We start from the raw sequence: 144179 nt of genomic DNA, 5'->3' as shown, positions 1-144179 counted from the left end.
ACATTGGGAATTATATGAAAATCACATTTTAACATAAGGAAATAAACTAAACTTCAAGGTAGGAAATTGCAAAGTGCTTTGAAATTGATGAGTCTGCCTATTTGCAAGGTTGGTTCCTTATCTCCCTAAGGGCAGGGATGAGATCATCCTAGAAAAAAATGACAGGTAGTACTCCCTTTTCACCTAGGTAGCACAGCAGGAAATGTTCTTGTGATTGTGCCTCTACTCTAGCAAGCAATGGGATGCTGCATTTTGCCTGTGAGTGTTTCTTGTAGATGCGTCTCATGGAAAGTTGGTCATTCCACTCAAAGGTTTTGCTCTAGTTAATTCTGCAACACTTCTCTTCTTTATTCCTCTTAGTCCTCTCTGCCAATCATACAGTGGTCTAATGTCTACAAAAGACATTTTACTTAAATGATTTTCTTTATGAGAATAATCACTTTCTAGTCTTCCATCTGTCAACTATAAGAAGCAGCAAATTTTATTTCTTTTAATTTATAGTAAAACATTTATTCGCTCACAATTTTGTATGAAAATCTAGTGTGTGTGTGTGTGTGTGTGTGTGTGTGTGTGTGTTTTATGTGTGCAGAGAGGATTAAAGAATAGTGGAGCTTAGAGTACCAAAGTTTCATCCTCCTATTTTCATTCCTGTCACAGTATTCTTGACAAACTCAACTTGAGGAAGGAAGGATTTATTTTGGTTTAGGTTTTAATCAGGGGCACAGTCATTCATTGTCTTAAAAGCAAGCCAGAAAAAAACTGAATCATCTGCTCACATTAGGTCTACAATCAGGAGGACTAGAAAGAAGTATTAGCCTTCAATTCAATTTATTTTTTGTTTGTTTGCTTGTTTGTTTATTCTTTTTTTTAATTTTTTATTTTCATATTTCTGGATCCTTCACCAATGTTACATGAGGAAAAAAACAAAAGCAAAACAAATGAAAAACTGAAATCAGAATCAGTAATGTTATCCAAGGAGGGAAGCAAATAAATTAAACTCTAGCAGCCATCAGCAAGAGGCCAGCAAGGAGAACGCTGTGGAAGGACATGAGGTTGCTAGAAAACTGCACGCAGCCTCTCACCAGCAAAACACGTTCCTGCACGGAGTGGAGCAGAAACAGATCTTTTCCTCCTAAGGTAACAGAAATGCAAGTTCTTTTTCGAATACTGTGGAAAGGCAAATGTGTGTATCATGGTAATTCTACCCAGCTGTTACAGTGTGGGCCAGGAACACACCTGCGGATTCTGGGGTGGCGTATACTGTAATTCTTTGATTGGGGTAGTGAACACACTAGGAAAAATTGGGGGGAGGAAGGGAAGAAATGAACACAGAGGTACAAGACAAAGGTGAATGAGATTTCTCTTATATCTTAGCAACATTTAGATGGAATCAAACTTCAGTGCAGTCCACTCTGCTTAGATGAGGCTTTGGTTCAGCTCCCAATCTCGATTGCGTGATGCAGTCTCCTGTGAGAACACTCAGGTGTCTTCTTAAACAACAAACCTATTTTTAGTGGTGGAGCCACTCTTTGTAGCCGTGTCTGCATGGGACTGATAACCAATTACTATCTTTGGACGAAGTCCTAACCTTTCCTTGTATACCCTCCCTATGTGTGTGACTGCGTCTCTGTTTTCACACTTAGTAGTCCATATTGCTCTCTTATCACATTTAGCTTTAACATTGACAACAGCTCCTCATACATCATCTCTGTAGTCATCAAAAGATTCTCCAATAAGGCACAGCAGTGTCTCTAGCCAAAAGCGATCGAGGTCACTTCGTCTCTGCTGCTTGTTCAATATGACTAATTAGGGCAGGACTCCAGCCAATGATATGATACTGCCTACATTTAAAATGGGTCTTACTTCCTCAGGTTATGCTCTCTGGAAACAGGGTGGTATCTTTTTATTTTTTCATGCTGTTTTGTCCCAATACTTGACATGAAGAAACTTAATGGAAGAAGGGTTTATTTGGTTTAAAATTTTGGTGAATGCAATCTAGCATTATGTGTAATCTTTTTAAAAAAAATACAAGGGTTATAGTTAAGATTCTTAGAAGATTAGGAGAGCAAGGTGGTAGAGATGTGAGCATACTCTTCACATTTCATCCAAAGTTGCAAGGCAGATATGAAAAGAACAGACATTCAGAAACTCCCTTCCAAGACAGGTGACCAGCAAACTGACTGTTATGGACCAAGTATTTAAATACCTCAGTCTATCAAATTTCATAATCAATACAAAAAACTCTATCCCTGACTCTCACAAGAACATGACCACCTTATAATGTAAGATGTATTCTATTCATTCATATTTCAGTAGCAGTAGCACTGTACAAATCTTTAATCTTCAAAATCTCTTCTGAGACCTAGAATAAAGTCTTAAATATGAGACTCTATAATAAAAATGTCACAGTCTTCAAAAACTCATTGACAAAGACTAGAATCACATTCCAAAAAATCTGAAGACATATCAACTGGAATGTGGACCAAAAGGAAACACTAAATCTTTCAGTCCTGCAAACATGTACCTGAGGTCTAAAAAAACAAATGGCCAACATTATCAGAAAAACATTCCCACTTTACAGCATCACGGTTCTCTCCTGTTGCTCTGACAAAACACAAAATAATGTTAGCGTGAAGGAAGTAAGTAAGTAAGAAAGAAAGGGCTGGTTTTAGCTCCAAATTTACTAAGAGAAGCAGTCTTCTGTGACATAGAAGACACGATGGCAGTAGTATTATTTGGGTGTTCACATTATATACTTAATAAGGAAGCAGAGATAAAGCAACTCAGCCTGCTCTCTTCTTTGTAGTGTTAGACATATTCAAAGTAGGTTTTTGGGTTTGGTTTTGTTTTTGTCTTTGGATAAAGCTTTCTAAAACTGCCGTCACAAACATCTTCAGAGGTATATTTTCTAGGTGACTCTAAATTCAGTCATGTGGACAATATAGCTTTTCCCAAACAGCTCATCTCTTACCTTGTTTAATCTCTCAAGAGATGAGTTGAGAATTTATTGGTAGTTAGTTTAGAAAGATTTGGGGATATTTTTTGTCTCACACTTATTTTTGGAAATTCACCTATAGATTATGAATTGCTAACACAAGGGATTGGGATCAGAGAAATACACAGTGGGGAAGTGTTACCTGATTTTCGTAAGGTGAGGTTTAATTCTAGCCTGGGAAAGAACAAATAAAAAATAGTTTTTTTTCTCATTTTTTTATTAAAAATTTCCATCTCCTCCCCTCCTCCTCCCCCTTCCATCCCCTCCCTTCCATCCATACCCCCACTCTGCCCCTCTCCAAGCCAAAGAGCCATCAGGGTTCCCTTCACTATGTTAAGTCCAAGGTCCTCCCATCTCCCCCTAAGTCCAGGACGGTGAGCAACCAAACTGACAAGGCTCACAGTGAGCCCATCCATGCTGTAGAGTTCATGCTCATCGCCATTGTCCTTGGTTTCTCAGTCCTCCTCCACCGTCAGCCACATTCAGAGAGTCTGGTTTGGTGAGGAGAGGGTTCCAGAAATGTCCAGATCCTATTGCCATACTCATGAATATCTTGCATATCACCATAGAACCTTCACCTGGCATTGGATGGAGAAAATGACAGAGCCCCACATTGAAGCACCGGATTGAGCTCCCAAGGTCCTGATGAGGAGCAAAAGGAGGGAGATCATGAGCAAGGAAGTCAGGACCATGAGGAGAGCATTTACCCATTGAGACGGTGGGACAGATCTAACGGGAGACTACCAAGTCCAGTTGGAATGGGACTGATGGAAAAAAATAGTTTTTAAAAAGGAAAGTAGAATTGGTAAAAGTTGACCTTTGCTAGACACAAAAATAGTAATAGATGTGAAGACTTTGTCAGAGACTACCCAAACAGAAATTGAGATGGACCCCTACACTAATGATTTAGTTAGAAGGAAATAAGGTTGAATAAACTTGACAATACTGACTACAGAAAAGAAGTTTTTATGAAGTTGTTGAATTATATATATCTGAGGCATTAGGATTGTAATTTCTGAATAGGAATCTTGACAAAAGGAGGATTTTTACCATATAAGATATAGATCAGTGGTCAGTTTAGCTCTGAATTCATCCTTTCATTATTGCAAATATGCATTTTTGTTTATTTATTAGTATTTAGTATGTTGTTTTCTTTTGTGATCAAGTGATAAAAGACAAGTACATTCCCTACACTGTAAACAAGCAGAGTGTAACTTGGTAGATAAAATGCTTTATGTTGAAGCACAGGACACCCATTGCCTCATCTCATGAAGTCGTCCTATTTCCGTGTTAGAACTGGAATGATGACAATGAAATACACAGGGACCACTGACTGAACACATAATGTAATAAATGATCAAAAATATGAGCCTTTCATTTTCTAATCAGCATCCTATTCTTTGTTCCTTTAGCAAAATTCAAGGAATGTGTTCAAGAAGAGGAATAGCCTACTATTGCTGAAGACATAATCAAAGTGTTGATAGATAAAGAATAACTTTCTAGAATCTTTCTTCTTCAGTACGGAAACAGACAGTCTAAGACTGTTATCTGCTTCGTGAAAAATTAACTGTGTTACTTTTAGCCTGCTATCCATATGGTCATTCCTCCAAACAAATATTCTATTTATTAAAACAGTATAATCTACTGTGTGTGTGTATTGCCTGTATGTATGCAGGTGGGTAATTGTTACTGAGCATGTAGAAACAACAGATCAGTATTACATGTCTCCCTTTATTACTTTCCATTTTTTAAATTAAGATATATCACCAAACTTGCACTTCACAAATTCTTCTTTATTTGCTTTTCACCAAGCTGCAAGAATCCTTTTGCTTCTGCTTCACCAATGTTTGGATTAAAGGCATGTGTATGGTACCCTATTTTTTCATGTGGGAACTAGTAATCTAAAGTAAGGTCCTCCTATCTGTGAATTAAGCTTTTTACCCAATGAGTCATCTCCAACAGCTTGCCCCCCAAAACACTTTGAGCTCAATATTATATGACATATTGCATATAGATTTTGTGGTGAAAGATACGTTTAATATAGCCACTGGTCAATGGTTTGTTTTTGTGTGTGTGTGAGTGTGTGTGATCTTGGATGATTCTACTGAAGGTATGAAATGATTTCTCCATTTCTGATTGAGGACTCTTTAAGCACTTTATCTAAAAGAATAAATAGGATATAGATTTAATTCATTCTAGTGCCAGCCTTTAAGAATAATAAATGAGGAAAATGTGAAACTAACACAGAGCAGATTTTTATCTTTTGCTTGATTGAATGTGAGACATTCTATCCTTCCTTCACAGATTCTTAGAGGTTAAAAGCAAATAAATAAAACTTTCATCACTCATTCCTTTCTGGTCAAGCTACTTCGTATTTTGTAGTGTTTGAATAATAGTTTAGTGCTGGGGGCATCTAGCTTGTGCTTTATTTTATTGTACTGCTGTACAGCAATTTTGGTCTCCAATTGAACATTTCATTTCTTCTTTATTAAATTTTATTACTATTCTTTTATCACAGGTAGTTAGAGTAGGAACACATATTTTTGAAGAGCATATTTTTTTTCAATACAAGTGCTTATCATAAAGAACCTGAACCTTTTAAATTCAAGGACTCCAGAGAAGTTAGCAGTGGATGCTTAGATCCTGAAACAGAGTACAAGTGTTTGTGAAATAACAAGGAATGAGAACTAACACAATACATAGTGGTTCTGTGTGCTAAGTAGTCCAAGAGGAAAGAGAACCAAGACCTCATGATTGAGAGGTGATTGGTAGTGGCCACATGTCTCTGAATGCTTATTATAGAGATAATTAATGTATCCCATTCTATGAGAAAACTAAGGGGTCAAGACACAGGTGAGCATAACAGATTGAAGGCTAAGTTCAAGGGTCATCTTTCTCAAGCTTTAGCTCACTTTATCAGCCCTTATGAACTTACAGATTGCTTTTTACTATATCACACAATTTAACAATTAGCCATTTATATTTGTTTTATTTAATTTTAAGAACATTTGAATACTCAGTATTGTTGCTTTATATGATTTATTCCTTACTTCTTAACTTTTCTAAAAAGGCTTTAAAACTTATCTGCAAAGAGATAATGAGATAAGGAAGAATAATACTGATTCCCAATGTCTGATAATATAGGCCCTTAATTTAAGCTATCCTGTAACAAGAGTATGGTAAGGTATGCCAGAACTACACACCACATTCTACACTATGCTTTGCAACTTCATGGCATACTGTTTTGAAATTTAAAAAAAATTAAATAAAAAGTTGGTTGTATAATTCACGCCTAGGTTGCTTGTATTGTATGGACAAGGTCCAGGATTCATTGTTGCTATTGAAAAATTAGGAAATAATTACAATGTAATTTTACAAGTTATATGAGGTATTACTATGACAAAACTGAAAACAGAATTTACATTTACAAGTTTATATAATTTCTTCCCGTATTGGGATTAAAACTTAAACTGAGATGTACAAAACTTATTCTAACTCACACAGACAAACTTTAAAATTCTTCTCAGGGTTTTTATTAACTTGTTAACCTACTAATATTATAACTATTGTCATTCACTTCCTTTACATTAGTATCAACTTCACTACTGGAAATATGGATAGAATAACCTCTACAGCAAGCAATAGGCTACAGTTGAAATCTCAACAAAATCCTAGTATATGTGAAGAAATATTTCAATTAAAGTAAAATGTAGAAATTGAAATGTGCTATCTCCAATCCTATTCTTTTCAAATGTATATAGCTCAGAGTACACTCTCACTATGTGGCCCAAACTGACTTTAAATTTGCAGTGATACCTTGCATAGGGCTCAGCATGAATATAGCAGATATGGACTATCATACATACCTTATTTCACGCATTTGACACATCATTCTAATCCCAGTACCTACAACTGTGTTAGTGGGAGAAATACATGCAGCTATTAAACATCATGATTACAAGAAAACTTGCAAAGAGATTTTGTTAAATAAACTCAATCCAAAATTATATAACTATCCATATGTTTATTTCTTATTTTCAATACGTGGAGTAGGTAGGTATCAAGCAGTTTAGTGTCAGGAAATAGCCACATTAACAGAGAGTATACCCAGGAAACCAATTAGTTCTGCAGAATCTCAGTTGTTAATACACAAGAGAACAAAATTCAACTAAAGTTATTGGTTTGGTCAATTAAAGTGGTCTTGGACCTCAAAAGATAATTAATTACTAGAAACCAATAACCTTGGATTAAAAAGTTCTGGAATATTGTCTGACCTGCATTTCTCATTTAACCACTCTATCACACAGGGCATATTAATGCAAATTTAATTTATTAGAATTTGATGCTTATTTTGAAACTGCAATCATGAGAGGCAGTTAGTAGTTCCCTATGGACCATGTTTTCTGGTATCCAGGTATTTCTGTAATCTGTACCCACATTAACTCCTTCCTTGTAGTTTGTTTTGATCAATGGGATACTACCTAAGAAAGAAGAACTTTAGAGTTACACATTGAGGATTCTCTTCCTTGAATCCCCTCCTCATAAAATCAAGCCACCAAGTTTAGGAAACCTCAAATGAGGTTCCCTAAGTACTGAACAATGATCTAACAAATGAGAAAATACTGTAATACCTCTCATGAAATCACTCCCAATAAAACTCACCAGAATCACATCAATAAAAAAATCTGAGTTCAAACCACCCACAGACTTATGAACATTAATCATTAGTAAAATTCAATTGTTTAGGATGTTTTCTTTTTTCTAAGATAGCAAATTAAAATCCTAATGGAGATTCAAATATAGTGTAAAACAACTTTTCCTCAACTAGTTTTCAGTTGGCTGGCTGCCTATAATGTATATGGAGTTAAAGTCATAAGAAAGCTAGGTTTTAAGACTTATTCCTCATCTTGGCCATAAAAAATACTAGCCCAATGACTATGGCTTAAGAAGTCCAATTTCCCATCTTTATATACACAATATGAAGAAATTCATAGTCATCGATTTTGAGGAGATGGAACTATTGCTACATTCAATCTTCATAATTTACTCTATGACCTTAACACTCAACTTTCAGTGTTTGGTTATACCTTGCTCACATTTGAAGAGTCCCCCTGCCCAATCTCAAAGACATGAAAAACTCATTTCTCTGAAACTTTTTTAAATTTAATTCCACCAGTGTTGTACTCCAGAACATATCCCTGTTGGGGATGGCAAATTATTATCTTTGACAGTATAGTTAGTTTGTGGCAATCATCTCCTTAGTCTTTAATAATTATATGGAGGAAATCAAATGTAGAAGAATAGAGTTAATTTAAATGATAGGTTTCATAAGCCTCTTTGAAATATCAGATATGTCACAGACAACTTATATAATCTATTAAATCAAACTCTGTCTTAAATAACAACTATTCTAAAAATTGTTGCCCTTTACAATAACAACAAGGAAAATATCACTTACTTGAATGGTAACCATTACTGCTTCTCTGAAACTAACAAGCATTGTCATTATAACCAAAATAATCACATAACCATCGAAGCTACAGAAACTTCTTTATGAATTTCCCCAATCATCTCTAGATTTACCTGTTATGGAATAATGCTCTTGTACACTGTAAAGTCTTGTCACTCATATTGGTTTAATAGTACACTGATTGGTCAGTAGCCAGGTGGGAAATTTAGGTGTGGCAACCAGACTAGGAGAATTCTGGAAGAAGTAAAGGCAGAGTGACAGTCACCAGCCAGATACAGTGGAAGCAAGATGAGAATGCCTTAATGAGAAAAGGTACCAAGCTACATCATTCAACATAGATAAGAGTTATTGGTTATTGTACAATCAGTTCTTCAGAGTTGCATATGTCTTTTGGTCTAAAGAGCATACTCTGTCCAAATTTACTGATATCAGTAATATAATGATTCTTTGATGAACCTGTCACACATATTCCTTATACATTATTTTTTTAGAGTCTTCTGATGTGGGATTCCCCTCTGTATGCTGTGAGTACCATTGCCTAATAAAAAAAAAAATCCTTGATCTGTTAATAGGGCAGAACTTAAGTAGGTGGGGAAAATTAAACTGAATGCTGGGAGAAAGGAAGCAGAGTCAGAGAGAAGCCATGTAACCCTACTGAACATAGACACTGGAACAACCATGTGGTGATACACAGATTAATGGAGATGGGTTAAATTAAGATATAAGAGTTAGCCAATAAGATGGTAGAGCTAATTGAACAAGCAGTGTTTTAAATAATAGAGTTTCTGTGTGACTATTTTTGGTCTGAACTGCTGGGTGGCTGGGAAACAAGCTAACAGCCTCCTTACAACAGTCTTCTTTTTATTCTTTGGTCATTGGTTCTATAAAACATCATTTTTAAGGGTTGACGATATGGTTAAGTGCTTAAGAGCTCATAATGCTGTTGTAGAAGACTGGGTTTTGGTTCCCAATAACTGCATTAATCAGCTTACAACTGCCAGGAAGTCCAGCTCCAAGAATCCCATACCCTTTGCTGTCCTTCCTGGACATGTGCACTTACAGGATTACATAATTATTAAAATAAATATTAAAAACATTAATTCTTTCATATCTGCACATGAAGTTTTGTTATTTGTATTGTAGTGCTCTTTGGATAAAATTTCCATTATAAAAATACTCTGTGATAATATCTCAATCTTCATGTTCTTGTGCTGTGGGATGCCCTTCTGATTGTTGTGAATGTTTTATTACCATTGGTTAATAAATAAACTAATTCAGCTTATGGAAGGGTAGAATGTAGCTAGGTCGGAAAGCCAAACTGAGTATAGGGAGAAAGGGGCAGAGTCAGGGAGAAATCAGAATCTGCCATAGAAGCAATTTTAACAAAACAAGCTACAAGCCTCATGAAAACAAATAAACTAATAGAAATTGGTTAAATTAAGTTGTAAGAGCTACTTTATAATAAGCCTGAGATAATAGGCCAAACAGTTTTGAATTTAAATATTAAGTTTCTGAGTGGTTATTCAAGAATTGATTGTTAGGAGAGAACATTCCAGTTATATTCTTGAGCTTCAGCACATGCACATGCACACACATGGACAATTAAACAGACACAGACAATAAAGATGTATACAAATCATAAGTCAAGTCTATTTTCTTCATAAGTCCTATAATGTTGCATTATATTTAATTTATGAATTCTACTTTGTATTAAACTTTAGGAAACAAATGTGGTTAAAATATTTTTATGTGCAAGGAAGTTTAATTTTTCCAACATAGTCAGATAATAAGAATCTTTTTCTTCTTTGATTTTTTTCTTTATTCCTGTATTAAATTTTCTATTTACTGATTATATTTCTTTGTCCATTTATAAGTCATTTATTCATTTTCTCAGATTTCTTCATTGAACATTCTTTGTCTGTCAGAGCTCTGATCTATGTAAATCCTCCTCTTTATGGTGAATTGTTTTCAAGGTATCCTTTTGTGTGTACTCTATTCTTATTATGACAAACACTGTGACAACAAGACAATGAGTACTAAGAATAATCTAGAATGTACCAGTTATATCTGGTGTTGGATTATCCTTTATCTTTAGCATTGGATATTGCAAAACTTATTCCTAAATTGCTGCACTCTTGCAAGTTGGAGGAAATAAGTTATGGAGATGTCATTGTCCTGGCTGAATGATAGTGAGATATTACTCCCTGGACAGTGTGCCTGTTGTGGAGAAGAATTCAGAGACTTTGAGCACAGGTTACTTCTATTTCCCTCTTAGAGCTTAAGAAAATTAAAAGGACAGTACAGTTATTTCAAAACAAGTGAAAATGCTGCAAAATGCTATATGGTGACTAATTTTAGTGTATTTTTCCTTTGAAAGGGGGGTACTTTCTTGATGGAGGACTTTCATTGGTTAATAAAGAAACTGCCTTTGCTTTTTGCTAGGGCAGGATTTAGATAGGTGGAGTAGACAGAAGAGAATGCTGGAAAGAAGGGAAGTTAGTCTGACGCCATGCATCTCCTCTCTGACACAGTCGCCATGGAGCCAGCCACCAAGTCAGACATGCTGAATCTTTCCTGGTAAGCCACCACCTTGTGGTGCTACACAGATTACTAAATATGGGTTAATCAAGATTTGAGAATTAGCCACTAAGAGGCTAGAGCTAATGGGCCAAACAGTGTTTAAATGAACACAATTTGTGTGGTGTTATTTCCGGTGTAAAGCTAACCATGCGGGAGCCGGGTGGGACAAAAAGCAGGCCTGCTTGCCTCATCACTATACTTTCTGAAGTAGATGAAATGAAGAACTTTGGATTAAGAGTTTTATCCCTTTTAAATCTCAGTTATTTTTTTCTTAAAATACATTGCCATAATATACAAACCAGTTAAATATACAAAAAATGCACAGTGGTAACTGGTAAAGAAAAAATATTTATTCAGTTTATAAAACTATCACTTGAATTAGTTGGTAATTCATGTTATTATAAATTTGCAGGTGGTAATTCTGCGTGCCTTGTTAAAATTACACTACCTTGACAGGACAGGTAACTTTTATTACAGAAGAGAAATTTTTACATGCAAGTTCATTATAGAACTATACATATGCCAGCATCACCCAGCCTTAATAAACATGTACTAAAGTATGAGCTAGTATGAATTCTTTATACCCACAGTGAATACAATGTTAGTAAAGACTTTATGCTTTATGTAGATATTTTTTGGTTTTAAATTTTAGCAGTTTTTATAAGTACTTCTAAATATTTCCTTTACACCAGTCAAATTTACCAAGCATATTAAAGAATAAGAATAAGAACTAGGCTCAATAGTTCTTTCAAATAGTTGAATTTTACATCTCTTTTTACAGGGTGATCAATATATAAAAAATAATTGTTTTTTTTCTCATTAATTGATTTCAAGTTATAAGTTACAATAATTTTGATGGCTTCCTGGATCCCAGACCCACATAAGGGTATGATTTGCTATGAATGACAAAATGAAAATATCGACATTGAAATTTTCTTATGTTTGGGTTTTGGGAGAATTTCTTGAAATTTTATTCTTTTAGTCATGAGCTTGTTAAGATGAGACATTTTGGAGTGGTTATCTATTCAGCAACATAGCTTAGACCAACATATTTCTGTCATATAGCCGACATTTCTATAATTTTTCATTGTTCTGCCTATAAAGTTATTTTTGTTCTTATTGTTCCCACTTTAAAATAGTAAGTGCATTATGTGAAGTACATATGTAGCCTTTTGCATATTATCACCAATGCCTCCGATCCTGAAAATTCTTCATCCTCTTATCCTCCCTTTACTGAGATGATACGTTTTCAAACACACATACACACAATTATGGATAGTAGGAATGAGAGAAAGAAAATGCACTGTACAAAACAATACCATTTTATTCCCTATATTAATTTCTGTTGCTATAATAGAATATTATAACAATATTATGTGGTTATCTCTGAAAATACAGAACTCATTGACAAGTAAGGCTACACAGACTGACCAAGTTATACTTTTATATTTAGGGAACATGTATTAGCCTTACACATAAAGAATAAAATATGGGTATAGAGTTTAGACTGCATATATATATACATATATATATATATGTATATATATATATATATATATATATTCAAATCATTAGATTTTATTTATTTTTTATCTCTTAATATTCATACATGTATATAAGGAATTTTAGCTATTTACTGAAGTCTAAAATTTCTTATAAAATATACATATATATATATGTGTGTGTGTATGTGTTTAAATAATAAACTAATGAAAAAAAGAGGACATGAATTTGAAAGACAGCAAAAAAGGGTACATGCAAAAGTTTCCAGGAAGGAAAATTGAAGTGATTTATAGTAATGTCAGAAAAGAAGAATTATTTAAAAATAAGGAAAGTTTACTTTAGATTATTATTCCAGTTGGGAAGACTCCATCATGGTTGGAAATGCATGATAACCAGCAGGCGTGGTGGTTAGAGCAGGAAACTGGATGATCTTATTTTCATCCATACACACAAAGCAGAGGGAGAAAACAGGCAGTGAGCTTCAGCTGAACACCCTCAAAGCCTATACCCCTCACATACTTCCTCTAGTAAGATTTTACTTCCTGAAGGTTCTGTGACTTTTCCAATGAGCATCAACATGGACTACTAATTGCTTAAAGACATGGGCCAACAAAGCCTGTTTAGAAAAAGGAAGTTATTTCCTAAATATTATCAAAAGAAATTATTATTTACAATAAATTATGATCAGAATTCTAAATCTCTGCATACTGAAGTTTATATGAAGTAACTTTTAAAATTCCACATCAAAGTGAGATTGAGCTTCAGCTAAAGAAAATTGTCATCGGGAGAATGAGGCAGATTATGGAGGATGAAAATGACTAGAATTCCTTCTGTCCATGTATGGAATTTTCAAAGAAAAAAATAAAAATTTAAAATTTTGTTACTTTAGTAAAACTTGCTATTCAATCATAAACAGAGAAAGGAAATTGATGGCTTGGTTTTCATATACTAAATTATCACAAAAGGTATCTGAGAACACAGTTTGAGTACCCAGTGCTAGTGGTTGCTATTGAAAATAGAGACTATTGATTCACAATAGGAATATATAGACTGAGTAACAATACATGGAAGCATCTTAAGCAAGCCGGGTGGTGCTAAAAGGTCAAATAATACATCCTGCATTTCAGAAATGAAAATGCAGATAGTCATGGATGTCTTATTTTATATCACATACTTACTCAACAATTTATCACCCCCTTCAAGACAAGGGGGAGAAAACAACTGATGAGAGGACTCTTGCACATTCTTTCAGGGTAAGTATTTAATAGTAAATAAACCAACATGACATTTGGTAAAGATAATACAGTTTAAAAAGAAACACCCCATGGAGATAAGCGAAGTGGATTCTGTTCTAGAAAATGGAAAGTAGTATCTCTGATCCAAGGAATGAATATCAAAGGTCTGAATCTATACAGGAATCTGGGGGGGGGGGGACGGGAAGATTCCAGAACATATATTGGTCATAGAACTTCTAAGAAATTTCATGTTCATTGTGGATGAATGAAATAAAACCTAGTATTATGGTGAAATGTCACTTTGGGAAGAGGTAATACATGAAATTAGGAAGGTAGCTGGGATAATTTAGGTGTGTGTGTGATTTAGTCATTGATTGACATGGAAATACCATCAGAATGTAGAATATAACAGATAGGAAATCTTGCAACTATATCCAGTGTTTTTAAAGTACTCAACTGATGGTCACACAAATGGAATCATATAGATCTATTTGCAACTATCAAAAAGCATATAAGCCAATAGTGTCATGATAAAAGCACACTCTGGGGAGAGAGTTGAACTGTAGATATGTTTTGAAAGAAATCTCCATAGAATTCATTCACATACTAAATAAAGAACATGAACTATATATGTGTGCAATAACTTCAATTTCTGAGAATGATGGAAATATCTATTGACTCAGAGAAAATCAACAAGAAAGAAATATGAGTGGACATGACAAGGATTTAAATTTCTTGGTGGTTTATGATTAATCCCACATTTTCATAAAATATAAAGACAAATATTCTTGGCATTTGAGTACAGCTGCCATTTAAAGATGATTGGGGATAAAATAATCAAGAAGAGAGATAGACATGAATGTTGCAAGGGAAATGTTCAAGGATATTCACCTTCAGATATTGGTAAAGAAAAGTGAGCAAAAGAAATTTGGCAAATCAAAGCAATATTGTAGGTACTGTAAAGACATGGCTGTGCTTCATGAAAGATAAAATAGCTAGCAGATCAAATGTTGCAAACAAGGGGAATGAAAACTAACCCAGAAAAGCATCAGTTTTAGTAACAGGGGCTATGAAAGTCAAGACAGCTTAATAGCAATTTTACTAACATTGGGGGAACTAGGTAGATTCTAGTCAGTTGGAGAAATGACAGAAGAGAGAAAATTGAAGAAAGCAATATACACCTTCCCTCCATGAATTCTATCTTGCTCAGAAGCAAGGAAATCAGTAATTCCTCCCAGCATAAATTTAAGATCACATTTCCTGTGTCTTCAAGCCAACGGATTTGTGGGGCTATTGACAGCGTAGTGATGTAGAAAAGTGATGTAGAACAAGTAGAGTGAAGGGGGTACAAACAGTGCTAATGTATTTGAACTTATGGGATCTGTGTAGAAATATGAGCTTCAGAAAATGATGTGCAAAATTTGAGCACTCCTGAAGGGATGAGAGTGAGAGTGGAACGGAGCCAGGAGGTATAAAAGTGGAAGGGGTCTCCACTGTGGTGTCTGGGAAATGTGTTCTCAGTTTGCTGCTGCCTCTTCATGACAAGAGGAGGAAGGATATCAGTCAAGAATAGACAGAATATTTAGTTGTTTTAGAAGACATCAAATTATTGTTTCTTTTAAAAAAAGATTTAATTTTTTTGGCTGATTTTGTTTGTACACCAATTGTATACATGATGCTTGCAGAGTTCAAAGAGGATACTGGATCCCCTAGAAATGGTATTATGTATGGCTGTATGACAACATGTGGATACTGAGGAAGAAATTCTGGTCCTGTACAAGAACTGCTGGCATTCTTAACCCAGGAACTGTATCTCCAGTGCATTAGAAATATTTTATTTATTTGTTTTGTCAGCAAGAACAGATACAATGTGAGAACATGGTTGGGACCCAGATTGACTGAATACATTCTCAGAAGCCCTGATGAAGTCACAAAGGTATTGTTAGTCCTGTATCTTTGTCGATGAGCAGACTTGGGAAGACCCAATCTGAACTAGAGATTGGGCCTCAAAAGAGTTAATGTTTTGATTCCTAGGAATGCAACTTTCTCCCCTGAAGGGTTCTGCTTATCAGTCCTTAGACTGACTTCACTGAGGTACCCTGTGTTTTCTTTGCCAAAATTATCTGACTTAGCTCTCCAGTGATCTTGGCCATTTTCCCTCTGTGAATAGTAGAATGCTGTACTTTTTAATACACTTGGCATAAGTCATCAGCTTACATAAGACCTCCTAGTACTAGTTTTTGCTTTTGATTTATTTCTCATCCATGTTCTTTCCACTAGAAACATTCCATTCCTAGACACTTATCCCTATGAGTTAACATCAGAAAATGCTTCAACTATTTATATCTCTTATCAAAAAAACCCTCATTACTTTTTATGAATTCAATTAGGAAATTAACAGAAACAGTGAAAATGAAGTCATTCTGTTCATCAACATTTTTATTGAAAACTAATCCTGCTCTTGTACAATGCTTCCTGATCACAGTTTCCTCTTTCCCCACTCCTCCCAGTTTGCCCATACCTCAACTCTTTCCCCAGAACCACTCCCCCTCTGTTTCTCCTCAGAAAGGACCAGGACTTCAAGAGGTAGTGACTGATTATAACAGAACAAGACATAAGAAGACAAAATAAAAGTTCTCATAAAGAGGCTGACAAATGTAAACAGAGACTGCTTTTTTAATTTCCCGACTGCTCAGGCTCATAATGACACAGAAACTATATTAATTGGAACACTGCTTGACCTATTTGCTCAGGCTTTTTATTAACTAACTCTTACATCTTAAAATAGCCCATTTCTATTAACGTGTGTATCACCACAAGGCTGTAGCCTACCAAAAAGTTTCCTGGTTATCTGTCTTCTTTGACAGGTACATGGCATCTTATTGACTCCACCTACTCTCTCTCTCTCTCTCTCTCTCTCTCTCTCTCTCTCTCTCTATATATATATATATATATATATATATATATATATATATATATATATATATATATATATATATATATTCCAGCCTGGATATATTCTACCCTGCTATAAAACAGATTCATAACATACAGAGTGGAATCCCACATCAGACTTAGGCAACCCAATACGAGAAACAGAGTTCCAAGTTCAGGTAAACGAGTCAGAGACACATCCATTCCCACTGTTAGGATTCCCACAAAAATACAAAGTTAACAGCCACAACATACACACAGGGGAAATGGTGCAGACCTATTCAAGCCTAGTACTTGCGATTTTAGTCTCTGAAAACCCCTATGAGCTCTGCTCATTTGATTCTGCAGGCCATATTCTCCTGGTATTCACCATCCCCTCTGACTCCTATAATCTGTCTTCTCCTTCTTCTGTAGGCTCCACAAATCCCTAGGAGAGGGATTCAATGGAGATTTCCACACTGTGTGTAATGTCTGGCACTGGGTCTCTGTACCCACTCACTTCTGCTGCTGTTGGAAGTCTCTCTGAAGAATGCAAAGGTACTGAGCTATGAGTATAGCAGAATATTGTTAGGAATCATTGCATTGCTTTTATTTTTCATTTTTTTGACCAATTGTAATTTGGTTCTACCATACATATCTGAACTATCTAGTCCTTAGTTCCTGTTCATCCAAACAGTGTTGGGCATGGGCTCCCTCTTCTGTCAGGGGCCTCAAGTTAAACCAGATATTGGTTTGCCATATCCACAAGTTCTGTACCACCATTGCCCCAGCATCAGGACAGATTGTAGGTCAATGTTTTGGTAGCAGGGTTGGTGTCCAGGTTCCTCATTCCATAGCATGAAGAGTACCTTTCCACACCATAGGGACTAGAACATAGGTTTGAAGCCTCCAAGCGATCTCCAACTTGGCATCTCCTTGTGAATATTGTACTCTGCAATACATCCTTGCTCTTAGTTTTTGGAGAATTACCCACTGTCCTCGCATCATCCTGGGTTGTTTTCAGATCTTTACTGGATCCTCTCTGCCAACAACTTGACCTAATACAACCCAGCGACATCACTGGAAGCACTGCATGGCTAAAAAGATTGTCAGTTCATTTCTGTATTCTCCATTATTAGGAGAAGTCACTAGCGCCATCCTCATAGATTTCAGGAAGTTTCCACTGCACTAGATTTCCAGACCACTCTCCAAATACACTCTGATTCCAGTCATCCCTTCCCCTCCTACCTGGCCCCTCTCACTCCTGTCCCCACCCATTACCTGAAAAATCTATTCTATTTTTCCTTCTAAAGGATAACAATGTGTTCCTCAATAGGGCCCTCCTCTTTAACTAACTTCTCTGAGTCTATGGGTTGTAACATTATTATCATTTACTTAGCAACTAATATCCAATTATAAGTAAATATATATCTGTGACTGGGTTACCTCACTCATATCTTATTTCTAGTTCCATCCATTTGCTGCCAGATTTTATGATGTATTTTTTTAACAGCTGAGTAATATTTTATTGTGTAAATTTATGTAGGCAAGCTTTCTCATTGGAAAACCAGACCACAAATAATGACATGAAGATTTACTATTAATTATGAAAGCTTTATTGTAGCATAAGCATGTTCCTAACTAGTTCTTATAACTTAAATTAACGCATGTTTTATACCTATATTCTTTTATTTGGTTTGGTTACATTTACTCTCTACTATCCATCCTGCTTCTTCCTTATCTGGATGGTGACTACAACTTTCTTCTTCATTGAGACCTTTTTGTACACAGAAGCCCAGCCTAACATTTTCCTGTTTAGCTACTGGCCATTCAGCTCTTTAGTGACATAACTTCACACAGTTTAAAAAAATGTTCTACTTCAAATTTGAAATCTGTTCTGTGCCTTTTCTTTAGTTAAGGGACATATAGGTTGTTTCTTCTTTCTTGCTATTATGAATAAATCTGCAATGAACATAGTTGAGCAAACATATAGCACTATGGAATTCAACATGGCAGTTCCTCAGTAAATTGGGAATTGATATTCCCCATGATGAAGCTACACCACCTTTGGGCATACACATAAAGAGGACTCCAGCCTTCCATAAGGACTCTTGTTCATTCACTTTTTAATACTGCAATATTGAAAGAAAGATACTTTGTAAATATTTGTTAGAGATTTATTTCAATATACCCATCCTATTAGCAAGGTTTTGGAGACTCAAATGGTTGTGGTCTTCTTGATGGCAGAGTTGTGAAAGTCCAGAACATCACATATCAAGAGTCAGAGTCTGAGAAAGTAGTGTGTTTGTGTGTGTGTGAGTGTGTGTGTGTGTGTGTGTGTGTGTGTATGTGTGTCTTTGTGTATACAAACGTGTGATTTCTAACAGGGGTCAAAAGAGGGTCAGACGCAATAGGACTATAAACAGTTATGTGCACCTAGAGGCATGGATGCTGAAAACTGTACTCAGGTCCTCTACAAGAGAAGTAAACCCTCTTAATCACTGTGCAATCTTAAGGAAGCAGCAGTATTTACATAGAGTAGTTCCAGCCTAATGAACTATCTACTTGCCAAAGGTCCCACCTCTAATCATCCAAATCAAATTGTTTCTACTTCATTAATTCTTCACAGATAAGGATTGGGTTTCAGCTCATGAAAGACTTGGGGACCCTTAAAACTATGATCAGTGTTTTGCAAGGACAGGTTCAGAAAGGAGTGGCAGAAAAGGCCTGAAGCTTGCTTCATCTTCCTGGGAAAGAGTTAATGGTTGTCCTGGCAAGAAAGGATAGAGTAGGAGCTGCCTCCATGTGGAGCTTTCATTTTCACCTTCTTTAACCAAATTCCACTTCCTTTATGTGATAAGCTACTGGCGAAAATATATATATTTACATTATTCTTAAACATTTTCAATTTAACCCAAGAAAGACATGGTCTGAAAATGAAAATATTGAGTTTTTTTTATTTTTTGTAAATGAGAGTGATAATAAAATATAAAGCCCCAAATTAACCAATTTAGTATGCTAATAAAAATTCTTTCTCTACATGTAATGAAGAGCTAATGCTAAACTTAAACATTTGTTTTCTGTGTTCTTTTATTAAAGACACACACACACACACACAAACATGCACACAAAACAAACTACAGTAAATGACTGAATTGAAACCTTTTCCTGGAGTACTATCACCTCACATCCTTTTCTGCATACAACAAGTACAGAATCTGAGTAGAGCAGCTTCTTAATTAACTTCCAGGGGAATGCTTAGGTGTGAAATTAGTCACCAGAGGGAGCCCATATTATTCCTGAAAAGCAATCTCAGAAGACCTAAAGCAAAATGAAGACCTCTGTGGAGACTGGTCAGAGAAGTTTATGGACAACATAGTCTACTTTTCTGTCCCTTAAGTTGCGGCTTTTTAGTTTCAAACATAAGAATGAATGAGCTTTGGTGGATGCAAAAGTTATTTTCTTTCTTTATTCTCTCTTTTTTTTTTTTTGCAGCAAAGGCATGAAAGAAAACAAAATAAAATATTTCTTCCTTCTCCTTCGTCTCTTCTTTTTCCGTAACTATTTATCCATTGGCCTTGGATTTACTAATAAGGCAACTCATTTTGTGCCTGCTGATTCAAAGGAAACATAAATAAGTCATTTCAGTTGTTTCCTTAGCACGTTCACTCTGGTAGCTTCTGTATGTTGCAAGGATCAATAATTTGTCCAATTCCAGTGAAAATACCAATCTTACCAGTGTATTCAACAAATATGTTGTCTACACATGTGAGTCTTTTAGTCAAATAGGAAAGAAAACAGAATTTGAAAAAAACAAAGCAAGGATTTTCCTAACTTGAAGTTATAATTTTATAATACTAGACACTTTAGAATAATTTTAGATACTGTGATGACATGGACAAATGGAATCTATAGTTGTTAATAATCTTTTCAAAATAGACTGAATAATGAAAATTATTTTTCTTATAGAAAATTCCAAATGAAAGTATGCATTATTGAATCTTGATTTTAGACTGAAACAGCAAAAAAAAAAAAAAAAAAAAAAAAAAAAAAAAAAAAAAAAAAAGAATTCAACTGTGTTATCTTCTATGGTTGTCAATGATTGTGCTTATCTAAATTTAGCATAAAATATAAAAATGATGAATGAAGGTCTCTCTCTCTCTCTCTCTCTCTCTCTCTCTCTCTCTCTCTCTCTCTCTCTCTCTCTCTATCTCTATCTCTCTCTCTCCCTCTCCCTCTCTTTGTATGGGGAAGGAGGCAAATTCTTTGTTAATCACCTAGATGATTAAAAATCCTGAGAGAAGCCGGGCAGTGGTGGCGCACGCCTTTAATCCCAGCACATGGGAGGCAGAGGCAGGCAGATCTCTGTGAGTTCAAGACCAGCCTGATCTACAAGAGATAGCTCCAGGACAGGCTCTAAAGCTGCAGAGAAACCCTGTCTCGAAAAAAAAAAATCCTGAGAGAATTTAAATTTTGCAGAAATCAATAATAACTACTTGAATTCAAAGATCTTCTGTTTGTATTACATAGAAACTCTCTTTATATAAATAGAAAGACTGAAAAGGAAAAACTGTTCTAATATACCAAGGCTAAAGAGTGAATCGTGGTTCTGCTGTGTCAACCTTCAGTGCTTAAATCACAAGTGTTCATGTATGTAAGTCTATTGATATCTTCTTATTTATTGGACTTGTAGATCTTTGTCTTGATACAGATTTTCCATTTTCTATCTCTGGTTTGAATATAACAGGAGCAGGAGTGGTTCATCTGATCAGCAGGACTGGAATAAAGTCTGATGCTAAGGTAAGTCCCAGTGTGTATATTGGCAGATCCTATTCCACAGACACAGGCAGCTTAGTTACTACCAGTTTCACAGAAGAAGTCCTTCCAATTTAACTTCCTGACCTTGAGAATGGGTCTTACTCCATAACCCAGGCAAGCTTGGATCTCAGCTCTATATGTACCGGAGGACAAGCATTATGCTCAAACAAACCACATCGTTCCTTTCAAACATGTTTGTTTTGAACACTGAAAATCTGTTACACAAATACAGCAAATCATGTAGTTGAATTGCTTTTCTGATTAACAGATATAAATACAAGTCCAATTCTCCAAAATTTGAAAACTAAAATGAAAACAATTCAATAAAAATGAAAATTTTGCAGAGAAGAATGATAATAGTGTGATTTATAAAGCAAAGAAGTGGCCAAAACCTTTTTGCTTTGGGTGTTATTCATATCACCAACTAAGAGCTAAACAGGTATAGGGAATCTTGTCTGTAATCTGAGCATTCAAGTAGGGTAAGGCAGAATTGTCCCAAATTTGAGGAAAGCCCCTGAACTACATACTGAGTTCTAAGTCTGCCTGTGCTCTAGACTAAGACCCTGAAAAAAAATTACTAAAATTTCAATTATAGGGCTGCAGGAGTAATTTAGTTTATAGTTTAGTGGTGGTAATTTAGCTGTGTGTATAGTTTGAGGAAGCTCACAATCATGTGGCTCATCTTTTGATCCTTATCCTATTATAGGATGCTTCTGAGGACTGAGGTAAAGTTTGGGTGTGCAGATTAAGTAGACATAAAATAATCACATATTTGTAGTATAAATGAGAAATGATTATCTATGTCTAAGAATGTTATACAGTACAGAAAGGGATCTCTACTCTACACAATCATAATTATTAAAGTCTAAGGATAATGGCTACAACAGAGGAATTCAATATATTTTTGAGGCAGATTTAAAAATATCTGTCAAAAAGTGGTCAACTTTTTGACACAATTTTATTTATTTTGTAATGTGGAAAGTTGATTTTGAATAAATCCTGAGTTATATGAACAGAGGGCATTGCATGTTCTTAGTAATTAAGTATAATTTTACTCCAGCCTTGTATAAAAAGTAACTTGTGATTTGCATTAAGATCTATGATCCTGTGACCAGACAATTTATTCAAAATGACATTCCCCTACCTTTTGTCTAGCTCTGTTAGAAATGCTTTATTTTAATCTCTTGGCATGGATACTTCTGAGGATCTTGAGATTAATAGAACACTTTGTGCATAAGGAATTCTTTGTTATGGCAGCTGAATTTCTTTCTCAAGAAAATAGAAATCTGTCTTCTCTTCCTAACATGCAGTAATTATTTTCTTCACAGTTTTCACTACTGGTTTCTGCATAGAACATTTTCCTCCTGTCCTCCGGTGTGAGGTCCGCATAATCACTCAAGAAGTCTTAGTCTCCGCCTAGCATAGACTTCCAGTATTCTAAACTTCTGTGGTTTTTGCCAGAAACAGTTTTGTATTTTTCACATTATTTATGATATCAATAAAAATAAAAAGTCTTCTTTGTTTCTTTTTATTCTGTAGAGGCTTCTTCTTGCCATGTAAGACACTACTCCCTGACACAAATGTCTAATCATATAAAATGAATTCCCTCCTTAGGGATTTTATATACTATTTCTCATTTAATTTCAGATGGTATCTAAAACATTTTAAGAGATTCTGCTACCTAGTAAAATGTGACAATCAGAAATGATTTTATCATGCTAGTTAAAGTTATATCAAAAGAAGTGTTAGCTTTTATGCACTCAGATTCTTGAGGATTTGATATGCCATTTTATTCCAGACTGTTCTAGCTGCTTGTATAAAAATCACTATGTTGAAATTCTTTTAATAACAAAAAGAAAAATAACAATATCCCTTATTTACTGTGAAAAGATTACATCTGTGCATATAAGGATATAGATATAAGCTAATGACTTTATAGAAGATAACAAAACAATCAGGAGATGATGATGATGATGATAATGATGACTTTGGTCTGCGAGATTTATTACTGTAAAAACTAATTGCTTTAGGGAAAGACCTTGTAATACAAAAATATTAGAGGTTCCTTAAGGAAAAACTGACACCAACATGTCTGTTTGGCTTCCTGAGAATGAAAAATTGTTATTTTTTATATGCACATGTGTATATCTGTCTGTGGTTGTGTAAATGTGAGTATGGGGACCCTCAGTGGCCTTAAAAGAATATTATAGCCCTTGGAATTGAGTTACAGAGTAGTAAGACACCTGATATGGATACTGGGACCAAATTCAAGTTCTCTGGAAAGCAACAAGTACGTTTAACCAGTGACCCATTTCTCCAGTCCTGCTAAGATTTCAGTCACAAATAGGAGATAAAATACAAATTATGTTGCATGACTGGAATATGGGAAATAGCTTATAATATGCAAAGAAAAGTAGTAAGAAAGAAAAGTTTCTCCTCTATAAAATCAAATAGGTAAGGTTTATATGTGAAAAAAAACAAAAAAGCTAAGTTAGCATAGTGCTCAGAAATATATACAAACATAACATAGTCTAAGAAATTTTATATTAATTAATTTAAAATTTGATAGATTTGATTTAATAAAATTATATTGATACATTTACATTATTATTTAAATAATATTTTCTTTCACAGATTAGTTATTTTACTATTATTTTACCTATATACGTAATAAATTCTGATTTCTCTGGGGAGTAATAAAACAAACGTTCCTAAGTTCCTGCTTTGAGTTGCAAAATTTGAGTTGCTTTGAGTCTGTTAAAATGCATATGTCTGAGAGTCAAAAGTGTAGCATGCTGACTGTGGTGTAGACTTTAATTGAAAATTCCCAGCAGATAATTTGAACATCTCCACTACTCCCAACAAAGGATGCCTGGGCTGGGCTGTGGTCAGTGTATTGTCAGTTTCATTGGAGTAACCACAATTTTGTACCAATTTACATCAAATATCATTGAATATAGAGTCCCTTGAATATATAGTCTTTATTTGTTATTGATTAATAAACCACGAAAACACTCTAACACACACACACAACACACACACACACACATACACACACACACACACACACACACACACAAAATAACTGAATGGTTGAACACATCCCCAAAGTCTCATATAAAAACAGTAATTTTCTTCTTTTGTAAATTTGAAATTCTGTAGACACTGGATTTTTAAATGTGGCTGGTCCTATAGGTGTTATATTGTCTTCAGTATTTCTCTGTTAGAATCTCACTATGTACCTCACTGTAGGAAAACACACATTTCACTTTTTTCTTATTTTTCTTCTCTTTTTTAAAAAATTTTGTTTGTTTAGCAAAATATCAGACTTGCCTCAAGCTTCCTGTTTTCCTCCCACAGCTTCTTGAGTGCTAGGTTACAGTCATGTATTACCAAACTCATAAATACACCACTTTTTAAAATGTGTTTTGTTCTTTGGCAGGAAGTTACAGTTGACAGAAAATTTTCAGGTACAATAGGATGGGTGTCACAACCCTTACCATGGTTAGGAAAGAAGGAAGGTCGTAAAAATGACCAATTACCAACTGAACAAGTGAGGAATTTGGAAACAGAAATCAAAACATACACACCCACAAAGATACACAAATACATGCACAAACACTCACATAGAAACACACACACACAGACATTTGTATAAGCCCATAAATGCATGCACAATAAATGCCCATACATAAACACACACACAAACATGCATATACAAATCATACTAATCATGACTGATTTTTTTCCACAGGGAAAAGACATTTTAAGCACTCAGGCATGTTTCAGCAGTGCTAGAGTACAGAGGTAGCATGCAGAAGTCCTTAGGTTCTGCCATCATCCCACCATAGACAACAAGTAAAATTACTTTGGAAAAACAGCCACCTTGTGACCCTATTAGCACATTTGCCTATGCATCTGTGTCATTGTCTCATGAACTGTTTATAAACTATTCCCAAATAGCTCTAAGCAGGAGGTCCTACAACCTGGACACTAACTCCTACTCAAAATGAGTTTTGTTTTTTTTTTTTTTTCAATTTCCACTTTTCTCTTTCTGTAAGCTTTTGACAAACAGTGAGTAATTTTTGGGCCGAGCGGTGGTGGCGCATGCCTTTAATCCCAGCACTCGGGAGGCAGAGGCAGGCAGATCTCTGTGAGTTTGAGACCAGCCTGGTCTACAAGAGCTAGCTCCAGGACAGGCTCTAAAGCTGCAGAGAAACGCTGTCTCGAAAAACCAAAAAAACAAAAAACAAAACAAAACAAAACAAAAAAAAAACAAAAAAAAAAAAACAGTGGGTATAATTTTTTAGCTTTGTAATGAATTAGGTTAGTAAAGGGCTGAAGCAAATAAAATACATGTGTCCAATTGTATTTATTACTTCATACACCTTTATTGCTCATTTATTTTTATTCATTTTAACAATTAGTGTGTGTATGTGTGTGTGTCTGTGTGTGTCTGTGTGTGTATGTAGGTACACAACTGTTCAGGTGCTGATGAGACCAGGGTACACTGTTGGAACCCCTCAAGCTGGAGTTACACATGGATGTGGGCTTCCCAGTATAGATGCTTTAACTGAATGAATTAAGTCATCTGAACAAAGTGTTTCAGCCTCCTCTTTCTCTGCTTTTCATTCCAGATATTAGATCTCAACAATTTATTAAAGTATCCCAAATAGACTGTTTCTTCAAACACATTTGTTGCCTGTGTCTTGACAAAACAGCAAGTGTTTTTCATATCCATGACCCAGAGTCAGTATTGAGCAGCAGGTTTGGACCAGCAGCCTTTCTATTTTCCTGGTATAGATTACTTTCCTAAGCTTCAGAAGAAACCACAAACATTCCCCCTTCCTCCTCTCAAGCTTGTTTATGTTTTCCTAATCTTAGTCTCTTTATTTTGGTGTATTAAGGGCTTATACTAACCTCCCATCACAAATTACATTTGTTTCTCTTGCAATTCTGTCTGGTCATTGGTTTTGGTGTTATCTGTTCTCTCATACTTCCTGTTATGGATTGGATGAGAAAAATTCCCCTCAGGTGTATGTGCATAAGCACTTGGTTTCCAATGGCGATGCATTTTGGGAGGGTTTTGGACCATTCCAAGGTGAGCCAGCTGCAAGGTCATTAATATGTAAATGAGCAGCTGCTACAAGACCCCACCACCACGGAACCACCTGCTTCCATTAGTTACTTGACCGACTGAACTCATCCAAGCCTAAATAAATTCCTCCATCTCTTCTCCAACAAGTTGTTCTTTGTAGGTAACAGTTATCACAAATATATGGACTATAGTATAAGATAATGTAAATCCTGACTTACTTGCTTTTATACTTGCTTATTTCATCTATGATTTAAACTTCTATTCATCAATTTAGCCTGTCCACTTAGTAGGACTGTTTAATTAAAAATGGTATGTTTCTTGCCTTTTTCCCTTCCTTCCTTCTTTCCTCCCTCCCCCCTTTCTTTCTTTCTTTCTTTCTTTCTTTCTTTCTTTCTTTCTTTCTTTCTTTCTTTCTTTCTGTTTTAGTAGTCTCTTTTCTTACTTCTTTCCTTTATTCCTTCCTCTCTCCACTCTCTTTTGCCTTGGTAATACAACTCTCTCTCTCTCTTTCTCTCTCCTACTCTTTTTTTTTTTTTGGTTTTTCGAGACAGGGTTTCTCTGAAGCTTTTTTAGAGCCTGTCCTGGAACTAGCTCTTGTAGAACAGGCTGGCCTCGAACTCACAGAGATCCGCCTGCCTCTGCCTCCCGAGTGCTGGGATTAAAGGCGTGCGCCACCGCCGCCCGGCTTCTCCTACTCTTTCAGACAAGATTCTGGCAGTAATATTTGATTCTTCTATTTCATAGCATCCATCCTTTTCATTATACACCATATTGGTTTTAAATGAATAAAGTTCACAATCCCAGTATTTCCCAAATTTCTGCTATGCACTCCTCTCATCCAAATAATTATTATTTACTGAATAATTATAATAGTCTATCAAACAAATGTTCTGAATTTTGCTGCTTTTCCATACATCAATGTTGTGAGCTTATAAAATCGTCTCTTTTGGCCTCTGCTTTCTACATATTTTTTATTGCTTTCTAACCTGGAAGTCAAAGCAAACCCTCCCCATGATGTCTAACCTTCTGTCACCATTTTCCTTTCAGTCATTTTACCAAAGACACATACCTTCTTGCGATTACTTAAACAACACAGTCCCTTGCAATTTCACGGCTTTCATAATGCTATTGTCTTTAACCAAAAATCTCTCCCAATAATGAGTTTATTCATTTCTTTTGAACTATAGTGAGTGTCTAATTCAATGCTACTTATCAATCATCCCTTCCCCAGCTATTCTCTTTAATAAACCAAAAGTCAGTGATTATCCCTTCCAGAAGTAGAAATGACTTGGCAAGAAATAAAATAAAATAAGTAAAAGTTCACTTCTAAAACTGAGATTCTTTTCCAAAATTATCACCATTTTGATGCAGAGATTTTCAGATAAGTTTATTATATGTAAGGTTTTACTTAAAAAAAATTCTTTCCAAAGATTTCTGCACATTAGTTTGTATCCTCCTGAGATATTAATTTAAAACACATTTTTTTTTCATAAAGTTGTCTTTCAGGCACTGGTGAAATTTTCTATTTGTCTCCACATTCTATCCTTCTCTTCAAAATGAATATCACCATTATTGACAGCGTTCTAGCTCTCTAAGCTTGGAAATAAAACAGCTTGTCCTTTCTGAGCACATTGTTCTGCCTCCTCCAAGTGGGAAAAACATAGTGTTTCCTTTTTTGCAATTCATGGACGAGTCTGTCAACCTCTGAGCCCTTTCTAAGGCATCTGGACCTGTTTTACAGGTTATGTGGTCTGAGTGTCCTACAGTCATCTTTTTATACCTCCTTGAACATTTAGTGCATTCTTCTAGTGGAATGTTAAGAACAGGACAGGGATCAGGTGCTTTCCTTGCAAATTTCATTCTATTTGTGCCTTGGATCTGGATACTTTTATTCCAATTAATAAGAATATTAACTCACTAATAAAAGCTAACATTTCTGTGGATAATGTTTATATTTTCCTCATCTTCCATAGAACAACTCTAAGTTCATGAATATCATGGGGCTTGAATAAACATCTTGGAGAATAAGATCAAACATAGATATAGTACGAGATTTGCCTCATCTATTCTGTATACTAAAATTGACATCATCTTGCATACAACAAGACTATCTCAAACAACAAAAGTCAGGTTGCATATTAAATGAAAATAGAGAGGGAAATGGTTTAAAGGTACTAAATAGAAGAAATTTCACTATATACTAGCAAATAACTCCTCCAAGTTGAAAAAAATCAAAAGCAAAACCCATAACTCAGTTGATGTCTGTCTTATGAGATAGGCTTTCACTGTGGGAGAAAGTCAAAGTCTGAACAGGAATAGAGTTAGAAATTACAACCAATTTCTTGTAACTAAGAGCCTGATAGTCCTCTGCTTCTGAGGTGGGGCTTTGCCACTGGTATTAGTTTAGAAAGAGCTCATCAAAGGTTTTTAAAACACATTTTAAAGACTAATGTAATAACTTTCCTATATGCTGATGACAACTTATAATTCTTTACTGAACAGTTTTATAAATGAATTACTTATTTGTTTTTGGCTTGTTTATTTTTACTTTTAAAGATAATGACTCACGCTGAAACCTAGAGTGGCCTTTAATTCAATATGTAGCCTACAATGTTTCTGAAATCATGATCCTCATACTTCAGTCTAGAAAGTACTGAGATAAAGGTGTATACCCCCCCACACACAACTGTCATTTTATCACATTAAATGGACATGGAATGCAAGAAAGTTTAAAACAAGATATATTAATACTTAGAAAAAAAGAAAAAAAAAGAAGGAAGGAAGGAAGGAAGGAAGGGAGGGAGGGAGGGAGGGAGGGAGGGAGGGAGGGAGGGAGGGAGGAAGGAAGGAAGGAAGGAAGAAAGAAGAAAGAGAATTGTGGTGTGGGGACCTAGGATATCAAATAGCTAAGAGAGAAAGGAGTGCTTTACACTGGCAGCCTTCTATGTCCTTCATGCATATTATCTCATTTTATGCCCACAACACTCCTAGGAAGTCTGGCTGACATGATGTGTGCTTACTGAACAGCCTGATTGCTTAAGCTGAGCACAGTTGAATGGAAATAACTACTCGTAAGTTGTGTTCTGAATACATGTCTAAGTCCTTACCCCACTAGAAGTTAGGTGATATTATATCTAGCTAACAGGAGGGAGCATGGCACATATAAGTTAAATGTCTTCTCACGTTTACACAAGAAAGAGGTAGGTAGTGGGAAAGGGGTGTCCAGATGGAATGATACTAACTGTAGGCCCTGAGCTGCTACAGTGCTAAGCACCATAGTGTCACTAAGAATTACACCTGTGATAAATGCTTTCCTGAGAAACTGGAAGAATAAAAAAGAAGACTAGCGTCATTGCTTTCCCATAAAACTGTGCTATATTCATCTTCCAGTGTCAGGAACATTGTCTCTGAAGGCTTGTGCCTCTGGTCTTGCTTCAGCACTTTTCTCTTTGAGTTCCTTCCAGTTTGGCAGGTAGACAAGGTCATCAGATACACAACCACTTGACTATTTTAAGCCAGGGACTCAGTGACATCTATGGTTTTTTAATTATACACATATGCCCCTTTCAACTTTCATAATGCTGAGCACTCAACTCAAATGCACATTCTCTCCTCCGAGTGGCTGTTTAGAGCATAAATATTCTGTATTATGTGTTAATCAGCACATTGATCGTGTGGAGGGGTATATCTGCGCAGGAGGTGCCGAGCTTTACTTACTCTATTATAATGAATTTATAGTCCTGAAGAATCCACAAAAGGCTTGGAAAATGTTGGCAATTGTACTCTTTTGAAAAAAATATATATTGCTTCAGGACAAAGAACTGCTGACTCTCAGAGAAAGGGAGTGGGTTATAATGAAGCAAGGAGAATGACATAAAGTTACAGTAAAATAACTTTTAATAATTTGATCAAGAAGTCAGGTAAAAGGGAGAATAAGAGCCTTGTTACTGGCAAATGAGGGCTTCTTGCCAAGACTTAGAGGTTTGTTGCCTTTAGAGAAAGGAGTGAGAAGAAATTATTTTTTTATTTGATGCTCATAGAGACCACAACAAATAAACAAAAATTGGGGCAGGAAGCAGATTGGGGCATGAATGTGCTTCTCACTTAGCCTGATGACTTGCACTCCACTTCCAGGACACACATGAAAGAAGGAGACACATGACCACAAGCTGCGTTTGACCTGTGCATTTGTACACGTGGAAACATCACATACCTATTCACATACATTTAACTTAAAAATTCATCTAGTGATTTCATCATAGTCAGCATGAGCTTCATTATGAAGCCTGATCATTAATTGAAGCTCAAAGTCCATGTGAATTTCACTGGCAATAGTGAGCATTGTCTGTTGCTCACATTGTATTGTAGGAATGTCTGTCAATGAAAATGAGGTTATTTCCCCTCTATTAAGGCAATTACATCTGTAAAAATAACAAGACTGCAGAAGGCTTCTTTTACACTATTTTGGATCAGAGACTTTTTTGGGAATTAGTAAAAAAGAGATGTTTTGAAACTGGCTTAGTTATAACATCCTGTTTCATACCAAAATAACACACATGACCTTGATTCTGAAAATTTAATGGTTAGACACTAAGGAAAATTTTTTGTTGCTACTGTTGTTTTGAACTTGGAATAAATAAATAAAATAAAATTGAAGACTCTTGTTTGCTGAATGTAGGGTATACCACTGAACTTTATCTTACCCCTAGAAAATTGTTTCGAGGATTATCTATGAGGTGTAGATGAAAGTTTCTATGCCATGCAGTCATACAGCTGTTCAATACCCCCAGAAAGAATAAACAGAGGCTTATATTAATTATAAACTCTTAGGCCTATTAGCTCAGGCTTATTATTAACTAGCTCTTACAACTTAAATAACCCATAATTGTTGTCTATGTTTAGTCACATGACTTGGTACCTTTTCTTAATAAGGCAGTTAAGTCTCTTCTTGCTTCATCCACATCTTGCTATTGACTTTGCCTTTGTTCTTAGAATTCTCTTAGGCTGGTTACTCTGCATATACTTCTTTCCTGTCTACTGGACAATCTGCATTTTATTAAACTAAAACAAGTGTCAAATTTTTACAGTGTATAAAAGCATTATCCCACAACAATGAGATAAATATTGAGTACATGTGATATCTAAAATAAAACCTGTAATACCAAAAAGATGTAGGTAGAATACATTCAAAGGCTGTGAAGTATATCATGTATTTGTAGGAGGAGGTCCCACTTGTTCATCCTGGCCATCTGGCTAGCTTAGCCCAGACATAACCACACAGAAACTGTATTAATAAAGTCACTGATTGGTCCATTAGCTCTAGCTTCTTATTGGCTGACTATAATATTAATTTAACCCATTTCTATTAATCTGTTTTTTGCCACATGGCAGTGGCTTACCAGGTAAAATTCCCAGCATCTATCTCCTGTGGATCCATGGTGTCTCTCCAGTTCTGCCCTTCTTTCTCCCAGTATTCAGTTCTGTCTTTCCTGTCTACCTAAGTTCTGCTTTATCAACAGGCCAAGGCAGTTTCTTTATTCATGAATTGTAATGGCAGCACACAAAGGGGACTCCCACATCATGCATTAGTAGATAATATTCTATAGAGCCTAGATTAATTACACATGTGTGTTTGTAAAAGTTTATATAATGCCACCTTCTAATGAACTTTTGAAATTGATTTGGATTCACCACCAAGGAATTTAGGTAGTTTCTAGAATCCCTGTTAAATTTTAAGTTATTACATTGTTATATATAGATAAATGTTTTCTGTAACACTGTTCAGGTAGTATCTCAAATAATATCATAATCTTGAAGATAACATAAATGGTTTTGAAGATTTCCTTTTATCTAAAAAATAGTGACTACACTCTTTCAAAAAAATTGAGGTCTAATCACTAACTATGAATATAATTTCATTTTTAGATGTTAAGATATTCCTTGGGGCAACACACATAATTTATTGATGTCTCACTTGACACAGGGTTATTTTATGTGTACAAGATACTTCCTATTTTAATATGTATTTAATTATTTTATTTAATGAGGTAAGTCAGTCCTGCTGCATGCATGTGATAAACAGAGGAAATCTTGTTGAGTTAGTTATCTCCTTATAATATATTGGTATCAGGAACTGAACTTAGGTCTTCAGGTGTAGAAATAAATTCCTCAACCAGTAAAAACATAATGATAGCCCTTATGTGTTCTTTTCATATTTCTCCTTGAGATAGGTAATCACTGCATCCTCCTTAATCTCCTATTTCTGAGTGAAGAAAGGTGTTCAGTCATGAGGTGGAGAGACTGTGTCAAATGTTGCTGGCAGAAAGACAACAGAAACATCAAAGGACCGCAATCAAAATACAGACAATAAGAGTGGGGAGATGTCTCAGTGAGTAAGTACACTTAATAATCTCACAAAAACCTAGGAGTTGTGGGATTTCAGTCCATTTAGCGAATGACTTTTGGGGCACCAAGGCCTAGGGTGTGGTCTTGCCTGCCTATGTGACAATTTATAAGCTGAGGGAAAGGATATTTTGTTCTCTTTCTCTCATGCCCTCTTGGGTGGTTAAAGCAGAGCAACCTGCTTGCTATTTATGCTCTTCACCCCCTAGGCCGAATGACCCAACTAAGGCAGCTTGATCAGCAGTAGCATCTAACACTTTCTGTATGAATATTTTATACCAAAATACATTTTTGAGAAATTTTACCAAACTCTTGTGGATTCACGCTACACCTCAGTTTGATTCGTACACACCAAACAGTCTACCTTTACCATTAAAATAAGTTTCAGGTTATATGATACATTTTTCTTGTCTCTGTGCATACTACACACATGTACACATACACACACATACACACATGCACACACACAGAAGAAAATACAAATGCTTCTTATTTATGTTTTAAAACAAACTTTTCTCATTTTGCATATCAGTCCTGGTTCCCATTCCCTTTCCTACTACTGCTTCCTCCACCTTCCATCCACCCCACCCCACATCACTCTTCAGAGAGTGATAGGATTCCCATGGGGAGTCAGCAAAGTCTGGCACATCACTTTGAGGCAAGACCAAGGACCTTCCCCCTATATTTAGACAGACCATGGTATCCCTTTAAAGAGAATGGACTCAAAAAAGCCAGTTCAAGTACTAGGGATAAATCCTGATCCCACTGTCAGTGCCTCTTCCTCCCGCCTCCAGACTGCCTCAGACACACAACTGTCACCCACATTCAGAGGGCCTAGTTTGGACCTACGTAGGTTCCCCAAATGTCAGCCCATAGTTAGTTAGCTCCCACTAGCTCAGGTCAACTGTTCTGTGGGTATCTCGGGACATAATGGTCTTGACTCCTTTCATTATATTATCTCTTCTTCCTTTCTCAACTGAATTCTGGGAGCTCATCTTAGTGCTAGCTGTGGATCTCTACATCTGCTTCTGTAAGTTGCTGGTTGAATTTTCTATGATGACTATTAAGGTAGTCATCAATCTGATTACAGGGGAATGGCAGTTCAGGTACCCTCTCCATTATTGCTTAGAGTCTTAGCTGGGTTCACCTAGCTAAGATTTTCCCTAGTGCCACGTTTATTATTAGCCTCATAATAACTTCTTCAATCAAGATATCTCTTTCCTTGGTCTCCCTCTATGTCTTTCCCCCTTCTTGATCATTTTTAAAATAAACTATACTTAAGAAAATATGATAATAAAAGATGTATTAAAAATAAAAACAACATACTAAGTGGATTTCCTTCATCCATGATAATTAAGATAGATAAAATATGACTTTTTAAGCTCAAAGATATGAGAATATAAAGTTTTGGACATTACTGTTATGTGTGTGTGTGTGTGTGTGTGTGTGTGTGTGTGTATTAACCTCACAAAAGGCTATTGTATTCAATATATCTACAACTAATTTACCAAATAAGTAGAATTTTGTATAGTAAAAACTTTAAAACCATAACAGTAAAAGTATCCATTTTATAGTCTCAATGTTATCTTTTAAAATATATTTAAGCTAAACTTGATATTTTAAGTGAAAAAGCTGATTCATGTGAATATGTAGATTTTAAATGTTTTTTGTCTGGATTAAAGCATGCAATAGTATTTACTAATAGAAGCTAGTTAATAGGTATCTGCTGTCTGAGGATGAGAAAAAGAAAAGCTGTTCATGGACATTAACACATCTTGTGAAGCAGGCTTGCAACAGATATAACCAGGGGGAACCTCTTTATTCTGGAAGAGTTTACCTAGTAGTGTGTAAAAAGAGTAGTAACATTACACTATTTGCAAAATAAAAAGAATGAATTCAATATATGGTGACCTAAAGCAAAAACCATTGTTTTGTTTCTCATAGCCAGGTTTAAGGGAAGTTGGAAAATACAATCTTCTGAAAGGTGTATGCCTCAGTATTATATCTTGGGATTTCTTTCTGTTAATGAAAGGAATAGTATATCATTCAATGTGACAACAAATATAACATACACAAATACAAAAAAAAAAAAACTTGGGGTAGATTTAGTTCTTTGTTTTATAACCTACTGACTGTGGTGTGTAAGAAAGACAGGAGACCCATGACATCTTCCTTACTCATATGTTGTATTTCTTCAGTGAGGAACTGAATGACTGCACAGCATTCTTCTTCCAAGTACTAAGATGATCTAAAGGTTCTAATTTAGTGAGAGTTGTGAAAAATTACAAAATTTGTGGATTTTTTCCTTTTTTTTTTTTTTTTTTTTTTTTGAGACAGGGTTTCTCTGTAGCTTTGGAACCTGTGCTGGAACTAGCTATTGTAGGTCAGGCTGGCCTCGAACTCACAGAGAACTATCTGCCTCTGACTTCCGAGTTCTGGGATTAAAGTTGTGCACCACCACTGCTTGGAAAAACTACAAAATTTGACTTTTGATGTGTGTGAGTATGTGTGTGTGTGTGTGTGTGTAGGTGTAGGTGTGTTTTGTGTGTAGATAGGTAGATATTTGTGCATATGAGAGTTTGTATGGCCTTATGGAGGTCAGAGGACACCCTCAGGTGTGGTTAGCTCAGGCACTGTTCTCTTTTTGGGACAGGATCTTCCAATGGCCTGGAGCTCACAGAACAGACTGGGCTGTTAGAGGAACTTAGTTGTAGGTCCATTATACACTTGAGGATATCGGATTAAATTCAACTGGTTGTCAACAACAGTAGAAACACGTGTGGTGTCACTTCCAGAATCCAGGCTCCCTTTAACTTATGATTGTCTATTGGTTAGGTAGTAATAAACTCTAACCTCACCTCTTAGTCTCATATCTACACTGGCATTAGGCCTGATGCTATAATACAAGGAGGAGAACACACCCTCTTTTAAGGAAATATGCTAAAAATCATTCTCACAGGGTCTCTACTCTCTTTTGGTAGAACTTGATGAAGCAATCATACCAAGGTTCAAGGAACCTGGGAAAAGTGGCCCTCTGATTGATGTGTACCTCCACATCAAATCTTGGGTTTCTTCCTGTTGTGGAAAAAAATAAGACATTGTACAAGTTTGCAACTGGTGGTGTCTCATAACCACAGGTTCTGGTGGTTAAATTGTGTACTTTCTCTAAAGCATACATGATGTTCTATTGATTTTCTCATGTCTATCCTGTTTTAGCATCCTTTAGAAAATATAGGATGAAGGCTGGGGAGATAGCTCAGTGGACGAAAGTACTTGCTGTGTTAGTATGAGGATATGAGTGGAAATCCCCAGCACCCATGGAGAAATACTAGGTATGACTGTGCGTATGTACATATGCCTGTAATCCAAGTGTAATTCAGCTAACACAAGGCAAGGACAGTGGGAGTGCTGAAGTATGCTGGCAACCAACCAAGCTCTAGGTTCATTGAGAAAGCCTGTCTCGAGGAGTAAGTTGGAGAGTGACAGAGCAGAGTACCTGATATCCCCTATGTATTGGTACATATATATGTATGCATAAACCATATACAAATATAAAACACACAGTGAGAGACACACACACACAAAGAAAGTGTGACAGGGAAGGCTTCAAGACAGCCATAGATAGGCAGTTGTCTCTGTTTGCGGATATATTTTCTTTTAATAGTTAGAACCTCTTTTATTTTAGGATTGGTTCCTGTATATGAAAATTCCATCCCTTCTCTCCTAGATGCCTTAGGCATTTTGCTAATGAGGAGACATCCTTGGATAGATATAAGTACAGCAATTGGTTCTCTGCGTGCAAAATTCAGCTGAACTACCAGAAAAATACAGTACTGGTCTGGGTCTCTTCTCAGCTTAACCACCAGCTTAATAAACCTCAGCAACATTTGCTTCCTGTTCAGTAATGAACAGCCCTCTGCCTTACACAGAAATGACTGAATATGGGTAGTTATTTAGGAAGAACAAGATGGTATCTCTCTGAATAAAAACAAAGTAGTTTCCCTCTGAGCATTTGGCAAATACAATAGGAACACACACCACATCTCTGCTCAGGACAGACTTCAGTGTTTTCTCCCTAAACTTATACAGATACCACATGCATCTTGCTAGGGCAAACAAGTTCACAAGTCAGCATTCTAACACTTTAGGAGTGGCCCGGTACTAGAGATTGTATACTCTTCTTGCTGGTTCCTGGCATTGGTTACTAGAACCCAAGTGAAGTAGCTCACAACTGTCTGTACCTCCAATTACAGATGTCCAGAGGTCAGCATTGGCCTCACTGGGCACCTGCACTTACAGGTATATACCCATATGCAGACAAACACAAGCACACTTATAATTTCAATGTTTTAATAAATATTTTAAAAATGCTTTTAATTCGTTTGCAAAAGAGTGGGCTTTGATATGACATCCCACTCACACAATGCTCTTGGGTCATAGTCACATCCCCAGTAGCATTACTTTTTCCATGTTCTCCTTCCTTCTACCCTCATCATAAATGTCCTCCTTCTGCTCCTATATTATCAGGTTAGAATACTCTAAGAGGGAGAGAGGAACCAAGATTACTTGTTGTGAATCAGAAACACAAAGGTACTGGTTCTTCCTTCCCCAGCTCCCCATTTCTGAGTTCCTGGCACTCCTCTGAAGACTGGCCCAGTTCATGGTCCACAAAGATGATTAGCAGCAGCAGCCACACAAAGATAGAAACTGCACATAGGTTTGTCCAGGCACATTTCTTTGTGATTCCTTTCAGCCCTTTTTTTCCCTCTAGCTTGACTTCTCAGACTGACAGCTTAGTGAAAAAAAAATAATTATACCCAAAGTTTTCCACTGCTTCTCCAAATAATCTGATACAATATTTAATTTCAGAAAAAATTATGATCAATGCATTTATTAAGCTTCATCTTAGAAACTTCTTCCTAAGAAAGTAGGTGGTGATTAAACACAACTGGCAACAGTGGAGAGAACTAGAGATTGCGCAATATCCAACCCTAAACTAGACATCTATATCATACCATCTCCACCCAAAGCTCAGACACTACTGATCAGATGGGGCAAAGGACCTAAGATCCAGAGGCAACTGATGACTACAGCAAAGCCATGTTTTCGAACAGAGCGAGTCAGTTACACATATGAATACACAACAATCGAGACAGTGTGCAAGCATCTGTGCAAGCTCAAGTCAGACCAATTCCCAGCACAGTGTGCAGACATGGACATAGCTGCTAGGAAGGAGCCAGTTTCTTCTAAAGGCCATACATCTGTTGGCGACAGACAACACAGATTGGACTTGATGGTTTAAAAACAAAAGTAAAAAGAAAAACAGAGTCAGTGGGTTAGGAAAGAAGGATATATCTAAGATGAGTAAGGGCAGGGAATGAATATAAACAAATAGGTTCTACAAAAGTCTTGAATAATTAATAAAGACTAGGAAAATTCAATTTTTATTCTTATTTATTTTTTATTTTTACTTTTTTCCCCTTTTCTTTTACCCGACAGGTCTTTGTATATATTAGGGTTTCTAGTTTTGTGATTTGTGGGATTCCTGAGTGTGTGAATTAGAGAACTGCTTCTGTATCTGTTTCTTGTGACTTTCCTTGTGCTCTTTTCCTTCTGTTTATTTTTTCCAATCTCTATGTGTTGGTTTTGGGTTTATTATATTATACTGTATGTATAATATTATTATATTATATCCCTTAGAAGTCTATGCATTTTATAATGAGAGATGGAAGGGGAATAGATCCATTTGAGAGAGGTCATGGGAGGAATTTAGAGGAGTAGAAAGAGAAGAAATCATAATCTGGATATATTATTTAAGAAAAAATTATTTTCAATAAAAGAAAAAAGAAATTGTACTTATGACATAATAAACTAATTTTACTACTTCTTTCTTTATTGTTTTTATTGAACTATAAATTTTTCTCCATCTGCTGTCCCCTTAAATTAATCACAAGTATCCTAATCAAAGCTAATAAATAAGTGCTTTTCTAAAATTATTTCAAATAACAAATTTGCCCTATTCACATTGCAGCTCCTCTCATATTCAAGAAAAACTATATTATTCTGATTATTATGGACCTAACGCGCACACACACACACACACTCCAAATTGGAAGATAGTCAGAGAAAATTAAAAACGTATTGAATTTTGAACTGTTTTTTAATCTATCATTCCTTATGGATTTAAACCTGGATAATGTGGGAAACTCTAATAAATATTTTTGACCCCAGGGTAATATTTAGTGGCTGGAAAGCTAATTCATTTTATGAATCATTTAAGCATTAAAGTATGAATTTTCTATTGCATTTTCATAGCCTAGAGATTAAGAATTAATTCACATAATCAAGCCCATTGAAATTTCAAATTGGAAGTCATATTTTAAAGTCATGGTCTCTACTCTAAAATCTCCAGTCTCCTGGGGAGACATCATCATTGGCAGCAAGAGGTTCCAAAATCCATGGATGAATTGGACAGTATCAGGGTGTTAAAATATAGGCCTAATTTACAAGTGAATTGCTAAATGATACATTGACAATTCACACATACTTGAACATTTCTGAAATTAGGCTGGGGAGATGTCTCAGGAGTAAAGTGATATGTTATGCAAAATGAGGAACTGAGTTAAGTTCCCCAGCTGCTACAAAAAGTCTGGTAAAGTGCTATGAACTCATAATACAAGTACCGGGAAAGGATGGAGAGAGACAGGCCCAGTGGGCTCACTGCCCAGACAGTAGAATTTAAAATGCAGAGTCGTGGTTCAGTGAGATATTCTTTGGGGTCTTTCTTGTGCAACATAAACTATAACTGTACATCTTACAAGTATTTATCTTCAAATATAGTAACTCCAAATCCCTTTTAGCATCTAGTTATAGCTTGAAAGTGAAATATAGAATATACTCTAATAAGTATCAATGAGAAAAATAGGTATATCAATATTTGTAATCCAAGTATTCAATTCTGTATGCGGAGGCAGATGAATTACAATGTAAATTCTTACCTAAGTGATATAGTAAGATTTCCTGAAGAAACCAGAAAGAAAAACTTGCAAATTTCATGATGTCATTTTTCCTATTGTGTAATATTTCACTGTGAAGATATACCACATTTTATTCATTCTTCAGTTGAGGGGCATCTGGGTTTTTTGCCAGGTTCTGACTATCATGAATAATGCTGCTATGAACATAGTTGAGCAAGTGTCCTTGTGGTTCATTTGCTAAGAGGGACACATGCATCTCCCTGGGAAGAGGAAATATATGACATGTCCTGAGTAAACTGTGAATGCAGAGAGTAGAGGAGAGGATATGAGGGCATGGAAACATACGGGATCAAGGTGTGGGAGGGTAATGAGAGATATCTTGATAAAGGGCGTCATTATGATGCTAGGGAGAAACTTGGTGCCAGGGAAGCTTCCAGGAATCCACAAGATTGACCCCAGCTAAGACTCCTGGCAATAGTAGAGAGAATGCCTGAATTGGCTTTCCCATGTAATCAGATTGGTGACTACCCAATCTGTCATCATGGAGCCTTTGTCTAGTACCTGATAGAAATAGACACAGAGATTTACAGCCAAGCACTGGGTTAAATTCTAGGAGTTCAATTGATGATAGGATGGAGGGATTACATGAGCAAGGGGGTGGTCAAGATTATGACAGGTAAACCCCACAAAGACAAGTGGCCTGAGAGCTTGTAGGAGCTCACAGACTCTAGATGGACAGCTAGGAAATCATCATGGGACCAACCTAGATCCTCTGTATCTGGGGGAAAGTTGTGTAGCTTGGTCTTTTGTGGGGCCTCTAACAGTGGGACCAGGAATGGTCTCTGATTCATGAGCTGGATTTTTGGAACTTATTCCCTATGGTGAGATGCCTTGATGCAGGGGGAGTGAAGCTTGGTACTGCCTCAACTTGATTTGCCATTTTTTGTGGATTCCCATGGTAGCCTTATGCTATTTGAACAGAGACAAAGGAAGAGTGCATAGGAATAGTAGAAGGCAGATGGGGTGAGGGAACAGGAGGAGAAGACAGAGGGAAAACTGTGGTTGGTATGTAAATTAAATTTAAAAAAGGATAAATAAAAGACAGGAAAACAACAATAAAAGGAAGCAAAATTTATAATTTAAAACACAAAACAACATAAAATTATAGATTATATATTTCACAAAAATATGCTTGAAAAACATGTTATAATCTATTGACAATTTAAAACACAATTTTAAATATATAACAAAGCAGAGTAGGCATATTTTGTGAGAATACTGATTTCATGTAAAACATGTGTTTATAACCCATTAAGAATACACACACACACACACACACACACACACACATGTCCCATATATATAACTTATTAAGGATAATCAAGATCATTTATGTGAGCACTGGAACCCTCGATTGGAGCTTGATGGCTTACTTAAGGGTTACATAGCTGAAGGCAATGAATGACTCCCTCTTTTTTTTTTTTTTTTTTTTTTGGTGCTCAACTCCTTTTTATTCAGGTTGGAACCCCAACCCAGGGTGAACTTCCCTCCACACATAATCTTTTTTGAAACACCGTCTCAGACATGTCCATTGGCACGTCCCCCAGTGAAATGAGGAAAAGTTTCTCCTTGCATTAGAAGACTTGGCTTTATCTGGCCCTTGGGAACTAGAAAAATGAAATTCATGGGCAATGAGAAAGATGAGTTTAAAGAGGATTATTTATTATAGAGAAGATTAAAAAAGAAAGATTATCATAGAAAGCAGAGTTCCAGAAATCAAACGATTCTCAAGAGACAGGGTGAAACCAGTCAAGCCATTCCTCCAAGGACTTTTTTTTTTTTTTGAGCCTGTCCTGGAGCTAGCTCTTGTAGACCAGGCTTGCCTCGAACTCACAGAGATCCGCCTGCCTCTGCCTCCCGAGTGCTGGGATTAAAGGCTATGGTGGAAACTACAAAAAACGAAAGTAACTTCTGTTGAGATTGATTAATTCTCTGAGCATCTCCCATGTTGATGCCTCCCTGGCCCAGCCAGGAGATGACCTGCTCAGGTGCAGGGTGTTTCTTTGGGGGATTGGTCATACTTTAAAGCTCTTTATTCATCTCTAACTTGCTTTCTTTCTTTGCTATTGACCTTGACTGTCTGCTGGCCTTTAGCCCAGGCTGTCCTAGTTTGCAAGGAAGGATGATTTCTCCATAGCCTCTACCTGTTTCAGAAAAGAGACCACTACAAATTGCCCCATAGACAGAGATAAATATGAAATAAAAAAAACAATTGGTGCTACATTTTAGTAGTCGTGACAAGAATAAGGATGGGAAAAGCACAGTGTGGTCATACAAATGTGAAAACAGAGAGAACATGGTCTAATGAATGACTAACATAACACACAGAAGTCCAAGGTTGGCTGGTCTAGAATGACTCCCTCTTTGATACCATCTAATGTTACCAGTTATTTAATGGATACTTTATTAAAATCAAAAGTTAACTAATATTAATTATACAAAATCAAATAATACATTTTTTGTTAAGTTGACTATATTATACAATATCTTTACATTTTCATTGTGAATCTCTATGGGAGATAGTTAAGTTTAATAAAAGACTTAAGATGACCATATGTCAATTTTAAAATCCCTTTATAGTACTGTGTTATTTAATGATGCTAAAGAGATAAGCCAGAGACATCAATACCATGCAAAAAGAAAGAGTACTGCAGAACAGGGACCAAGAAAAATGTAAGATCTGGGGTATGGGGAGGAGTGCTGTGAAATCTGACTTTTGAAGAGGACCCAGGTATTGCTCACATCAACTCACAAAAGCTGTGCTTACCTGCACAAAATCTAGGCCATCTAGCAGGGAGGGTAAATGTTTTCCTAGAACCCAAGCCTACCTGAAGCAATATTGGTAGTTGATGACTTTTAAGGGGTTTTGATTAATTAGCTGATCCTCCTCCATTAGATAATCACACACTTTTGCAAATGTGGAAAGCACTGTATAGACTCAGTGGATTATTAGAAAAGAACAAAGAACACAGAGTTAGTAGATGTGTCGGGAAGATTCCAAGAGTATTTGGAGAAAGGGGATGGGAAATGAATGTGATCAAGACCCAATGTGCATATGAAATTTCAAAGAATAAATAGTTCATAAAATAATATCTTGTAACTCAGAAGTAGAAAAATTAATAAAACAAGAAAGTCTGCAAATGAAACCAAGGTTACTAAAAAGACTGCATTTAAATGGAGGAGGTCCAATATCACTCGGGTGAGAACATTATAAACAAGAAGTGCTTCAAATGTGGGTGTCAAAACAGTTATTTTTATCAAGCTGTGTTTTGATTCTATGAAGGCCTTGGCTTTTACTCCACTGAGACTATTTTTCTGACTTCTAATAACTAAAAGGATAAATTTAGACTACATCTAGCTATTTGTGGTAATGGTCTTATTGCAAGCAATAGAAAACCAGGACACTGGGATTTTATTCAAAGATAATGGCCCCAAAGGAACAATAGTAATTGAATCAAATAAAGTAAATATGACTTATTGAAGTAAAAATATTTACTCTGTATTCTCAGGTGTAATTGAAAATATTATCATTATAAAAATATTAGTTTGAAATAAGAGGCAATATGAACTGAATTGTCTAATGGGAACTCATCAAATCCAGCTGGGCCAGGACAAGAGTTTGTGATCAAACTGGACCTTCTGAATGTGGCTGATAATGGGGGCTGACTGAGAAGTTATTGATAAAGGCACTGGGACTTGTTTCTACTGCATGTACTTGCTTTTTGGGACCCTAGTCTATTTGGATGCAAAGCTTCCTAAGCACTGATATAGGGGGGAGGGCCTTGGACTTCCCACAGTGCAGGATTCCCTGCCCTCTCTTAAGGAGGGAGGGGGAGGGAGGAGGGTGAGTGGGAGAACAGGAGGGGATGGGAGGAGAGGAGGAAGTGTAAAGTTTTGAATGGAAAAGAAATAAAAATAAATAAAACGTTAAAAAAATCTCTCTAGGCCATAAATAGCCCATGCAACTTCTACCAAAATCTCTGCAGTTACCACATACTATGAGGTAAACTAGTATCCTTTCTCAGGGCTCTCAGTCTTGATCACAAAATGATTCAAGAATGGATTTAGGAAAATGCTCAGAGGCAGTATTAGTAGGGTTTAATAAAAATTTCCAAGAAAGGCAGGTCTTTACATGTCAGCATCTGCCAGAAGAGGAAGATGGAGAAGAACAAAGAAATTCACACTTTTATAAGTTAAGCATGAGGTTCCACAAGCAAGCATGTGACAAACACGAAAGTAGCTTCTGAAAGAGTAAAGTATCTCAAAGTACCAAATAAAAATACATAGCTCCTTAGCAGAATCTTAAATACAGAGACAGACATGAAAAAAAAATGAAAAGTTATGTGTTTTTGAAAACAGATCCAGACTCTTTAAGAACTGCTACTGGATAAGCTTCTGCACAGGAAAAGTTGTAATTATTTATTAAAGATATAATTATCAATATTATTCTCATCTATTTTAGCATGGTTTAGGGAATGATCAGCCTTCCTGAAGGGTTGTACATTGACTAGGTTATAGACAGATCAAACTGGATTATCTCTTAGGTTTGGGGTAGCAAGCAATGTTAGATCTCCACCTAAAGGAGAGAGTCTTTCCTCTTGAGAAATAGCTTTCTTTAATGGACTTCAATATAAGCCTGGCTTTCAATATTACTGTAACATAACCTTGAAGCATATCGTCACATTTAGTGTAAAGCAGCCATTATAAGTCTGCTGGGAAAGCCTGCATCTTCTATTATGTGTGGTTTTCTCCAAATAAAACTTACTCTAAACCCTTATGCTGACAAGAATCTTGAAACATTGGTCTCTAATTCCTCTAACTCTTATACATCCCCAGGCCTTTTCTCAGCTAGAAATGACAACCTAGCAGCCATAATTTGCTCATGTAGACTCTCAGTAGGCCAGACAATGAGACTAATTTTCAAGGGCATAGTTTGAGAAAGGATTCCCATTATAAAGGACTTAAAACTAAATCTAGAAGCAACACACAAAATGTGATAAGTACTAGGAAGCTGTTTATACAGAACAAACATACACTACTAAACCCATCTTAAAGAAGTCTTCATCTGTTTAAAGGTACAGCCAAAACCACAAAGTTATTTGCAAACTCCATAGACAAACAAACAAGTGTTTAAAGAATACAAATATTTTAAGTAGATTATTTTAATTTTACAGATCAATAGTAAGAACATTTACTAATTTTGAAAATAAGACTTCCAGAATAAATCATCTTCTCTCCAAAACTTTTCACTGTTGAAAAAAAATTGATTGAGAAGGGAAAAATTTTTATTATTCCTTGTTTAGGCCTTTTGTCCAGTTTTTTTTAAAGAAATGCTCACAAATCCTTGGTTTTAACTTCCATAACATATATTAACATCATTTGCTATTATACTTCCATATTTCTCCTCAGTATAACTAGATTTATCCACTCTCACTCAGCTTTTTGTCTGCATTCAGTTCTTTGAACCTTACGTTTAAGTCTTGCTCTATCATCCTCTCATCTTTCAACATATGCTTCTTCAAGTAGCACAAGAAAAATCATGTCCTGGCTTCCCCATGAAGTCCCTGAATATACACCTTTTGTAAATTATACCTTTTCCTTCATAGAACTTATGAGAATTGAAATAAAATTATTTGTCATATAGATATGCATTTTCATAAATTGGATTTCCATGAACTTTTTAACTATCATAAGGCTTTTAGTGTAGACATTCTTGAATTATTTGCTGAATGAATTTTTGAAATAACTCACCAGTCTAAATCTGTAAAATTTACTCTGAACTTTAACAAAATTTTGACAGATTAATGAAGCAAAAATTAAATGATGGTAATAATTGATTATCATATTAAAAACATAACATAGTGAATAAATCTTTAATTTATATACATATGTGTGAATGTATAAATTTAAACATTTTAACTTATGAAAATGAAATTTTCTTTTCAAATCCTACATTATTGTCATAAAGAAAGAAATATAGGGTTAGAAATTATTATAATACTTATTCTGAAGTCAATATAAGAATATTAGGTTTCAAAAACAAAACAGTCAAACAATGAGAAAAACAAGCAAATGTATAGAATCTAAAGCCTTGTGAGATACTCAGAAAGGGAAAACTCTTCAAAATATCCTTGGGTCAAAGAGAAAGTGATTATGATAATTTAGGCTATTTAGAAAATTACATGTTCCAAGGATAGGAGAGCAAAAAAAAAAAAAAAAAACTCAGTATATTGGCATCTTTTAATATACTAAACTAAAAAAAAATTGGACATAAGGAAAAATTTGAAGGGAGGTACCTTCATTAATTTAAAAACAGAAAATTACCAAAATTCTAACTTAGCCTCCAGATGCAATCTCTATATGGATCAAATTAAGAAAGGTCACCAGCAATTTGCATCCTGCAGATGTCTGTAAACTTTGTGTAGAGAAAGTAAGTGTGGGATTTGCGGAACATGTGTTCTGCAGTGCTACCATCCCACACTGCTCCAGCTATGCAGAAGCAGTCAATAGCATATCCTCCATGAGCAGGATTTACGTTCAAGAAGTCTGCTTATGAAAATTTTTGAACTCTGCAAAATTTCCACATCAAAGAAATATTTAGGGATGATCAGCTGGCTAACTGTTTAAGAGTAGGGCTGTTCAAACATGAAGACCTAGGTTCAAAGCCTCAATATCTACATAAAGAATCAGGCATGGTTGTGCATGTTGCAACCTCAAATTTTAGGGAAAAGATGGCTGATCTTGAAATACCAATGGACAAGTAGCCTAAACAAAATCTCTGGCTTGAGGAAAAGATTATGCCTCATTACAATAGAGCTGAGAGTGATCCTGTTCTGACTACCACATGTGTGCCTACACAGTAAAGTGCATGTTCCACACACATATAATGTAACGAAACACACAGACACATGCACATATACATCCATTAGTCTTTGCCCTCTCATTTTCAATTTCCTTAAAGTAAAAACAACTTGTAATCTCCAGATCCACAAATAACAGGAACAAATCTGTTGCTTGTCTATGTGTTAGATAAGAAAATATATATAGTAAAGTTGGCAAAAATCTGTAAGAGAGTCTTGGGTAAACCAGGAAGTGATGTATCTTTTAATACCACAGCCAGTAATCTAGGTGTTCCTGCAGAGTATTTATATGTACCCTTTGAGTGAGAGATACATAACAGACATAGAAAGACATACACCCATTTATAGTATATATTTATTTCAGATTTTTAAAACTCTACGTAGTAAATGTTAAAAATGGCAGCAGCCTGGAAAAAAATGTATTGTTCTATTTTCATGATTTCCAGAAGTTCATTATCTTACAAATATTACATACACTTTATCTTATGATCAAGTGTCTTGCAATCTTTGTAACTGGGAGGTATTAAGTCATTTCAACTGCCTTCTCATGTACAGATGACAGCACTTACCACAACCTGTGTGGTGTACAGATTGTAGTAACTGAGGCATCAGGGACTAAAGAAATGTGAAGAACCACATTAACAATAGTGATAATTTGAGCCGGGCGGTGGTGGCGCACGCCTTTAATCCCAGCACTCGGGAGGCAGAGGCAGGCGGATCTCTGTGAGTTCAAGGCCAGCCTGGTCTACAAGAGCTAGTTCCAGGACAGGCTCTAAAAAAAAAAAAAAAAAAAAAAAAAAAAAAAAAAAAAAAAAAAAAAAAAAAAAAAAAAAAAAAGCTGCAGAGAAACCCTGTCTCGAAAAAACAAAACAACAACAACAACAACAACAACAAAAAAATCAAACAAAAAAAAACAATAGTGATAATTTGGACCAAGCACTCTGAAGGAAACCACCAACAGCATCCTACCTTAGGTTATTTATTCAGCAGTGACCCTAGATGAGGAAGCTGTAGTGGTTGTATTCTGCACACACTGTTTTTATCTAAAAGACAAATGTTCCTCAACACTGGTTCTTGTACCATGAAGAGGCTTTGCTATTCCTCTGAGTCTGACATGGCAATAGGTTTACCATTCCTGTGAGTCTGAGGCATTGGCATCTTTGACATGACTGTGCTCCTATCAGTAATATACATGCACTTGGGCCTTCATCTGCTTTCCATAGGCATGGCGATTATGATTAATTTTTGCATAGTCATTTTCTGTGCTTCTTCACTGTGGTTGTTTAACTGTTCTATTTCAATGTAGCAGTGAAACACAAACTCTTACAAAAGTTTTTCTGATCCTGTAGGAGGGTACAGACATGTAATAGCCTAAGTATTAATTTGATTTGCACAGCAAATCTTAATGATTGAAAGAATAACTGAAATTTCACCTTTTATAGAAGAGATCATTAAGTACTGTGTAGAGTCTAGTAAAAGAAGATATCTATAAGTAAATGAGGCAATGCTATTATCTGCTTTGAATATGTGCCATACAACAGTTAACCAAGCAGAAACAATTCAACTGTTAATAGGTGGAAATGACAAGCTCAACCTCCAAAGCAATAGGAGGATATTGTAATATATTTGTGTGAGTCCTCGTATTTGTATGAACATGTATATATTGTACATAATAGTCACGTTTAATCTTTTAAAGTGACTCTTTTAATTATTTTTAAATTTTTAAATTTTAATTTTTAAATGAATCTTTTAAAGATTCATTACTTGCATCAATATTGGGATTCAATGTGGAATTTTCATACATGCACAGAACATGTGCTGGTTGTACCTAACCCTCTTTCTATTATCCTCACAATATATCTTCACTTTTTCCAAAGTATATAGCAACCCATATGAATTCTTAGTTTCTAAGTGCTTGAGATTTAATTTTAAGTTAACATACAAAGTTTAAGCAAGCACTGTGTGTTTGTGTATTTGTGCACATGCACATTGAGTGCATGCATGCATACACACTTGGACATATTTGTGCACTCATTTAGGTAGGTAAGAGTAGACATGTGGGCAACTAGAGGCAGGTGGTTGACACTAAGTATCTACTGCAATACTTCCTACACATTGCTTTTTTAGACAGTGTTTCTAATTAGATGTTGGGCTCATGAACTGATTGCTTAGCCTGTCAGAAATCTTCCCCTCTCTACCTTCCCAGGTTATAGTTATTCAGTCCCAGTTTTGGTTTTTACATGCTGCTGAGAATAATACAGGTTTTCATGATTTGGGGGAATCAATTTACTTACTGAACTACATTCTCTGTCCCTGGACTATTTTCACTCACTATTTTAATTATGTAGGGACTAATTGCTGTTTTGTTAAGTAATTGGGCTGAAACATTAGGCAGAATATCATTCATTAACTCACTGGTAATGCTGTGTATTACATGCTATCTCTCTCTTGATACTGCACAGAAGGTTTAAACTCAGACTTCAAGCCTCTAGACTTACCTTCACAGAAGCCCCTGTTCCTAAGAAATGTAAGAACAAAAAAAAAAAAAAGAAAACTTGATTACCTATTGTCATGTTTCATGGGAAATGTTAGTAATTACTGTCCCAGCATTATCCTAAAATCACAGCTAGCCAGTCAATACCTCTGTCTTCATCATATATTGTCTTCTAGTTCATATTTATGCATTTGGGGCATTATTAATTTAAACTTTCAATAATATTAAAGTTTATAGTTTGAACTTATATGTATGTATACTTCATCCATCTCCTCAAAAACAGTCATATGTTGACGTCATAGTCCCAACATGATCACATTTATTAGACAATTAAATCTGATGACATTGTAAGGGCAGAAGCCATGACTAAATATAAAAAGAGAGGGAGGAGACCTTCATTTGTAATCCAGTATATTGATCTACTACTTCTTAGTCTCTAGAATCTGATATGACTTGTTTTTGCCACTTAATTTATATCTGTAGTTACTGTAGTCAAAATAGTCAGATGTAGTTACTATTCAGTTTTTTTTACTGAATTTTCTCCCCATTTAAATCCTTCCACTACAAGATAACATAGACAATTGAAGAAATAATGAAGGTGAGTTTATTGCAGCCATTCTCCTTCAAGAATCACAAGGCAGTAATGACACAAAGCTGACAAACATGACAGGGCCATTGTACACATGAACTCACAGCAGCTCTTATTGTTTACACAAGATCTGCACGAGATCAAGCCAGTCAAGATTTCATCATGGAGTCTGCAGGGTCACACCATACCCAACCTTTAGCTGGAAAGCTACTATCATTTGTTCATTGCTGGAGAAGGGACAGTCACTTCAGTGTGGTGGCAGCTGGTCTATGGACCAAACTGCAGTGCAGGACCACACACATGTAACTGTGGGCAGCACTAATTGAATCAGGTCTGAAAAAGAATGTACAGTTATGGGAGGGAAACATGTTAGAGGGACTATGGGAGGAATTGGCTGAAGGGTTAGTGATGTATACAATCAAAGTCCATTGTATATATGTATGAAGTCTCAAAGAATAATAAAAATAAACTTATTAAAAAATACCCACACAGATTATAGCCTTCATTGAAATTAAGGCATTTTTGACCCTCTATGCCAATACCAATACAGAGCTCTATTTTCATGCTTTTTATAAGTTTAGATAGTATAGCAATGTTTCAGTCCCTTTTCCTCTACACCTGTTACTGACTGAATGCCTCAGCAAATCTTCTTTTATAGGAATATGGTTCATGATTTGGCACAATTTTGGAAAACCTAATTGGAAGCTAATGAATTTGAACTATCCAAAGATAGTTAAATTAGGTCACAAGAAGAAATAAAAACCTTTGGACTGTATTATATTAGTATAAATAAAATGCATCAAGATAGCTCAGTGGATAAGCTCCCACTAATAAAAGTGTGAGCAGCTAAATATGAATCTCCAGAAATTGCAAAACCTGATATTGTAAGCAATATTTCTAATCCCACAGTCTTGTTAGGATCTGGGAAACAGAAGTGGGAGAATTCCTAAGAATTAATGAGTCAACTTCAAGAATAAGAGATCCTGCCCTAAAGAAGGCAGAAGGAAAATTCCCAAACCAAAGGTTGTCTTTCTACCTCACATGTTCACATGCAAATCTACATATACACACAAATATACACACATGTCACCATCACCACCACCACTACCACAACCACCACTACCAACACCACTACCAAAACCACCACTATTACCACCACGTCATATAACACTACACTTAAAAGTAAATAAAAAAAAAGTAAATATGTAAATGATAAAGTATTAGCTCAACTTTCAACCATAATGAAGCAGGCAGTCTAGCTAAAGCCAAGTGCACTGGGGCATACTCTTTTTTGAAAACTGTCTGTGGGCAAAAGTCTTGAATGCAATAGTCTTAGATCCTAAATTCTGCCATTTAATATTTGTGTTGCCTGAGAGAAGGAAATTCATCACTGACTCTCAAAGTCTTTGATTGTGAAATAGAGTCTTCATAAATATTAACTTGCTAACCAAAGAGGAGAGATGCATCATATTAGGCACAGGTTAAGTGAAGGACAGGAGGACATTCAGCGTTGCTCTTTTATAAGGCAAACTCATTCTCTGAAAGTCTTTGAAAGTGATGAATTGGAAATTTAAAGAAAATCCTGTGGAGACATGGCTGTAGCTATGTGGATGACACTGTTTTCTCATCAACCTGCCAAGCCGTAACATAAAATTTCACAGCATAATTTCTTAACTGAAACTAGAAGTGATAAATTACTATTGATGTCTATTTTCAGTACTTGTTTACATATAGGTTTTACAGTGAATAAATCTTAAATCAGACACATCAAAATAAGAAAAGCTTAAATATATGTACATGATTTTTTAATTTCCAATTAGCGGCTTGTAAAACTTAAAAGACTCTTAAATGCTTAAGGCCATTATCAAAAAGAAATATTATGCCTTAAAAATGGAAAAAATATCTAGAAGCTATTGTTTTTCACTGAAACAGTAATACATACAAAGCACATATAAACTCTAAAACTAAATTTTAATATAGAGGATAAATACAATTATCTGTCAAGTACATGAAATAATATTATGCAATATTATGATCCAGCAGAGAAATATAAGTAAGGATATAGTTAGATATTGCTTTACAAATGCTAGAATGTCCATATTTAAGGTTACAGAGTATTTTTATGCAGTTAAACATATTTATTGCAGGTGGGAATGATAAAAAAGGCACAGAAACTATTGAAACTAGTTTGGCAGTTCATTAAAGAATTCAGCAAGTTATTGTATGAACATGCTTTGCATGTATCAATTGGCATATATGCAAGAGAATTTAAATGATAATTTCATAGAATGTGAAATGTTTATACAAATGCCTACAGCATTATTAATAAATAACCAAAAATATGGATAATGTAATTGACTATCAGACCATGAAAGTATGAAAATTGTTACAATGCATTTATAATACATAATTCTTTTTCCATAAGAGAGTATCATTAGACATATAATATAACATGTATGATCCTTGAAACATCATATTATGTAAAAAAAAATCATGTGAGTCTCAGCACTCGGAGGCAGAGTCAGGCAGACCTCTGAGAGTTCGAGGCCAACCTGTTCTACAAAAGCGAGAACAAGGACAGGCTCCAAAGCTACACAGAGAAACCCTGTCTCAGAAAAAAAAAAAAAAACATAAAACAAAACAATGATGTGTAATATATCTTTGCATATGTGTTCATATTAGGCAGATTTTTAGAGTCATGAAGTGGATGTGGAGAATTATAAAGAAAAAAGGAGCATATGTTAACATGTAGAATATTTGATTGCTAGATAAAATATCCTAATGCCAACTGTTTTAATACTTGTATAGAGTTCATGTTCTTAAAGACCAGAATAAAGCCAACATTTCTCAAATTGTATTCTCCTTATTCTTAGACAAAATGAAAGAAGAAATTTTTGAAGTTGTTATGTGTGGTGGCATAACTCTGTAATCTTTAATCCTACACTCAGGACATAGAGACAAGGATTCAGGTATAACCTCAGGAACGTAGCAAAATCAAGACATAAAACTTTGTCAGCAAAAACAAGAAAGAGAGAGAGAGAGAGTGTGTGTGAGGGAGAGACGGAGAGACAGAGAGACAGAGAGACAGAGAGACAGAGGGAGGGAGGCAGAGACAGAAACAGAGACATAGACATAGACATGGACAAAAAACAGAGACACACACAAATATTTATTTGAATCCCTCTAAGCATTACAAAAATGTGATCATTTTACTTTATAAATACACTTTATTTTATAACATATCTCTCTAGAATTGTCAGAGCATTAGCAATTTAAACAGTTATTTTTTTATTACTGAAAATAGACAATTTTCTCCTACAACATGTCATGATTATAGTTTCTCCTCCCGCCGTTTATTCCACTTTCTCCCACATTTCCTCCCCTCTGGAGCTACTCCACTGTATCTCATTATAAATGAAAAAGCTGTTAAGACATAAGAACCAAACATGGACAAAATAAAATATAATAAGATGAAGCAAAACACATAACAAAGTTGGACACAACAATCCAACAGGAGAAAGAGTCCAAAGGGCAGGCAAGAGTCATAGACTCACTCATTCTCATAGTCAAGAGTCCTATAAAGATACTAAAATAAAAGGTATAATACACACACACACACACACACACACACACACACACACACACACACATACACACACACACAGAGGACTTTGTGAAAATCTATGCAGTCCCGTTCTTGAAGCTTCAGTCTCTGTGCGCTCATATGAACCTTGCTTGGTTGATTCAGAAGTCTGTATTCAGGTGTCCTCCATCCCCTCTGCCTTTTACAATCTTTCTGCCTCAGTGCAATTTTCAAAGCTAAGTAAAAGAGGAATGATATTTCAGGTATGACCCTTACCTTATTTTCAAAGTCAGCTTTCTTCATTATCAAAATATAAATGATAATTTCATCAAAGATCTCTGTATTTAGTTGATGTATTTATAAGTAGCTAGACTAAAAATCATAAACACCTTTTTGAAATACTTCATTTCCACAATGGAAATATTAAACCATCTCATAGGTGTGTTCTCCAACACTTAGATGGCTCATCTGCTGAGCTTAGCATGATTTTTGAGCCAAGATTAGACCCTATTAACCAACTGTTATATTCCCTACCTCTTGACTATGGATACAAGCCCTGTTAGAAAGTGGCTAAAATGGCAAAAGAACTAATACACATTTGAAACTCTTAATTATATGCTCATTGGAAAGCATAATTCATACCAATGGCCTCCTACCTGTATTAGAGATCTATTTTTGTGAACTTTTGAGGACAAAGTATGCTTTCTTATTTTATAATGCACATTTGACGTTCCTATTTCCTCTATAAAGAAATAAATACCTATCCACTCAGAAAGAGAATACAGGAACAGTATTGTACATATTATACATAACAATAGACTAATTTTGTGGTAAATGAAATTTTATTAAATGCCAAAACAGCATATAAATAGATTAATCATCCTAGTTAATTTTATTTGTCAAAGTGACACAATCCAGCATCACCTAGGAAAGGAATTAATCAGGAACTTTCTGGATTTGGGTGAATTGTAGGCATGTATATGCAGGATTTTACTGATTGTGAACTGAATTAGAAAAATTCAGTCCATTTTGTTTTACCCATTCCTTAATTCACAGGGTCTAGAAAGTCTAAGGATAAACACAGCATACAAATCTTGAGTTCAAACAAATATATGTTCATTTTCATTTTGCTCTTGACCCTGGATGTGATGAGATTTGCTTCTTGAATATCTGCCTTGAACTCCTAGAGGTGACAGACTCTGACCTCGAATTATCAGCCAAATAAATTCCTTTCTCCTAAAGTTTCTTTTTGCCTATGTATTTTATTACAGCAAAATAAATAGAATTTAATATGTGGAAAAATAAGTAGAGAGGATTAAAAAAACAAATAGACCTAAAATTAGGGAAATCTAGTATGATTGTAACATTTTGATACATGTTTTTTTAAGTCATTTCTGTTCTAAATAGTGATAATGGTATGAGAATAGCAATATATATCTACATTGTATATATATTATATATACATCATATATATATTACATATATAATATATGTAATGGAAGATCTAATTGAGATATAAGAAAATAATATAGTTACCAAAGTCACAGATACATATTTACAGTACAAATCAAATATATTTCAGGTAAGTTATGATTTATCTCCATTTAAATGATGAAAGTTGCTGTTTGTAAGATGTATGAGATCTCCAAAATGCAAATTTCTTTCTTTTAGACAGATAACAAATCAGTAAGCACTGTGGTCAAACACAGCATTTTTGAAGAAGATAAATTTTATGCTGCAATTAATAGAGTGACCCATTTTCCCAGATTAAGAAGAAACAAACAGACTTGGGAATGCAAGGCTGTCTGTCATCTAGGAATGTCAAAGCTACCTATGCACTTTATTAGAATGTCAAGCCTGGCAGAACCACATACAATGTTAACTTTAATGCCCAAAACGTTGAGGACTTAAAAAGGATTGGATTGGATCATAGCACCATAGTCCCTTGCTTGGAAGTCAACAGTGCTGGCTTTTTCTTCTTCTTATTTTATTGATAAATTTTTTCACTTATTTTACAAACTGACCATAGTTCTTCCTTCCTCCACATCCTTCTCCCTAACTAACTTTTACCACACCTTCATCCACTCCTACACTGTCTCCTTCAAAAAGAGGCATCAACAAATCATGGCACATTTCAATTGCTTTGGAAGCACTGAGACAGAATTCTTCAAACTTGTAACACACTCATTTGAAGCCAGGTATTTATTTATTTATTTTTATTATTAAAAATTTCCACCTCCTCCCCACCTCCCATTTTTCTACTCCTCCCTTAATTCCCCTCCCCCTCCCTTCCCAGTCCAAGGAGCAATCAGGGTTCCCAGCCCTGTGGGAAGTCCAAGGTCCAACCCATTCCATCTGGGACCAGGAAGGTGCGCATCTAAACAGACTAGGCTCCCCAAAAGCCAGTACATGCGGTAGGATCAAAACTCAGTGCCATTGTTCTTGGCTTCTCAGTCAGCCTTCATTGCCCCACAAGTTCAGAGAGTCTGGTTTGATCCCATGTTTTTTCAGTCCAGGTCGCGCTGGCCTTGGCCTTTAGACCAGCCCCGCAGTCTCAGTGGGTGGGCGCACTCCTCTGGGTCCTGAGTTCCTTGCTCATGTTCTCCCTCCTTCAGCTCCTCATTTGGGCCTTGGGAGTTCAGTCCTGCACTCCAGTGTGGGTCTCTGTCTCTATCTCCCTCCATCGCCAGATGAAGCTTCTATGGTGATATGCAAGATATTCATCAGTATGGCTATAGGAAAGGGCCATTTCAGGCTCCCTCTCCTCAGCTGCCCAAGGAACTAGCTGTGGACATCTCCATGGATACCTGGGACCCCCTCTAGAGTGAAGTCTTTTGCTAACCCTAAAATGGAAGCCAGGTATTTTTGCTGTTCAAATTTTTTGACTATTCTCTCAGGCTCGTGACTTCTGACCTCTCTTCTGTGGAGTCTAGTACTATTCTCAACCACAGCTATTCAGTGCTGGCAAAACTTACCAATGTTTTCAGAATGGGAGGCAACAACCTCAAATGTGTGTGTGTGTGTATGTGTGTGTGTGTCTGGCTGACTGGCTGGCTGGCTGGCTGGCTCTATACATGTGTATCTGTGTGTGTCTTCCTCTATTCTAATGTCTCTAATGAATAACACTTCTTAAACCTTTTGTCATATTCCATTTCATCTCTGCTTTGCAAGAAACTGTCCCTGATGCTGTGAGATTTAGAAAGCTGTCTCAGCATTTCCCAATCACATCTTTGCTATTGCTAGAATTCACTTCAGTGCACAGAAAGTTTTGTTGTAGTTAGCTTGCTTTTGCAGTTTGTTTCCTATTGCTAAGATAAACATCATGAACACATCAACACAGGAAGGAAAGGGTTTCTTTGAAATTTCAGCTTACAATCAGTCTTTTATAAACAGCAAAACCTTGTGGCAGGAAGGATCAGAGGCCATAGATGATCAGTACTTTATGGCTTGCTCATGCTAGATTTCCCTAATTTTACATCTATTTTTTAATCCATATTACTTACTTTGCCACATATTAAATTTCACATTTACATGGATATGAAAGCCAGCATTCTAATTCATTTATTTTGCAGTGACAAAATCCACAGGCAAAAAGGAACTTGTAGTAGAAGGAGCTGAGTTCCACCACCTGGCTCCTGCATGGCTAGCTTTACCCAAAATAATTACTCGGAAACTGTATTCATTTAAATACTGCTTGGTCCATTAGTTTTAACCTCTTATTGGCTAACTCTCACATCTTGACTAACCCATATTTAGTAATCTGTGTAGCACCACGAGGTGGTTGCTTACCAGGAGAGATCTTAACCTGTATCCGACTCAGAGAAGAGAGGCACAGAGACTGCCTGATGTTTCTGCCTGACTCTGCTTTCTTTCTCCAACAATTCTGTTCTGTCTACTCTGCCTACCTAATTTTCTGTCCTATTAAAGGGCCAAGGCAGTTTCTTTATTAACCAATGAAAGTAACACATAGACAGATAATCTCCTCCATCAGGAAATTTAGGAGAAAGACGTTTATTTGACTAATAATTCAAGGTCAGAATCTATCACCTCTGGAATTCAAGTCAGATATTCAAGAAGCTAATCACATCATATCCAGGGGCAAGAGCACAAAGAAAATGTTTAGGACCCATGGTTGTCTATGCAGGGGTGGCACTGCCTGCAGTGGGGAAGCTCTTACATATTATTTTTAAACAAAAAAACTGCCCTAAAGATTTGCTTATAGGCTATCTGATGGACAAATTTCCTCAATTGACATCCATCTTTCCACATCACCCTAGGTTTGTGTTAATGTGGGAAGAAAACCTGAGCAGCATACCCACCTGCCTCTTTGCTGGCAGAGAAGCTTTATAGTTGAGAGTCTTTCTAATTCATCTATCCATACATAAAACCTTATATAAATGTGAGCACAATAACTGTGCAGAAGACTGAAATGAGATTAACATCTCTGATATGTTATACAGATTAAAGAAATTAAAGTGGGATAAAGATGTGGTATAACTAAAGAAACAAAATGGATATAAAAGTTCAGATATTCATGAAGTAAATATTTCTCATGGAAGGAACTGAAAACTATTAATACTGAATTGTAGGAAGTGCACAGAGAATGTTATAGCCAGCTTTAAAGTTTTTTTTTCTTGATAACTATTTTACTCTGCGTGAATTTGGGTTTTTTATAACTTGGGACCATTTAAATCTGTGTTGAGTCATTACATTGATAATTTAAGACTCAAAACTGTGAGTGTATTTGTTATTTTTCATCACTGTGAACAAATACATATCAGATGCAAATAAATGAAGGGTTTATGTGAGACTACAGCTCTAGGGAACAGGGGTCATCATGTTGGAGAGGGTAGGGTAATAGGTGGATGGTGAAGCTGTGTGCACTGTCAGAAAGCACTGAAAGATGAGTGCTGGTGTTGCAGTGACTTTCTGCTTTTTACGCAGTTCTGTGACTCCTGTCTCATGAAGAGTGTTGTCCATATTTCAGGTGGAGCTTCCTGCTTCAAAAAATCTAATCTAGAAAATTAAATTTGAAAGAAGCACTCAAAGTTTTTACTCCAAACTCTTTGTAAGAATTCAAGACTAGAAATAACTACATAACCATTTTGATGGCCAGTATGTCTCCAATCAAGCAAAAATAGGTATTTATATTAGATATAATGTAAGAGAATTCTGGGAATCACTCAACACTCTTGTCAGGTGTTAGGCATCACACTCTCAGAAGCTGATGATATATGGTGCACAATCCTATGGGAATTTAGAATTTATTTATTTATTTGTTTGTTTGTTTATTTATTTATTTTTGTGGAATCTTAGATAAGCAATCACTGTTTCTGGCAAAATCAATAGTTTCCTTGTGTAAAAATCATAGTGTAAATCACAACAACTCTTAGATATAGTGTTCTTAGAGAGTATATGAGAGAAAAGAGAAGGAAGATGTGTGGAGAGTATACTTAGCCTATGAACAAAAACAAAAAGTAACAGAAATCTATTACTATTACTCCAAAAGGACTGATGTTCTCTGTGGCAAGTTCATGTTTGTTGAATGATCTTTATTTTTGGTGTACCATAACATCTTCAATATTTTACTAGTCACTCAGAATTTTGGAGTTGAAATTACAAGCTTTACCTCTTCAAGATGAGCTATTTGGTCAAATTACCAAATGATGAGGCAGAGAAAACATATTTTTTTTAAAAAAATGTGTCTAATGATGGCAATGAGACATACACAAGAACATGCTATACACTGATTTGGAATGTTTTTATAAAAATTTTCAAGTTAGTTGTGGGTTCCTATGGTGTTTTTAATAAATCTTGATTGTCTCAAGGACATGCACAAAAAAATTGCCTTGGCATCTCCCAGACTTATAATCAAGGAATTAAATCTTATGAAACTAATCACACTATTAATTTGAACAATTAAAATATTTTTAATTCTTTTTGTCTTAATTTTTGAAATAAATAGTAAGTTGTGTGTGGGAGAAAGGAAGTATGTGTCTGGATATATCAATTTATAATCTACAAATATTTTTAACTGTCATACACATGTAACAAAATTATCAGATGACGTAAACAAATTGACTTTTATGTCCTCAAGCTTGTAATTGAAATCAATAGTAAAAACGGTCAACACAGACAATTTTCTAGTGAATTTATATAAGAATGTAATTATATTTGATTTTCTATAATTTCTTCTCATCTTTGTCATCTAACAAAGTACATATATGGATTATTTTATTTGTCATAAAATTAGAGCCAATACCACAAATTTCACATTGTATCTGTTTAAATATCACTCTGCATTAGGTTTCAAACTGTGTAAAAGTAATGACATCTTTTAAAGCTTCCAGTTTCTAGAAGGTAGGGGCTAAGTTTAGGAGATGCCACTCATGAAAAAAAAAAAAAGAGCAGAAAAATATCAAAGAAGATAAATAGTATTGCCTTTCCTTTCCTTCATAGAGACTAAACATTTTGTTTTTTACAAAAAGATATAACATTATGATAGTACTCCAAGCAATAAACTCCTTTCACTATTTGTTCTTACCACAGTTTTTGCTTTGTTTAGATGGTTACAGAACAATAATTCCTGGGATCACACATAGGTCAGTTCTTTAGATGACACAGGGAAGATTCCATTTTTAGTAAGAACAGACAAGGTTATCTTGACCAAGCATTCCACACAGAAGAACTGGGAAAGCATTGATTGGATTAAACAACCCATTCTTTGGAAGTTAGGGTGAGAATGCTACATAATTTGAATATATCAAATCAAACCCATAAAGATTTAAAAATGCAAAATGGTAACAATAGAGAATAAACTGATGAAAAACACCTAAGGGAAAAAGTCAACAGAGAAAATAAAAAGTAGAAAATAGATGAAAAATTATAGAATATTTCTCTTTGCAAGAAGAATAATAAAATGTATGTATAGTTTTAGTATTTAATGGGATGATTTCTTTAGGAAGGGAGACTGTAGTAAAATGAATATACAAATACGCAATACTGATCTGTACCACCCAATTGCAAATTATTGATTAAACCACATAACTTGAAAATATAACAGTAAATATGATTGAGAGAAGTGGTAAATTATTGGAAAAAATAATAATTAGAATTCATGAGTGTTTCATGAAATATACTTAATTGAGTTTATCTGTACCTCTTTAAATATTGGAGTATGTGCTATTTATTATAATGTCTAAATGAGCTTTATTGATAAGGGGAGTATTACTGCCTAGCTAATAAAATTAAATGTTTTTACAGAAAGGTATGACATAACATCTGGATCTTGATGCACAGTACTTGTAGCCCCTTGTCTAGAGCACTCTGCATTGGAATGCCCTTAGATGAGAAAGAAAGGGTGTTAAAGATATTCTCTGGTGAAGCTGAGATTGCAGTGCAATAAAATCTATCTTAGTTTTAAATCATACATTAAGAAACAGAATTTAACAAGCTAAGGATGTAGTTCAATTGCAAGAGTGCTTGCATAAAGTACGTGAAGTCATGGGTTTAATTTCCAGAAGTATAAATGGGTGTAGTGGCCAGACCTGCAATACCAATTCTTAGGAAGTAGAGTCAGGAGAATGAGATGTTTATAGTCAGCCTCTGTTACTTAATAAGTATGAATCAAGCATGAGATACATACATAAGCCCCTATCTCAACATAATAATATCAAATTCATAGATAGTTTGCTATTGAAAGTGATAAATTATTTCTTACTGAGAAGAGAGTAAATTTGTCAAAGCATCCCATTACTCAGTGTCTTCATTCTCTTCTTGTGTTTTAAAGTCTTCAACACTTATTTAAACATGTTTTTTATAGTAGGTTACTGAACATCAAAAAGACATCAGGGACTTCAGTATCATAATGTTCTCTATCATACAGCTGAGATTTGAAACTTTGTCAAAACTTAGATTCTGGACTCTGAACATCACAAGCAAGAATTTGTAGTAAATGCTTTCTGCTATAAACCTTAACAATTCCCCTACAGGAAAGAATTCCTAGACCAAGGCCCTTCTTCCTATATCTAGGCTGAGTAAGGTATCCCTCCAAAGAGAATATGTTCCCAGTCACCTGTTCAAGAATTGAGAATAAATCCTGGTCCCCTGCCAGTGAACTCACAGACTACCCAAGCCTCACAAATGTTCTTGATATTCAGAGGGCCTAGTTTGGTCCTATGCAGGTTCGCCTTCTATCAGTCCACAATTAGTGAGCTCTCACTAGTTCAGGTCTTGCCTCAAAGTGGAGTGTCAGACTTTGTTTGCTCCCCATGGGAAGCTTTACCCTTTCTGAGGAATGGATGGGTGAGGTGGGGTGGAGATAAGGGTAAAATGGGAGGAGTAGAGGTGTCGTAAGGGTTGTTTCCTTGTTCCCGGCTGCTCAGCCCAAGTAATCACATAGAAACTGTGTAAATTAAATCATTACTTAGTCCATAACTCTAGCTTCTTATTGGCTAACTCTTACACCTTAATTTAACCCATCTTTACTAATCTGTGCATCACCATGGGGTAGTGGTCTACCAGCTAAGTTTCAGCATGTTTGTCTCTGATGGCAGTTCCATGGCTTCTCTCTGACTCCACCCCCTTTCTCCCAGCATTCAGTTTAGTTTTCCCTGCCTAGCTAAGTTGTGCCTTGCTATAGGTCCAAAGCAATTTCTTTATTCATTAATGGTAATCACAGCATGCAGAGGGAAATCCCACATCAGGGATGGAGTATGAATGTGGATAGCAATGTAAAATGAGAAAAGATTGTATTTAAAAATTCTTAATAATAAAAAGAAAGAATTCTTATTTCTGTAAATATTAATCTCAATCATTTATTGTAGATATTGAATTTCTTTCAGAATGTATGCCTTACACATAATTTAAGGAAGGATATAGAGCTAATTGTCAACTATAAGGATGATAGGAACTTCATAAACAAAAGCAGAATAAAACTTTGAAAATAAATGTTTAATTGGCTCAGTAGTTTGAATGGATATATGTGGAAGGATGAACCAACCAAGCATAAAGATATAGACTAAGAGCTGAATGGCTAACATCAATAACACAAGTGACAACTAGTAATGGCAAGGATGTGGAGCAAGGGGAACATTCTCCCATGCTGATAGTATTAAACACTTGGACAGTCACTGTGGAAATAAACATGGGGTTTCTCAAAATATTGGGAATCGGTAAACTTCAAGACCCAGATAAAGTACTCTTGAGTACAAATTCAAAGGCTATTCCATCCTACTAAAAGGACACTTGCTTCACTGTGTTCATTGTGGTTTTATTAACAATAACCAGAACCTAGATATTCTTCAACTGAAGAATGGATAAGGAAAATTTGGTACATTTACACAATAGAGCATTAATCAGCTGTTAAAAAATGATATTATGAAATTTGCAGGCAAATGGATGGAGACAGGAAAAATTACCCTGAGTGATGTTAACTCAGATTCAGAAAGATAAATATGGTATATATTCATTTTGTGTGAATATTAATTGTTAAGTAAACAATAATCAAGTTATAACCCACAGATGTAGAGAAAATAGGTAATGAAGAGGGTTATGGAGGTGAGGCCATTGCATAGATTTCTTTGAAAAGGGGAAATAGAATAGATTCTGCAGGTGGACTATGGTTGGTTGGTAACTGAAGGGAGGGATGGATAGAGAGAGTTCAGGGAAAGACAGTTAGAAATTTGGGACATTTGGGGGGAGGTTGTGTGGAAACCTAGTATGTGGAAACTTTCTGGACTCTTTGAGAGTAACCCTGATTAGTAATTTTAGTTAGGGAGGATAGACAGTCTGAACTAGATTTTTTTTTTAGCCAGGCCAGGTTTCTAGTGGTAGGACTTTGTTACATTCAATTGGGTTGTTGGTTGTTGATTAAGCAAGTGCTGTGAAGATCTCTAAATAACCCAGGCAGATGCTAGAACTGAGAGTCACTCTTTAGAAACTGAGAGAATGGTCCCTTTGCCAGTGACAGGATCTACACAGTCCATTGACCCTAGAGAGATCAAGCAGGTTCTTGTTTGGAGCCATTATCCCTAAATTCCTGTCTCTTTGTCAGGCAAAGATACTCTGCAAGCGATGGAAAGAGAAACCTGGATACAAACCCAATGAAAAACCTTCCACCTCTTATCTGTTTTGCTTACAGCATGTGCTGGAGTAGCTCAGAACTGTTGGGAGTGGAAATCAACATCTGGTTTAACTTGATGTGTAAGCTACAAGAAAAGCCCAAACTCTCCACTGCCTGAATGAACAAGAACCAGAGACTGAAAATGCAAGAAACCTATGGTAGAATCAAACATGCCTGGCAAAAAATTTAACAAAATAACTCTTTTTTTTATTATTCTTTTTATTAAAAATTTCTGCCTCCTCCCCGCCTCCTCCCAGCCTCCCATTTCCCTCCTTCTCCCTCAACTCTTCTCACCATCCCTCTCCAGTCCAAAGAGCAGTAAGGGTTCCTTGCCCTGTGGGAAGTCCACGGTCCTCCCTGCTCCATCCAGGTCTAGGAAAGTGAGCATGCAAACAGGCTAGGCCCATCCAATGCCAGTACACGCAGTAGGATCAAAACCCAGTGCATTGTCTTGGCTTTCAGCAGCCCTCATTGTCTGCCATGTTCTGGGAATCCAGTTTGATCACATGCTTTTTCAGTCCCAGTCCAGCGGGCCTTGATAAGCTCCCATTAGATCAGCCCCATCATCTCAGTGAGTGGGTACACATCTCCCGGTCCTGACTTCCTTGCTCATTTTCTCCCTCCTTCTGCTCCTCATTTCGACCTTGGGAGCTCAGTCCAGTGCTCCAATGTGGGGCTCTGTCTTTATCTCCATCCATTGCCAGATGAAGATTCTATGTTGATATGCAAGAAATTCATCAGTATGGCTATAGGATTGGGCCATTTCAGGCTCCCTCTCCCCAGCTGCCCAAGGAACTCACTGGAGGCATCTCCCTGGACAGCTGGGAATCCCTCTAGAGTCAAGTCTCTGCCAACCCTAAAATGGCTCCCTTAATTAAGACATATACTTCCCTGTTCCCATATCCCAACCATCCCATTCCCCCAAGCTCTCCCCATCCTCCCCTTCACACTTTTCTCTCCCCATTTGCCCTTAGCCCCATCCTACCCCACCACCAAGTTCCCGATTTTTGCCCGGCAATCTTGGCTCCTTCCAATATCCAGGAGGATAACTATATGTTTTTGTTTAGGTTCACCTTCTTATTTAGCTTCTCTAGGATCACGAATTATAGGCTTAATGTCCTTTATTTATGACTAGAAACCAATTATGAGTGAGTACATCCCATGCTCATCTTTTTGGGTCTGGGTTGTCTCACTCAGGATAGTGTTTTCTATTTCCATCCATTTGAATGCAAAATTCAAGATGTCATTGTTTTACCGCTGAGTAGTACTCTAATATGTATATATTCCAGACTTTCTGTATCCATTCTTCCATTGAAGGGCACCTACGTTGTTTCCATGTTCTTGCTATTACAAATAATGCTGCTAAGAACATAGTTGAACAAATGCTTTTGCAATAATATAGGGCATCTCTTGGGTATATTACCAAGAGTGGAATTGCTGGGTTCTGGGATAGGTTGATTCCATATTTCCTGAGAAACCGCTACACTGATTTCCAAAGTAGTTGTACAAGTTTGCATTCCCACCAGCAATGGATGAGTATACCCCTTACTCCACAACCTCTCCAGCAAAGGCTATCATTGGTGTTTTTGATTTTAGCTAATCTGACAGGTGTAAGATGGTATCTCAAAGTTGTTTTGATTTGCATTTCCCTGATTGCTAAGGAGGTTGAGCATGACCTTAAGTGTCTTTTGGCCATTTGAACTTCTTCTGTTGAGAATTCTCTGTTCATTTCAGTGCTCCATTTTTTAATTGGGTTAATTAGCATTTTAAAGTCTAGTTTCTTGAGTTCTTTATATATTTTGGAGATCAGACCTTTGTCTGTTGCAGGGTTGGTAAAGATCTTCTCCCAGTCAGTAGGTTGCCTTTTTGTCTTAGTGACAGTGTCCTTTGCTTTACAGAAGCTTCTCAGTTTCAGGAGGTCCCATTTATTCATTGTTGCTCTTATTGTCTGTGCTACTGGGGTTCTACATAGAAAATGGTCTCCTGTGCCCATATGTTCTAGAGTACTTCCCACTTTCTCTTCTATCAGGTTCAGTGTGTTCAGATTAATATTGAGGTCTTTAATCCATTTGGACTTGAGTTTTGTGCATGGTAATAGATATGGATCTATTTTCATTCTTCTACATGTTGACATCCAGTTATTCCAGCACCATTTGTTGAAGATTCTTTCTTTCTTCCATTGTATACTTTTAGCTCTTTTGTTGAAAACCAGGTGTTCATAGGTTAGTGGGTTAAAATCCAGGTCTTCTATTCAATTCCATTGGTTGACTTCTCTGTTTTTATGCCATTACCAAGCTGTTTTCAATACTGTAGCTCTGTAATAGAGTTTGAAGTCAGGGATAGTAATGCCTCCAGAAGTTCCTTTATTGTATAATATTGTATGGGCTATCCTGGGTTTTTTGTTTTTCCATATAAAGTTGATTATTATTCTCTCAAGATCTGTGAAGAATTTTAATGGGTCCTTGATGGGGATTGCATTAAATCTATAGATTGCCTTTGGTAGAATTTCCATTTTTACTATGTTGATCCTCCAAATCCAAGAGCAAGGGAGATCCTTCCATTTTCTAGTAGCCTCTTCAGTTTTTTTTCTTCAAAGACTTAAAGTGCTTGTTAAATAGATCTTTCACTTCTTTGGTTAGAGTTATCCCAAGATATTTTATGCTATTTGTGGCTATAGTGAAAGGTGATACTTCTCTGATTTCCTTCTCTGCTTCTTTATCCTTTGTGTATAGGAGGACAACTGATTTTTTGGAGTCGGTCTTGTATCCTGCCACATTTCTAAAGGTGTTTATCAGCTGTAGGAGTTCTTTGGTCGAGTTTTCGGGGTCGCTTATGTACACTATCATATCATCTGCAAATAATGAAAGTTTAACTTCTTCCTTTCCAATTCGAATGCCCTTGATCCCCTTATGTTGTTTTATTGCTATTGCTAGAACTTCAAGCACTATATTGAAGAGATAAGGAGAGAGTGGAGAGCCTTGTCGTGTTCCTGAATTTAGTAGGATAGCCTTGAGTTTATCTCCGTTTAATTTGATGTTAGCTGTCGGCTTGCTGTAAATGGCTTTTATTATATTTAGGTATGACACTTGTATCCCTAATCTCTCCAAGACCTTTATCATAAAGAGGTGTTGAATTTTGTCAAATGCTTTTTCAGCATATAATGAAATGATCATATGATTTTTTTCTTTCAGTTTATTTATATGATGGATTACATTGATAGATTTTCATATGTTGAACCAGCCCTGCATCTCTGGGATGAAGCCTACTTGATCGTAATGGATAATTTTTCTAATGTGTTCTTGGATTCGGTTTCTCAGTATTTTATTGAGAATTTAGCGTTGATGTTCATGAGTGAGAATAGCCTGTAATTCTCTTTCTTGGTTGAGTCTTTGTGGGGTTTTGGTATCCGGGTAACTATAGCTTTATAAAAGGAATTTGTCAATGACTCTTCTGTTTCTATATTGTGAAATACATTAAGAAGTATAGGTATTCGGTGTTCTTGGAAGTTCTGGTAGAATTCTACATTGAAACCATCTGGTCCTGGGCTTTTTTTTTTTATTTGATAGGGAGGTTTTTTTTATAACAGTTTCTAATTCTTTGCAACTAACAGGTCTATTTAGATTGTACCTGGTCCTGGTTTAATTTTGGTATATGGTACTTATCTAAACAAATGTCCATTTCTTTACATTTTCCAATTTTGTGGCACACAGGCTTTTGTAGTAAGATCTAATGATTCTCTGAATTTCCTCTGTGTCTGTGGTTATGTCCCCCTTTTCATTTCTGATCTTATTAATTTGCGTGTTCTCTCTGTGCCGTTTGATTAGTTTGGATAGGGGTTTGTCATTCTTGTTGATTTTCTCCAAGAACCAGCTTAACAAAATAACTCTTAAAGATATTTTGTTATAGAGTTTGAAGTCAGGGATGGTAATGCCTCCAGAAGTACCTTTATTGTATAAGATTTTTTTGGCTATTCTGGGTTTCTTGTTTTTCCATATAAAGTTGATTATTGTCCTCTCAATCTCTGTGAAGAATTTTAATGGGACCTTGATTGGGATTGCATTGAATCTATAGATTGCTTTTGGTAGAATTGCCATTTTTACTATGTTGATCCTCCCAATCCACGAGCAGGGGAGATCCTTCCATTTTCTGGTATCCTTTTCAATTTCTTTCTTCAAAGACTTAAAGTTCTTGTCAAATAAATCCTTCACTTCCTTGGTTAGAGATACTCCCAGATATCTTATGCTATTTGTGGCTATTGTGAAAGGTGATACTTCTCTGATTTCCCTCTCTGCTTCCTTATCCTTTGTGTATAGGAGGGCGACTGATTTTTTGGAGTTGATCTTGTAACCTGCCACGTTACTGGCGATAGATGGGGAAAATGACTGAGCCCCACATTGGAGCACTGGACTGAGCTCCCAAGGTCCTGATGGGGAGCAGAAGGAGAGAGAACATGAGGAAGAAAGTCAGGAAGATGAGGGGTGCGTTCACTCATGGAGACAGTGGGACAGAACTAATGGGAGATCACCAACTCCAGTTGGAATGGGACTGATGGATTATGCGACCAAACCCGTCTCTCTGAATGTGGCCAACAGTGGGGGCTGACTGAGAAGCAAAGGACAATGGCGCTGGGCTCTGATTTTTCTGCATGGACGGGCTCTGTGGGAGCCTTCTCAGCTTGGTCGATCACCTTCCTGGACCTGGGGGGAGTTGGGAGGACCTTGGTCTTAGCATAGAGTAGGGAACCCTGATGGCTCCTTGGCCTTGAGAGGGAGGGAGGGGAGGTAGGAGTGGAGGGGGGGGGAGGGAAGGGGGAGGAGGAGAGGAGGGAAGGGGGAGGAGGAGGGGAGGAAGGGGGGAGGAGGAGGGAAGGAGATGGAAATTTTTAAATATAAAAAAAATAAACCACGAAAAAAAAATTTAAAAAAAGATATTTTGTTATAATTATAGATTGGTGTCTTGTCCAGTCACCATCAGAGAGGCTTCCTCCAGCAGCAGATGGGAACCAATGCTGAGACACACAGCCAGACATCATACAGAGAGAGAAAGTAAAAATTGAGGATCCCCATTGAGTTCTCCCCTTCAGAGAAAGTGACCCCAGTAGAAGAGATAGAAAAGACTGTAGGATCAATAAGACTTTCTAAATGTTGTTTTATAATTGATAAAACTGCAAGACCTTAATCTTATATGACAGTAAGACTAAAAAGAAGCTGGGTGGTGGTGGCACATGCCTTTAATCCCAGCACTTGGGAGGCAGAGGCAGGTGGATCTCTGTGAGTTCGAGGCCAGCCTGGTCTACAAGAGCTACTTCCAGGACAGGCTCCAAAGCCACAGAGAAACCCTGTCTCGAAAATCCAAAAAAAAAGACTAAAAAGAAAGTCAACCCATTCCCTAAGACTCAGAAGACATTGCCTACAGCAGAAGATGTCTCAATTCATTAATATTTATTTTCAAACAGGTAAAAATTTTCTTTACAGATTTCACACTCTTTTATTTTAATGCAGAAATTGTGTATATTCACTATCAAAAGATTTCATTTCTCAAATCACTCAACTCAGGGCACTACGAGAGTTGTTTGGCCAATACTTGAATCTAAGATGCTAAAGAAATTTTTGCCCTTCCTAACTCTGTCAAATGGTAGTAATACTCTAATATGTCATATTGCCTCTTTTTTGGTATCTAAATGCCAGTAGTTTTTTCTCTGTGTACATATTTTTTATATTTTCCCTAGGACAGAGATACTTTGTGATTTGGTAGCCAGTTGAGAGCAAACCAAGAAGAAAAAACACTGAGTTTGAGACAATTACATGGCATACTTTAGAGTCAGAAACTATTTCTACTAGTAAGTAGAGTTCAGTTCAGAGAAGAAAATGATATTGATCTTCATCATGTTAGAGTAGCAATATCTGCCATTAATTAGTGCTTTTGTTTTTCTTCCTTTGATATGTAAAATTAAAAAATATTATTTTCTTTTATGAAAAATAATTACTATAGATTTTAGAATATAAACAAATCACTGCAATGATATAGTCTAGTGTTTTACTATAGATTAAGGAGTTTACTAGATATTTAATCAACTATGACAAAATAAATATTCCTGCTGCAAAATGGAAGAAAGTGGAAACAGCAAAGCATTATTTGACCAAAGATTTTTTTTCTGAATATATAGTTTATTTCTGACTAGTAATTAGTGAGAAAAGAGATTGGAGGGGATGAAAGGACTAAACTGGTCAGAAGTCTGAGACTTGTTTGTCAGTCAGTCCAGTTTTCAGGGCTGCTGTTCTAAACCTTGTGAGTGCCTGGTGCCACAGGAGCTGGGGAGATAGACCTTCATCAGGTAGATGTCACATGAAATCATCTGTCTGTGCAGCAAGCAGTGCTGGGCTGAGTGAGCTGAAGGATCAGATAGCTGAAAGCAAAGACACATGGTTGAAAGAGGAGCCTATGTCCTGGTTCTGTGGGCCCCAAGTGCCCTGGAGTCCTTGCCTGGATCCCTCCTGTCTATCAACACTAGGTCTATCATTCAGATAAGCTTTCTCTCCTTCACCATTTCAAAGCAGAAAGACACATGAAAGGGCTTCTGTTAGTGAATTTTACATTAGAAGGACTTAGCACTGAGCTACCCTACTGTGACATAGCGCTCCACTTGATTTAACCTTATGAAGCTGTACTCCACTTTTTCCTCTCCTCCCTTCACCCACATCCTCTTTTTGCTATACTCTGCTGTCTGCTTCTGGCTCTACTTTCCATGGTTCCCCATAAGGTGTGTGTGCGTGTGTGTGTGTGTGTGTGTGTGTGTGTGTGTGTGTGTGTGTGTGTGTGTGTGTGTTTGTTTGTGAGTGCCTGTTATGGCATTGTTCCATATAAGGGGATCTATGTCTTAATTTTCCTGCTCCAAGAATGTATATAATTAGTGAATTGCAAAGGAAATTCCAAAAATCAAAGTTAAAAGATACAGAAGAGCTTCTTCATGACCTAACCTATGGGGTTCCCTGTGGGACTCTACTCTCATTTCTTTGAAGACAGTAATGTAAGGATTTGTGGCTTACAATGGGCACACAACAGCAAAATGTTTTTAGCACCCAATTCCCCTCCTCATCCTCTTTTAAACCTTAAGTCACTGTAACCAGAGCCTGTGGAACAACCTGGAGTTGGTTACTGTGTGTGCCTGGACCAGTCATTGGTTTCATGGGGGTTCAAGTCTGTTCTTTTATTTAAGCCCATGGTGGCTACATCCGGGACTGACTCCAGGGAGGACATATTATCAAATAGGATATCATCAAAAGTCATGTTAACCTTAGTGTCCATCAAAAGTTATGTCCACTTTAGTGTCCTTCAGAATACTACTGTTGATGTCAGCAGTCACAGAATCACCTTACATGTCTATGGTACCTGGACAGGGCATCTTTTCGAGGCAGCACTGGGCATTAGGCATGTTGTGTCTTCTACAGTCCTTTCTCATCATCTTCCTGCATGTGATTCTTCCCAGGTAATACAATGTCTGGACAGGCAGATTCAATCACTCTCTTCTTCAAGGGGAGTCATAGGGGAAGGGGACCAGCAATGCTGGTATTTAAACCCCTAAACAGAACTTTACAGTTAGCAAATGGCTGTCCCAAATCAATTAATTATATCTAAATATAATGAATGTTGCTGTGACTCTCATTTAGTAACCTGTGTTGAACATATGTCCAATTCCCCAAAGACTGAATCCACTCATTTACATGGTCTCCATTGCCATGAGATTTATTTCTTTAGAGCCATATCAATGATCCTCAAGGTGACCTATTGTCAACCCATACAGGAGATGTAGGGGAGACCATTAACATTTGTGCAGTAGTAATTTGGATCGTTTGGAACAAGTGATGAAGAAGATTATGTATTACAGTGGTGATGCACTGGTGCATTCCTGAAAAGGTTGTTTCAATAACACATGTCAACAATACAGCCATTATATAAATTCCTTTCCAAGAATTCTAAGGCTAAATAAAACAGGGACCCACAGACCTACCCCAACATCTGCCTATCTGTGAGTTTTACAGCCACCCACAAAGTCACACAGTTTTGAATTTCCTGCTGCATTCACTAGGAATTTTTCTAGTTTTATGTCCTTGTGATCATGTGTTTTACCTGTAGGAAGTGAACTAGTAACACAGCTTTCTAGAAATCAGTCCTGCCTCATCCTCCTTTATACAGCCCAGCTCCTTGAATCACCTCTCTGGGTCTTCTCCCATCACATATTCCATTATCATATAAGTTATCATTTCATCATTCATATATGCCCTAGAAATGCTTAAGCATGCATAGGTAGCCTATTTATGATGGTTTTCCAATTGTTCCTATCCTGGCACTCCTAGATGTTTGTATTATTGTCATACCCAAGGTTCCACAGTCTTCCTATATGCTGTCTATCCAGTGTTTGGGGGGCCTTTCTCTTCACCTTATCCCATGAATTCCTCCATGCAGTGCTATCTTCAGGTATCTGTTGTTATTCATTCTCATAACACGGCCAAAGTATCTCAAATGCCATTGCTGTATCCTATAGTTTACTGCCTTCTATAGATGGATATATTTCTTAATGTCATCTTTTCATGAGCTATACCTCTTTGTGTGATGCCTAGAATCCTGCTGAGACATGCCATCTCAAACACATTCAGCCACTGTTCTGAAGAGCATTTTCGTTGTCCAGATTTCGGTGTTGTAAAGAAGGCAGTTCGAGATAAGTGTCTGATATACTTGTAATTTTGTTGTTGTCATTGTGTCTCTTGCTGATCAAACCTTTCCTAGTGGGGAATGTAGCTTTACTATCCCTATCCACCTCTTGACATCTGGAATAGTTCCCTCCTTTGAACTGAGGTTTCATCCCAGAGTGACAAAGTTGTCTGTTGGCTAGAGGTTCTGATTCTTTATTACAATGTTAAAATCATTGTGTGCCCTTTCTATGTGTTGTATCTGTATTATACCTCAGTCTTCTTGATGTTTACTTTCAGCAATTTTAAAGTACACAGGATAAAAAGCAAGTCTTTCAGCTCTATGTTGAGAGTCTGGGGTTCATAATGGAACCATCATGCAGCAAAGGACTTGAATAGACCTTTTCTTCCAACTCTGCTAACCATGACACAAATATCTTCTTTCTTATTTAAGTTGCTAAAACACAGTTTTCATAACTTACATACAATCATCCTACCATCTACAAAATTTTGAATTTTTTATTTTAGTTTAGGCATTACCTAAAAATTCTTTATATAATATTCCCCCAGTTCCAACATACAGGCATGCCAACTTTAACATTCAGTACATGGTCTCAGCAGCCCACTGGAATTGGGAGAGAAAACTCCATGACCTCCTGAAGTGGGATTCCCCTCTGTATGTTCTGAATATGTTTTATTACTATTGGCTAATAAAGAAGGTAATTTGGCCTATGGCAGTGCAGAATATAGCAAGGTAGAAAATGCAAGCAGAGATAGAGGAGGAAAGAAAGCAGAGTCAGGCAGATGCCATGTAGCATCCCAAGAAGCAAGATATGAGGTAACAAACCACGTGGTAAAATATAAAATAACAAAATGGGTTAATTTAAGATGTAAGAGTAAGTTAATAAGAAGTCTCAGGCCAAACAGTGTTGCAATTAATATAGTTTCTGTGTGATTATTCAGGTCTGGACAGCTGAGAAATGAAAATACAGTCTGCTTACAAATTGTGTCTGAATTTTTACCTAAAAGAGTTTTTTTTTTAAAAAGGGCTTCTAAGCCCACAAATATGGGAGTCAATTGGAACTTCTTGACAGCTGCATATTTTTAGATAGCCTCTGTTTGCTGGCAGTGAGAAAAGACATGTCTCCTTTAAGAAAAGGCTTCCTGACTCAGTGTTAACAGCAAAAACTTTGTGACTCCTTTAAGAAACAACTTCCAGGTTCATACTGTTGGCATAAATGGCTTTGACTCTTTCAGGCAGTCCTGTTATAGAGCACTTGAATGGGGTTTGTGGTGGCATATACCAACTTTATCCTAGAGCTGGGATAATAAACATGGCTCCCAGAGCTGTTTTTAAACAGTCCTCTGGCATGTTGGAGAACCAACAGCCAATGTGACTGCATTGGTTCTAGCCATGCCTGCTTAATAGTTTGGAACAGTGATCAAAAAAAATGATGTCGGTGTGTCTTCTAGCTATCTGATGATTTCATTGTTTAATTAATAAAGAAACTGCTTGGCCTAATAGGTTAGAACATAGGTGGGTAGAGTAGACAGAACAGGAAAAAGGAACTGAGGTAGATGGCTCGGACAATTGCCCCGCCTCTCCTCTCTGGGACAGATGCCATGCCTTTCCTCAGTGAGACAGTTGCCATGAAGCCAGACACAATGAAGCTCCAGCCCAAGATAGATGTACGCTAGATTCTTCCCAGTAAGGCACCACTTTGTGGTGCTACACAGATTATTAGATATGGGTTAATCAAGATGTGAGTAAGAGGCTGAAACTAATGGCCAGGCAGTGTTTAAATGAATACAGTTTGTGTGTTGTTATTTCGGGGCATAAGCTAGCCAGGCAGCCAGGAGCCGGGCGGGATAAAAAACAGGCCTGCCCGCAGCCCCTCACTTAAAAAAAGGATTAAATATATGCAATAAAGACAGATTCAGACAGAAATAAATCTCTGAATGGGTCATAGTATGTTTAAAAATGTATGTAAACTTAATTTAAAAAAGGAAATGAGTATAGCCAGTTATAGAAAGAAATAGTTTTTTAAAAAGACAAAATTTTTAAAGAGACAGTAAAAGTAATATAAAAGAATACACATAGTCATGGATTAAAGGAATAAAGATAATAAAATAAATATTTAAAATAATAGAGAAAATAAGCCACATAGATGGAATATACACAGAGACTATGGATTATGCATATTATTTTTTGACTGTTAATGAGTTAACTGCTGAAATATTTGATTCTGGGAGCTGCTAAGTAAAGTAACATATATACTTTAAAGGTATCTTGACTTCCAAATTTGAGTCTAAGGGTATGTTCTGTCGAAAAGAGGTTCTGCTTTTGTTTCCACAGAGGATGAGAACCTGTGGATTCCTTCCATGTAATGTGGTTTGATGAAGCAAGACCCTCCAGAGGTCTCCACAAACACCAAAAATACTTTACCCAACAAAAAGCAGGCAGCAATTTAGAGAAAACAATGTCATATTTCCAAAATTATTGTTTATAACTATATATTACATTTTAAAAGATGAGGTAAAAATTATTAACCATTTAGTTAAATTGATTGATTTAGTCAATTTCTAAAAAAGAAGAAAAGAAAAAGATGGAGGATATAATGTAGAGATGAATGTTTTGCACTGGTATGGATTTTGGTCTATTGATACTAATGTGAGGTAACAAACTGCGAGCATCATGGTAAAATATAAAATAATAGAAATGGGTTAATTTAAGATGTAAGAGTGAATTATTAGGAAGTCTGATCTAATAGGCCAAACAGTGTTGGAATTAACATAGTTTCTACATGATTATTCAGGTATGGGCAGCCGGGAAACCAACACAGAGTCTCAGTGTACAACCTCTTCAGTCTGGAACATTTCATGGTGATAAACAAGAGCCATGTGAACAGTGCCGCCGTGGATAACAGTGGCATCAGCTTCGTCCTCCCGACTAGCTCTTTAGAGGACCAATGTTATCTTTTCCAGTGAATTTGCATCCCCACTATACTAAAACTTCTAGAAAGAATCTTCTCTCAGGACTCATTTCCTGAATCTAAGGACAAGTTACAAGATTTTTCTGTAATACCATCAATCTCTTTCGCAATAAAAGTGATTTCAAATCTGACTAGTTAAGCTTGCTAACTATAAACTTTAATGAGAGCAATAGGCAGTAGGCATTATAAGTACCTGGATGCAGCTTACCTGGAAATATCCTCTACTGCATTAATTACTCCACTACTTTAGTTAATCTCACTCAGTTTTGCAGGGCATGAGCAGGCTGATGCCAGTTTGTTTTTTTCTTTCCCTAATAATAAAAATGCCATCCTCCAAGGGCTAGAGAATATCCATATTTCTCTCTCAAACTCCATTGGTCGAGTTTCTATTGTTCATATTTCTTCCAGAATTTCTGTCTTTCAAGCGCCAACCAGAATAGTTTATTACACTCTATATAGCATTCTAGGGCTTTTGTAGCTCAAAGTTCAAACCTTTCCACATTGTTACTGCAGGTGAGTTCCAAAAGCCTAAGAAACATGTCCTGGGGGTTATCACAGCAATGGCTCCAGGTCTCATGCAATACCATGTGCACAACATTGACACTTCACATTGCACAGTAACAAAGATCCATGTCTTCTGCTTGGATGAAAGGAGACAATAGGTTAGACAAGGGTATGTTGCATTTAACTCACAACAATACCCTAAATATTTGTGTTTAATATGAATGTACTCTGTTCTCTCTCCAAGCTGTGTCTATTAACACATCCAAGGTCTTCTAAAGGAATCAATCTTGTATCAAAAATTGCACATTGGGTAAAATATTTTTTATTATTTTATATTTCTGCCTCAGTTTCCCTTCCCTCCTCCTTCCTCCCCCAAGTCCCCCTACCATGTTCCCACACCAAACCATTCTTCCTCTGCTTCTCTTCAGGAAATTAGTGTTCTCCCATGGATATCAACCAAACAAGCCATATCAAGTATCGTATTAAGACTAATCACCTCCCCACATATTAAGGCTTGGCAAGGTGACTCATTATGAGGAGTAGGGTATGAAAAACTAGTAAAAGAGTCAGAGACAGCTCCTGCTCCCACTATTAGGTGTCCCACAAGAGAGCCAAACTATACAAATGTAACATATATGCATAGTGTGTTGATCAGTTCCACACAGGCTCCATTGCTATTGGTTCAATCTCCATTAGCCCCTATGAGCCCAGGTTAGTTGATTCTGTGAGTTTCCTTGTGGTGCTCTTAACTTCCCTGTCTCCTAGAATCTTTTCTCCCCATCTGCTACTAGATTCTCTGAGCTCCGCCTAATGTTTGGCTGTGGGTTTGCATCTGTTCCATCAGTTGCTGGATGAAGCCTCTCTGATGACACTTGAGTGAGTCACCAATCTATGAGCATAGCAGACTATCATTTGGCAACACTGCATTGACTGTTTTCATCCAGTTATTCTTGTATCTTATCATAGGTCTCTGGGCTATCCTGCCTGTGGGGTCTTGGTGCTCCAGACAGTGTCAGCAATGGGCTTACTCTCCTGGCATGGATGTTAGGCTAGACCAGTCTTTTGTTGGCCACCCTTTCAAAGTCTAGGCTACCCTTATGCCAACACATTCAATGGACAGGACAAAGTGTAGGTCAGATGATATTTGGCTGGGTTTTTTTCCCTATCTCTCCACTGGTGGTCTTGCCTGGTCACAGGACATGGCCAGTTTTGTCTATGTGTCAGTTATTGCTGAGATACTTAGCTGCTGTCATCCTTATAGATTCTTAGGAAATTCCCTTATGCCAGGTTTTTACCTGACCATGAAATGATCCTCCCTTTCTAGTAGTCTCTTTCAGTAATTGCCCCTCTGTGCTCCACTCCAACCTAATCTCTCATAGTCCCATCCCCACCTGTCTACAGTCCACCCACAAAATCTTTTCTCTTTCCCCTTCCCTGGGAGATATGAGTGTCCTTCTTCAAATCTCCTTGTTACCTATTGTCTCTTGGCTTGTAGATTGTGGTACAGATATCTTTTATTTTATAGCTAATACTCACTTTTGAGTGAGTGCATACAATGTTTGTCTTTTGGGTTCTGGGTTACCCAACTCGAGACAATATTTTTCTAGTTTCATCCATTTTGCTTCAATTTTCATATCCATATTAACTTTTAAAATCTCTGTCTCACTGACTTGGAGTAGTCTGCCTTTTGTGTACATAAACTCTTTAATACCAAACTTCTATCCTTTTGTTCACGATTTAAACTGCCAAGATATATATTTATGTTAAATAAGTACTAAGTATTTTGTTGTGGCCTGTTAAAGGAAATAATTTCAAGTAGCTTCTACATGGTACAATTTTTAGTCTAGTAAGGAAAATAAATGCTAATTTAGTGTAAGGTGAATTATTTTATATTTAAGTTCCCTGTGCACACACAAGTATACATGCAGACAAAACATAAATATACATATATGCCTTTTCATATAAAACACATTTTAAAATTTATTACACATGGTTCTTCATTCCAATAGTAATTACAATCTTCTCTCAAAGTCCCATTGAATCAAGGCTAGTTAAATGCATTCACTATAATTCATTTTTAATCAGCATCTCTGCTTTACCACAGATAGCACCTTGTAGGCTAAACATGTCCTCGTCGAATCAATTTGCTGTATTTTTTGTTCACTGATAGGATATTGATATGCAAGATGTTATAAACTGTAAAGGGTCATATTCCTGTTATCTTGGATTAAACCTCCCTTCATATAAAGTCTTGAAAAGTCAGACCTTCTATGGAGGCAGCTTGGCAGGGTTCCTGGCATCTCTGTCTCATAATGTCCCCATATGCTCTGTCTTTGTACACTCACCAGGGACAGAAGTAAAACATGGTGGGGCATCCTGTATTTCATTATTTAGCAATGAGCTAGGAGGACACCCTTAGAGAAGAGTTTAATTTTACCTTGAAAAATAAAAAGATTGAAAGCCATGGGTGTGAAGGAAAGAGCAGCAGCAGATGTTGTAAAACACAAGTAAGAAGGAAAGAAAGGCGACAGCTGAGAGTGAATTGATTTTCCTTCTAAGTCTCAGGCCCTTACTCAATCATGGCAGATGGAGAAGCAATCACTAAAACATAAGGTCCTGTTGGTCTTACTGCCCTTCCCACAAGAGAATGGATTGAAAATCCTTCCCTAGAGCAGTAAGATGATAAAAGCAAATGCACTGTTTCATTTATTAATAAAGATTCAATTTATCTCGCTCATTTGTGGCAGCAAGCTGTGATGGAAAAGAACAGGTTTTGGGTTAGAAAGAAGTGGCTTTGAATTCTAATTACTCTACTTGCTACCTGTACGACCTTGAGAGAGTTTCCTTTCCTTTCTAAATTTTAATACTCTCACTTGCAAGACATCAGGGGCTACCATTTATTGAGGCAATATTCTGAGCTAAGTATTATGCTAATCACTTGGCTGCTTCATTTAGTCTTTCCCCATAAACCTTTGAATTATATATTCTTAACTGAGATCTATAAGGGTAAAGTATTGAAGCTAATTTAACATAACTAATTAAGTTACAAAGGTCTGAGTAGGAATGACAGGGCCAGTGAGCCCGAGTTCAAGTCTTAAGTTCATACATATGTGTGGTCATCCTTTCTAACATACATGTTAAAAAATTTCTAAGATAAATATGAGTGTTAAGGATTACTGTAGCATAAAATGTTATGAAAATTGATGTCTTAATAATGTTTTGAATCCTATTCCTCAAAAAAATAATACTATGAAAATTATTATCTTTACTAGAGTAGTTTTATGATATATTTTAGTCAACATATTTAAATTTGAATCCTAGTCTCTTGACTTTTCAAGCTCACCTTGTGCTCAGCCACACTACTGAATTCCCATGAGGATCAATTGTTGTATCGCATAGTAGAAATAACAGTAAGTCTTTAGCAATAAATACTTTCTAATGCTTCCTAGGTCCTCTTCTTTTCCTTTTTTGGGCAACCAAATAATTTTTTTCATGTGAAAATTGACAGATCCTTCCCTTTCAATATAAACATCACCAGTTGAGGGCTAGCTTTCTCAATATTTCTTAGACTACTTGCCCTATTTTGTAAATATCAGTGAGGATTCAAGGGGGTGAACTTGTCCAAATCTTTTCCCTTTCTTGGCCATTCATGCCAATTATACATTAGCTGAACTCCCAAGGAAGAGGCAATTTATCTAAAATGGAGTTACTGTTCTCACTGAAGTGTGGTAATGACTCCACTTGAGGGAACATCAGGACTGTAAATGAGAATTTCTCAAGGGATTTTCACCAGGATTTTGAGTATTTTGCTTGTGGTTCATATAAACAGGGCTAGAAAGGGTCAGAGTGAGGATATGAGCCGACCGAAAGGAACAGGATTAAACAGTCTAGAGAATAGTTTGTTTTGAGGATGGCTTGTTTTCAGGAGAGATTCTTCAGATGAGTGGCTCCTGCATTGAGAGTTACAGACATGGACCTGGTAGAGGAAAGACTAATAAGTCCTGTGTGTGATTGATAAGTTTATTCTACTTAATAAGAGAGTACAAGAAGTTTGAATTATTCATTTTGAACATTTAGGTCTATTTTATCAATGAAACCAAGGCCATGTGTAAGTCTTACTTCTGTAGTTGGGGTAAATGCTCTACCCAGTAAGCCCTTATTAGAATAAAATAGGTTGGGGAATTTATTAATTATATTATATAAACACCAACTAATCTACAAATATCATATTTCTAGGTGTTCTTAAACAGGCCAATAAGACCTCATCACTTGTACATAATAGAAGCAGAGCTACATTTCTCAAACTCTGTTCATTTTTTTAAATTTATTTTTATTATTAAAAATTTCCACCTCCTCCCCACCTCCCATTTTCCTCCTCCTCCCTTAACTCCCCTTCCCCTCCTTTGCCAGTCCAAGGAGCAGTCAGGGTTCCCTGCCCTGCGGGAAGTCTAAGTTCCAACCCACTCCATCTGGGTCCAGGAAGGTGCGCATCTAAACAGACTAGGCTCCCGAAAAGCCAGTACATGCGGTAGGATCAACACCCAGTGCCATTGTTCTTGGCTTCTCAGTCACCCTTCATTGTCCAACACGTTCAGAGAATCTGGTTTGATCCCATGTTTTTTCAGTCCAGGTCGCACTGGCCTTGGTGAGCTCCCATTAGACCATCCCGGCACTCTCAGTGGGTGGGCACACTCCTCTCGCTCATGAGTTCCTTGCTCATGTTCTCCCTCCTTCAGCCCATTTGGGCCTTGGGAGCTCAGTCCTGCACTCCAGTGTGGGTCTCTGTCTCTATCTCTCTCCATCACCAGATGAAGCTTCTATGGTGATATGCAAGATATTCATCAGTATAGCTATAGGAAAGGCCCATTTCAGGCTCCCTCTCCTTGGCTGCCCAAGGAACTAGCTGTGGACATCTCCATGGATACCTGGGAACCCTTCTAGAGTGAAGTCTCTTCCTAACCCTAAAATGGATTCCTTAATTAAGAAATCTTCTTCCCTGCACCCTTATCCACCCTTCCTCATCCCAACCAACCCATTCACCCAGGGTCTCCCCATCCTCCCCTCCTCACTTTTCTATCTACATCTCCTCATCACCCCTTACCGCCACCCCACCCCAACCCCCAAGATCCCAATTTTTGCCTGGCAATCTAGTCTACTTCCAATATCCAGGAGGATAACTATATGTTTTCCTTTGGGTTCACCTTCTTATTTAGCTTCTTTAGGATCTGGAATTATAGGCTCACTGACCTTTATTTATGTCTAGAATCCACTGATGAGTGAGTACATACCAAATTCATCCTTTTGGGTCTGGGTTACCTCACTCAGAATAGTGTTTTCTATTTACATACATTTGCATGAAAACTTCTGTAAAGGAAAGGACACTGTCATTAAGACAAAAGGGCTACCTACAGACTGGGAAAAGATCTTCACTAACCCCGTAACAGACAAAGGTCTGATCTCCAAAATATATAAAGAACTAAAGAAACTAGACTTTAAAAATGCTAATTAACCCAATTAAAAAATGGAGCACTGAAATGAACAGAGAATTCTCAACAGAAGAAGTTCAAATGGCCAAAAGACACTTAAGGTCATGCTCAACCTCCTTAGCAATCAGGGAAATGCAAATCAAAACAACTTTGAGATACCATCTTACACCTGTCAGAATGGCTAAAATCAAAAACACCAATGATAGCCTTTGCTGGAGAGGTTGTGGGGTAAAGGGTACACTCATCCATTGCTGGTGGGAATGCAAACTTGTGCAACCACTTTGGAAATCAGTGTGGCAGTTTCTCAGGTAATTCGGAATCAACCTACCCCTGAACCCACTCCTGGGAATATACCCAAGAGATGCCCTATCATACTACAAAAGCATCTGTTCAACTATGTTCATAGCAGCATTATTTGTAATTTCCAGAACCTGGAAACAACCTAGATCTCCACCAATGGAGAATGGATACAGAAAGTGTGGAATATATACACATTAGAGTACTACTCAGCGGTAAAAAACAATGACAACTCTGTTCATTTTTATACAGATTTTATCATATAACTGATGCCACATTGAAAACTCTGGTCCTTCCTGCCTCGGTCTCCAAAGGGTAATTATTGCACGTATTCATGAACATGCAGGGAATTTTCTATTGTTTTTACATGAGTTTTTTTGTTTTGATTTTTTATGTTTTCTAAAATTTATTAGATTTTTTTTTAGAAAAAATACACATCCAAATTCCCACTACTTCCCCTCCTCCTATCCCCTCCACACACCCTCCCACCCACCCTCATCTAATCCTAAGAGAGGGTAAGGCACATTGCTTTCTGGAAGTTTCAAAGCTCTCCCTACTACATCTAGGCTGAGCAAGATGTACATCCAAAGATAAGAGGTTCCCCAAAAGCCAGTACATACAGTAGAGATAAATCCCAGTGCCACTGCCTGCCATTAGCCCCTCAGTCTGCTGCAGCCATACAACTGTCAACCACTTTCAGAGGGACTAGTTTGGTCCTATGCTTGTTCCTTCCCAGTCCAGGCTGGAGTTGGTGAGCTCCCATTAGCTCAGGTAAACTGTTTCAGTGAATGAACCCTTCATGGTCCTGACCTCTTTGCTCATATTCTTATTCCTTCCACTCCTCAGCTGGACCTCAGGGGCTCAGTTCAGTGCTCCGATGTGGGTCTCTACCTCTGTTTCCATCTGTTGTTGGATGAAGGTTTTACGGTGATATTTAAGGTAATCATCAGTTTGACTACAGGGCAAGGCCAGTTCAGACACCCTCTCTTGTAGTGAGGGGCTGCGGGCGGTTTCCCACTGCCCTGCTCTCGGCCACCGGCTAGCTTAAAACCCGAAATAACAACACACAAATTGTATTCTTTTAAAGACTGCCTGGCCCATTATTTTCAGCCTCTTACTCACATCTTGACTAACCCATATCGAATAATCTGTGTAACACCACAAAGTGGTGTCTTACCAGGAAAGATTCAGCATGTCTGTCCTGGTGGCTGGCTTCATGGCGACTCGCTCACTCAGGAGAGTCATGGCAGTCTGACTAACTTAGGAGAGGCGTGGCATCTGACTGAGCCATCTACTTCACTTCCTTCTTCCTGTTCTGTCTACTCCACCCATCTATGTTCTAACCTATTAGGCCAAGCAGTTTTCTTTATTAATTAACCAATGAAATCAACAGATTGATAGAAGACCTGCCTCCATCACTCTCTCCTCTATTGCCTAAGGTCTTAGCTGGCTTCATCCTTGTGGATTCCTGGGAATTTTTCTAGAACCAGGTTTCTTGCTAACCCCATAATCCCTCCCTCAATCAAGATATCTCTTTCTTTGCACTCATATCTGTCCTTCCTCCATCTCGACAATCCCATTCCTTCAAGTTCTTCTCAACCCTCTCCTTCTCCCCTCTTCTTCCCCTTCTACTCTTCCTTCTCCCCCCCTCCATGCTCCAAATTTTGTCAGTCAATCTTGTCTGTTTTCAATTTTCAGGTGGGTCTATATATGTTTTTCTTTGGGTTTACCTTATTATTTATCTTCTCTAGGATCATGATCTATAGTTCATGATCTATAGTTCATGATCCTAGAGAATTTTCTTGTTTTATATTTGAAAGCATAAGCCGTAAAGTCACAAAAATAAAACCAGAAATTAAGATGATGAAATACCAAAAATGATTTGTCTATTTCTAATTTCTCCATGTGTTTCATAGAGAAACTATATGTGAAATAACTGGAATATAAACGTACAAGTTTGGTCTAGATACAATTATATGAGGGGAAATTTTGTGCTAGATATTTTATTCTTATCAGACATGATTTAAAAATGTAAATATAAAATGTTTTCTTGTGAAGAATGTTGAACTTTAGGTTCAAATAATTTATTTGCATACATAGGATTTGTACTAACATGGGAGTAGAGTATATATTTATTTTTGTAGCTGTCATTTCTCCCCTTTAAGATCTATGAAATGTATCATTCAGTATACTACGAATTATTCTATAACATCACTTAAATATTTAGTGCCCTGTTGGCATATAATCAATTATTTTGTCCTATTGCCTTTTAGTAAATATCAATGTCACTGTAACAGATTTACTTAAATATTTATATTTGACGATAATCACTAGAATAAAAAATTCTCTGAGCCATTCTCAGATAATAAAATCAAAATATCCTATAGGAATGTGCTCACTTGCAGTCTCCACAAAGGAAACATGTTTGAAATGAAAATAAAAAAAAAACATAGTTTTTATTTGTATCATCAACTGACATGGACTGTGAGGTTTGCCAGATAGTGCCTTTGTTGTGCTAGGTAGATTATTTACATACCCTGTTTGATGAGAAATATCACTCAGTTATTAAAATTTGTCAATTGTTTTCTTTAGTATATACAGATGTAATCTTGATTTTCCATTTAGTGCCTACTGTGAATCATGTTTAAGAATTGTATATGTTAAGCTTCTGTGAATTCCAGGAATAAATCCCATTTGTTTGTAATTGATACTTCTTTTAAAATGTCATAGCATACTAGTATTACTTGAAATTTTGCAACAACATTATTTTTTTTTCTAGTTAGAAACATTTTATTTAAATGTGCCAAATAAAAACCCACATCTTCAGACCAAAAGATGTTAATACATTCAACAAAAACAATTACTTAACTGCTATGAATTTTACAGAGCAATAACCCAGATCCATTTTGATTAGATGGTTGATGATTCTTCCTAGGTTACATTTTACAGACATAACAAATCCCTTATAATAATGTAAACAAAATAACTTTTCCCTAAAGGGTGAACTTGAGAACTTCAGTCCATTCTTTCAGGACTTGCACTTCTTCGTGGACTTCCTGATGGGGAACGACTTCTTTTAGGTGACGGAGATCTGGATTTTGATCGGCTGCTTCTTGGCCGTGAAATAGACCTGGATCTTGATCTCGACCTTGAACTGGATCTTGATCCTTTTATAGAACCAGACCTAGATCTTCTGAGAGAAGCTGATCTTGATCTACGAAGAGACACAGACCTTGATCTTCGAGGAGATGCTGATCTTGACCTCCTTCCCCGACTCCTGCTGCGTGAGCGAGAGTATCATCGCCTTCCCCTGGAACGGGAATGTGATCTAGACCGTGACCTGCTTCTTCTTCGACGGCTATAGCGATGACAGTCATAAGCATAATGTCCCTTTTCACCACACTCATAGCATCTATCATTAGGATCAAAGGGACGTCTTGCAGGTGGCCTATCAAAACGAGATCTCCGAGGCATGCCTGTTGATAATTCAACCCTCACTCTTGAACCACAAATCACCTTTCCATCCAATCCTCGAACTGCATCTTCTGCATCTCTAGGATCTTCAAATTCCACAAAGGCAAATCCTGGAGGATTTCTGGCAATCCACACGGTTCTTAAGGGCCCATAGTAACTGAATGCCCTTTCTAACTCGCCTTTACCAGCACCAGTTCCCAGGTTGCCAACATACACCTTGGTTTCTCCTCCATATCGCCCGTAGCGTGACATGATGGCCGGTCCGCGTACTCGGCTCTCGCTCGCAGTGCCCGCAGCTCGAGTAGCACACGGACGCGGCTGCACAGCTTCCCTTGTCGACACTCCTGGCGGCGCTACCAACAACATTATTTATACTAAACTATAATTAATATTTTTGATGCCTACTATATCAGAGTAATTGTGGTCTGGAAAATAAATCAGAAATCAATTATGGTTCTTCAATGTTTGCTGAAACTAGAGAAAGATGAGTTTTCACTTTTTATTTGTTAACTAGAACTCATCCACTGGGCCTTTGATAAGGGCTTTTCTTTAGTAAGAGACTTCCCATTACTTATCTAATTTCCTTTTTACTTCTCTGCTCTAAATTCAAACTATATCATGCTTCAGTTCTTTAAAGATTTGTTTCTATATATTTGCACATTTCCCCCCTGTTTTGGGATCTCTGTTCCTATCATTCTTTTACCCAGACTTTCAGAGTATTTTACTCTTTGATGAAATATTCTCATGTGTCTATAGTGTAGTTCATAAGTCAATAGGTTTTCATTGATTTTCTGTACAGATAATCTGCATTAGAAATGGGATTCTGAAATGTGCTATCAATATGCTAATATAGTGACTCCCCTAGTATCTAGTAAAACTGGCCTTCATTATCCTAATGTTCGAAATGTTGGATGGATATGAATATATATATATATATATGTATGTATATATACATACATATATATATATATTCATCATCATTAATTACTCTGCTTTTGAATTGAGACCTTTTATACTATATAAATAATTGTTATGCTTTTGTCCTTTTCCTTACCCAGAGTATATTTATTTTTTGATAAAATTATACTAATCAATGCTTTCTATCATTATGGTTATGCATTAAATTATCATTTTTTATTCATCATCATTTTTGCTTTCTGTACATGGAAGTTAAGATTATCCAAAAGTTTTGGATGAAAAATCCTGAGTCTTCCTGATTTCATGCCAACCAAGGTATATCCAACCTGCAAGCTCAATCTGACCCACACGTTCTGTGCTCTGTCCTAGCCTGTTTTTATTTTATTTTATTTTATTTTGGTTTTTTGAGACAGGGTTTCTGTGTAGTTTCTAGAGCCTGTCCTGGAACTAGCTCTTGTAGACTAGGCTGGCCTCGAACTCAGAGATCCGCCTGCCTCTGCCTCCCAAGTGCTGGGATTAAAGGCGTGCACCACCGCCGCCCGGCAAGGCTTTTTTATTTTATTTTTTGTTTTGTGTCCTAGGCTGTTTTGTCCACTTTAGACAAAACCTAGCAATAGAGTTACACATGCCCAGATTTCACCAGAAACATGCAAACTATATTAGGTCAAAGTTTTTGATGCCTCTCCTGGAAATTAGAATAAATACACCCAGCTTTTATCCCAAGACATTTAAAATAGAAATCCAATATCTATCTTAGACATTGAATGAAAGATAGCAGATACATTTAGCAAGTGTTTTTATTGTTAGGTTTTTACTTAGAGTCTGGGTATTTATGAATATCTGGAAAATAAGCCTTAGATTTCCTTGCTCCAATTTAAAATTTTAGGTAGCACAAGAGATAGAATTTCCAGTCCTTCTCACCTCACAGCGAAACTGAAAAGATGTCTTTACCTTGGACTTGTTGTTACTAAGCGGGGAAGAGTATCTTTGACAATGCTTGTATAACAATTTGCATCAGGATACTTTGTATAAGAGTTGCAGAAGATTTGGCCTTATTGGAAGAAGAATAAACTGACTGAAAGACATGAAAACTATTTTTATGAAACGTTCAGAATAACTCATACACATATTTAGGTTTATCCCAAAATAGTTGCCCTCATGTTTTTATAATGGTTGATTGAGTGCCGTAGTTATCATCAATGTGGGACTCCTTGTTTGTTTGTTTGTCTGTTTGTTTGGTTGGTTGGTCAGTTGGCTGGTTGATTTTTGTTTTGTTTTCTTTGTTTTGTTCTTTTTGTCTCAGGGTTTCACTGTGTATCTTTGGATGTCCGGGAGTTCACTCTGTAGAGTAGACTAACTTCAAACTAAGAGATAGACCTGCCTATGCCTCCTAAATGCTGGAACTATAGGCATGCACAACCACTGAGCTGCTATGCAGTCTTATGTTTTACAATACTTATCAAATGATGATATTTTCTCAGAAATAATCTCAGGTAGGGTTTTCAATAAACAGTATCACACCTAGTGCTATATGAACCTTCAAAATTATACATTTAAAATTATATGGTATACACATTATTCTCCAGCTATTTATGATATAAATTGCCATTTTTGTTATGAGGTTGATATAGAGTTAGGAAATATCTGGGATTTGAATGAACTGCTAATTTTGACGCCCTGGTTTTCTGTGCTGTTCTGATAATGTGTCTATGGTTGAGAACAGAAATGAATGGCCTTCTTTCTCACTGTCTTGTGTTAAAATCAAATAGTCTCTTCACTGATTAAAAAGAAAAGCTTGAATTGTCTTCTATCATTGTATAAGATACTGAACAAGAAATTAAAAGTGTGATCAAAAGTAGTCCAGAAATATAGAGAAAAAGAAAATTGTCTCAAAGGATTTTATACTACATCCCCAGCACTCCAAGTAACTTGTGTCCTAGTTATTAATTGTCCACTTGATTTAATCTAGAGTCACATGAGAAAGGAAAATTCATTGAGTGGTTTCCCAGATATGATTGGCCTATGGATATGTCTATAGGGGATTACCTACAATTATAATTAGTGAAAGGGTATCCAGCCCACTGTGGGCAGCACAATTCTTAGGCAGGTATTCATGGGCAGTATAAAGAAGTTAGAGTCAGAACCTGGACATCCTTCTTTAGTGTCTAGACCCATGAGTCTGTATGGTCTTCTCCATACACCTCCCACAATGCCCAGATTTATCCCATGTTCCATATCCAGAGCAGTGACTTGGTCTGGTCACATATGCTGGCATCTCAAACCATCTCTAGGCTGCTGCCAAGACCTGACCTACCTCTTTCTTAACTACAGGCCCTATATCCATCATATCCAAACTTTCTACCAAACCAGAACCTATATATCTTTCTCTAGGTCCTAGCCCAGTGACATGCCTGACACCTGACCCAACCCTCTCCTCTGTGTATAGTCTTCAACTTTCTAAATACTGACATACACACACACACACACACACGTGTGTGTGTGTGTGTGTGTGTGTGTGTGTATGCAGCAACAATTAGTGAAATTGAGCAAGAAAGTTTATGTATATGGGGATCTTGAGGGATTAAAGGGAAGGGAAATAATATAATTATGTTTTAATCTCAAAATATAAAAAGAATACTACCAGTAATTCTCCTTCTTCCCTCAATTACAACTACTACCCTGGAAAGTCGGCTAAGTATGTGCTGTGATCAAGCTAGCAAGCATCATTCCTCCCAAGCTTCCTTTTCAAGTTTCTGTTAGAGTTCGTGCACTCACTTTCCTTAATGATCTACCTAGAAGTGTTAGCCAAATCAACCCTTTCCTCAAAAAGTTGCTTTTGATCAGAGTGTTTTATCTCTAGACTATTATGGGAAGGAGAACAGCTCATCGACTCATCGCTGGCATATCCAGGCATAAGTCACCTTCTAGGTCGGAGTAAAGAGAAGGATTGTTAATCATCATAAATCAGGAAGCCCCTGGGAGATCTCAAGTAATTAATTGACTACATGTGTAGCTATAATGAATGGCTGTTTGTAAAAGACTCTGAAAAGGAAAAGGGTTTTAATTGCAGGAGTTTTCAGCCATGTAGAAGGACACCTAAAACAAATACAGATATGAGAACATGGATGAGTGATTAAACACTAGAGTAGCAGGATGTTGTATTTAATTATCTTCTCTTGTCTGATTTTTTTGTTAAAATTTAAAAGCAGAAACCACATTTTGAGTTACAAACTTGTCCTTATCAGACATAATAAAAGTTTCAAGAGGCAAACTGTGTCCTTCCTGAGCACAGCTTCCTTCTAAGTAAGAAATGAAAAGTTCCTTTGAAAAGGAATTTATAAGAGTGCCACTCATGTTGTAGTTTATCCTTTCTCAATGGACGACTGAAGCAGAGGCAGTAGGATTTATGAAGTAAACTGCTCAGGTATGAGGGAGGGGTGTCTGCAGAAAGTAAGGAAAGGATATCTTATCAATAGATGAAAAACAGACACAAAATGTCTCTTGTAGGTATCCAGCAAAAAACAAAACAAAACAAAACAAAAACAACAACAAAAAAAACAAAACAAAACCCAAAACCAAAAAAAAAAAACCTTAGAATTAAAAAAATAATAATAGAAGTTGATTTTCTTTACTATTTGCCTTCTGTAATCAGATGTCTGACTGGAACAGACAATTAAAAAAATGAAAGAAAATAAGAGGAATTAAGTATCATGAACATTGGCTTCTCAAACATTTATTAGGAAATATATTATTTGAATAACAATGGAACTGTGTTCATTTCATGTTATTATTACTGTTTTTGTTTGCTTGCCTGTGTTACTTAGTGTATTTTTTCATTGTACCTTAGGAAATAGACATATTTTTCACAATTCCTGCCAGTATCCTTCACTCCTCCAGTCTAGATATTTGAGAAGTATTCCCTGAAGTTGATATTGGAATTAATATTAATTCTTCTTTTTTCCTCCCACAATAATGTGCAACCATTTATTCTATTTGGGAATTGCACAAAAGAAAAATCTCTACTTGTTTTTGCTTAATCAAATAAAAACTTGGTTAACATTGTAATAACATATTGCAATATGTTGTAATTATTTTCAGCATATTGACCTTTCAGTCAATAGTCTTGAAAAAAAGAACAATGTGAACTCAGGCCCCTAAGCTTTAAATTATGAGGGCTTCCCCTGAGAAATTTGAAGTGTGCTTTTTTTCTTCTGATTACCGCCTTCTTAGACATACCTGTCTAATGAGTCTTTGTAGTGGCAGATTCACTTCAGTTTCCATGAATGAATTTCTTTGTTCCCATAATCTTAATATGGCTGTAGATTGTCTGAGCTGAGTCAGTGTCTAAATATTTTCATTTGTAATTAGTTTTGTTCAGCTCCCTCTCCCCTATGAATTTTATACCTTCACAGATCCTCATTATGACAAACTGGCAAGAAATCATTGAAAAAAATAAGAAGGAATCCAGAACTTACTATGCAACTTATCATGAGAGATTTTGAAGCAAGCCGTCTGTGTGGATCATATATACTTAAAAATAATCTAAGCAATGTTCATGCAGGCAGCTAGAGTGTTTAATGAGCTCTAGAAAAAAATCAAACAGAGAAAAGAGCAAAATAAGTCTTTCTTTGAGTGTGGCATTAAAAAGCTAAGGATCAGTAAAGATGTTTACCTTTACCTACCTTTGGAAGAGTCTCAGTGATTTAGCATGTAAGAGAGATTTTAACGACACACTATTGCAGTTTTAATTAATTTTTTCATTCATATGCAAGCATTTAATTACAGCTTTGCCTCCTCCCCATATGCTCTAAAATTTGCTAGTAACATTTCAATTTAATGCATTGTTGCAGAGGTAGAATTTTGGGAGTGGTTTTTGTTTACAAATGAGGTCAAAGTAATAATAGAATCAGAATGGCTTATAAATAAGCCTGTGGAGGGATTTTCTAAATGACAGTGTAGGCATGTTCTGCCATGTTCTCCCATGGCTTTTGTTTCAGTTCTTACCCCCAGGTCCATGACTTTAGTGCCTGCCTTAGCTTTCCTTTTTGGTGTACTGTGACCTGTAAAACAAATAAACATTTTCCTTTCCCAGGATTCTTTTCTTTATAGTGCTTATCACAGTAATAAGAGCAAACTAATTGGTATCAAGTTCATAGTATATCACTGAGGCAAATGAAACCTTACTGGTTTGGTGAGGATTGTTAAAGTATTTGGAACTTTGGCAAGAAAAAGCTGTTCTGTGTATGTATGTGTTTTGCTTTGTGAATATGGGCATGTGAGTGTGGTTATACATGGGAAGCCAGAGGTGTTGGTTCTTCTGGAATTGGAGTTATAGGTAACTGTAAGCCACCCAATGTGAGTGTTAGAAAGTGAACTTGGTCCTCTTAAGGAGTAATATATGCTCTCAATGACAAATTTTGTTCAACCTCAGCAGTGTCTTAAGATCTCAGGAATGTTAGATCCTTTTCACTTGAATTAATGTCCCATAGAAAGAGATAATCCTTGGAATACTAAATGATGGAAAGGTTACTTTTCATAAGGATGTAATAAATAACAACAGAGTAAACAGAGATTTCAACAGAGATGATTATGTTTTCATATGTGGCAATTGTTTAACTACAGATAATAATCACTATGAATTCTTTATTTAATATTTTGTGTCTGCCACCCATAGCAAGTCCAAGCATTTTTTTTCTCAAAGATGTCATATTGACAGGAAAAAATTACAACTCTTTGAAAATGTCCTAACATTTTGAGTTTTTGTATTTGTTACACAGTACATGAACCAGACTGTAACAACCTGTTAGATATATAAATAATTGTAACCTGTATATCTCCAGATAAAATTCACATTTTTTTCCCAGAAGGCCTAAGTGAATGGTATTCATGTTAAATTTTGAAAATTCTGAATTCAAGACTCATGTTAGGAATCATCTGATAACTTACTATTAAAAATATATCATTTTGTTCTTCAAACTTTAATTGATTCTTGTCAATTTCACATCATGTATCGTGATCTCACCCATCTCCTGTCTGACTCATCTGCTCTCTGCCCCTGCAACCTCCCCCAAAACAAAACAAAATTTAAAAAGCAAACACCAGACAAAGCAAACAAATAAAACTGTTGCATGAATAATGAAAACCCATACACAGAAACTGGGGTTCAACCCAAAATCAGAAAAGCAAAGCAGCCAAGCTTCTAGAGAAGTCTTATTTCTACCAAGACTGGGTGACCACAAACTAAAACAGATATTCTCTCCTCTCATTTTGTATTCCCACTAGTGCTGAAATTAAGGGCATATAAATCCCTAGTACTGGGATTAAAGATGTAGGCCACCACCACCTACATTTACTTCTGCACTGATCTTGTGTAGCCCAGGGTGGCCTTGAACTCACAGATCCATCTGACTCTGTCTTTCAAATCTTAGGATTAAAGGTGTGTGTTAGCATTACCTCACTTTTAGTGGCTTTAGCTTTGCCTCCAGGCTCCAGGCAAGGTTTATTTATCATAATACAAATAATATACCACTACACAAAATAGGACAAATGAAAACAAAAACAAACAAACTAAAATTGAGAAAAATCTCATTGTGGAAGCTGTAGTGTCGCCCAGTGTGTCATGCAGTTCACCTTTCAATCCTTTCCTCTTCATTTGCAAGTGTTCATTGCCATCAGTCATTGTTGTGGTTCAAGGGCTGCTACACCATTGATAATGAACCCTTACTAGGCTCCTCTATTATTTATACTTTGTCATGGGGATCTAACAGTTTTGGATCTGTAGATTTGTCTCCTTCACATTTTCCAACAGTTCATAGACAATTGAATGCTGGGGTGGGCCAACTCATAGTGCTTGTTCTGGGCCTGGGTGGTAGCTTGGCCAGTCATACAACCAATCATCATCACTTGGGTGAGTTCTCCAGGAATGCCTTGGCCAACCCACTCAGCAGCCTGCAGCAAGCAGAAGTTCCAGGTTTCTTGTTTTCAGGCTCTCCAGTCCAGTTCACCAACACTCATACCACTATGGTCAGTTCCACAATCTTGCTCAGGTAAGGTACAGGGCATGCTCTCTGAATAGCTGAGGGTGGGTGGTCAGCTCATCTGCTCACATGCCCTCATCTGCTCGCATGCTCTCAGAGCTGGTTCAAGTGTAGGACCTGGGAAAACACAGGTTTCTTTCTAGTGTGCTACCCTAGTGGGACGCAGGGACTATTCTTCTGTGTGTTACAGCTGGTGAGGGTGAGAGCTAGTTCTCTCATTTTAGTTACCTGGGGCCAGCTTTCTTACCTGCTTCAGTTAACAAGGGTTAGTGGGGGAGGAGATCTTTTCCTCACCTATGCCACCTAAAGGATAGGCTCACAACCAAATATATAAGAATATATTTTATACTGTGTAAAAACAAAACAAAAATAAAAGAATCAAACAAATAGATAAACAAAAAACCCCACCCACTTCTCTTTTGGGATTAAAGCAATCTTCTTAAGTGTCAACCTGAAGGAGTTCTGCCCATACCAGAGGAATGTGTTCTTAACAAACTGCCATGCCACTGATGGAGTATTCTGTTAGTTACTTTGCTGCTAGTTTTTAAATTATCACCAGGACAAGAAACTTCTAGGACGGAAGGGTTTGTCTTGCTTCTCATCCCAGGAGGAAAGAGCCCACCATGATGGAAAAGACATTGCAGGATGACAGGACCTGAAAATAGAGAGATCATATTCTATTGCCCTCAAACCCATCCCTAGTACATACGTTTTTGAAGTCTGGCCCTACCTATTAATTATTCCATAAACTCCCCCAAAATGTTACTGGCTGGTGATATCCATCTGTAAAGGTTAGTTCTCTTCCAAACTACCTCCGCTGAGAAGTATACACAATATGGTTTGAGGAATGCATCTCCTTCAATGTGTAGGAACACCTGCCCTTGTACTAGAGGTTGCCTGGTTTAGATTTGTTAAAGCCTAAGTATCCCTTCTTGCCTTGGACTAGAATGAATTGTCCCTCATCACAGGCATCAAATTAAAAGTTAGGTGAAGAACTCAAACCAAGACAAACACTACTTTAATGTTATATGACAGAAATAAATGCATAAAATTTACAATGAGCAACATATCAAAATGTAAATACTTTTATGAATTTATCTCATTTAAATTACTTTTATTTTGGTCCTGATGGATATTGATGTGTCTTGCTTGGTATTGCAATATTTTTATAGTAAACATAATCAGCAACTTAGCAGGACACTTGGAAAATATTTTGCTTAATAATTTAACAAATGGACTTGATATATCACCAGATTTTCCATATATATTTTTGACTTTCCTACAGAAAAAGCAAAAAAAACATTTTCCTAAGAGCTTTACATTTGCTTGTCTTTTGTAAAGTGTTAAAAAAAACCATTGTGAATAAATTTTGCATGTCTTAAGGACTCTAAGGATTCAACATTCTAAAGGAAAAAAGAAGCCACAACCCATTATATGATATAGTTTTATGGTATCATCTTATTGATCTGTAGGACTTTGAGAAGCAAATGATGTCCAAGAAAGAAGTTATTCTTTATTCACTTGGGTGGACATTAAATATTCATTCAATATGGATGTTGAAAGAAGAAAGATTATTGCTGCATGTCTAGGTTAAACATATCATATAAAACTTTCCAGATTGTGAGAGTCTACTTTGATATTGGCTTTGAAGCTGTCTCTAGCCATACTAAGGTGTACTACTCATAAGTGGTGCTGTGTTGGAGGAGGAGGGCACTTGTGGGTTCCCGCCCAGCTAGCTTAGACCAGAAATAACCACACAGAAACTGTATTAATTAAAATACTGCTTGGCCCATTAGCTCTGGCTTCTTATTGGCTAACCCTTACATATTAATTTAACCCATCTCCATTAATCTGGATATCCCCACATGGTAGTGGCTTACCAGCAATGTCGTACTCTGGTGGTGGCTCCATGGTATCTCTCCACTCTTCCTTCTTCCACCCATCATACAACCTAGCTTTCCCTGCATAGTTCTGTTCTTTCCTGCCATAGGCTCAAAGCAATTCTTTATTCATTAACCAATAAAAGCAACACATAGACAGAAGAAGCTCCCACACAGTTTCCCCTTCTTTGTTTAAACAAAAAGGAAGGCTTTAACTTTAACATAGGAAAATTACATATAATAAAACATATATCAATCAAGAATTACAGTCACAATAGTTATATCTACTTTATCTTTATCTAAGGAAAACTTTAACTGTGGTTGGTAAGGAGGGAATTTGTGAAGTTCAGACATTGACTCATTTACCCTTTATATTTTAAGACAGACATTTTCTCATTGGTAAGCATGATGAAGCTCAGATAGTTTATTTACTCAGTATCATTCAGCATTGTTCCTTTCTAGAGACTAGTGTCATTATTTTATTTCCTATTACATTTCTGACACATTTTTCATGATTTACTATTTTCTTATGCACTATTCTTCGTTCTTATCTGTCATAATGAAACTTCAGCTATCAAGTCTTAAGCCATCCTTCTCACTGCCTCTACTTAATTCCTAGTATAGACCCTTCACACACATGAATAGACTCACTGTCATTTAATAATGAACTGCATTATGTAACTTCCACAATTCTCATTGGCAATATTCTGTGTGCATGTCTGAAATTCTGATTTGTGCATTGTGTTGCCCCTTATGTCACAACTATTGTGAACATCAAAGGGAACAATGCTTTCATTTTCCTTTCACTGCTTTACACCACTATTTACACACCTTTAATTCTAGCAGTTGGGAAGCAGAGGCAGGTGGATTTCTGTGAGTTTGAGACTAGCCTGGTCTGCAGAGTGAGTCCTGGAACAGTTAGGCTACACAGAGAAACTCTGTCTTGAAAACCCTTTATTTTTTCTTTCATTTTCCCAATGAACATGGTGCATATCTATTCAACTGGAATAAGGCATTTTTCAAATTAGGCATGAACTTCATCTTTCTGTATATTCTTTACAATATATTTTAAGATAGAATGGCACTAGACTTTTCTGAAATCAAGTGTCCTGAAATAAGCAATTACCCATCCATTTTATTACTAATTTCATCTTTTCTACATACTCCCTTTTTTCACCTTGCATCAAGTTCTTAAATACTGTAAGTTTTTAATCCTTGCTTCTTATACAAAAAAACCTTTCCACATTTAATTCATTAAATTTATTAAGTATTTCATTAGACATATTTATTTTTTCTATTATCTTTATTCTAAATTCACCAAACAAATCACTACATATGCTTTCCAGAATTATCCCAGTTGTCTATTAGCTTTTGTCATTAATTCATTGGTGACCTATTTTAAAAGGAGAATCTAGAAATAGATCTACCATCTGATCTAGTTATAAGACTTCTGAGCACATTCCCCAAGGACTCTATATCCTGCTATAAACCCAAAAAATTCTATATCCTCCTATAAACACATCTGCTTGCCTATTCTCATTACTGTTCAGTTCACAATATCTTGGGAAAGGAAATGTTCATCAGTGTATGCATGTATGATTAAAATGAGGTGTATATACATGGTGGAAGATTATTAATCTGTAAAGAAAAATAAAAGTATGAAATCACATGTAAGCGGACAAATCTAAAAGTAATTATTATGAGTGAGGTAATGCAAACTCAGAAAGATTAGCACTCTTTCTTACATTTGGTTACAATCTTTGAATATTTAGATATGTCTCCTTAAATGGAGAACCCATAGAAGTTAGAAAGCAAGAAATGGATCATAGAAAGAAATGGGATGACAGAGAAATAATAGCTCAGGAGGGTTAAATGCAGTGGTGATAGGAATGAAGAACAGAGGAGGAAGTGTGTGGAGGAATGACTAAAAAGAAGGAACTCTGGAAAAGCCATATGGAAGCATACTACTATAGAAGCCAGGCAAACTGATACATAATGGGATATCTTGTTTTTTTTCTTCTTTGTACTCTGTCTAGAATTATTGAAATTTATTTAATTTTACTGAAATTTACTAGATATTTCTATATCTTCAATATCCTCCCATTTCTGTTATAAGTTTATCAAACCAAACATTTTATATTTTCCATAAGCTTATAAATTCTTTAAAAACAGCTACATTCCAGATCCATTCAGAATGCTTCAATGTGAACATTAAAAAGAAATCAGACAAATTAAATTTTGAAGCCATTTGTAATATACTTGAAGGAATAAATAGAAAACACGGGCATCAAAAGCAAAAGTCAAGTGAAAGTGCATCAAACCACAACTTTCCTGCACAGTAAAGAAATAAGCACAATAGACACACATCCTATGCAATTTGAGAAAATATTTGGAAACTGCAAATTTAAATTTTAAAAATTTATTTTAGTTGAAATACAATTACATCATTGTCCCCTTTCCTCACCACTCAAATCTCCCCCATGTCTTCTCCCTTCAGCCTCTCCCATGGAAACCTATATTTCTAATAATAAGTTAATTTGAAAAGTATCTAAGAACACCATTCCACTCATAGTGTGAGCACAAATAATCTTACTAAAGTGTGGGAAAAGTTCTTATGCAGATATTTTTCTGACATAGACAGACAAATGGATAACATATATATGAAAAATATTTAAAATCATTACTGTCATTACAAAGATAATGTATATTAAAACCAAAGATTAATATAACTTCATATTTGTTAAAATAACTATTATTAATGGTGAAAAATAACAATATTGGCAAGAACATAGGGTAAATAAATACTTTCTATTGGCAAAAAGTAAATTGTGATAGTAGAACTGTTTTAGAAGAAAATATGGAGGCATTTAAAAAGTTAGCAAATAATTATGTGGCTTAAAATTACTAAAAGGGTGATCTGAAATTATCTCATCAAAAATATGAGATACACAAAGTAATATGCATTTCTTTGGTTTTCTTTTTCTATAGTATATACATATGTCCAAAGAAGAAATTAAAATGTTAAAAAATAATAATTTCTAATAATTGATAACCCTAGTGGTTCTGAAATCTCAACTATATGTGCCAAGGTACTGCTAGGTTAAGTTGCTGATTCAAAAATAATTCAGTGAACTCATTGACACTGCATATAAACTTGCATTTCTTTTTCATAGATTGCATAAACACATTAATGTTAGCTACAAGGAATGCTGTTTGTGAAAATTACATTTGTATTTCTCTAAGAAATATTTTTTTCAGTACAAAATATTCTAAATGAATAAATGTTAATCAGCAGTGTCTAGTTACAAAAATAAGGATACCAATACATTTTAAAGAGGTACCTGAAAAAATAGTAAGTACCATCAGTTCCTTGTACTCAAAATATACTGCTAGATAACAAAGAAAAAATGTAAAACACACACACACACACAAAATCACACATAAATACGGATATTTCAATCTAAAGAAAGGGGTATGCCTATACACACATACACATACATATTTATAAAAACAAAGAAATCTTATGAATAAAGTGAATATTACTATTACATAAAAGCTCTTGGTTCTTGTTGTCTCCAAGAAAATTATTCATTGTAAGGACATAATTTAAGAAGAAGCTCATTTGTCAAGCAAAGAGCAATCACTCCAATGAAACTAGAGTGAACTGTCCCAACAGGAAAGGAGAATCAGCAGAATGTTTTATGAATTTTTAAAAGTATTTCTGGAGGCCAGAGTCTGATTCCTCTGGGTGGATGGACTTAGAACAGGAGCAGGACACCAGTTCAGGTGGAACTGAACTGGTGGAATACCACACAGCGAACCTGGCAGCACAATCTGAAGGAGCCCGCACCCCTCCGCAGGAATCCTCAGACCTGCCTGGAGGCCAGAGTCTGACCCCTTTGGGTGGATGGCCTTAGAACTGGAGCAGGACACCTGAGAACAACTAAGAAAATATCACTGGTGCTACTGTGTTGAGAGGTCAGCGAGGTATGAAAGTGCATATCCAGAAGTCGTCATCAGGACTGCAGTGTCCCAAAGAATGATGGATCCTCTGGCAAACTGTCAGGTCCCCTTGCAGGCCAAGCAGCTCTCAGACAAAGGCCTACCTTGCCCCGGGCAGTCAAATGAAGGAGGAGACCTCCCACCGGCCTGGGTGCACTCAATTCCAGGTCCCCAGAGCCCAAACAGGCTGAGCTGTGGGATTTTGTGGCCCCAAAGACGGGAGGATGAGGCAGGAGGAGGGGGGGAGGATTCTGGGTGCAAACTGGGAAGGGACAGGAAGAGAGAGGCGGTATCTGGGGAGAATAACCCCTGCAGGAAGAGCAGGAAGTGTGCTGGTGGCAGGGGGAGTTGTGGAATGTCGGTGGTCCCTCTCTGGGCAGCTGCTGCGGTTTGGGCACTCACTCCTCACTCACCCCAAAGAATGACGGATACTCTGGCAGACTGTCAGGTCCCGTTGCAGGCCAAGCAGCTCTCAGACAAAGGATCCTTGAGAAGATAATAAGAAGGTGAACTCCCAAAAAAAGATATAGTAATCCTCCTGGATATTGGAAGTAGACACAATCGCCAGGCAAAATTGGGAACTTGAGGGTTGGGCGAGACTGGGACAAGGGAAAATGGGGAGAGAAAAGTGTGAAGGGGAGAATGGGGGGAGGTCGGAGGAATGGGGTGCTTGGGATATAGGAAGGGTGGATATGGGAGCAGGGAAGCATATATCTTAATTTAAGGAGCTACCTGAGGGTTGTCAAGAGACTTAACCCTAGAGGGGTTCCCAGGATTCCAGGGAGACGCCCCCAGGTAGTTCCTTGGGCAGCTGAGGAGAGGGAGCCTGAAAAGGCCAGTTCCTATAGCCATACTGATGAATTTCTTGCATATCACCATAGAACCTCCACCTGACGATAGATGAAGAAAATGACAGAGCCCCACATTGGAGCACCGGACTGAGCTCCCAAGGTCCTGATGAGGAGCAGAAGGAGAGAGAACATGAGAAAGAAAGTCAGGACCGTGAGGGAACCTCCAGCTGGTGACAGATGGGGAAGGTGACTGAGCCCCACATTGGAGCACTGGACTGAGCTCCCAAGGTCCTGATGAGGAGCAGAAGGAGCGAGAACATGAGGGAGAAAGTCAGGAACGTGAGGGGTGCGTTCACTCATGGAGACGGTGGGACGGAACTAAAGGGAGATCACCAACTCCAGTTGGAATGGGACTGATGGATCATGCGACCAAACCCGTCTCTCTGAATGTGGCCAACAGCCGGGGCTGACTGAGAAGCAAAGGACAATGGCGCTGGGCTCTGATTCTTCTGCATGGACGGGCTCTGTGGGAGCCTTCTCAGCTTGGTCGATCACCTTCCTGGACCTGGGGGGAGTTGGGAGGACCTTGGACTTAGCATAGAGTGGGGAACCCTGATGGCTCCTTGGCCTTGAGAGGGAGGGAGGGGAGGTATGAGTGGAGGGAAGGGGAGGGAAGGGGGAGAAGGAGGGGAGGGAAGGGGGAGGAGGAGCAGAGGGAGGGGGGAGGAGGAGGGAAGGAGATGGAAATTTTTAAATATAAAAAAAAATAAACCATGAGAAAAAAAATAAAAGTATTTCTTCATAGTTAAGTATTGGGTTGCATTTTTATAGAGATAGCTGACTCTATTTCCATAGCAAGTCACAGTAGCCAACCAGCACTACCTTTTGCAAATTTATCCCCAGGATCCTCTAGAAAGGCTCAGAAAGGAAATGTCAAGATACCATGCAAGAGATAATTTTATGAAGCTGGTATATCTGAGGCTGCAGACTCTCCTTCTGTCGTTCATATGTGTTGAAAATTCCCTGGCATCTTATTTTTGGATAGAGTTGGGGAAACTTTTCTGTAGCCTCAAGGATATTAAATCACAAATGAGAATTCTAAATGAACATAGAGGGACATAGTAAGCAAGAAACAGAGGCAGTTTCTTTAGGTATTTTAAATCTACTTTTTGGGTTTTTTTTTTTTTTTCGAGACAGGGTTTCCCTGTAGTTTCTAGAGCCTGTCCTGGAACTAGCTCTTGTAGACCAGGCTGGCCTCGAACTCAGAGATCCGCCTGCCTCTACTTTTTGAAACTGGTTAAGATACCTGACTGATCTCATGGCTGTGTTGATAATGATATTTTGTTGCCCCAGGATTGGTACACTATTATTTTAAAATTTGATTTTCATGCAGAAAGCTGGGGCCAAAGTCTTGCAACAGTTTGCCATGCCAAGCAAATAGTCACAGTGCTGGTTCTATCTTCTAAAAACTGTTCTCCAGCTCTGCTTTTAATTTTTTCATTCCACGTTTATTAAAGGAAAAAGGAAAAATAGGATACAGGAAGAGAAAATATTCACAATTCACTTTTCTTAGATGTAATTTTGTGTCGATAACTATATAAAGGACATATAAATTTTTAAATAAATTAAATTAAAAACTATGATCCAAAAACACATAATCATTTGATGATGAATCTACTATTAATATCCAGAAGAGAATTCTTCAACACCCTGACTTGTGGGTGAACATAAACACAATAACATATAGCAAATTTAAGCAAACAAAAATAATAATCAAACTAATGACCAATATAATAGTTTATTTACTGAGTGGATTAGGATAAAAGTAGAATTATAGGTTCTTATCTTAGGAAGTGAACAAAAGAACAGAAGAACAAATGAGGAATTTCACAATATCAGAAATAGATATAGCAAAATGTATGTGTAAATTATAGTAATATTAGTTCTAGATTAAACAGCTTGATGTAACCATGTCTAAATAAAAAGACTATAGTAAACAAAAACATCCTTATAAACAGCAGACTTCATTCCAAAACATTTAATAATCAACTAAAACACTGTAAATAAATAATATTGCTGTTTAAAAACTGTACTATAGGCATGGTATGTAGAAGAGGAGAGGTGTAGGTGATAACCATTAGGAAACCAAACTGCAAATGACTGTCTTGTCATAAAGGTAACAGAAACTACAATTAATGAGTAGACTCAAGTAGAATACTTGACAAATTTCTAATTTACATCCAGTGTTCTAATGTAAATTGCATTCCAATGCTTTTGCATACTGCTGCTAGAAGAAAAGTGACTTACACCCCATGATGCATTTAAAAAAATTCTTCTATGAGGTAAACTTTCTGAACATTATTATATATATCAGAGTTCACTAAGGATGAAAAGTTGGTGTCAAAATGCTTCCCAATTTTTATTTTCTCCTTTATAATTTTTTACTTAATTTTTCTTACAATATATTTTGATATCCTTCTTCCAAATCCTTCATCTTCCCAGATCCTCACCACCTACCTACAGACCCAGAAACATATTCTCTATCTCTTCTCTCTCTCTCTCTCTCTCTCTCTCTCTCTCTCTCTCTCTCTCTTTCTCTCGTTTCTTTCTTTCTTTCTTTCTTTTCCTTCCTTCCTTCCTTCCTTCCTTTGTTCCTTCATTCCTTTGTTCCTTTGTTTCTTCCTTCCTTCCTCCCAAAACAAAAAAAATAACAAAATCAAAGCAACCAATTAAACAAAAAATACCAAAACAAGGGAAAAGACAGCACACAAACAATGACAACAACAACAGCAACAAAAACTCATGAAGGTCATTTTGTGTTGGCCAGCTACTTCTGGGCATGGGACCTTTCTTGAAGGGTGGATGATGTACCCACTGAAGCACTAATGGAGCAAACTGAATTTTACACTTTGATGCTATCATACTAAAGAGCTTCTTGAATAGGTGTGCGACTTTGAGTCTACTTCTCCTTTTCAGTATTGTGATTTTAGTCTGGTCTGAACTTATGCAGATCTGGGGCATGTTGCCACGGTCTATGTAAATTGCTGTGCACACCAATCCTATTGTAACTGAAAGATGGTTCTCTGGAGTCAATTATGGCCACTCATTCTTCCACATAGATCTCTAAACCTTAAATGAAGGAATTTGATAAAGACATCCCATTTAGAACTGAGTGCTCCACAGTTTCTCATTCATTACATTGGCCAGTTGTGGTTCTTGGTGTTAGTTCCTGTATACTCTAAAAAGAAGCTGCTTTGATGAGGGTTGAACAATGCAATGCTCATTGGGTACAGACATATGTCATTAGGAGTAATTTTATTGCTATGTTCCTTTAGCAGAAAGTAATACTATGCTTTGTCCTAGGGCCCATGACCTATCTTGTCTCAAGTGTCTGGACACTTTAGCATTGTTGGTTATGAATTAAATATTATTAATCAGGACTTAAATGCAATCAGGAAATGTTTTTTCACTCCATATCACTTGTGTCCCCATTGTACTGTATATCTTGAGGCATGTCACTGCTTTAGATCTCAGATTTACAGTTGGGTGATAATAATGATTGCCTTTCTGTTTCTATAGTTTTCAAAGCACCTTCCAGTAGCAGGAACACTTGTCAGTCGATATAAAGGTCATAATTAGGCACCATCTCTAATTATCCATGGTTGGTGATATAAGTAAATTATGTATTAAACAATAGAGCCATACAATCAGTTTGTGGAAAATAATAACCTTAGTCTGTGGTACTGAGAGGAGTCTATGCAAATACTTTAGCTAACAACTTAACAAGATGCAAGCTTTCCTGGACCCTACAGGTTTTACTTGGTGGCATAAGCTGACCAGATGAAGAACTCACTTATCCGTTACATCGTAACTACATTTAAAGTCATTTGATATGTCTATATATTTTGGGAAGCTTCTACAGTAATGGGTTTCTGTGAGTTTTTTCAAAAGTCTTTGAATGTTAGTTTTCTCTCGCTACATTCCTTCCTTTACTCTGTAATTCTATTTTGCTCCCCTGTGGTGTAAACATTTACAGCTACACACTTATTTTTAACTGATAGTATTGTTCTTTAAATATTTGTAAATTTTTTATAATGATTTATTGAGAATATGTTTTCATTTCAGCAGATTTTTAAAGTTTCTAATTTTATGCTGTTTATTGGTTTCCAGTTGTATCTTGCAGTTAGATGGAATATTTTTATAATTTTTTTCTAAGAAAGTTACTTAAGTTGAATTTGTGTTTTTGTCAATTACTTATTCAGAAAAATGTACAATGAGAATTTTGGAGGAGTGGATGTGCTACTATAGTTGGGTAAAATATTCTGTACATTTTCTAATTTATTAGACCTGTGGATTTTATAGTATTATTTTGAAAATTTTCTTTATTCTGTCTTGCACTTTTAATTTTCATTATGTGTAGAACATTGAAGTTTATTCAAATTAATAAACTTTTTTTAAAAACAAATTCAAAAACTCTTGTAAACTATTTCCTAGTTTGTTGATTTTACAAAGGAACTATTTTAGTCTTATAGAAAGAGCAATACACAAGAGAGAGAGAGAGAATTTGAGGGAGGAGAAGAGGGAGAGAGAGTGAATGTAGAATATGTGCACAAGTGCTAGTGGAGGCCAGAAGAAGTCATCAGAACATCTGAAGCTGAAGTTATAGGTGGTGTTTCGACAGCTACCACAGGCATTGAGAACTGACCTCAAGTTTCAGTTAGCAGCAAGTTCTTGTAATTGCTGTATCATCCTTCCAGCCTCTAATCTACTAAATTTTGTTTCATAAGTATAAATAGTTATAATTATTGTATATTCTTAGCATTTTGTATTTTGTTTATTTTGCATGCATATGCATTTTACACACACACACACACACACACACACACACACACAGGACAAAACTTCAGGGCTGGACATGACCTGGAACCCTCCTACCTAAAGACTAATTCTCTTAGTATCTGAAGATGCTATGCAAGTTCCCATGGAATAAGATCAATCAAGTCCTATCCACGAGTACAACTTAAGAATCACAACAATAACTAGCATGGCAAGATAGCCACAGGTATGCAATAGTGCCACTTATATCTTGGATATTATCAACACTTCCATAAGTAGATTTAAGGTCCACCCAATAAGAGGGAATCTACGTGTAGCACTGTGAAGCTTGCCAAGTACTTATAGCTGGACCTAGAGGATTTTCCACAATTATATGGTTGAAACTCATTGCTACAACAGCTGATGTTATGTGTTCTGTATTTTAACTAGAATTTCTTCTGTTTTTCAAAATATGCGCAGCACTATATAACAAAAATGTTAAAATGCATATTCTGGCATGTTAAATCTTGGTGCTTCCTAAGTTCCACATTACGGACATAGATGCAGAAAGGTGACAGTGTAGTTGGTCAACAACACATAAAATATGGTGTTAAAGTTGAGAGGCTGCCATAATAAAATACCAAAGTAGGGTAGAGTCAACATGATAAATTAACTTCAAATTATTTTGGAAGTTAAGGAAGCTTAGATTAGTGTGCCAAGGACTGATAAAGGCTCTCTTACTAATTGGAAGACTGCCCTGGTGATATAGTCTTATAAGGTAGAGGGAGGGAGGGATGGAGGTAGGAAAAGAGGAAAGGATTAAGGGAAAGAATGAGGGAAAGGAGAAAGAGGAGGAGGGAGATAGAGAGAGAGACAGAGAGATGAATATCCTTTCTGAACACTAATGTCTTCATGAAGACTCAAGATCATGACATCATCTAAATGTAATTACTTCCTATAAATGGTACCCCTGAGTAGCACCACATCAAATTAAAGCTTCAACATATGATTTCATTTGAGAGGGTAACACACACATTTCTATCTGTAACATAGGGATAATATTATATTATGGGAATATCATAAAACATAGTATATGAGACCTTGCTGAAAATTAAATTAGTGTTACTAAATTGCCTACCATGCTATACAGGTGCACATAAAGATCATGTAGTTATACTAATTACTGTAAAGCTGTGCTCTCAGTAGTTCTCTGAGTGCCTTGTAATGACTCCATTATTCTCACCCTGTAAAGCATTATGTGAGGGGTTATTGTTCAGGGCAATATTCAGAAGCTATAAGCACTCATAATTTTCCACACTCATTAACAAAACAGCTAGCATAATACTAAGGACTCTCTTATTTTATATTAGTTAATTGATTGATTTGGAATTTAAAGTGAAGATAAGACAAAAGATACTGAGACTCTAATTCTATTTTATCTTGAGATAAAACGTTTGAATATAGCAAGGGAAACAAATTATATTTAGGAAAACACCAGTGGCAAAAAAACAGTTCTTTAGTGGGCTAAAAGCTTTAATTTTCTCAAGACATTTGCCATCTACCATCCATTTGCATGTACTTTCTTGACCCCTAAATAAGAACTGAAGTGAGAAAGTATCACTTCAGATAAAAGAAAAGAAAGAAGTACTCAAGAGAAAATAAAGCTTTGTCTGGACAGTACATTAGTCTCCCAAAAGCTGTTAAACCTTTCCTGGAGTCAGCTGAAACTTTCTAACAGGTTAAGCCAACTCCTACATGATCTTAGCTAATTTACTGAACTCTAAACTGTATGTATGCTTATTGTTTTCTTCTGATCTTTTTGTATCCAACATTAAACAAAATAAAGACTCAAGAGAAACACATTTTGAATATCCAACCTAACCACTCTCATCAATCCATGGAATAATAAGCCATACATTTATGAATTCATTGGGCAAGAACAGCATGGAATACATGATAAATGTACACAAGTATTAGAAGAGGAAGACAGTTAAAAGTTAAATAAATAAGTTGGCTAAAATACTGTAAATTTCCTCAGGAAGCTTTCATAAATGAGTTTTAAACAAGAATAAACAAAAGCAAATAGGCCAAATCACTACTTGTCCAGAGTGTGAGAGTTTTTAATTAGGGAGTACAGATCTACTCATATTTGGCTTTTAAAATTCATTTAATTGTACATACTGGATGGATATTTTTCTATTTGTTTAAAGATTTTATGAATTTTGTTAGAATGGGAAATGGAGTAAAAATTGACTTTTAATTGGCAAACTCTGGTATAGGTATATAATGAGATGTTATTTGGGAGTTCAAGTGGAACAGAATTTTAATACATCCATATGTATTTGAAACAGCATGGTTCAATCTCATGTTGCACATGAACAGAAAAGCAAGTCAAAGTTGTGTGTCCATGTATTCCCCTTGCATTTTATCATGGAAAATAAAACAGTATAAGGATGCTAGAAACCACTGGTCACTATGAGCAGTGGATGAGAGAGTGTTGACTCCAGCAAGCACAGGTTATTTTTGTGTGAGGAATTTGACTGTAGACTAAGGAGAAATCATATGACTTTCTCCATCTCTTCAAGAACATAGAACTGTATATCTGGGACTAGTGAGGAAGAGTGTCCTCAGGTTGACATCCAACCTCCATATGTACCATGGCATTCCACCCATCACATACACAAATACTCATGAATGCAATAAAATACTTAGCCATCTATGAAGCAAAACCAAACCTAACAGAATCAACTGCTCACATCAATGAACGGAGACTTATGGACTCTATGGAAATGGAAACTGACTTCAAGATATCTCTGGAAAAGGAAAAGGCAAGATAGAAGTCCTATTTCATTGGGTTTTTGGAAAGATTAAGGTAATTCATATAACTACAATTATAGTATCAATATTGAGCATTAAACAAGCCCTAGCTATCAATATCACCATAAACCCTTTCTATTCATAATGAAAATATTTTTCAAGTAATGATTACTTCTAAATATGAAGCAGTTCTTGTTGAATAACATTTCATAAACACTGAGGGTTTTGTGTTAGTTTACAGATATATTGGCTTGAAGTAAGTCCTCTCCATGTTAATGCAGGAAAGATAATTGCAAAGCTCACAGTGTTATGTTTCTAAGACAGACTCTCTTATTGTGTAGCAGTTTGTAAGTTGTAGTGACAAATGAGTCTAGTCATGCTGCAAACAAAAGTGAAAATAAATCTTGCTTGCTTTTCAGATCTAGAAAATTCTTTTGAGGGACCCCTTGCTTAAAAATCAAGATCCAGGTCCAAATGGGCCCACAGACTCAGAAATTTTAAAATCTATTTTTACTTTATAGACCATCATTGAAGGAGTAGCAAGTATGGCCTTGTTGGAGAATATGTGGCCTTGTTTAAGTAGGTATGTCAAAGTAGGTTAGATTTGAGGTTTCAAAAGCCCATGTTAGGCCCAGTGTCACATGCCTTCACTGTCTCCTGCCTGCAGATAAGGATGCATGCTCTCAGCCCCTTTTCCAGCATGGTGCTTGCCTACTGCCTCCATACTCCCTGTCATGATTGTCATTGAATAACCCTCTGAAACTGTAAGCAAGCCCTCAACTAGATATATTCTTTATAAGTTACCTTGGTCATACAATTTCATCACAATTAAAGAACAGCGACTAAAACAGGGTCCTTCATTTCTTTGGTGCTGATTCTTCTTGTGTCTACCTCCTATCACCTCCTGCCAATTGTTTCTTCTATGGGGACTAATGCCACACATGAAAACATGGATTTGCCCATCTGCATCCATGTCACTTGTCTCCAACTGTACCCTAGTGTTAACAGAGACTGCTCATTCATTCCGGGCCACTCAGACCTGAAAGAACTACATGGAAATTATGTTAATTAAAGCACTGTTTGGCCAGTCACTTAAGCATATTGCTAGCTAGCTCTTATAACTTAAATTAATCCACTTCTATTATTTTACATTTTATCATAAGACTTGTGACCTACCGGGGCAAGGTTCTGGATGGCAGCTCTTTGTTTCTTTCTGCTCTGGTTCTCCATGCTGTCTCATTGACTCCATCTTCTTTCTCCCAGCATTCAGTTCAGTTTTTCTTCCTACCTCTATTCTGCCAAGTTACTGGCTGAAACGACTTTATTCATTAACCAATATAAGCAACAGATACACAGAAGGACTTCCCACAAGTCCCACACCATCCTAGAAGTAACATCCAGTCAGTTCAGCAAGAATGTAGGTTTGTAAAATCAAAGGATCAACAGTATGTCTATTACACATCCTGCAGTTTAGAAATATAGGAATCACTAGGAAATTTACCAACAATTAAATTAGAGTTCAGAATAGTGGTGCAGCATTTTGGAGACAGAGATCTCTTTCTCTTGGGTATACATGGGAACACATACCGTTAGAACCTGTAAGACTTATAAGAGGGACACCTATGAGAGGGAAACCAGGCTAATTCTAGACATTACCATAACAAGGGCCAGACTCTTTGTTATTTAAACTGCTCAAGGTTAAGATTTCTTACACTGACAGTTGAAACACATAAACTCATTTCTTACTGAATGTTTTCGCTTTATCTAAGCACATTAATACAACAGATTGGAGCTGAAAAAATAGATAAATTTATATATGTTAGGCTTACAATGACATGAAGTATTCACTTTATACATGCACACACTTTGCATCATACATACATACGTACACACATACGTATTTATACACATATTTGTGTATATATTACAAAGCCACTTAGTAATCATAAATTCAAACAATTTCATAAAATGAGTTAGCTTCTACAGAAACATTTATGAAATAGATAAGGAAATTTTCTGAAGGTATCTATAAAGATTAATTTACAAAAATTTGCTGCTATTTGCTACAATTAGTAAGACTTCGATAGGTACTCTTCAGTACTGGAAGAGCAAAGAAATTCTTGAGGCTTTTCTTTCTTTCTAATTAATATTTGTGTGTGTGTGTGTGTGTGTGTGTGTGTGTGTGTCTGTCTGTCTTCAAACATGTGCATTCCCATTGAATATTTGTTAGATTAAAAATGCACAACTTCTTTGTTTCAATAGTGAAATTGCTTTTTCAGGGGAAATACCTGTAGCTCAACATGAAAGTTTCTGCTCTCATTTCACTTCACCCCCCTGGTTCATTCAGATAGAAGAAATAGAAGTTATTAAATTATTAACAACAAATTACTTTTCCTAAATTGTTTAGAAATGACATCTGTTTTTGCCTTTGTCTTTGGTGATAAGAATCCTATATACAAGGTCATTATAATGTGGACTTTTCTGTGAATTTTCTGCAAGATATCTGTGTTTGCATAATTTTCTTTCCTCTAAACTTAATTATATTTGATAATTAATCATCAGAATATTTTTCCAATTAATGTGAATAATTTTATTAGGAAGATTAAATACTTCAGAAATGGATTCTCACTTTACCTTTTTAGTTGTCAAAATTTATCACCAAGAAACATAAGGGGAGATGGGGAGAGAAAAGTTTGAAGGGTAGGATGGGAAGAGTTTGGGGGAATGGGATGGTTGGGATATAGGAAGGGTGGATATGGGAACAGGGAAGTATATATCTTAAGTAAGAGAGCCATTTTAGGGTTGGCAGAGACTTGACTCTAGAGGGGTTCCCAGGGGTCCAGGGAGATGCCCCCAGCGAGTTCGTTGGGCAGCTGAGGAGAGGGAGTTGGAAATGGCCAGATCCTATAGCCATACTGATAAATATCTTGCACATCACCATAGAACCTTCACCTGGTGATGGATGGAGATAGAGACAAAGCCCCACATTGAAGCACCGGACTGAGCACCCAAGGTCCAAATGAGGAGCAAAAGGAGGGAGATCATGAGCAAAAAAGTCAGGATCGCGAGGGGTGCACCCACCCACCGAGATGGTGAGGCTGATCTAATCGGAGCTCACCAAGGCCAGCTGGACTGGGACTGAAAAAACACGGGATAAAACCGGACTCCCTGAACATGGTGGACAATGAGGGCTGCTGAGAAGCCAAGGACAATGGCACTGGATTTTGATCCTACTACATATACTGGCTTTGGAGGGGGGGGCTAGCCTGTTTGGATGCTCACCTTCCTGGATGGAGTGGAGAGGACCTTGGACTTCCCACAGGGCAGGGAATCCTTACTGCTCTTCGGACAGGAGAGGGAGGGGGAGTGGAGGGGGGATGGGGAGGTAAATGGGAGGCGGGGAGGAGGCAGACATTTTTAATAAAAAAAAACAATAAAAAAAGAAATATCAGTCATTTTCTCAGGTTACACTCTAAGTAAACTAAGGCATAGGAAGAAGCAGACTGGGAAGTACATGTTGAGACTGTGACCCAACAGGGATAGATGTGGAACATGCTTTGAGCTGTTAGGCTGCAGTTGTTGTTGATACACTGTTCAATTTAGTGATAATCACAGAAAGTATAATTTGTGATTAGAGTGTTGAAAGTAACCTTGGTCCTCTGCATATATGTGACATGTGTATAACTTCTCTTGGGACTCCTAACAGTGGGGAACAGGGCTTATGTCTGGCTCCTTTACTGGTTTTTGTGATCTTATTCCTCATACTGGATTGTCCTGCCCAGATTTAATATAAAATGAGGTGTTTAATTTTAACTACAACTTGATATTTCATGCTTTGTCAATACCCAGGAGAGGCTACTCTTTTCTAAATAGAAACAGAGGAGGTGGGGGGAGACAGGAAAGGTGCATTAAAAAATTTACATAGTAGGTAGAACCATTTTAAATATTTTTATCCAAAAACTTTCCTATATTATATTCTAATCTGGCTTCATCTCTCTGAAATCCTCCTGTTCCTTCTTCTCTCCACACTCAACAAACTCTCCACCTTTATTGTTCTCTCACTTTAGGAAACAAATCAAAAAACAAAACCATAAATAAAAAACACAACAAACCAGATTTTTTTTTTAAAGATAGAAGAAACACACACACACACAAACATAAAAGCACGAAAGTCAGAAATCACAATATCGAGTGACAGGACCATTAAAATCAACAAAAAATACACAAAAAAGCAAGATGTTTGCAAAAAATCTATCAAAAACAGGGCAGAGATATCTTTGTGTTGGTCATTCATAGCTGACTATCGGACCTCACTTAAGTTTGGATTATATACCCAGTGATACTCCACTGGACAAACTTATTTCTCTCCTTTGCTAGTTGGAATCAATTGAAGATAGCTTGTTGGTTACGGATGAAAACTGAGTTCCACCTATCCTTCTTAGTGCTGAGACTATCTAGTTTGAACTTGTGCAAGCTCTGTGCATGCTCGTGCTGGCCTCCACAGTCTATGTGAGTTCAAATGTGCATCAATCCTGTTATGTCCAGGAGACACTCTTTCCTTGGTGTCATCCCTCCTCTCTGGCTATTAAAATCTTCAGTATAGCTCCATGGGCCCTCGGGGGAAGGATTGGATGAAGAAATTCCATTTAGGAATAAGTATTACAAACTATCACACTATCTTCACATTGTCTATTGTGGATCTTGTTTTTTGTTCCCATCTACTCCAAGAAAAAGTTTCTTACATGATGCCTAAGCAAGGCACTGAGCATATCTATGAATATAGCAGAATGTCAGCAGGAATCATTTTGTGGCTGTGTTCCTTCAGCAGAATGTTATTTTGTTTTCCCCTAGGTTTGAGGTCTATCTAGTCTCAGGTTATTGGCCAAATCAGCATTGTCAGCTATTTATTCCTTCTCATGGAGTGTGCCTGTGGCTGATCAGAGAATGATTGGTTACTCCCACGTTGTTTGTGATATTATTGTGCCAGCATATCCTACAGGGGGTCACTGTTGTAGCTCATAGAGATTGTAGCTGTGTTGGCAGTTACCTTTCTCTTCTTGTAAAATGCAGAATAATTGCCGGTACTATGAGTGCAAATCAGTTTGGGTGTAAGATTTACTTAGGTACCAGCTTGCTTTCTCCGTGTTCAATGAGATATGTAAGTGTTGTTTTCAGGAATAGGGCCATACAAATTAGTTTCTGAAGAGCATTCAATATTCTTGGAAATAGTTTGCTGTATTTAGGGTTTTTTTTTTTTTTTTTTTTTTTTTTTTGTCTCTCCAGCTAATGACTCAACTAAGTGTAAATCATTCATGGCACTGGTTATTTCACTTGGTGGCAAAATGTGTCCAGTTAGGGCATCATCTCACCTGTTATTTGGAGAGTACTGTATACTTATCTCATGTATATTATGTATATAGACTTTCTCTCATGTATATATACATATATATATATACATAAATATATATATGACCCTTCAAATTGCCATTAGTGTTGATTGACTCTATATTTCTTGATTATCCCACTCTTAAGTGCCTTCCCTGTTTAATCCTCCTACTCCAATATCCCTCCCTGTTTCTCCATAACCATATAATTTAATTTCCCTTCTTTGAGACTCCTCCATTATTCCTAGTCTCTTACTTTATTCTTAACCATTGCGGTTATGTGGATTGTAGTACATATTTTGAAGGCTTAAAATATAATACACACAGAAAAATAAGGTATTTTCTTTTTTGTGTCTACATTACCTCACTCAGGATGATTTTCTTCTTAACCCCATCAATTTTGCTTGTAGATTTAATAATTTTATTCTTTTAATAGCTGGATTATATTCCTTGTATAAATACAACATATATGTTTCTATTCCTATTAACAATGAATGTTTTCTTCTACCGCATCCTCGCCAGCATGAGCTGTCATTTGTTTTATTGATCCTGGCTATTCTTACTGGGATAAGATGAAATCTCAAACTAGTATTGATTTGCATTTTTGCATTGGTTAAGGATGTTAAAATGTGTTTGGAAATATCTCTCAAACATTTGTCTTTCATATCTGTGTTCCTTCTGTTTAGTTTTCTACTCCATTTTAAATTGGGTCATTACTGGAGTGCTTTGTATATTTTAGAAAATAATTATTATATGTACTAGAAACATTTTTTCCATTCCATAGGCTTCCTCTTTTGTCCAAAAATGAAATCCTTTACTGTACAGAAGTATTTTATTTTCATAAAGTTTCATTTATTAATTACTGTTCTCCATCCTTATCTATTGATGACATGCTCAGAATCTGTTTTCAAGTTCTAATGAGTTCAACAGCATTCCCTACTTAATCTTCTATCAGATTCAGGGTACATGACCTTATGACAAAGTCATTGATCCAATTAGTGATAGCTATTGTGTAGTGTGATAAGTAGATCTGTTTACACATAGCCATATACTTTGACCATTACCATTTGCTAAAGGTTTCAAGATTTCTTCCATCCAGTGTGGATTTTTGTCTTCTTTGTCAAAAAAAAATGTCTATGTTGGATTGACTTATCTCTTTAGCATCATTGATTTTAATCTCTTGATCAATCTATCTGTTTTTATGTCAATACCATGCTATTTTTATTACTATTTCTCTGTAGAAGAATTTGAGATTGGAGAGGCTGAAATCTCCAGCAGTTTATTTTTCATTTTCTTTTTCAGCATTTGTGTGTTTGGGGGAGGGGAGCAGCTGCCAAATAAAGTTAAAATGATCTTTTTATTTTCTGTGAAGAATTGTGAAATTTTCATGGGGATGAGGTTGAATTTATTTATTGTTTTTGGTTGGTTTAGTAACTGGTTTAACAAGTTACTCTACTTAACACTAATGATTCATGAGTTTGGAAGGTCTTTCCATCTACTCATGTTTTCATCAATTTTCTTCTGCAATGTCTTAAAGTTTTTATTATAAGACTTTTTTTCAGTTGCTTGGATTTATCCTTTATTTTTCTTTACTTTTGAGGCTATTGTGAAAGGCATGTTTTCATTGATCCATTGGTCAATCTATTTATTATTTATAGAGGAAGGCTACTTAGTGTTGTGAAGTGTTAATTCTGAATCAAGCTACTTTGCTAAAAGTGTTTATCAGCTGTAGAAATTTCCTAGTGTATTGTTAAGTGTTTTTATAAATAAAAACATATCATTTTCAAATAAAAATACTTTGACATCTTTCTAATTTATATTTGCTTAAACTCCTTCAGTTATCATTGCTCTTGCTAAAACTTCAAGTACTACATTAAAAGGTGTGAAGAGAATGGAATACCATGTCTTATTGTGGCTTTTAGTGGCAATGTTGTGTGTTTCTCTCCAGTTAGGTTCATTGTGGTTGTAGCCTTGCTACATTTTTTTTTCTTTTGCTCATGTTGAAGCAGGTCATTTGTATTTCTAGTCTCTCCAGGACTTTTATAATGAACAGATGGTGTATTTTTGTCAGAAGCCTTTTCTGTATCTAATGAGAATATGAGGTGGATTCTGTCTTTCTGTTTACGTGGTGGATCCAGTTTTAGAATTATGTATGTTGAACCATTTCTGCAAAACATAGATAAAGTCTACTTGATCATGACAAATGATCTTTTCAATATGTTCATGATTCATTTTGTAAGCATTTCACTGAAGAAAATTGAATCCATCTTCATAGGAAGATTGCATCCTAATTTTCTTTCTTTCTAGGGTCTTGAAGTGATTTAGGTATCAGGGTAATAATGACCTTAGAAAAATAATTTTAAAATGTTTATTTTTTTATTTGGTAGAATAATTTAAGCAGTGTTTATTTTTGTTACTATTATTATTATTATTATTATTATTATTAATGTTTTTTTGAGACAGGGTTTCCCTGTAGTTTCTAGAGCCTGTCCTGTAGACCAGGCTGGCCTTGAACTCAGAGATCCTCCTGCCTCTGCATCCCTATTATTATTTTTCTATTAAAAATTTCTGCCTCCTCCCCGCCTCCCATTTACCTCCCCCTCCCCCCACTCTCCTCACCCTCCCTTTCCAGTCTGAAGAGCAGTAAAGTTTCCCTGCCCTGTGGGAAGTCCCAGGTCCTCCCCCCTCCATCCAGGTCCAGGAAGGTGAGCATCCAAACAGGCTAGCCCCCACCCCCAAAGCCAGTACATGCAGTAGGATCAAAACCCAGTGCCATTGTCCTTGGCTTCTCAGCAGCCCTCATTGTCCGCCATGTTCAGGGAGTCTGGTTTTATCCCATGCTTTTTCAGTCCCAGTCCAGCTGGCCTTGGTGAGCTCCCATTAGATCAGCCCCACCATCTCAGTGGGTGGGTGCACTCCTTGCGGTCCTGACTTCCTTGCTCATGTTCTCCCTCCTTCTGCTTTTCATTTGGACCTTGGGTCCAAATGTTCAATGTTCAGTCCATGTTCCAATGTGGGGCTCTGTCTCTATCTCCATCCATTGCCAGATGAAGGTTCTATGGTGATATGCAAGATATTCATCAGTGTGGCTATAGGGTCAGGCTATTTTCGCCTCCCTCACCTCAGCTGCCCAAGGAACTAGCTGGGGACATCTCTATGGATACCTGGGAACCCCTCTAGAGTCAAGTGTCTTGCCAACCCTAAAATGCCTCCCTTAATTAAGATATATACTTCCCTGTTCCCATATCCACCCTTCCTTTATCCCAACCATCCCATTCCCCCAAACTCTCCCCATCCTCCCCTTCACACTTTTCTCTCTCCATCTCCCCTTACCCCTGCCCCACCTCCACCCCAAGATCCCACTTTTTGCCCGGCAATCTTGTCTACTTCCAATATCTAGAAGGAGTGTTTAAATCAATTATTTCAAAGTCTAGTAGAATTCTGAACTGCATCCATCTTATCCTAGATTTTTTTTTGTGATTGAAATAACTTTAATGATTGCCTTTATCTTTCAAGGGATTATATACCTATTAAAATTACTTATCTGATATTGAATTACCTTTGGTAGATCTTATATATAAAAAATTATCTTAAACAAATTAAAAAAATTATCTTTACTTTAGTTTTTTTCCAATTTGATGGATTAGAAACTTTTTAGTTCTCTGAATTTCCTCAGTGTCTGTTATAATGTCTCCCTTTTCATCTAAAATTTTTTATGGTTTTTTTTTTTTTTTTTTTTTTGAGACAGGGTTTCTCTGTAGCTTTGGAACCTGTCCTGGAACTAGCTGTTGTAGATCAGGCTGGCCTCAAACTCACAAACATCCTCCTGCCTCCCGAGTGCTGGGATTAAAAGCTTGTACCCCCACCGCCTGGCTTCATCTGAAACTTGTCTAGTTTGTATTTTTTTCTCTCCATCCTTTCATTGTCTTGGCTTTGGGTTCATCTATTTTGCTGATTTTCTCAAAAAAAAACTAGTCTTTGTTTTATTGATTCTTTGCATTTATATTGTTGTTTGTCTGTTCCTATTGATCCTGAGTTTTATTATTCTTACCATCTACATTTTGTAATGTGACTTGTTCTTTTTGTTCAAGAGTTTTCAGTGTTTCGTTAGATTGCTATAAGGAATCTCTCCACTTGTTAACTTAAGTGGTTAGTGCTATGAACTTGTCTCTTAGAGCAGCTTTCATTGTGTCCTGTCGGTTTGAGTATGTTGTGTATTTATTTTCATTCACTTCTAAAGTTTTAATCACCTTTTAAGTGGATTCCTGCTAACTAGAAAAGAGACCTGGAAGTCTCTTTCTCAACTGAGCCATCTCCTATACTCCTCCATTTAAAGATCGAGTAGATTTGAGTATATTATTGAGTTACCCTTTTTGAACAACTTAGAAACTGTTAGAACTAGACAAAGTCAAACAAGAATATGGCATGCATTTCTATTTAATGTGCATTATTCTTGGCTTGGAACAGAGTCTGATGTTAAAGCACAGTCCCTCTCTGCTCGTCTGTCACTTATAACTTGTCATTTATTTTGTCCTGTTATGGAAAAGATAAACATACATGTCAGAGTTCTTCCTGGAGAGTAAGAAAAGCCACTGAAAAAACAATCAAATGGATTTGAGTCACTTTTTCTAATTTGCAGTTTAAAAAAGAGATACTGCCTGGGATGGAATAATGCATTTCAGTAAAGGCACTATTCACTTTAAAGAACACAAATTTATCTGGATTATCCTTTTGTTTCTGATTGGAAATTTTCAAAGCGTTTCTCAAAGGACTGATTGAATTGTTGACTTCACAGAGCCCCATGACTGGGGAAATGGAGCCAGTGTGAAGTTTCTCTTCTCTGGCCTCTGGAGATGCAGTGTGATTAGTTGTGACACTTTGAAGGGTTTGAATGGATTCAGAAGAACAACGTAATGGATGCCAATTGCATTTTGAATTAGCTGCCAACTAGTTATAAAATTAAGACAGATAAACAGCTTTATTTACTTTATTCTACAGACTACATAGGAATGGTAAACTGCACTAATATGCTTAAAAGGTGAATTCTATTGGAATCCAAGATAGATATTAACATTTAAGGGAGTAAGTTATCTATACTCAGAAATTGACCTTGGAACTAAATCAGGAAGTGATTTTTTATTTTAAAAAAAGACATTAAAACCCTGTCTCAAAAAACCAAAAAAAAAAAAAAAATAAAAAAAGACATTAAAATTTATTTTTTTCCAAAAATTTAAGTAGTGGGAATCAGGTAGATCCTGAATAAAATTGAGTAGTTTGATATTTACATGTTTAAACTGACATATGTTTCATCCACCAGCCAACCCTACTTCAGTTGCTTACCACAGAGTAAGAATATTGTTCAATGATGCTGGAACTCACATTATCATTACTAACTTGAAAAGATATATGGAAGTAGATTGCAGAAATCATGCTTGGGTTTATGAAATCTACAAAATACTCATGAACTATACAGATCAATATGGACTATGGTCAAATGACTACATTCATGTTGTAGGAAGGCAAAGCAAAAATTATTGTAATGTCACTTTAAAGAAAAATAGTACAAACTTTTTCATGACAGGTAGAATTCATCAATCAAGCTTCCTTTTCAAAAATGAGCTTGGTGCAATCTGAAATCTCAAACATATTTATTTATTCAGTCTTGCATCTGTCAAATCTTTCTGATTGTCCAGAAACTGTGTATACCCCAGTGCTCTCTCCAGAAGGAAGCTGGATCAGCTGCTGGAACTGTGGATCTGTTTTTCAGCTTATATCACCTGCCTAAGCTCCCTTTGCACAAATCTCTCTCTGAGATGCAGTGAAGTCATGACTGAGCTAGTAGACTTCAGTAAACAGGGAAATAATTCTAACAGTACCTACAACTTAAAGAGAAGTTGACTCTAGTGGCTTAAATTCATTTTCACGAGCTCTTTACTTTCTTTTCAATTGTTCTAAATTCTGTTATGCTGTTCTTATATAATTTTATGTGTTATATAACAGAAAACTCTCCCTTCTGGTTTGTTGTCAAACACTTTGCCAGGGTTTGTGTTCACTCATTAATTTATTTAATGTTTTATAATTTGATTCATTGCGGAACTTATATGTATGGTTATTCTTCCTTTTATAAGTTTTAGTTCACTGATATTAATTCTAATATATTATTTTTCCCAATAGTTTTATTGCCATAGGATTTGGATACCTTTTATTTTCTTGTTTATTTGGTTCAAAATTCCTTCTATTTTTCTTTGTGAATTTTTATTTAAATTTGAATAACAAGTTAATTTTCACAAATTTATTGACAAGAATATATAATTTTTTCATAGATACTTCATTAATGACTTTTAAATCATTTTTACTTACATGAGAACATCATTAATCCCCTTTGAGTTGTTGTAGAGCTTGTTCTATCTCAGAGTGTTCTTCTGTTGCATCTGAAACATGATAGTGGAGCAAATGACTACTGTACTATTTATTTTTAAAATAGCTTATACATTTAAATGATGTCAAGTTGGAGGAATTACTTTTCCACTTTGGTATTATTAGTTTTTGTGAATTTTCCTAGGAAGGCATGACAAATGCCCACTCATCCCAAAAAGGACAACCACAGCAGTCCTAAAACAATTTAGCCAGATCTATCTGAGTGAACAACTATGCTTATTAAAGTTATTAGTCAAGGGTGTATAAAGAAATAACAGTGGTGATCAAAGGTTATTCCAGGTATTCCAGCTTTAGTTTCATAATTGCTAGCAGATTCTGTTATATATCGTTTTACATTTTACATTATTTGTAAATTTAAACTAGGTTCCATTGTAAGCTCCATTCACTTCTGCAGTCAGACAATCTCAAATTCTTAATTACATTATATATATATATATATATATATATACATATATGTAATTTTCTTTTTATTCAAATTGTTAATACATATGTGTATTGGCATGATTCTCTGTGATACTTTGATTCATAACTTGTGCACCAGTTGTGTCCATCATTTTTGTTTTCATTTCTCCCAATCCCAGGCCCCATGCTTCTTCCTTCAGTCTCTGTGAGTCCAAATGAGCCCTGCTTAGTTGATTCAGGGGACCATGTTCTCCTGGTGTCTTCCATCCTTTCTGACTCCTAAAATTTATTTTTGTAATGTTACTGAAATTCTTATTAACCTACTAGACCATTTTAATAATATTAAAATTTCCAATTCATAAACATAAAAATCTTTGAATTTTTGACTCGCTTCTGAAAATTCATTCTGCTGTATATTCCAGTCTTTTGTAGATGTTTATGTTTTTAACTATTTATTGACTATTTAACTTTCTGGATTCCACATCATACATTCTTATTCCCCTCACTCTTCCCCTCACTACTTCCTCTGTCATTGCACCTGTCACCCAAAGCAAATTTTAAAAATGAACACCCTCCAAAAAATAAATTAAATTAAACCAACCAACTCAACAAACAAAAAAATCTAGGCCTACAAGCTCTAAGGCGCCCCAGTAAGACACATAGTAAACCATTTAGTCCAGGCATCTTTACTTGTAAGTGTTCATTACCATGAGCCATTGGTTTGTTTTGAGGCCTCTGTCTTCTGGTACTCCCCTGATATTGGAATCTCCCGGAACTCTTTTTGGCTATCCTATTGTTGTCTTGTGTCATGGAGATACTGTATCTTTGGATTTGTACTTCATCTCTTCACATGGTCAGAAGCTCATAGTTAAGGTGCGTGTTGGGGTGGACTAGTTCAGAACCTGGCTAGTAGATGGATTGGTGAACCTGACAGTTTTTTCTCATCATCACCATCCTGGTAAGTTCTCCAGCACTGTCCCAGCTAGCTCACGCAATGTAGCAGACAGCAAGAAAGAGGGCCATGTCTCCTCCTCTCACACCACCACGGTCAGCTCTACTGTTTTGCCTAGGCAATGAGGAGGTTAAACTCTCTGGATTGCTACACTTGGTGAGGCCAGGGCGAGCTCTTCCATTGTCATGTTCCTGAGGTTGGCTATTCCACCTGTTGCAGGTAGCAAGGGTTTGGGGGGACATATTTCTCTTACATTTGCCATCCCATGGCATATTAGAGAAGAGGCAAGAACAGATTCTCTACTCTTAACACACACAGGTTTAGCTCACCTGCACCCCAACTTCTGACAACAAGGTCAGCTCTAGGGTGCTGACCAGGTGAGGTGCCATGCCCACTCTCGTGTGCTGCAGCTGGTGTGGGGCAGAGTCTGTTCTCCCACCGTCCATAGGCATCAAGGTGTGTGGGAGGACTTCTCTCCCTTGCCCACTTTGCCAGGTGGGACCAGATCTCACATGCACATTCGTAGCACTGGCTCACCTGTGCCTCCATTAATAGGGTCAGCTATACTATGCTGCCTAGGATACACTCTGTTTACCCAGACCCTATCCTCATGGTCTTCTCTAGAGTTTGAACACAATGCCAACTGTAGCTCTCCTTCCCACCGTGTCTGCATCTCCTGTGGATCCCACAGATAACCCTGCAACCTCCCCTTCATTCAGCCAACAACCACAGAAAGAATCTCCCATGAACGCAATAGTCTAGTAGGCCAGTAAAATAGGCAAGGAACAGCCAACACAATCTCTGAAAATACAGAGGGAAAACAGACCTATAGCCATCCTAGACCAAAGGCCTAAAATTCGGTGAAAATACATAATTAATAACAGCCAAAGCAATATGTTTCCATCAGAGCCCAGATCCTACCACATAAGGACCTGGGTATTCCAGCAAAGCTGAAGTACAAGAAATAGACATTAAAAACAACTATGTGAAGATTGCAGAGGTCCTTAAAACAGCAAATAAATAAATCCCTTAAAGGAACTAAAAAAAAAAAAAAAACAAGCAAACAATTCAATAAAATGAATAAATACCTCAAAGAAAGCGAAGAACAACCAAACAGCTGAAGAAAATAAATGAAACTATTCAAGACTTAAAAATGAAAATAGAAGCAACAAAGAAAACACAAACTGAGGGAATTATGGAAATGGAAATTTTAGAAATGCAAACAGGAACTACAAGGGCAAGCTTTACCAAAAGAATACAAGAGATGGAAGAAAGAATCACAAGCATTGAAGATGCAATAGCAGAAATGGATATAGCAGTCAAAGAAAAAATTAAATATAAAAAATTCCTGACATAAAATTTCCAGGAAATAGAATATAGTATAAAAAGATCAAACCTAAGAATAATAAGAATAAAGAAAGGATAGAATACCTGATGCAAGATCCAGAAAATGTAGTTGGCATTATGTAAAGGTCTTTGATTTATTTGGACTTGAGTTTTTTTCCTTGGTGATATATTTGGATCTATTTTCATTCTTCTACATGTTGATATACAATTATGCCAGCATCATTTGTTGAATATGCTTTTTTCCTCCATTTGATATTTTTTATTTTGTTGTCATTAATCAGGTGTTCGTACATGTGTGGATTAATATCTGGGGCTTTGATTCAGTTCCATTGAACCTCTTGTCTGTTTTGATGCCAATACCAGGGTATACTCAGTACTGTACCTCTGAAGTTAGGTATTATTATGCTTCCAGAATTTCCTTCATTGTACAGGATTGGTTTGGCTATACTGGATATTATTTCTTTTTCATGCAAAGTTGAGTACCATTCTTTAAAGGTCTGTGAAGAATTTTGCTGGAAATTTGCTGGGCATTGAATTGAATCTTTAGATTGCTTTTGGTAAGATTGCCATTTTTACTATGTTAATTCTACCTATCCAAGAGTATGGGAGATCTTTCCATTTTCTGGTGTCTTCTTTCTTCTTCAAATTCTTTCTCTAAGGATTTAAAGTTCTTGTCATACAGGTATTCCACTTGTTTTGTTAGAGTTACTCTTAGATATTTTAAGCTATCTGTGGCTATTGTGAAGGGTGATATTTCTCTGATTTCTTTCTCATCCCATTTCTCATCTGTGTAAAGGAGGACTACTGATTTTTTTAGTTAATCTTTTATCCTGTTACATTCCTGAAAGTGTTTCGGAGTTGTAGATGTTTCTTGGTAGATTTTTGGGGTAGCTTGTGTAAGCTATCATACCATTAGCAAATAGTGAGAGTTTGAATTTTTCTTTTTCATTTTGTATCTCCTTGATCTCATTTTGCTGTCTTATTGCTCTAGTTAGAACTTTAAGAACTATACTGAACAGAAATGAAGAGAGGGGATAACCTTGTCTTGTTCCTTAAATTAAGTGGGATTGCTGTGAGTTTCTCTCCATTTAGTTTGATGTTGGCTATTGGCTTCCTGTATATTGCCTTTATTATGATTAGGTATGTTCCATGTATCTCTGCTCACTCCAAAACTTTTATCATGAAGGGATATTGTATTTTGATGAAAGTTTTTTCAGCATATAACACTGAACCTCAGAGAAGAGAAAATGGGAAGTACATTTGAACACATTGGCACAGACACTGAGAAAAACAATTAATAAATGGGACCTCCTAAAATCGAGAAGCTTCTGTGAAGCAAAGGACGCAGTCAACAAGATAAAACAGCAGCTTAGAGAATGGGAAATGATCTTCACTAACCCCACATCAGAAAGAGGACTGTTCTCCAAAATATACAAAGAACTCATGAAACTGGTTATCAAAAGAACAAATAATCCAGTTGAAATATATATATATATATAAAGGCCTAAACAAAGAACTCTCAAAAGATGAATCTAAAACGACAGAAAGACACTTAAGGAAATGTTCAACATTCTTAGCCATCGGAAAAATGCAAATCAAAATAACTCTGAGATTTCATCTCACACTTGTAAGAATGGCCAAGATCAAAAACGCTGGCAATTTATGCTGGAGAGGATGTGGGGTAAAGGGAACACTCCTGCTGTGATGGTGAGAGTGTAAACTTGTACAGCCCATTTGGATATCATTATGTCAATTTCTCAGAAAATTAGGAAACAACATTCTTCAAAATCTAGTAATATTATTGTTCCCAAAGAGTGCTCAATTGTACTACAAGGACATGTGCTCAACTGTGTTCATAGCATTATTGTTTGTCATAATCAGAACCTGGAAAAATCCTAAATACCCCTTGACCAAAGAATGGATAAGGAAAATGTCATATATTTACCCAATGGATACTACACAACAACAGCAACAACAAGAAATATGACATTTTGAAATGTGCATGCAAATGGATGGATCTAGGAAACAGCATATTAAGTGAGGTAACCCAGATCCAGAAAGACAAATGTTATAAGTACTCACTTTTATGTGGCTTTTAGACATAAAGTAAAGAAAACCAGCCTAAAATGTACAATTCTAGAGAACCTAAACAATAATGAGGACCCTAAGAGAGACATACATGGATCTAAACTACATGGGAAGTAGAAAAAGATAAGATCTCCTGAGTAAATTGGAAGCATAAGGAATGTGGGATATAGTAGAAGGGGAGGGGAAAGGCAGGGAGGAAGCAAAGAAAAATCTATAACTCAATAAAATTAATTTAAAAATTAAAAAAACAAAGACCCAAAAAATATTTCAAAAAAATAGAAGAATTTTTTTCCCAACCTAAAGAAGGGCATGCCTATAAAGGTACAAGATGCTTCCAGAACACCAAACACATTGGACAAGAAAAAAATTCCCTTCACCCTATAATAATCAACACTAAATATACAGAACACAGAAAAATATTAAAATCTGCATTGGAAAAATATTAAGTAACATGTAAAGGTACACCTATTAGAATTACAACTGACTACTCTCAGTGGAGATTGTAAAAGCCAGAAGGGCTTGAACAGTTATGCAACAGATTCTAAAAAGACCACAGACCCTATCCCAGATTAATATGCTCAGCAGAACTTTCAATTACCACAGATGGAAAAAAATAAAATATTACATAATAAAATCAAATTTAAGCAGTATTTATCCACAAATCCAGATGTTGAGAAAGTTCTAGAAAGAAAACCCCAACCCAAGGAGTTAAACAAAACCCACAAAAACACAGGAAATAAATAATCTCACACACTCAAAACCAAAATAAGGAAAGAACACACACATGCACACACACACACACACACACACACATACACACACATACACACACACACACACCCCACCCCCACCACCAAAAAACAAGAATTAACATTCATTGGTCATTGTATCTCTCAGTATCAATGCATCAATTTCCCAATAAAAATAGATAGACTAAGAGAATAGATACAGAAACAGGATCCGTCCTTTTGCTACCTCCAAGAATCACATTTTAACATAAACAGGCATTACCTAAAGGTAAAGTGATGGAAAAGATATTCCAAGCAAATGAACCTAAGAAACAGGCTGGTGTATCCATTTCAGTATTTAACAAAATAGGCTTCAAACCTAAAGAGATCATGAAGGACACTACATACACACTGGTAATATTTCTATGCAATAAGATAATACAATGGTATAATTATAGGACAATGAAGCAACATCCCCACAAAAACAAATATGGCAAAGAAATGGAAAAAATACCCTAACACATACAAATATAAAAACACAGTTGCATTTAAACGCAAAGCTTCACTATCATGGCTGACTTAGTTATGGCCTCTCAGTTGATAGGCAATTTCTGATTTTCAGGAAAAAAAAATACAAAACAGAGAAGGAAAGGAAGGCTGGAGGGGCATGTATAGAACAGGAGGCAGGACATATAAAGAATAGAAGGGAAACATATATAGGGTAGCTAAAGGAAATATACCCTGTACCTACTAGAAATGAATTAGAAATGAATTGTTGACTATTTTGAAATTATTATAGCTGAAAATTAAAGTAAGAAATAAAATATATTAAATGCTTTAATGGATAAAAATGTGCATTGTTCAATCACATAGGGAATATAAACAGAATAAATGAGATGAGAGAAAATGAAAGTACACTTTTGCAGATTTGAAGAGTCTTATAAATGTTACAAACCAAAAGAGGTGTCAGAGAATCTGAGAATATATCAGAAGAAATTTATCACAGTAAATTCCAGGAAATAAAGAAAAGAAATTAAAAATTAGAGTAGAATATTAAACTCCCTGAAACTATTTTTAATGTGTTATATATTAATAGTGATATAGTAAATGATAAAAATAGAAACAGAAAGTAAATACAAACAAAAGTATCATAACTGAATGGCAGAAAATTTAGGGCAGTCTCTGCAGTGAGCAAGAACAGGGCAGAAGGTATAGAAGGAAAAACAGAGATAAAAAATTTATCAGGCTTCTTTGTGGATGCAATCAATGTAAGGAAGATGAGAATCCTGGAAGTGTCCTAAGTTAACCACAGAAATAAAGCTATTCATCCTAGAACTTAATATACAGCAAACCTCAGCACAAAAGTGGCAACAGTAAAATCACTTTGTAAGAAATAGTAAAAAGAGTGCTGTTAACAGAGAAACTCTGTCAAAAGAAAGAAAAAAAATAGTGAAAAAAATCCCAACGAGACTAACATATGACTCTGTAGACCATGCTAACCTCAAACTCACAGAGATCCACCTGCTTATGCCTACCTGAGTGCTGGGATTAAAGGCATGTGCCACCACTGCCTGGCTTGACATTTTTTATATCCTTGATTAATTAACCTTCTCCCCCCCTTTCTTTCCCTATCATCCCTCCATTTTCCTACCTAGACATTTCCACTCTGTATTTCTCCTTTCAAGTTCAAATCCCTGTCTCTACCATGCTCCACTTTCCATAATGTGGCAAAGTCATCAGCATTAACATGATGTGGGAGTCCCCTCTGTGTGCTGTGATTACCATTAATGAATAAAGAAACTGGTTGGCCTGTTGATAGGGCAGAACTTAGGTAGGTGGGGAAGACTTGACTGAATGCTGGGAGAATGAAGGGTGGAGTCAAGAATCGCCATATATCTGCCACCTGACAAACTTTGCTGTTAGGCCACAACCTCGTGGTAATATACTGATAACTAGAAATTGGTTAAACTAAGATGTAAGAGTTAGCCAATAAGAAGTTAGAGCTATTGAGCCAAGCAGTGATTTAATTAATATAGTTTCTGTGTAATTATTTTGGTTCTGGGTGTCCGACCAGGAAGAACAAACAGACCCCTCCTCCTATAGTAACACCCACCTGTGAGTCTTATTAACTGCAATAATGACTTACTGGGCAAAATGTGTCCTGTAGTTCAAATTGGGCATGTTATATAGATATAAGCACCATGCCACTAGTAAGAATTCTTACCCATTTCTATATACAGTTCCATTGTGGTTATCTGTCCAAGAACTACAGGTGGTTGACCCATCAACAATTACCCAGCAATTAGAAAGAGCCCATAATGCTCCCAGTTCTCCTCAATAAATGGGCAGTTGACAATTGAGAGATGTGTGTCATTTGTCATTATCATCAGTGGTGGAACTATTTCTCAATTGCATTTCTACAGTAAAAAACTCTCCATTAAAACTGGAGCAAGAACTCAATTTTCTGAGTGGATTCTAAGATAAAACATCATAATGGAAAAGGAAGGAGCATAGGAGAGACAAATGCATGAAAATAACGACAATTGATATATCCTTGCAGTCCTCCCTTTTTTCTGTATTGACATATCTTCACCCTCTCCAATTAAAGTTTCAAACACTTGCAAGCAAAAAAAAAAAAAAAAAACTTTCACTAATATTGAAAACTAAATACATATACATACAAATTAATGGAGAAAAAATTAAACTACTAAAAGAATTTAGAGAAAGAGAAAATTGCTTAGGTTAGAAAGCTAGACATGTGGAACAGAGGAAAAAACATTCAAGAAGTAAATAAATAGTAACAAAGTGAGAATAGTCAATTAGAAGGTAATTACAAATAATTAAATAGTATAATAATGTTATTTGATAAACACAAATTAGTTTTAGATATGTACATACCATTTAGATATATTTAGATATTCAAAGGCTAAATTGACACTTAAATAATTCTTTTAAATGTTTAAAGTCACAACATAAACAATAACACAAAACGAAAGCTAAAATAAATAAAGAACAAGACCAAAATTTTTAAAATTGAATTTCTGCAAATATGAAGACCAACACAACTCTACTAGCAATGATGTCAGTATGAGTGTTCTCCTCATGCGCAGCACATCAAGCTGTTAGAATGCCAGGCAATTCCAAGCTACACAGTGCATCAAGAAATGTTTTATGAGATGTGCACTCTAAAGGATGCTTTTGTTCAGTATGCTACCATCGCAAACTTTGGGAGCCCACACAGTCACCTCAGTTTTTATTTGCTGTGTATTAATTGACTAAATTACATCATTTGCAAAATAAGGTATCGCTGGTTACAGTAAGTAGATCTGCCACAAATTCCCTACAGAGACAGAGAATATTGCTATATTGCTATATTGTAATCTCATTTCATACGTGCAGAAGCGCTCACGAGCGTGCACGCACACACATACACACACACACAATTCAACATTAGCAAATCCACACCAACATGATATCATCAAAGATATCTGTGCCTCCCTAAATAATTATGTTCAGTTACCATTTATCTGCTAATCTGCTATGTTTGAACTGCTTTGGAAATCTCCAGATCAGCAAGCTTACTTTATAGCTAAGACTTTTAAAATATATTTTATTAGTTCTTTCAGAATTTCATGCAATGTATTTTTATTATGTTCATCCCTACTCCTCCTTCCTTTCAACATGGCCTAAAAGAATCCTTGTGCCTTTTACGTAAAGACACACTTGTACATTTTAAGGAATTCAAAACACTCACATCATAGTTTAAATAAAAAGGTTCTGATGACTTAATCTGAGAAACAGAAGGAAGAATAAATTCGGGGGGGGGTAGATCATGAGCAAGGAAGTCAGGACCATGAGGAGTGCATTTACCCATTGAGACGGTGGGACAAATCTAACGGGAGACCACCAAGTCCAGTTGGAATGGGACTGATGGAACAGGGGACCAAACCGGACTCTCTGAATGTGGCTGACGGTGGAGGAGGACTGAGAAACCAAGGACAACGGCGATGAGCTTGAACTCTACAGCATGGACGGGCACACTGTGAGCCTTGTCAGTTTGGTTGCTCACCTTCCTGGACTTAGGGGGAGCTAGGAGGACCTTGGACTTAACATAGTGAAGGGAACCCTGATGGCTCTTTGGCTTGGAGTGAGAGGGAGTGGGGTTATGGGTGGAAGGGAGGGGAGGGGAGGGGAAGGAGGAGAGGAGGAGATGGAAATTTTTTATAAAAAATAAAGAATAAAAAGAAAGAATAGGGTTTTATAGGAGCTGAAATAATTATTCAACATGACAAGTCTAGGTACAAATCTTGGTAATTCAGACATCAACACTGGCTGAACACAGACACTGCACAGCCTTGTGTTGCCATTTGTGCTAACTGAAATACATGTGGATCTTGTAATTTCTCTTACAGGATATTCACTTTGCTGCCATTATAACAACTCTGAAAAAAGAACCTTTTCAAACCTAGAGTTGTATATCATACATTACCTATTAAAGCTTACAAGAATTAACTTTATAACTAATGCCTTATGCCTGTGTGCATTTACTTTCTTTAAGGCTGAGAAGGGAGGTTCATTTAAGGATATTTCAATTTTAGGATTACAGAGTAATAACCAGTCTTTCCTTAGGGAGAGATATGTTGCTTCATAAAATTTTTAAATTATTTTAAAAGTCATGTGCCATAGTTTTCATATGCAACTGATATCAATTTGGAAATATTCCCATACCTTCTCCCTAGCACATGTTGTGCTTTTTTTGCTTTTTCTTAATAGTCAGATGTATTCTTTAAGGCCCAGAGTTTATCAGACAAGCTCTCCTCATCTCTCATAGCCATCTGGATGCATAATTCAAAGAAGGGATTACCATTATGAAAAGTTATTCATGGAAAACAGAGATCTGAGATTAAAGCAAAAAAGGACTGATTTCATATGAATGACAGCCAAGTTAAGCCCGCAAAGATTCCTTTCCATGACCTCCTATTCATCCCAAGATTCATCATATTTTTAACCATATGTTATGGTATGTATCCTATTTGTGACTTTTCTTTTGTTATTCAATACAAGGTTAACTCAAGATAAAGTCATATAAAGATATTTGCCCTATGATTATCCATTTTTTGTAATAAGAAGACATGAAATAGGAAAATAAGAGGGAGGAATTATAATGATAAAAAGACTATGTATATTTCTTTGTAGAAAACTTAAAACTTGTTAATATCTATCTTGGGAAAGTAAAAATATTAACGTTTGCCCAATATGAAGGAGAAGAAGATGTTAAAGAATGTATCTATGAGTAGGGGGAAGAAGTGCATGACTGCTGTGCTTATGACATACAGATCTTAATTTCATGCCCTAGCAACAAGCAATTATAATACTTCTAGCTGATCATAAAGCCACCTTATGATGAGACTGAAACTGTGTTTTTAGACGAAGTTCATAGTTGAGTGGTTCTGTTATAATTTTTATTGAATTGATTGTTTCTAAATACTATGGTGTACATTCTTGTGTTTACTTCCCACAGCTCCTTACCTGTCATGCACACTTCCATCTAGTAATTATTCTCAGGTAGAGAAAAGCTGAAATTCCTACAGCACTTGAACATCTTTCCCTAACTGACATCACAATTTATTTACCATAATATTTGACTCATTTGACTCACTGTAGCCACCAGGACAAGATTATGTCTGTCTCTAAAAAGAAGCCCAGGTTCTAGAAGCTTAGATTCTGCACCCTAGGTATGCTCCATCTTCAAAGATACTTTTCCACAAAGGTACACAAGCATACATACACACACCACCACCACCACCAGCAGCAGCAGCACCACCACCACAACACACCACATCATCCTGCATTGGAGCTTTTGAGACAGGCAAGGTTTGGGTGGGAATGAGAACATTGAAAGAAAAAAAAGAACATACTTTTTTTGTTCTCCAGTTCATGCATAACATTTTCTGACATTCACCCTGTGTAGGATGGGATTTGTCTTCTTATTTCCACATTGTCCATCATTCATTAATATAATCAAATCTATCACGCAATACTTTCTTAGTAGAAAATCCCACAGCAAGATTTCAAGCTCCTGAGTCTTAATCTGTGCTTAGTTTGATTAGTTATAACTGCTGAGAGTTTCTCTTCTTTCTTGAAAAAACATTCACACCATTGTTGAATGGGAGCTGCAGGAAGATTCCTTTGTTTGTGATGCTTTGTAGAACAACTTTCCAGATACCCATTACTATGGAACTGCTCCTCCCCAGTTTAGTCTATAATGTTTAAAACTGAACATGCTTTTCATTTTGTTTTGTTTTTAGTTTCCGTCAAAAGCACAGCCTCATCTATTCTTACATGCTCATGTAGGCTTTCAGTGACTAAATCATTAAAGTTTTCTCCTGGTAGATATGATCTTGTACTTGGTGGTATTATGCATGCCCATTTTGATTTTATTCCAGGTACTATAAGAGAATGAGTGATTGATTAAATGAAAGGCATTATAGACCTCTCTGAAACTGGAAAAAAATACAGTACCCCTTTACACATCATGCTATTAGAGGATTTTAACAAGTGTCCACTTGAGTTTAAAGAGGATAACAAAAATCTCATTACTTTCAACAACTGGCTTTTAGAATGAAGAACAGTCCCACAAAGAAGCTTATCCTTGTAATTTCTCTCTTGCCCAGTTGGCTCCTTCCTTGGTTTGCTCAAAGTAGCATAAAGTAAATTATAATTTTGCTGACCATTGCATATTACATGGGTATAGTTAGGCACTGAGAACCTTATCATTTTGATGTCTGCACACAGAATATATATCCATAACATGTAAAATTAAGGGATTTGTAATGTCTTATAAGGGGACTAGAGATATTGTTCAGTGGTTAAGATAACTTGCTGCTTTTGTAGAAGACCAAGGTTCTATTTCAAGCGACCAAACTGTGGCTTGCAAAACTTTATTAACTTCAGGTTGAAAGAACATGTTACCCTCTCTTGGCCTCCACAGGCACTGCAAGTGTAGAGTCCACAAATATACATGCTGACAAATTACTTAAAAATATCTTAGGGGCTGGGATTTAGCACAATGTTGAAGAGGTTATCTAGTATGCTAAAAGTCCTGGGTTCAATGTCAATGCAACCAAAAAATGAAATAAAACATCAAAAGTCAAAGGCATACATGTGATTGAAACAAATTTCAACCTTGAAGCATGGGAAAAGTAAGTCATAATATCTATAGGCAATGGAACAGAATAGTTTGTCAGTAATGCTGAATAGAATAGATCTAGTAAACATGATAAGTACTCAACTGAAAACCCATCTTTCATAATTTAAATATTATAATTCCATTAACATTAAAGTCTGTATTTTGGTTCTCAGAGAGATAATTCAGTCAATGAGAGCACTGACTGCTCTTGCAGAAGACCCAGGTTTTATTCTTAGCACCCACATGACAGCACACAACTGCTTCTAACTTCAGTTCCAGAGGTATTACACCACCTTCTGCCATCTATCATCACTGCAAACACACACATACATACACATGCACATACAAGCACACAGATACAGTGTACATATATACATTTAGAAACATGCACATACACAAAAAATTAAAAATTCATACTTGACATGTGAATGAGTCACCAGAATTCATCAAAATGATCTTGAAGAAATTTCAGTATCTTCCTTTCATCCCTATTTTATAGAATATTTCTCATACTACTTTAAATTATTGTAGGCTATTTATAAGTGACTACTTTGATATTTAGCAATAATTATCCAATCCACTTTACTTTCCTTCTTATGCTAATCTTTAAATCTCTGAATGAGGAACAAAAATATTTTAACCAATACATTTAATATTTTCTTATATTTGAGCCGTCAAGTTTGTTTCCTTTCTCGTAAATCTGTCAGAAAATAGGGCAATAGTATGAAATACAATTAACATTCAAATACCACAAAAAAGGGACCAAAGAATGGCATTTATGTAACAAACATTACATAACTGAATCAGGATAGGCAAAAATATGTTGAGGTTATAAAATGACCAGAAACTCTGCAAGTCTAAAATTAAAAAAGAAAATCTCATTGAGTGACTAATAATCCTAATTTAGATTGTGGTTTTCCTTCGTAGCTTGCACAACTGTAATATGACTTCTGTATCTGCTTGATAAGACACGAAAATGACAGGGAGGATTTTATTGCCATTGAGTATGAGGAATGCATATCATGATTGTCCTCAATATTAACAAAAACTAAAAACAGCTTATAATGAGAAACAAGAGAAAGCCTATATATCTGGTAAACACTAACGGTATGGACATGTTATCATCCTAAGCAAGATACTAGATATAGTCATTTTCATAACAATAATAATGAAGTTGAGATCACATTCAAAGTTAAATCTTTGGATTCTTCATTCACTATGTCAATTGGGATGATGATGTTATATTTAAATCCCCAAACCAGCCAAGTGTTGGTGGTGCACACCTTTAATCCCAGCACTTGTGAGAGAGAGGCAATAGGAACCCCATTTGTTCAAGGCCATCATGATCTACAAGAGCTAGTTCCAGGATAAGCTCCAAAGATACACACAGAAACATTATCTTGAAAAACCAAAACAAACAAACAAACAAACAAATAAATACAATTTCCAAACCTTCAACCTCAGATTCTCTGGGAGTTGGTATTCTGTCATTTTTATGACTTTGTTAAGCTCATTGTGGGTTTTCCATGAAGATATGTATAATAGAACACTGTGCCTGGAGAAGCTGTGATGTTAACATTATATTTCGACTTACTATGTTTGAGAGATCAAAAAAGAAATTGTCCCTGACACAGAAACTCCTAGCTTACATAGTTTGTACCCTAGTTACCACTTCCCTTTTTCCCCAGAAGTTGAAGACTATTCTTACATTTACTGATCTTGTAACATTCACTGTTCTAGCAAGATAACAGATCTTAAGGGTAATAATGGCTGTTTCTGTGTTTGCAATCAAACTTGTTTACTTTGATCAATGACTGGGACAACTGAAAGACATATGTTAAAATTTGACTCTGCCTAGATGTAGACAAACTACATGTAACCTTGTGGGTTTTCCTTTTAAATTTAAAAGCCTTAGACTGATACAACAAGAAGAGGAATCTTTGGAGTGTTTTCTGTTGCAGTCCTGGTGACATGGGTTTCTAGCGTCAGCATTTTAATGAAAGCATCTAATTTACTAAAACCAAAGCTTGAATCATACTCGTGAATCTCTGAATGACCCCTGACCTCAAAGACATACTCAACTTTGCTATGCTGATCCAGGAAGAATACTACTTTGGATTTCCATAGATAATTGTCAACTATTGATACTGAACCTTTAGAAGAGCTCTTTTGTTTTTGATAATCACGATATGCATGGTAAAGTTATACTAATAATTTTTACTAATGTAAAACAGCTCTTTTCAAGAAGAATATTTTATTAATTATGTGAATTTTTATATAAAATAGTTTTGATGATATTCATTCCCAACTCTTCTTTACCCACTCAACTTTAATTTTTTCCCAAGTGATTCCAGTTTGTGCTGTGAAACTATTTTTGGATATGGGGCTGGGAATGTGATTCACATACTAGTTGCTACAGATTTAAAGACAACTCACTTAACCTCTCCCAGAACCTGTCAAATGCCAATAGTTTCTTAGCTAAGGATGCGATTTTGTTTTCATATTGGACTCTGGCTCCATACTAAAATTCCATTCTTGTGCATGCTGTCATCATCTTTGTAAGTTTCTATGTACACGTTTCCTGTTGTTCCTGGAGAATGCTGTTTCATTGATCTTCTTCACCACTCTCTGCATCTTTCATCCTTTTGCCTCCTCTTCTGCAAAGATCTCTTAGCTTTGGCAGGAGTGGTGTGATATGTACTTACGGCTAAGCACTCCACAGTCTCTTAGTTACCTCATTGTCTAGTGAAGCGTCTCTGTTAATTGTCACATACTGCAAGAAGGTGAATTAAGGGATGATGAGGTGGGGAGATGCATAGATATATGGGTATGGCATTAAGTGGTTAGGAATTGTATAAATCATTTATTATTACAGTTTTGATAGAGCAATCTTCAATTGTAGCTATATGTAAATATATTTAATGAAAGTTGAAGATTGATTAACTTCATCCTTAAAGAAAACAAGTTGACCAAAAACTGAGAATACAGTTTTTGTGACAACACTTTTCCAAGAGAGATGGAATGCACATGTCTATTCCCAGCACAAAAGGAGTCCACGACTTGCCAAAGTACAGATTCCACTAATGTCCACTCTGGTGAATCAATGAGTTTAGTTGGTGTTACTGACAGAAATGTGGGTGAAAAGAACAGAAATGACTTGAAGATAGCTGTATCACTAGTGCACCTCAGCATGGGTATCTGGAGCACACTGTGCAGGCTTCTGGCAGCTCAACAGGCTGGAAAGTGTCCTTTTCAGGTGACTCAGTAGGTTTAAATTTCTTTAAGGCAACTGATATGGTTTGAATCTCTTTTTGAAGCTTGTCTTGTCTGAGAGAACTCTCAACTGTCTTTATTGCTTCCTCTTGCAGAGAGGAAACTAGAAAATGCTATCCATTTTAAGGACTTCCAGAAGCTATTTTGAATTGTTTTTCTCATTTAAGAAGCTTCCCTCTAGGACGAAAGGTTTCAATCTGGGGAAAAACTGCTACACAATAGCTCACTCAGTAAATATCTTGGAAAGACTGCAACAAGATATGAGTGCAACCTCCCACCCCCAGAATCAATGATTAAAAAAAAAAATAGGTGTAGGGGCATGTATTTGTAATCCCATCACTGAGGAAGTAGAAACTAGGTGAGTTCCTGGGATCATTGATCAAACAGTCTATCTTAAAAAAATTACAGAGTTACAAGCCAGTGGAAAACCTGATCTCAAATATATAAGGAAAATGGATCCTGAGGAACAACATCCAAGATTGCCTCCTTAAACAAGGGCATACTTATATCTATCTGAACACATATTCATGTATCTCTCCATCAGTTCTAATATTTTTCCTAAACTGTTAAATCATAAGACTATATGTATGAGTGTGGGAGTCAAGGAAAACAGTCAACAGTTGCTGAATCATTTAGATATCTAAATATTTTTGTTCATTTAGTCTCAACATAATTACTTTTTATTTCTGATGGCTGAATGAAAATAACATGAGTTGTATCTCTCTTTATCCATCTACTAGAAGTAGATTTATTATTTTGTTTACTCTAAGGCAACCTGGAAATTATATGTAGGGAAAAGCCATGTCACAAACGTTTTATTTGAATCAGATTGCATGTGAGGCCTGGATAATCTCCTGAAAAGATTAATGAAAATATAGTTAACTAATTGAACAGAAGAGAGCCATCTGTCTCGCTGATGTAACACCTTCCTGCCTAAAGACAGGAGGAAGGACCAAGTGACATTTTCAAAGAAATATTAGCTCAAGGGCGCAATATCTAAAGTAGCATATGTGATTTGGATTGTACTCATTAAACTAGCCTGTCTTTCACTTACCATATATATTTTTCATCAGGAAATATGTATGAGTTCACAAAAGCAAGCTGGCAAAGGAAAACGGCACTTCCATGAATAAATATGGAAAGAAATGACATGAAACTTGTCAAGACTTACAAAAAGTGTTTTGACTTGGAGTTCTCTGCCCATCAAAATTCTGTCCAAGGAGCCTTCCATCTGTTTGGCAGGTATATGGATAAAATTAACAAATCTTTATTAGCATATGTTTTACTTCTAGGATGTTTGTTTGTGGGAAAAATTAATGTGGCATGCAACTTGCAATTAGTTTCTACACTGTGGATGACAAGTTCCATAAAATGTTTTGCACTGAAATATTGAAGCTAGTACTGATAATAAGCTATATAGCTGCACACACTGAGAGTCAAATATGCTGCCAAATCAATAGGATTTATTGTACAAAATTTGTAGCTTTTTACAGGATTACTAAGAATTTTTCAATTGGCTTTCTATTTATTAACCTGAAAAGACAAAATCCTGAATATAGATGAGCTCCTGGAAGTTCTGGAAGGTACACGAAACTTTGGTAAGTACATCAGTCCCTATCCTACTGGAAATACTCTGGATTTGGTGGGAAAGACAAGCATAATTGAGACACGGTCCTTTACTGCTATATGCAGTTGTACATTATAGTTACTAGGAAAACATCTTCAGAAAAAAATACATTTTAAAGGCCTGTCCACTTAGTATGTTTCATATATACTTTAATATGCTATTAAGTTTTGTCTAGATATAATTATTAGCACCTCCATTGTTGACATAACTAAATTATTACTAATAACTAAATTAATAACTAAAGCACAGAATTACAACTGAGATAATTCTTTCATTCTCTACATATGCATATTCATTATTTTAAAAACAATGTATATGTCTGTGCATGTATCACTGTAGGAGTGTATGCAGGAGTACAGGACATGGGGGAAGACAGAGCCTCAGATCCTCTGGAACTAGAGTCATATAGTGTTGTGAGCTGCCAGAAATGGATGCTAGAAACTGAAATCATATCCTCTGAAAGATCAGCAAATGCTCTTAACTGATCAGCCATCTTATTCTTCCTTAAAGATAATCCTAGGTAAATTATTTGCAATGTTCTCATTTTTCTGTCACATTCAATAAAATATTTCTTATCATAACCTCCGAAAATGTATGATCATTTTTATATGGAGGAACAATATAAAGGTCAGTAATTAGTACTTAGCATAATACTAATTGTGCTACATAGAGATGAAGTCTAGAGATAACAAAGAAGTTTGATACTGAGTTTTATTTTTAGTTATTAAAATAATTTGAAGCAGAAGGAATAACAGAACTTGGGAAATTGGTATAAAACTCTCAAATGCCACTCCAGAATATCATTTGTCCTTCTATTTCTCTTCTTCTTGTTCTTTTATTTGTAAAACCAATTGCGTCTCTCACAATGTAATATCTAGAATCTCACTTATGCTTACTTTTTGGGAATCCCCTAGTCTGACTGACCTGACTGACATTAGTTCAGGAGAGGATTTGATAAGGAGTCCTGATGTTATCTATCTCTCAGATTGAGCACTGAAAGATCATTGTAACTGCAGACGACAGCTGTGCTGTTGTAGTGCTGTTTTCTGGCTACATAGTCACCACTTCCCCCTTTCAGTTCAGTAATTATTAGATATTCACATAGCATAATATTTATCACTATCAATATTACAGTTGAACCATGTTATAAAAGAGAGTATCCTCACCATAACAATCTAACTACATAGTATTTTGTCCCAAACACTAAGGGAAGCTCATATACTTTAACTGTCTTTTTCTCTGTCACTTCTCTATCCTTTCTTGATTATTTCATTAGATGCTTAAAAAGCATTTGACAAAATTCAACACCCCTTTATGATAAAGGCCTTGGAGAGGTTAGGGATACAATGTTCATACCTAAATATAATAAAAGCTATTTACAGCAAGCTGACAGCTAACATCAAATTAAACGGAGAGAAACTCAAAGCCATTCCACTAAAATCAGGAACACAACAAGGCTGTCCACTCTCTCCATATCTCTTCAATATAGTGCTTGAAGTTCTTGCAATAGCAATAAGACAGCATACGGAGATCAAGGGGATTCGAATTGGAAAGGAAGAAGTTAAACTTTTGTTATTTGCAGATGGTATGATAATATACATAAGCGACCCCAAAAATTCTACCAAAGAACTTCTACAGCTGATAAACACCTTGACTAATGGGGCAGGATACAAGATGAACTCCAAAAAAATCAACTGCCCTCCTATACATAAAGGATAAAGAAGCAGAGAGGGAAATCAGAGAAGCATCACCTTTCACGAGAGCCACGCATAGCATAAATTATCTTAGGGTAACTCTAACCAAGGAAGTGAATGATCTATTTGACAAGAACTTTAAGTCTTTGAAGAACGAAATTGAAGAGGATACCAGAAAATGGAAGGATCTCCCTTGCTCTTAGATTGGGAGGATCAACATAATAAAAATGGATATTCTACCAAAGCAATCTATGGATTTAATGCAATCCCCATCAAGTACCCATCAAAATATTCACAGATCTTGAGAGAATAATAATCATCTTTGTATGGAAAAAACAAAAAACCCAGGATAGCCAAAATAATCTTATAAAATAAAGGAACTTCTGGAGGCATTACTATCCCTGACTTCAAACTCTATTACAGAGCTACAGTATTGAAAACAGCTTGGTATTGGCAGAAAAAACAGAGAAGTCGACCAGTGGAATTGAATAGAAGACCCGGATTTTAACCCACAAACCTATGAACACCTGATTTTCGATAAAGGAGCTAAAAGTACACAATGGAAGAAAGAAAGCATCTTCAACAAATGGTGCTGGCAAAACTGGATGTCAACCTGTAGAAGAATGAAAATAGATCCATATCTATTACCATGCACAAAACTCAAGTCCAAATGGATTAAAGACCTCAATATCAATCTGAATACACTGAACCTGATAGAAGAGAAAGTGGGAAGTACTCTACAACACATGGGCACTTTTTATTTCTGTAAATTTTTCTTCTGTGAGAATTGTATATAAACTACTCCAAACTATGTCAACTTTTGGGGAAGGATTTATACGGACATTTTTATAAATCTATATTGTATCATGTCTATATTTTATTAATACATAGAATTCCAGTTTCGGGATGTAAGTCATTTAGTTTAACTATTCAGTTACTGATGGAGATTAGCACTATGTAAATACTTGTCCTTTGAAGAAAAATATGAGTTTTATTGGATATGTGTGTTTGATTTATAGATTTTTCAATTTGTGAGGAAGATGAAGAAATGAATTCATCATGTTATATACATAGTTTAATGTTTTAAGGGACATCAAGATTTGTTTTCTTGGAGATGATTCCAAAACTTTTGAGGGTTACAAGTTGTCTAGTCCCCATTTAAACTTGTTATTATCAACTTTTAATTATAGTCAAAGTATGAATAAAATGGCACTACATTATTTTGACTTGTGGTTTCATGATAACATTGATCATCTTCTTAGACATTTTGTGTTTATTTCTGTATTTTGCTTAGAAACATTTAGATTCAAACCTATTTTATTTAGGTTATTAGTATATTTCTTATTGAATCATAAATGTTCATGTATATGTTGTACATATTAGATGCTTATCAACTTAATATAAATTTTCTCACATTCGTGGAATTTGTGGTGTACTAATAGTATCTTTTATGCAACTTTTATATTGATGAATCCCAATTTATTTTTCTTCAGTTCTTTATCTCACATTCAAAACACAATCTTAAAATTGAGGTTTCAAAATATTTGTACTTTTGAATTATTCTAAGATGCTAATAGGTTTAACTCTTAACTTGCACTTTTTAAAATCTATTCTGATGTGAACTTTTGTATATGATGAGGTAGGAATATAGAAGCATTATTTTGCATGAGGCTGTGCCACCAGCTGTCCTTGCATCATTGTCAGAAAGGTTGTTGATACTTCATCCTGTTGGAAGACAACTGGTCAAAGAATATGAATCATGATAGATTTAAAATAGGTTTTGGTAGGCTATATTTTCATATTTGCATCAGTACCACTTTTATCTGGTTATTGACACTTCATAGGAAGTTTGGATGCTTGATATTGACGAGTAAAAATACTATGGTTTTATTCTTACATTATTGTATAGAATTCTTGATCTGTAAATTAAATTAATTTTAAAATTAATTTCAAATATTCTGTAAGATTGAAGTCTGTAATATTTATGCTGAGAAGATTTTATCTGACTGCATAGGTGAATTTAAATTAAAACATCTTAATTTATGAGGTTGAATCCATGAGTAAAGATTATTTTACATATTGTCTTTCATGTTTAAAACCTTTCAACTACATTGTATAGATTACAGTGTATATGCTTTGCACTTAATTGGTAAAATTTATATCTAAATATTTTATTATATTTGAGGCTGTTATATTTATTGTATTGTGTGTTCAAATGTTGTATTTTGAGGTACCGAATAATCTCATTCATTTAATTTTGTTCCCAGATTTTTAATTTTTAATATATAACTATTACTTTGGTACTATATTATAAATGAAATATTGATGGACTTTTTTAGTTGATATAATAGTGATATGGATGTTTCTTTTACTTCCTTAAGTACATTTTATACCATTTGCAGTTTGATATTATTTTTATATGCTTTGTATTTATTTGTTTATCAGAGGTGCTGCTTCTGTTATGATTCATTCACAGGAGACAGACAATAACCTGTGGCAACAAATTCTCTTCTTCCACATGTAGGATTTGGGGATATCAAACTGGTCCTTAGGCTGAGTGACAACTGCCTTGACCTACAAACCATTTTAGTGGCTCTTGGTTTTTATTTTGTTTTGTCTTTTATCTTATTTGCTTGAATATTTTGGTCATAATCTGCAATATGATGTTAAATCCAAATAGCATGAATTAACACTTTTTTTGATGCTTGTTTTAGTGTAGTGGCTTTCTTCTTGCACATTACCCTTAAGTATCTACTCTTGAGGTTGAACTAGTTCCTGATTATTTCTAGAACATTATGTTGGCATCATGAAGATTTATTATACCTTATAAAAGTTTTTAATTTTCCATATTATGTTGGTATAATTATGTTGCTTTTTCCTTTTTATTTCTCTTAAAATGCTATTTAAATTGATTTTCATATGTTAAACCTCATTGCCTTCTAAATTAAAACACATCTCACTGATCATATTTTTCTTTCTTTCTTTTTTCTCTTTCTTTCTTTCTTTCTTTCTTTCTTTCTTTCTTTTTCTTTTTTTTAACAACCAGTCTGACCCATTTGGCTAAAACTTTAAGAGCTACAAGAGTACACATTCATAGGCTATCAATCAGTAGTTCATAAGTATCATCATTAGATTATTTAAGGTAATATTGGACCTAATGAATGAGAAGGTTCTCCCTCTCTTAAGATTTCTTGTTTTCCCTTCTTTCTTTCCTTCCTTCCTTCCCTCCTTCCCTCCCTCCCTCCCTCCCTCCCTCCCTCCCTCCCTCCCTCCCTCCCTCCCTTTTTCCCTCAAAAATCGGTAGAGAGTTGTTGCTAACTCCTTGATAGACATTTTTTAAAATTCACATAAAATGGTGCAAAATTTTCTTTAAGAGGTGTATTTAAATTGTGTTTAGTTATTCCACTCACTGATACGTGATATAGTCTCACTCTGTATCTTCCACTTACCTCATCATGATGGCAACCTAACTACTGTCTCAGTAGTCTCCTAACTACTGGTCTTAGGGCTATGAGTCATAATCCCAGGGATATTTACTCATAATTGTAGGTCTACTCATATTTTCTATTTCCTAAGTTAGTTTAAATAATTTGTGGCTTTCTAGTAATACAATTCTAGCATGTAATTTATTAAGAAGCCTCTGTTCAATATTCTGTTATAGTTCTTGTTCAGTCCTTTAACATTAGATATAAAATTACCTGGCCTCTTCCTTTTTTTGCTATTCTTTTCTTCTCTATTCATTTTGGACAATCTCATTTAAATTCCATCTATCTTCTTGACTTTAAAAAGGAACTCATGATGTCAAAGGTTATTTGTTTGTTCCCAGATGCCCAGACTCAAAATAATCACACAAAAACTATATATTTGCAATACTGTTTGGCCAATATCTTGAGCATATTTTTAGTTTACTCTTATATCCTAAACTAACCCATCTCCATTAATGTGTGCATCACCATGAGGTTGCAGCCTACTGGCAAAGTTTCAGCTTGTTCCATTGCATACATCCAGCCGAGGTCACACAGCTTCTCCCTGACTCCACCTTCTTCCTCTCAGCATTCATTTAGTTTTCTTGTCTAGCTCTATTCTGCCCTATCACAGACCAAAGCAGCTTCTTTATTCATTAAACAATAATAGCAACACATATACAGAAGCATTTCCCACACCCAAACCCCCTTTCACTGATTTTTCAAATTTCTGTTCTTTATTATTTCTCAAGTTATGATTCATTTTTCCTTTGTGTCCATTTTCTACTTATTTTCTCACTTCACAGGATGGAAGGTTTGTCTTTAGTTAGAAATCGTTCTTTTCATTTTGTTAGGCATTTATAGTTGAAATTTTCCCTATATGTGAATAAAATAAATTCTAGGAAACTGCATCAACACTCTCAATTAAATTATAAAATTTTCTGATTTTCTTACACATTAATAAATTAGTTGTGGGCTTTTATTCATATATCCTCATAGATCTCCATTCTCTAGCATTTATTTTTTTCTCTAATAATGGCAAAATGCCTGACAGAGGCAAGTTAACAGGAGAAGGGTTTATTTGGGCTCACTGTGTGTGAGGGCTTTTATAATGCATTATGTCAGAGAACTCACGGGAGCATCACCTCCTAGATGCAGCAGCTGGAAGGTGAAGCTGCTGCTTACAACATGTCAGAATCAGGAAGTAGCCGTGACTGTGAACACTCTCCATTTTCATTTGGTCTGTATCCTCAGTCATGTCATGATGCATCCTTGAATGGTTATGTGCGGATGTTCCCTCCTCAGTTGAACCTCTCTAGTATTGTCTTTACAGACATGCCTTAGGATGTATCTACTGGGTTGTTCTAAATTCAATAAACTTAAAATTGACCTGGTATCATGTAAACTAATGACACAAAGCTACCATTGGTCATTAGCATTTCCACTAAAATTGAACACTCCCAATTTTCTCATCTTTGACTTACCTAAGGAATATTATTGAAATTAAAATGTCTGTTCTCTATGGAAAATTTGAAGTATACATCACAAGAAACAGGTTCAATATACACATCTAAATAGATTAAAAAAAGGGAATGGGAAAGGACTCATTAACACTTGAAAGTTGCAGTAGTCTGTTTACTAAAATTAATGGATTAAATATCATTTATGGTAGAATGGAAAATTTCTGAAAGCATAGCAATCAACAACCATATAAACTATGCTCTACTCACTTAAAATAAATATATAAAAATCTATTCAATGCACATTATTAATGAATATATTAATCATAAAAAGCATACTAAAAATTTCACAATTGAATATTTAATTTTATGATGCTCATCAATTTCCAGGCCAGTAGCCTGGAAATATCTTTATGAAAAATATGTTTTTTTGAAACACCACTTTTTTGCTTCAGAATGACACAAATCTAAGTAAACTTAAAAATACTTAACATAGGTTAAGTATTTATAGTGCCTGAATACAAAAATTTCTAACATTTGTACATGTTTATTGCTGATATTATTATGTTTGTGTATCTTAGGCTATTTTACATATTTATTTTAGTAAACATACACACAAATCTATATCTATTCTACATCTACACCATCTATATCAGTGTATATGTTTTCCAAAGGATGACCTTTCTCTTAAGATACTTTACTTCATCACATGAGATTTCTCACTTACATTTT

General features: G+C 36.2%; 1 protein-coding gene across 1 annotated transcript; it reads right to left on the bottom strand.

Annotated features, from left to right (window-relative positions):
• Positions 1-84440: 84440 nt before the first annotated feature.
• Positions 84441-85442, bottom strand: LOC119807803 (serine/arginine-rich splicing factor 7-like). Its single transcript, XM_038319957.1, has one exon. The coding sequence runs from the start codon at positions 85391-85393 to the stop codon at positions 84965-84967; it is 429 nt and encodes a 142-aa protein (XP_038175885.1). The 5' UTR covers positions 85394-85442; the 3' UTR covers positions 84441-84964.
• Between the last annotated feature and the right edge of the window lie 58737 nt (positions 85443-144179).

This window comes from Arvicola amphibius, chromosome 2, assembly GCF_903992535.2.
Source record: "Arvicola amphibius chromosome 2, mArvAmp1.2, whole genome shotgun sequence".
In the NCBI taxonomy this organism is placed as follows: domain Eukaryota; kingdom Metazoa; phylum Chordata; class Mammalia; order Rodentia; family Cricetidae; genus Arvicola; species Arvicola amphibius.
The sequence above is the reverse complement of the archived record's forward strand: the minus strand, read 5'-3'. Positions and strand labels throughout refer to the sequence as shown.

What these genes read in the sequence shown, in the direction of transcription:
- LOC119807803 (XM_038319957.1), bottom strand. Translation starts at nt 85,393, where the DNA reads ATGTCACGCTACGGGCGATATGGAGGAGAAACCAAGGTGTATGTTGGC.